Source organism: Solanum lycopersicum, chromosome 1 (assembly GCF_036512215.1).
Source record: "Solanum lycopersicum chromosome 1, SLM_r2.1".
Classification (NCBI taxonomy): domain Eukaryota; kingdom Viridiplantae; phylum Streptophyta; class Magnoliopsida; order Solanales; family Solanaceae; genus Solanum; species Solanum lycopersicum.
Window position 1 is genome coordinate 70,894,527 of NC_090800.1, and position 144,179 is coordinate 71,038,705.

A 144,179-nucleotide genomic window follows, 5' to 3' on the forward strand; every position below is an offset into this window, starting at 1 on the left:
TTCCGAGGTCAAACCTCAGCTTCTTCAATGTGGACAAGGGGCATATGTTCAAACCAGATCCATCGTCTACCAAAACACAGTTGACGACCTTTCCGCGACATATAACGGTGACGTGTAGAGCTTTGTTATGGGATCTCCCTTCGGCCAGCAATTCATCATCGCAAAAGATGATGTGGTGTCCCCAAATGACTTGGTGAATCATGGCATCTACATTATCGCTGCTCGTACCAGAGGGCACATACGTGTCATCCAGAGCCTTCATCAAAGTCTGTCTGTGGGACCAGGAGCTCATCAGTAGGGCCCACATAGAAATCTGTGCTGGAGTCTTCTCCAAGTGCTTGACAATGGAGTAATCTTTAGGCTGCATTCTCCTCAAGAACTCCTCAACTTCTGCTTCACCTATGGGTATCTTGGCATGATCTTTCTTTTGTCCTCCGAGAGCAAGCTCATCAGGAGTGTAGCATCTGCCAGATCTAGTCATGCCTTGAGCCACAGCCGTTTCTATGACAAACTTGGGTTTGGCGAGAGTCTTTGAGGGCACCAAGGCAACAACCTTTGCAGGTGTCAGAATGACGAACTCTCTTTTTTCCCTGACGCTTAAAGAAGCGACAGCCTTTTCCAAGTCTTCCTGCTCAACAAAAGTAATCCTCTTAGTCTCACGCTCATCTTCGTCCGTTTCTATCATGTTGATGTTTCCACCCCTATGATTTGGCAACGGATTCGTGTTGACGTTTGGCGCCACAGGCTGAAGGGAGACCACTTCCTGGTCAATCAGATCCTGGATCTTGTGCTTAAGATTGATGCAGTATTCAGTGTCATGTCCAACACTGTTGGAATGATAAGCACATCTCTGCTCTGGTTTGTAGAATCTGGAGTTGACATCCACGGGCTTGGGCCCCACAGGGTGGATGTATCCGGCCGCGGACAATCTTTTAAACAACTTGGTTCTTCTTTCAGCCAACGCGGTGAAGTTTCTGGAGGGCTTCTTCTCAAACCTGGGGTGAGAGGAATCATACCCGCTCTGCTGAGGGGGAGGAACTTGTTGGTAACTGCGAGTATTTGGACGTGGAGCTTGGGTTCTGGGGTAGGGGTTTGTCTGGTAATTTGGTATTGGAGCTTGGTAATTTGGGAGGGGGCTTTGATATGCTGGAGTTTGAATTTGATACGCGGGGGAAGGTGCTCGATAGCTTGGCTGTACATTAGCGCAGCTGGGAGCGACATTCTGGTAAGGGAGAGGGATTTGATAAGCCTGGGGGTAATTTGGGTATATTTTTTTTTAACGACCCTTGAGGTGGGTAGGGTCGTTAAAAAAATTTTGGGGATTTGGGGGTGGGTTTTGATAGGACAAAACTTGGGCATCTGGATAAGTGGGGGCAGCATTGTAGTTGTTGGAGGGATGGGATTGTGGGCGATAGGCTTGGTGAGACTTTTGTAGAGGCTTGAAGCGGTCTTGAGGGCACGGTGAGTTTCTAGGGATTTTTCTTCCCCCATATGAAATGGCGGCAACCTCCTCTCTCTTCTTCCTCACAAGTTTGGAAGATCCAGGCGATGCAGACACTCGGGCTATCTTCCCCGACTTCAGGCCATCATTGATAGTCTCACCCACTTTGACTATCTCGGCGAACTTGGCGCCGATTAACAAGATCATTCTGTCGTAGTACTCGGGCTCCTACACCCGTATGAACACCTCTAAAATCTCCTTCTCCGTCATCGGAGGCTTCACCCTCGCTACCACTTTCCTCCACCTGTACGTAAATTCTCGATAGCTTTCTGTGGGTTTCTGCTTCATCTTCTCCAAGGAGTACCGATCAGGGACTATCTCGACGTTGTACGCGAATCTGTCGATGAAATTCTTAGCCAGTGCGCTCCAACTGGGCCATTGTCGAGTTTCGTGCGACGTGAACCATTCTAGGGCCTTACCGCATAGACTCCGGCTGAACAATTTTTAAAAATTATCTAGGTAAATAACTTAAAAATTATCTAGGTACAAGTTAGAGTGTGTTTAGTACACAATATGTCAAGGATTCTACAAAGCTTTGGCAGGAAATGAAAGCTAGGTGTGATCAAACCAATGGTGCAAAACTCTATCAACTTTAGAAAGAAATCACTGACCTAACTTAAGGCTCAATGGATGTCACTACTTATTATACTAAAATGAAAAGACTTTGGGAGGAACTTGGAACGCTATACAATAGCAATCAGTGTACTTGTGCCTATGTTTGTGGTGCTAAAGTTGTTATGCATAAAGTTGAACAAGACAGGTGACCAGTTTTTAATGGGTCTAAATGAAGTACACATTGTTGTACGAGGTAGTCTTCTGATGATGAGTCTCCTTCCCACCATTGCTCAAAGTTTTTCCATCCTCATTCAAGAAGAAAAATAACGTGTAGTAAGGCCATGAAACCATTTAACATTGGAAGGAACATCACTGAAAGCTGTTTTTGGAGGTAATCAATTCAAAACCAATTACAATCAATACAACTATAACACGGGTAATAGTTCTAAATTCCCACCCTCAAAAGGGCAACTCTTGAGGTATTCATTTGTCTTATGATTACTGTAAAAGGCCAGGCCACATCAAAGAGAAGCGTTACAGGCTTCATTATTTTTCTCCAAATATCAAGTTCACAAAAGGAAAGAACGCAACATCTGCTGCATATGTGCATACATGGTCTATTGAGCCCCTAACAAGAGGGACCTCCACTATCCAGGATGGAGCTAATGGTTCCAGTGCTCCAAGCAATCCTCTTCAACACTTAATTAAAGAGCAACATGATCAACTGATGCAATTATTGGAGAGTTTCCATGTTGGTTCACCATTTGAAGGATCAAACACTATCACCAGTAGAGCTGTAAATTTTGTAGGTATTCTTACTTGCTATACTCATAGTGAAATCATGAAAGTTCTATCTCATAAATATTGTCATTAACCTATTGATTTTTGGATTTTAGGTACTGCATCCTCAAACCATATGCATTTAATAAGAACCTTCTCATTAACATCAGACATTTACCTTATCCTTTTATAGTTAGCCTACCAAATGATTATAGAGTGAAAGTAAAAGAAATATGTGATATGGTTCTCAATTTAAAACTGACATTACACAAAGTGTTATTTGTTCCTAGTTTCAAATTCAACCTTATCTCCATTCATTCTCTTACCTTACAAATTCTCAAGTCTTGTGTTAATTTTTTTGTCTCATCATGTATCTTGCAAGCCTCGTCAATGAAGAGGACTATGAAGATTGGTAAAAGCAAGGAACGGGTTATACTTTCTTTGTGCAAGATGCCAACTTACTAAGTTTCTTCATTCACTTTATTCTGTTTCATTTCCTGCTTCATTCTTTTCTGTTTCTTCTATGTGTAATACTTCAAATGGTCATAACCCTAATGTTTAGTGTGATAATGACGTTGCAAAGGACCCATCCCATTTTCCTTCACTTGTAAATGTTCATTATTCTGATAATAAAAAGGTCTGGTCTCTTCCCAGTTCTTTACTTGTTTATGCCAATTATGTTCTTTGTTCCTCTTCCAGGAACATTGTAGACTCTTTGTGGCACAATAGGTTGGGACATGTTCCTTTTGTGAAAATGGGGGGAATGACTTCCATACCAACTCACTTTTCTCCCAAACAACCTATTTTGTGCCAAATTTGCCCCATGACAAGACAAAATCGATCTCTTTTTTCATAAAAATCCTCTACCTACATCCAAACCTTTGACCTATTACATATAAATATTTTGGGGCCTTATCATGTACCTACCTACAAAAATTACAGATATTTTTTGACCATGGTAGATGACTACAGTAGATCTATCTGGACTTACTTAATGAGGTTCAAGAGCAACACTCTTCAAGTTGTAAAGGATTTTGTCAAAATGGTAGAAAATCAATACCAAACTTCCATCAAAACTATAAGATCAGACAATGGGTTTGAGTACACAAGTAATGAAACACTAACTTAACTCCCGTCAAAAGGAATCCTATATCAAAAGTCATGTCCTTACCCACCATAATAAAATGGTGTGATGGAAAGAAAACACAAATATTTGTTAGAAACAACCAGAGCACTTTTGTATCAATCTAAATTACCTATCAAATACTGGGGAGAATGCCTCTTAACTGCCACATATTTAGTCAATCGACTTCCATCTGTTTCCCTAAACAACAAATGCTCTTATCAACTTCTTCATCCCACTATTCTTATTTTAGAAGTTTTGGATGTTAATGCTATCCCGCTACTCTGCAGCCTCACAAAGAAAAAATTGTACGAAGAACTCATTCTTAAATTTTCATAGGATATCCCTTTGAAACTAACAGATACAAGGTTCTTGACTTAGCCACCAAGAAAATACATGTCTCTAGAGATATTAAATTTTATGAAAATATTTTCCCCTTTGATTGTTCACCAGATCACTCTTCTTTTCCTTCTATGTTAAAACATGTCAACTCCATATCTACATATGGTTTTCCAACTAAATTTTATACATATAACATTTTGATTAAATGACAGTTGCAAGCTGAGAACATTTTACTGTATTTGCTTACTCTAGATACTTCACCTAGTTCTCTTACTGTCATACCTCCACCTCACTCACCCCATTTCCCATCCATTGAACATATACCTTCCTCTGATAATCAATCTTTTATATTTCATATTCTCTTAGAAGATCCTCTAGAATACATATAACCCTCTCTCATCTGCAAGACTGTTTACTCCCTTCCTTCTTTAAAGAATACAACACCAGAACCTCCAACTCTCAGTGCCCCTTTTGCTAACACTGGTTACATTTCACTCACCTCTTTACACCTTACAAGTCAACATGTTATGCAAAACATTTCCCATCCCATGAGAAATAACTGATTCTTTTGAGAAAGCAATCATGAATCCTTCTTGACAAAAAGCCATGACATAGGAGTTTGAAGCCTTACATACTAATCAAAGTTGGGATGTAGTCACTTTGCCCACCGGGAAGAGACCTTTTGGTTGTAGGTGGGTATACAACATAAAATAAAAAGTTGATGGAACTGTGGAGAGGTTTAAAGCAAGATTGGTAGTGAAAGGATACACTCAACAAGCAGGGGTTGACTACACTGAAACTTTTTCTCCACTGGTCAAAATTGACCACTATCAGGACCTTAATCAACATTGCCATTAAACATGGATGAAAATTTTATCAACTGGGGATGTGAACTATTCCTTTTTACATGGGAACTTGCATGAGAAAGTTTATATGCATGCTCCTTAACGTTTAGAGGTACACACTCCAGGTTTGTCTGTAGCTTGAGAAAATTCCTTTATGGTTTATAGCAAGCCAAACGACAATGGTATGACAAGCTCATTGAGGCATTATATTCAAGAGGTTTTGTGCATTTAGTTGAGGACTATTATCTTTTCAATTAGAATACTGCTATATTATTGGTATTTTTAGTTGTGTATGTAGATGACATAGTCCTAACTGGAGCAAACCTCAATGAAATCAACAATCTAAATTTTTTTACACACTACTTTCAAGATCAAAGACTTAGGTCTGCTACATTATTTCCTTGGTTTTGAGTTACTATTCCGAGAAGATGGTATGATAATCTTCCAGAGGAAATTCACCAAATAGTTACTGAAAGAATTTGATTCCTTGTCATATATTGTAGTAGCAACACTATTGGAGTGTAATCTCAAGCTGCATCCATCTGATGATACTCTCCTAGATAACCCCACTTACTATAGAAAATTGGTAGGTAAACTCAATTTCCTTACCAACACCAGATTGGACATAGCATATATAGTGTGCAAGACTTGAGCCAATTCATGCAAACCCTAGAGAACCTCATCTTAAGGTTGCAATGCATGTTCTCATGTATATGAAAGTTGACCCTACATCATGTGAAAGTTCCTTGATTTACCCTTAGAGCTTACTGTGATTCAGATCGGTACATCTTTCCCAGACTCCAAAAAATCCATCAGTGGTTATATTGTGATGCTTGGAAACAGTCCAATGAGTTGAAAATATAAGAAGCAAGCTATTGTTTCCCTTTCCTATGCTGAAGCAGAATATAGAGCTATCAGAATGGTTGTGGGAAAAATTATTTGGCTTAGAAGGATCCTAGAAGAGTTTGATGTTCCTTGTACTTCACCTATCCCTGTGTATTGTGATAGCGAAACAGCAATCCACATAGCTAGAAACCCTTTATTCCATGAGTGTACAAAGCATAGAAGTGGATTGTCACTTCGTGAAAAACAATTTGCAGGATGGCACCATTATTCTTCATCATGTTCTAACCAATGAACAACTTGTTGATGTTTTCACCAAATCATTAACAGGAGTTAAACACATTGCCATATTAAACAAGGTGGCAGTGAATTCTTCGCCTCCAATTGAGGGGGCGTGTTAAGATTAATTGCTTGTTTAGTCCATTATATTAGTTTTGTAACTAACTTTGTACAGTCTGTCATTAGCTGTATTTAATTCAATAATGTAGTAGTTGGTTAGATTCCCTTTTTTCTTCTATTGTTCCGTTAGTTAGTTATATCAGTACTATTCCTATATATCGCTTAGGCATTAATCTTTCTCTTCAATTTTCACTAATACAAAATCAGAAATTATTTTTTTTCCAGCTTGCTCTTTCTCTTATCTCTCTCTCCAAGCTTCAATGGCAGCTTGGATTTGTGGATCTACACAGTAAATTTTATCACCTACACCATCCTTCCTACATGATCAGAGGCAGACCTAGAGATAGTCGAGGGGGTTCACCCGAACTCTCTTGGCAAAAACTCACATTGTATACATAAGGTATTTTAATTTTTTTTTTATAACGATATTGATTTTGAACCTTCTAAGGTTGACTAGTGATTGAAAGGTTCAAAACTCACTTTGATGATTCAAGTTGGAATCTTAGACATTTAAAAAAAAAAAAGTCGAACCCCATTAATAGAAATCTTGAATTTGTCATTGTGGATATTGATTCGCTAGATTGCATGTAGATGCTTCTAGGATAGTGTTTTCTTACTTACTTATCAAACATTAGGTAATGAGTGATACATTTATTTAATTTCCAACAAAACATTTTTTGAAAAAACATACAACACAATTATAAGAGACCATAGTTAATCAATTGTGTCATTTAATTGTTACTACATACTAAATGTGTATGTTAAATTGGTATTAGCATTTTTTTGTAAATGTCCCTAAAATTTATAGCGATATTAAATTTAATGACAATTAACTAATACTTATTAAAATATATATTTATTACCGCTAAAAGTTATTTTCATTCCAACACGAGTAAACATTGTTTTATATGAAAATATTAATAATCTGCACAAATGGCTAGAATGTTTGTTATGGATTCATCCTATCGAATAAATTATTGACTCAATCTTTTTATGTAATAAAAATTTCAATAATAAATTTGTAATTCAATGACAAGCTGTAATAAAATCTGAAATTAAATATAAACCATAAAATTCAAATTATGAATTTGCCCCTTATTTAAACATTGGAGCTCTCCGATATAGTCATAATTATTATTACTTAGTGCTAGTAAGTTGGACAATATATGTCTCCCATAACTGATCTTTTGTATGTTTGGCAAGTTTCTATCAATTCAATCGTCAATTAATTGTGTTTGAATGGGGTATATATTTTTCAGGAATTAAATTTTAATTTTTTCATATTTAATTTATTAAAACAAAATATCTAGGGTGGAAAATAATTTTTTTTAAAGAAAATGAAAAAGAAGAAAAATTTCACAAGTAACATTTCAAGTTTATTTCTTCTCATCTCGATTTTTCAAGTTTATTTCTTCTCATCTCGATTCTGTATGTTCAATATCCTCAATCTCCGGCAACCCTTGATCATCCCACCTCGATTCCACTACCTTCGAACCCCTACTCCGTCACCATCTGGCCTATATAATGATTTACTAGATTGCATGTAAATAATTTTAGAATAATACTTTATTATTTAATTATCAAATATTAGAAAACGAGTGAGAAAATTATCTAATTTCCAACAAAATACTTTCCACAAAAAATATTTTCCTATCCTACCAAACACACTTTTAATAATTACAGTAATAGTGAAGTGGTTTAGGTCAAATCTGATCATCAAGACATACAAATTTATTTTCCGTTCGTATGTTAGCTCTTTGTACAACTTAAGAAAAAAAAATTAATGATACAGAAAATTACATAGCTAAATTCTTAATTAAATTTTATGTTGATATAATTTAGCTACCAATTAACGATAGATTATAAAAAAAAAAATTAGCTAGGAGCCTTTGTAGAAATGAATTAACTAAAGTTATTGATAAATGTAATAACTAATTTCAAAACATAGCTTGATTTTGAATTTAAGATTACCTTTAGTGATCTAATCAAATATTTGCCTAATTGGTAATAGTATTGTGCGAGTCATTTTCCTCTTTTGCAAAGGCAACATTGTACGTGTTATTCATCTTTAAATATTCTGTCACAGCAATTGAAAAAATTGTTCAAATTAAATGCGCAATACCGAAAATACACAATGAGCACAGAATTCATTTATTAAAAATAAATGTCCGAACAGCATCTCTTTTAAGAGGAGCAGTCAATCAAATATTAGGGATATGAAAAATTGAACCAGAAAATGTTATTTGATTTATTGTTATTGGTTTAACGAAATTTTAATATTTTCATAAAATAAAAAATTATTTGATTGTTGGTTTAGTTATAGTTTTGTAATATCGAATTATTGAGTAAATAGCTAATTTATTAGGAGTTTTAAGCTTAAGTAATTTATAACTTTATACCTATATTAAATAGGGAAAATTGTACATAATAGCAAACTAATAACCTAAAATAAATGGAGTAGCTAGGGTTTGATTTAATTGTGCTCCATAACAACCGTTTGCAAAAAATTGTGAGGCGCCTCTCTCCCAAATATCTCGCTCTCCACTCTCCTCCAATCTCTCGCTCGCTTCTTCACTTTTTACACAAACACAAGTGTATAAGAATTGTTTCTAATTGTATAAAGCAGAGAAAATTGTATATATACATATATTTTTGTTCCCCTCTCTCCCCTCTTTCAGATGTCGCTCGCCACTCTCCCAAATCTCGCTCGCCACCCTCGCCTTTCTCACTTATACAAACAAAAGAAAAATGTATAAATTGCATTTATATTTGTATAAAGCATGCGAAAATTGTATATACACATGCAAGTATATATATTTTTGTCCTATACACTTATAATTATACAATAAAATACTCCCCTGCCCAGTTTCTTTTGTCTTTCTCTCTTTCTCGTTTTATACAATTTTCAAATTGTATCTAATTTCTCTCTTTCTCGTTTTAAACAATTTGATTCAATTGTATATTCATTGTCAAGTCTCTTTTGTCTTTCTCTCTTTCTCATTTTATACAAATTCAAATTGTATATAATCTTTCTATACACTTATAATAATACAATTTGTTTTATACATTTCGTTTTTATACAATTTTCTGCCCAAGTATCTTTCTCTTTTTTGTTTTATACACTTCGTTTTATACAATTTGCTTCAACTGTATATGTATAGCGAATTATATGTTTGCTATGAAGCGCAATTATGTAAAGTTTGCTATAGCATACAAATATAAATTTTTTATTTGTTATGTGTGAAAGTTGCCCTATTAAATATAACCTCAATACTTTATGTATTTTCTTTTTAAAACCTTCCATTCACGTTATACAAATCATCATAACCTTGTTAATTTATCTTTGTGTTGCGCTTATATAATTTTCTCATGTTAACTATTATTATTTCTATTTTATAACGTTATATTACTATTTTATCACATTAAATTATAAGAAAAATCGTATATTTAATTTATAAACATTTTTTATTTATTAAATCAAAATCAATAAATTGAAAATTAACAAAAGAATATCTTGTTATTTTAAGATATATAAAACCGAACCGATTGGAAATATATTTTTCGAAAAGACGACAAATAAGGGATAAAACGATAGTATTTAATTTTAAATTTGTTAGCAAAATGGAAAATAGGAGGTTAGAGTTAAAGCTAAAGAGTCCAAAATAGGGGTTTCAACGTGGCATTCAACAAAGCATTCCAAGTTTAGATCATTCGCTACGCTACTCGTCCTTTCTTACTGCCCATTTTTCTCAGCTGTATGTATAAGTATTAGGGCTACCCTCACCACCCACCCTTACTCGCATCTTCTTCTCCTATTTAGCAACAAAGTTTTTTTTCTTTTTGAGATTAACCAAAATCTCTTTCTCCTCATGAGATGGTGGGTCTCAGTGTAGTACTCGAAGGTTGCAATAATAAAGATATCAATACAATAAATGCTTCTTCTACTTGGCAAATTCTTAACAAAGCTAGTATGGTATTGATGAAACCCACTTCTCCTTTTTCCACCCCAAAATCTCCCGAACCTTCTGGGTTTCTCGATTCCTGTTTCCTTTGTAAACAGAAACTCTTACCTGGAAAAGACATCTACATGTACAAGTAAGTTAACCGCTCTCTCTAACTACTTCCTAAAATTAATGGAATTTCAGATCCTGAATCTATTTGTATAATTTTACAGGGGAGAATGGGCATTTTGTAGCGTAGAGTGCAGGTGCAAGCAGATTTTTATGGATGAAGAAGAGAGTATGAAAACGAAATCTAAAGCTTCCATTAAATCGTGTACTTCTTCTTCTTCATCATCATCGTCGTCTTACCGGAGTAGGAAAACGGCGGCGAGGAACCGACCGAATGCGTTTGCATACTGAGAAAGGAGTTGGGTTGGACGAAAATTTCCAGTTTTGTCCTCGATACATTTTGTAATGACTATGGTATCCGTTTTCATTTTGAATTTTGTGAAATTATTAATATTAGTAGTACGGAAAAAAACAAAAAACTGCTGCTAGTTTTCATTTATGAGCCCCTGGGTTTTTGGTTTTGGTCCAATTTCACTAAATTGCTAAATAATTTTATTCAGAATCTTTTCTTTTTCTAGAATGGGGTTTGTAGGGACTGTCAGGATATTCTGGGTAATCTAATAAAAAATGTGGCATACCCCTTAAAGGAGTGATGGATGACTCACACTTTTTTATTTTATTACTGCATTTAATGTCATTAAATTTTATTTTGTAAATAATCTCTAGATATTGAAATGAAATTTTATCTTCGAATCGTAATCGTTTGTTTTTATTTTCAAGTATCAAACCAAAAAGGTGACAATTTGAGTGGTTAATTAATGAAGTTATGAAAGTTGAAAGAATATTTTGAGATCCTCATAGGATATGGTTGATATTTTTTTATAGAGTTCATTCATGGGTGCACGTGTGAAGGTACCATGCACTAGATAACAGTGCGATGCTCATCGCAAGTTTTTATGGAAATTTTCATGATTTGATTTAAAATTTAACGTATTGCCTTATTTTGTTGTCGTGATAGAGCATCCTCAAAGAACTAAATTCGCCATGTATTCACAATAATTTCAAGCATAATTTGTGCCAAAAGCATATCGAAATACTTTCCCCTCTATTAACAAAGATAGGAATATAATGTATGTCTATAGTTAATTAAGTAATAGGAAAGAATTATTTGAAAGGAGGAATATTAAGAGTATAATTAGTTGATAAAAGTGTTATTTTTCTAATTAACTTAAACTTTTAAACAAGATGATTATGTAAATGAAGAAGTTTTGTTGAAAATATAATTAATTAATAAATATATTTTTAAGCTTTTAAATGAAATAATTGTTATTTCATTTGAAATTAGTTGTGTAATTTTATTTTAAATTTGTTGTTGTTTCATTTGGAATTAGTTGGGTAACATTTTGAAGATTTACATGTCTAATTGGAATCCGAGGTGGATATATATTATAGGTACTTAATTTGGAAAATTGCAATCGATTGGTTATCTTTGGGCGATGCATGCATGTAGCCCTCATTTATAGTGCTATTTCACTTTTTTTTCCTTCATTCAAAAATAGGGGCATGTGTGGATCATGATTGGTTTTTCAAAGCAAATGGAAAGAGATATATAGGCCCTTCCAAATCATTTCAATAATTGGCCTTATATATTTATTTAGCAAATTAAAAAAAATAAATATTGTTTCTCATACTATTATTAAAATTAAAATGATATAATCATATTTTACTAATTAATATATCCTTAATTAAAAACATCATTTAAAAGTCTCAAGTCAATTAGAATGAAACTGTAATCTCTTTCGTTTTCTTTTGTTTGTGATGATTTTTCCTTTAATAGTAAATATTTATAAATATCTTTTGTTTCCTATTAAATTGTTTACATCTAAATGTTTAACCAGATTTGCACGTGGATAGTTACATGGACTTTTTACTGCCGAGTGCTGACTTTTAATTACTTGCCTTAAAAAAACTTAAAGAGGAGAAGACATATAGAATAATCTTGGACAATGAAAGATACCAATTTCATGGAAAATGTCATTATTTCATCTATAAAATTCAAGAATGAGTGGTTAAATAAGTATGAGTAAAAAGAACAGAATTCCCTCTATTATTTTTATTTGGCCAAACGATCGACTAAACTTCTCCTATACATTATAATGTGTATAGTATAGTCGCCCACTTACCTTCCCTTAAATAAATGACATATTAATTTCATGTCACATAAATTAATTAATACTAACATACTATAATTATATTTATTAAGTATTTTTAAAAAAATTATTAAGTAAAAATATTAAATAAGTAGGTTATATAATAATCTTTCAACTCCACAACCATACAAAACCTAAGTCGTGACATCACTCATCTTGCCAGCGTGATCACCTATACTCTCTCCCTCATCATCTCCATTTCTACCGCACACCTCATCATTTTCCTTTCTTCCTTTTCCAACTTCACAAAATCAACAACCCTAATAAGCTGTCACACAATTAGCTCCAGTCGGCAAACCTTTTTGTTGCCGGCGAATAAATTTATGTGTTACTTTATTTTTTATTTATGATAAAAAGTATATATTTATAATTATTATTTTATTCTCTTCAACCCCACTCTCTCCACTAATACTCACGTTACTTTAATCTTTTTAGCTTCTTTTACACTCTCTTCTTTAAATTTTTGTTAAGTTAGAGTAATATTCTGTCAAATATTAATTAATAGTTGAAAAAGTGTTCAACAAAGTGAATTGTAAATTCTTTTTCCATTACTTCTTAAATTTTGAAGCATTACAACAACACAATAAAATGTGGGATAACCAAATTATACTTACTTAAAATTTGTCAACTTATTACTTGTAGAACTACATTAACAATTCATATAATGATTGCTCGAGTAAAATAAAAATTTTTAACGTTGAATTGATAAAATCTTATTTAAAACTAGTAATTGAAAAATAAATTAAATAAGCATATATATATATATATATATATATATATATATTAAGAAATACTTTGCATTTAAAAATGTAAGAAAAATAATTTTTAACTAAATGCATAGATTTTAGGCCTCTAATTAAGATTTCATTTTGGGCCTCTGATTACATTGAGCTGCTCCTGCCAGCATGCAACCAGCGAACCTTCTCGCCGCCTTCGTTCTGACGAAAAGGACCAATGTCGTTTCTCTCTCACTCCAGTAAAAATAAGTGGACTTCGATGAGCACTACCATGAAACTAGAATTGCTATTTCCCTCACTGATAATAGTCATGACGTCAAAGAGGTGTTGATGACAAGGTCTACTAATTACACTACAAAAAAACTATATTTAGCGACGAATTTTTGTTACAAACATATTTCACGTCGTCGCTATATAGCAACGATTAACTATCAATTTACAATCTTTTTGTTGCCAAAAAAGTATTTGGCATATAATATTATGACAGATTAGCGATAGAATGTTTAGGTCATTGCTAAATTTTTGGCGCTCCTTTTTAGGTACAATATTAACGACAAGTGATGGTGGCAAAATTTAGAGGTTTTAACCAAACTAAGTCATTATATAAAGTCATTCACCAAAATAATATGTTTTTCTAAAATTTTACAAAACTAGTATAAACGTATTCCACAGTAACGTTTTAGGATATATTTTATTTTTTAAAAGTTGATGGCGTCAGATTGATATACGTTACTCACAGTAACGTTTTACACTAACGTTTTAAGAGTAAAACGTTACTGAAAATAACGTTTTAGGAGTAAAATGTTACTTATAGTAACGTATATCAGCTTAATGCTGTTAGTTGTTTTTTTTAAAAATATATCCAAAAACGTTACCGTGAAATACGTTTATACTAGTTTTGTAAAATTTTAGAAAAATGTATTACTTTGGTAAATTATTTTATATAATGACTTAGTTTGGTTAAAACCTCCAAAATTTATTAGCGACAAAATAGTTATATTTCACTCATTAAAATATTTAAGATTAAAATTGCTACAAAAAAGATTGTCGCTAAATTAATATCTACTGTCAGATGTGTTTGGTCGCTAAATCAATAGCTAACATAATTTTATTTAGGGCATAATAAGGAGAAACAATAAAATATATGTCATTCTCATATTTTTATTCTAAGGTTTTCTCCCACATCTGTGGCAGCTCGTCTTCTTCGGGAGCTCTCCCCAAACGACAACTCACCTTATCTGACAGCTCTCCCTCTATGGCAGGTTGTTTTCTCTGGAAGCTCGCCCTCTGTAGCAACTTGTATTCACTAGCACCTCGCCCATCTCCAGTCGCTCGTCCTCTACGTTATTGTCCTTGCTTTATGGAGTTGGAAAGAATGTATATTTTCTTGCATTTTTAATTAGTTTTCGATTTTTTCTATTTAATTTTATTAGACAAGGCTTGAATAGAAACAAGGGCTGATAATTTTTTTTTGTTATATTTTCTTGTCTGTTTCTTTGAGTTAATATGTAATTGTTGGAATTCTACCCTCCTGAATTCTTCTAAGGAATACGTACAGACAATGTGTTATTGTTTGTTTGAAACTTAACGATAATCAATTCCAACAACACTTTGTATTATTTATAAACTACAAACAATACAACGATTACAAAAAGCTCTGTAACCTAAGGAATTATAAACTCTAAATTCCTAGAGGAATTATAAAATCTAATTCCTAGCTACGAAATTATAAACTCTAATTTCAGCTACCCAAAGACACAAAAAACCCCGGTTATATATTTTCTAATGTTCTTCAAGTTCTACAACTTGTCGAACAAATCCTTCTCACAAAACTCAGATTGTAATCAAAACTCTTAATTATAATCTTACAATTTTTTCTCACAAATCTCAACACTCTCAATAAATCTCAAAACTCTCTCAAACTTCTTGATCGTGTTTTGATCTTCTCTCTAGGTAAGTGCGCAATCTTTTCTGATGCAAATAGCTCCCTATTTATAGATCAGAATTTCAATTAATCCTTATATGATTCAACTTGTATTTCTCTTCTACAAATCCTTGTTGACTTCTACTTGGACTTCATTTCTACTGCATATCAACTTCAACAAATCTTTGTTGAACTCAACTTTAGCAACTTCTCCTTAAAAATAAATAATAAGACACAATTTTCTTGTTTAATAAGAAAACATAATTTCCTTGAATAAATAAGAAAGCACAATTTCCTTATTTAAATAAGAAAACATAATTTCCTTAAATAGATTTTTGTGTTGATGAACTTGTACTAAGCAGCCACTTCAACTCCTTCTTCAACTTTAACTTTGCCGCATCTTTGCCTAAGTCTTGTTCAACACAACTTTGTCTTCACTGCCTCAATAACTCAAAATATTTTTTTACGTCAAACTCCCCTCTTTACATTCGACTTGGACATGTAAACCTGTTCAACATTTTTTCCTTAAGTAGGAAAACTGCCAGGAAAAACTTACCATAAGGTTTTCTTAAATAAGTAAGAGAACATCATCAATTTTCCTTAAATAAGTAAGAAAAACTTTGTTGAACGCCAATTCTATTTTCAACTTGGTTTTGCTGAAACATGATTCCCTTTTCAACTTGGATTTGCTTAAACATGTACTCCGTATGCAACCTTGAACTCACTGGAACATATTTGCTGGAACATGTTGAAGTTACCTTTTTAATACAAATTTGTCATCTTTCAAAATACCAAAAAGATTTAAAAATTCTGCCTTTTTGATTATGGCAAATTTAATCGGCTTGCATTGAATAAGTACGCAATGTATTAAACACTATATAAACGTTGCTTCCCCCTTGTGCCATTATCCAAAAGCACAGTACCGAAATGCATATGCATACAACAAGTCATTATAAGACACTCAACTATAACAAAACAAAACACCAAATTTGGTCATTAGTTACATCAATAGTTAGACATAAAATCATTATCCACACAAAAATAGTAATGTCTACTACATGCTTAACAAGTCATGAAACAAAATTATAAGACTGCACATTGGAATAATAGTTTAAACAGAGGGTGGCATAGAGGTGGAAGAAGTTGAGGATCCCTAGTTAGCAAACCAATGGTACTTTGTATATGCCCCAAATTCACATCTCTTTCGTGAATGCAAAGCAGCCTGAGTCTGAGCAAGTTTATCCTTGATCCTACAGTTCTCAGCAATCAGTTTCTCTCGTTCCAATTGAGCAAAACAAATTTGTTCTATCTCTACTAAGTGAGCCATTCGTAATGCTTTCATCTCCTCTTCTTTGGCAGCGAGAGAAGCCCTTAATCGTTGAGCTTTTAAATCAAACATTTTTTGTGTACCAAGCATGTTCATATACTCCACCTTCCCTAAGACATCTGAAATAGTTTGAATCTGCCACTTTTTGACAGGCACACCAAAATGTTCAAACACAGACTATGTATATGACTCAGTATCAAGACCGGCAGGTTAATTTGAATCTTAGACAACAACAACTCCATAAGAGTAAGATCCAAGTTCCGTCCTTTTTTTTTTTTTTGCTTTCTTGGCAGAAGGATTTTATGAACTACATTAAATAACAACTAATGCAAAGGTAACATGTCTCCCTTGTTAGATATTCTAAGTATCGAGGAGTTACCCTCCAAAGATGGTCAATCCTTTTTGATATAGTGACTATATCCCTTATTAGGTATATTAAGTATCGAGGATAGAATCTCAACAGTAAGTGTCAAAGATGTGCCAAAAACCATGCTCGAAAGTGAAGACGCAGACCCTGTTTTATTGTTATAAAATTCTCGGGTTTTACTCTGCCCATTTTACGACCATGGGGTCCCTGGAGCAGCAATTCAGTCCATCCTTGAGCTTGGAAGAGAACCACTAACTCATCCATCTTACCACCTCCAAAACCAGAAATTATCTTCCCCTTAATCACACTTCTATTCCTAACGGCTAGTGTTCGAGCAGTGTAATCATCATCAAATTCTTCGAGATCAAAGCATTTAGGTTTAGATGAGTTTCTTTTACGGTTCCTACTATTCACTGTATCACTACATCATCAACAATCTCTGCAGGAGTTGAAGAGGGAAAAGACTTACGTTTTACTGGGCGAGTTTTCTTAGTGCTGCATCCCTAGTAAGTTGTAAGGACCAAGTTACACGCACTGGTACTTTTGCTGATAAGGTAGAGGAAGGACCTTCTAGAGCTTCAGGGAGAATCATAGCAAGAGGTTGACAAAAATGAGAACTGTGTTTAAAACGAGATCGTCTCTGTGAAAGCATTTCAACCAGAGGAATGTTGCCATCACCGGAGCTATTTCCCCGGTCCTGTGATGATAAGATGTGTTCCCCCTTACTTCGTGCATTTATATTCCTTTTTTTCAAACGCTGATCTTTCCCTTCTCCCTGAACTGATGCATCTTCCATAAGAGAGTGTCGGGTTATACCGTACGAATCAATGTATAGTACAGCGGGTAGAATAACTAATCTTTCTTGATTATCAAAGGGAATTATAGCAAGGTAGAGATTTGAGGAGGATGCCATTGTTCTGGAAAACTAGTTTGAGTTCATAGAGTTTATGAACTCACACACACATGGAAACACAGAGGAACAGAAGAAGAAGAAGAAGAAACGCAGAGATAGTTTGTAGAGAGAATATGGAAGTGATCTGTCTTCCTTTTTCTTATTATTTCATCTTGTTTACATCCATGTTGTATTATCTATATTTACAGAGAATTACAATTGGTATTAGTTTGTTACAAAACTAACTACAAACTAACTACTCAACTAACTATAACTAACGCTAACACAAAAATGGAATGCATAACAGAAAAATGGAAAATGTGTGACAACCATGTGATTCTAACTAACATTTGAACTAACCAATTACAAAATGACACATCATCACATCTATATTTCAATACACCCCCTCAAACTGAAGGGTGAAAGACATCTAGCACACCAAGTTTGGTCATGAGGAGATGATGTTGATTGGCTCCTAGTCCTTTTGTCAAAATATCAGCAGGCTGCATGGTAGTGGACAAATGTTGAATGTCAATGAACCCTGACTTTACCTTTTCTCGAATGAAATGACAATCAATGTCGATGTGTTTCGTACGTTCATGAAAAAATGGATTTTCAACTATTTGAATGGCTGATTTGCTGTCTGTGAACACTGAAATTGGAGTAGCAGCTGGAAAATTTAATTCATTAAGTAAGCCTGCTAACCAGATCAGCTCAGCAACAAGAGCTGCCAGGCTTCTATACTCAGCTTCAGCTGAACTCCTACTTACTGTCTGTTGTTTCTTTGATTTCCACGAAACAAGAGAATCTCCAAGCTTTACCATGTATCCAGTTATGGATCTTCTTGTGTTTGGACATGATGCCCAATCTGAGTCACAGTATCCTGTGAGTTTTGTAACCACAGTACCTCTTTTAAGCATTACTCCAAGTCCTGGGGATCTTTTTATATATCTTACTACCCTTAATGCTGCCTCCCAATGTGAAACCTTAGGGTGCTGCATGAATTGACTCAAAACTTGAACACTAAAACAAATGTCAGGTCTGGTAATTGTCAAGTACAGCAACTTACCAATCAATCTTTGGTATGCTGTAACATCTTCTAGCTCTGCATCATCAGATCCACCAGTGTGTTGATCAAACTCTACACTAGTCAACTTTTGATTGAATTCTAAAGGAGTGCTTACAGTCTTTGATCCACTCAATCCAGCCTCTGAGATTAGTTGTAAAGCATACTTTCTTTGGTTCAATAACAACCCTTCTTTGGACTTCAAGATTTCAATCCCCAAAAAATATCTGAGGCTTCCCAAGTCTTTCATTTTAAAATTTTTGTGTAATGTGTCTTTGGCTTCTTGAACCATTCTGGAGCTATTTCCAGATATCAAAAGATCATCAACATATACGAAGATCACAATCATTTCAGTTCCTTCCTTTCTAATAAAAAGAGAGTGATCATGAACACTTTGAGAGTATCCTGCTTCCAACAATGCTTCAGTGAATTTAATATTCCATTGTCTAGAAGCCTGCTTAAGACCATAAAGGGACTTCCTTAGCTTGCAGACCTTAGATTCCCCCTGTCCTTGGAAGCCTAGAGGAAGTGCCATGTATATGTCTTCAATTAAATCACCTTGTAAGAAAGCATTGTTAACATCCATTTGAGACAAATCCCAACCATAAGAAGCTGCCAGGCTAAGAACAGTTCTAATGGTAACCATCTTTGCAACTGGAGAAAAAGTGTCATGATAGTCAAGTCCTTCCCTTTGAATATACCCTTTGGCAACAAGTCGAGCTTTGTATCTATCCACATCACCATTAGACTGATACTTTATCTTGTAAACCCATTTTGAACCAATTGCTTTCTCACCTGGAGGTAAGTCTACAACTGTCCAGGTGTTGTTATCTTCTAAAGCCTTAATCTCTTGTTTCATAGCATCAATCCACTTCTCATCTTATGATGCTTCATGAAAAGATTGAGGTTCTACAGCTGCTGAAAAATCTTGTAAATAAGACTGATATCCTGAGGAGACATTGTCATAACAGACATGATTAGTGATAGAATGAGGACTAGACTTATGAGGCACAACATAATCTTTGATCCACACAGGTGGCTTGCTTGTTCTGGTAGTCCTTCTGCATCCCACCTTACTTGCAGGTTCATTATGAGGACTATGAGAACTTTCCTGCAGTCTTTCAGTGTTATTGGAACTCTCTTCAATATGATCATGACATGAGTCCAAGTTTACATCATTTACATCATTATTTGCATCATCTATATTATCAAGGAAGGGTGCTAGCAAAGGACAAGGACCTGTATCAGCAGATTGCATGAACTTAAAAGGAAACACTGTCTCTCTGAATACAACATCTCTGCTAACGAACATGATTTTTGCCTCAAGATCATATAGCTTATGTCCTTTCTGTGTGGAAGAGAAACCCATTAAAACAGCTTTCTTAGCTCTAGCTTCAAACTTTCCACCTCTTGGTAATGTAGTAGCAAAACATAAACATCCAAATACTCTTATATGTTCTAGTTTTGGAGCCTTTCCAAACAACCTTTCATAAGGGGATTGTCCATTTAACACACTAGTAGGTAGCCTATTAATTAAGTAGACTGCAGTTTGTACACATTCACCCCAGAATCTACTAGGAACATGAGACTGCAATTTTAAAGCTCTGCTTGTATCAAGTATATGCCTATGTTTCCTTTCAACAATGCCATTTTGTTGTGGAGTATATGCACAACTACTTTGATGTATAATACCAAAAGAGGACAACAACTCATTTACTTGAATGTTAAAGAACTCAGTTCCATTGTCAGATCTCAACACCTTTATTGCACAATCAAACTGATTACAAACCATTGTTATAAAACTTCTCAAAACAACTACTACATCTTTCTTTGTTTGCAGTAAAGAAACCCATGTAAATCTGCTAAAGTCATCAACTATAGTCAAAAAATATTGTTTTCTATCATAAGTTGGATCTTTATGAGGTCCCCAAACATCTAGATGTACCAACTGAAACATCTTATTACTATGAGTAACACTAGAAGGGAATTTGAGTCTACATTGTTTTGCCAAAGGACAAATCAAGCAATCTTCATGTACAGTCTCTACCAATTTATTCTTCAATATATGTAGATGCTGCAATACTTTCAAAGATGGATGTCCTAGTCTAAGGTGCCAAAGTTTATGTTCTTCTGAATTCTTGCTTTTGAATGCTGCTCTAATAGTAGGTATTACTTCTTGTCTGAGAATATACAAGCCATCACTCTCCTTACCAATCCCAATCACCTCTCCAGTAAAGAGAGCCTGCGTCACACATAAATCAGGATAGAAAGACACACTACATTTTAGATCCTTGGTTAGTTTAGAAATTGATAGTAAGTTGAACCTAAAATCTGGTACATGCAACACATTTCTTATCTTGCAGTTCCCCAAAATCACTGCATCTCCTATACCATTAACATTTAAAGGATTCATACCTGCAGCATTAGCCCCAGCCCTGCAGTTTCCTGTAGGTGAAGTAGGAGATAGCATCTTAGTGACTTGCTCATAATTTTCCTTTGTGAAATAGCCTCCTGGGAAATAGAAGCTTGATGCTGATCCAGATCCAGGAACAGGTGACTCAGAAGTAAAATTATTTGCATATGCTTCATTCATAGATCCAGAACCCTTCCTCTTGCTCTTAAAATCTGGTGGAAAACCTACAATTCTGTAACAACTTTCTCTGGTATGACCTTTGTAACCACAGTGATCACAAACTAATCCCATCCTTCTACCAAGTGAGTTCTGACTCTGAGTCTTCTTAGTATGCAAGTTCATCTGATTATTGTTCACTTGATTATTGAAATTATGTGGTTGAGCACTTCTTCCTGCCATCATTGTGAGAGGTTCTTTACCTCCTTCTGTGGTTCCTAGCTTCCTTTGACTCTCTTCTTGTATAGCCATTGCATAGGCTTGATTTACACTCGGAACAGATGGGCTCAACAAAATAGAACTCCTCACATGAGCATAACTCTCATTCAAACCTACCAAAAACTGCAATAACCTTTGTTGTTTAACATGTTCAACATGTGAACTAGATTCAACACAATCACAAGATGGATAGGATACCATTATATCCATCTCATCCCATAGATCTCTCATTTTTTAATAATAGGCTGTTACAGAATTAGTGCCTTGTGACAAAATACTTATCTCTTTCCATAGGTAAAAAATCCTTGTCAAATTTGATTTGTCAAACCTTTCTTTGAAGTCGTTCCAGATCTTCTTCGAACTAGAAGCATATACTATGCTAGTCATCAACTCTGGTGCAACTGCTGCACTTATCCAAGATAACACAACTGCATCACATCTTTCCCATCTAACTGCCAGATCTCCCTTGTACGAGCTTTTAACACATGTGCCATCAACAAATCTAAGTTTATTTTTGACTAGTAGTGCTAATCGCATAGATCTGCTCCACACACCATAGTTTTCTGGTCCTGTGAGCTTCATTGGAATCAAGGCAGCACCAGGTATGTCTGATGCTTGAAGATGAAGTGGATGGTTGTGATTCGACTGGGGATTGTCCTCTACCTCTGTATTCTGTGATTCCACCATTGTTGCAGCTTCAACAATTACCAAAATTACAGATTCAAAACCTTCAGAAATCCTTTGATTGATGCTCTGATACCATATAGAGTTTATGAACTCACACACACATGGAAACACAGAGGAACAGAAGAAGAAGAAGAAGAAGAAACGCAGAGATAGTTTGCAGAGAAAATATGGAAGTGATCTGTCTTCCTTTTTCTTATTATTTCATCTTGTTTACATCCATGTTGTATTATCTATATATACAAAGAATTACAATTGGTATTAGTTTGTTACAAAACTAACTACAAACTAACTACTCAACTAACTATAACTAACGCTAACACAAAAATGGAATGCATAACAGAAAAATGGAAAATGTGTGACAACCATGTGATTCTAACTAACATTTGAACTAACCAATTACAAAATGACACATCATCACATCTATATTTCAATAGGGTTTGTTGATGTTGAACCTAGAGAAAGAGAATTGTTTTTTTTAAAACATCATTAGGACAAATTTTTATTGACCCAGTGCATTAGTCTTAATATTTTGGCCAAGCTTAATTAAGTAGAGTAGACATACCTTTCAGTATGGAATGATCATTTTGTAAGTCCAATTCCTTCAGCTTCTAATTACTTAGTTGATCTTCATCATTTCTAGTTGCAGATTGTTCCTTTTGAAAGTGTTTTCCTTGGCTGATCATTTTTTTGATTGATTGATCATTTGAGTGTGCATAACTATTAGATACTGCATAGGTTGGACCTGTTTCCATCACATGCTTCTTTCAGCCCCCCCCCCCCTTTTAGTCAATGTTATTCATCTATTTGTTTTTTTCTTAAGTGAGAGGAATTTTTTCTAGTTTCAATCATGCATCTGAAGTAACATGTTCAATTGGTGAATGTTGTCTGCTTCCTCTCACTTTTTCTGCAAATTCAAAGGTTAGGTTTAGGAACCCAGACTAGCTTAGGTCCTTTGCTTTGATCAAAAGGATAAATAAGATCTCTATGAGCCCATTTTGCGCAGACTATTTTTTCTAGGAATATATATGTTACTCTGAACAGTTTCATAAGTTTCTTTTGTTTTCTTTTCTCCAGTAGCTTTGTATTTAGGACAATATTGTTAAGAGTGACTTGAGTTACCACAAATAATACAAAACATAAATTCCTATTTATAGGTTGTTCATACCCTATTCCAGTTTTAATGTTCCTAGTATTGTTACCTAGATGGGTTACTATCATGGAGGATTTTGTCCATTTATTAGCTCTTTCCAAATCAACTTTTATTATAGACAATTCAAGATTCATTCTCCTAGAATTTTCCCTTTCAGAAGATAGTTCACTGTTTAGCCTAATTGGATCTTGGTCACATCTGATTTGGTCACCACTAATTTTTCTTTTTCATCCCCAATAATACTTCGTTTCAGAAGTTCAGATTTGAGAGACAAAGTGCAGGAATCAAGTTGTTGTATCTGTTCCTTTAGGAGTTGCTTTTCTTTCTTGAGATCAGAATTGACTTTTTTCAAGATCAATATACTCAAACTTTAAACTAGTCAGGAAAACAAGCAATCGACTCTTGGTTTTTACTAGTTCTTGAATTGTAACTATGGAAGTGAGTGATAAGAAGGATAGTTTTTTCTTAGAGAACTTTACTAGTTTATCTTTTAAATAAAAAAGATTTACCTCCATTCCTTTAGATTCTAATTCAGGTTCAGTTTCTAATTCTTCTATGACCATCAAAGCAAAGTCCTCCTCATCTTCGTCATACATCTTTGAACATGTTCCCCAGGCAGCATACATCGCTTGCTCATTCTCTTTATTTTTTCTTTTGTTTAAAAGCTCTCCTTCTCAACTCTTTGTTTTCTCCATTCTACTTCCCACATAGGACAATTCTTAATTTGATGATCAGCTTTTTCACACTTGAAACATCCTTCACTTTGTGTTTTCTCTGTATTCTTTTCCTTAATGTGTGTTACCTTTTTTTCCAGAATTTAAGCCTCTTTGAAAGAATTTCTTGAAATTTCTACTTATCAATGCCAAATCATCATCATATATATTCGATTCATCACTTTCAGTTGCTGTAAATCCAAGATTTTTCTCTTTGTTTCCTTCACCTCTTTTGTCAATATTCATTTCATAAGTTTTCAAATTTCTTACTAATTCATCCAAAGTCATATTTGTTAGATTCTTGGCTTCTCTGATTGCAATAACTTTTATTTCTCATGATCTAGGCAGAGTCCTTAGTACTTTGTCCACCTATTCCTTAGTGGTGTATACTTTGCCCAAGAATATTAATTTGTTTACAACAATGGTAAATTTGGTGATCATATCTTGAAGTGATTCTCCGGATTTCATCTTGAAGGCTTCATATTCAGAACAAAGTCTGGCAATTCTGAATTTACGAAGTTGAGTTATACCTTTGTGAGCGTTTTGTAAAGTGTCCTATACTTGTTTTGCAGAGGGACAACTAGAGATGCGGCTAAACTCATTAGGTCCTAGTCCACATACGAGAATGCACTCAGCTTTTGCATTCTTCCCTAGCATCTTGTAGTCAGCTTCTCCGTATTTTCTGTAGGTTTAGGTACCTTATTCCTTCACTATCAGTAATAGTAGTAATAGTAGGAGTTAACGGTCCATTAGTAATTCTAACTCATAGTTCATAATCTTTAGCTTGAATGAAGTCTTCCATCCTTATTTACCATCAAGAGTAGTATTCTCCATTAAATAATGGTGGTCTGTTGATGTGTTGCCCTTGACCATGCCCAAGAGGAGGTGAAGAATTCATAATGTTCTTATCTTTAGTTAATAGACTCTTTAAAGATAACCTTGCTCTGATACCAACTGTTGAAATTCCACTCTCCTGAATTCTTCAAAGGAACAAGTACAGACAACGTGTTTCTGTTTGTTTGAAACTTAACGATAATTAAATTCCAACAACCCTTTGTATTATTTATAAACTTCAAACAATACAACGACTACAAAGCTATATAATCTAAAAATTATAAACTCTAATTCCTAGAGGAATTAAAAACTCTAATTCTTAGCTAAGAAGTTATAAACTCTAATTTCTAGCTACCCAAATACAAAAAAAAAATCAGTTTTATATCTTCTAATGTTCTTCAAGTTCTACAACTTATCGAACAACTCCTACTCACAAAACTCAGATTGTAATCAAAACTCTTAATTACAATCTTACAATTTTTTCTCACAAATCGCAACACTCTCAATAAATCTCAAAATACTCTCAAACCTCTTGATCGTGTTTTGATCTTCTCTCTATGTAAGTGCGCAACATTTTCTGATGCAAATAGCTCCCTATTTATAGATCAGAACTTCAACGAATCCTTGTACGATTCAACTTGTATTTCTCTTCTACAAATCCTTGTTGACTTCTACTTGGACTCCGTTTCTACAATTACTGCATATTAACTTCAAGAAATCTTTGTTGAACAAAACTTTAGCAACTTCTCCTTAAATAAATAATAAGGCATACTTTCCTTGTTTAATAAGAAAACATAATTTTCTTAAATAAATAAGAAATCACACTTTCCTTATTTAATTAAGAAAACATAATTTCCTTAAATAGATGTCTGCGTTGATGAACTTGTACTAAGCAGCCAGTTCAACTCCTTCATCAACTTTAACTTTGCCGCATCTTCGCCTAAGTCTTGTTCAACACAACTTTGTCTTCACTGCTTCAATAACTCGAAATACTTCTTTACGTCAAACTTCCCTTTTTTCATTCGACTTTGACATTTAAACTTGTTCAGCAGTTTTTTCTTAATTAGGAAAACTGCCAGGAAAAACTTACGTATAAGGTTTTCTTAAATAAGTAAGAAAATATTTTCAATTTTCCTTAAATAAGTAAGAAAAACTTTGTTGAACGCCAATTCTGTTTTCAACTTGGTTTTGCTGAAACATGATTCCCTTTTCAACTTGGTTTTTCTGAAACATGTATCCCGTATGCAACCTTGAACTCACTGGAACATATTCGCTGGAACATGTTGAAGTTACCTTTTTGATAAAAATTTGTCATCTTTCAAAATACCAAGAGATTAACAGTAATCGATTGAATTTTTAAGAATTGTTGATTTTTATGTGATCTCATTTTTCTAGGGAATCTTTAGTTTCAAGTCAAGATTATGACATTTTGAAAAAAAAGAGGAACTTTTGGTTAATTGAGAGTATGTTGTATAGTGGAAAGTTGATGTAATATTGAGAGGGTTAAGACAATTGTTCTTTCTTTCTTTAAGAAAATGTAATACCTTTGCCACTAGTTTAACCCCTTTTGTTTTGGTTTCTCCAATAGAAGGAAAATGTTTTCTTGGCAGCTAGATAGTTGTACATAACCAAAATTTCATCAACAGAGAGTAGATTATGACCACTAATTTGGAGTTTGTTTGTATTAAAATTAAGCTTCTTTTACCTGGATTGTTTTGTTCTTGAGTAATGATCAGATATTGTACATCACATAAAAGTAAATCGTTATTAAAAAACTAGGAGAAAGTACTTTTGATAACACACACAATTTGGAGAAAGTATATATATATACATGTATGTCTAGACATAGATTTTCAGAATCTGGTGGGATGATCCGGTAAATAAAATATCATTTCATAAGCTCATTTGTTAATAAAAAGAATTGTTAGAGGATCCTCCTTCCGAGGGAAATCTTAATTACTCAGTTGGTTAGCTATTTGAAGTACGCATTGAGACAAACATGAAATTATAGTGTTAACACATGATTACTACCAACAGTTTCTATTCAAAGTTCAGTTGATTCTTAATAGCTTTAGAGTTCAACTAGTATCACAATGAATCATGAAGGATATACAAGAAGCATTGTGGCACGCAAACTCCAGGTAATAGTTTGCATTTCAATATGTTTTTGAATTAGAAATTTATGGGTAAATTTATTCTGGATTGTGAAAATAAACTATGTAAATTGTGTTCGTTATTTCCTTTGTGGATAGTATATGTGCATGCAATTCATGTAAAGTATTTATGAATTAAGTTGGCTCTCGAACTATATATTCTTTGTTCTCAATGTTCAACTAGTAGACTTCACAACAAATCTACCCTTTTGTCGATACCTTCTTTGTGAGGAACACTTCTGAAAGGTTGTCAAGTTTAGTTTTCATCTATTTTACTTATAAATGGAAATTTTGTACTCTCCCTTGAAGCTTTTGATTTAGTATCTGCTAAATGTTTTATATTGTGATTCATCAATGATAGAAGCTTGTAATTGCCATTGGCAACTTGTGATATATGGTGTATTCATTTTCTAATTTTTCTGCACTCTTGATGCACTTCTTGTTATAAAAATCTAGTGCATTTGTTGCATAAACTGATGGTAATAATTTGGTGCATTTGAGTAAAAAACTTGATGTGTTTGGCACATAAATTGAGGGTGAAAATCTGATATATTTGAGTAAAATTAACATATTTTTCTTGGAAAGATTTAATAGTCTCTCTGTAGAGGACCATCAGTCTTGTAAAATTTGTGTATCTAATTCTTTATGCAGTGAAGCTTTTTCAAGTAGCTTTATTATTTTTGTTTTTTAAAGAGATAATAACTATGTGGGCGTTAATATCACTTTTGTTTAACTACTTCCTCCATATTTATGCAGACGCTATTATCACATATTTCCATGCTCTACTGAAAAATCAATTCATATATAATACTTAATCTTTTTTTTCTTAAGTAGGTGATAAAGCATCAGCTTCCAAACAGTGACATAGTCAGAAATTTTAAGAAGAGTTTTCAAAAATTTAATAGCTGTTAAAATAATTTAATGAATAGGTACACTTAAATTTTGTAAATCAAACTTTGTAACATTAATGATTAATTTTTGTAATTTAAAAATATATCAAAAAATTTAAAATCAAACTACATAATTTTTAGCTTTAATGTTCATGTTTGTTTGAGACAAAAATAAAAGGACAGAAAATTCAATTTAGAGTGACATCCCTTTTATGCTTTAAAATTTCACGAACTTCTGATGACTAATAACGAGAAACCATAAATAAAGAGTAAAATAAAACAAGTAATATTAAAAAAAAAATTCTTTATGGAGGCTTTTCAGTTTTTGGAATTTGCTTATTAAATTTAAATTGGATAATTACTTTTAAATTTTATTTAATTTTTTTAATGAAAAAAAAAATGTAAAGTAAAATAATATATTTAGGGGATTTGAACTTGGGCACATCAGGTTGCAAAGGACTTAGCTTGAGCTTAACGACTAAAATCACTGAGTTAAGAAATTTTATTTTTTTCAAGTGTGTTCAAAATGTATTATTTAACCATTTAAAGTATTATTTTATTTATAAAAATAGTGTAATTTTCCAACGAAGGGTGTCCAATTAGCCAGGGATAACTACGCCCCTGCTTCCATGTAATAGCATTTATCAAGTAAATTGAGTCACTAAGTTTTGCTTAATAGACGACACTAAGTTGAGCTATTTGACAAGACACAAACGCTCCTTTCAAACGTATTATTCGAATTTTAATTCATGCGAGTGAAATCTACAAAAATAAGATTTTTAACTTCCACATTGTTAGATTTTTTGCTCCCTCCCTTTTTTAGTACCACGCACTTGATAAATCTCACCTTCAAATTACTGGTATTGGCTTAGAGTGAGAACTCAGTCCATAGCTTTACTTACCAGTTATCTGTCGATTGCCTTCTCTCCCATTAACTTATTATTTTTTCAAGATTTTTATGTGTCTTTCTTGCTAAAATTACACGATAGAGGAGCGTTTCTAACATGTCTTTGTTTTACAAAATTACGAGTTTTCTGTAGTTGATACTTGCGGCATCAACATTCATATTAGTTTGTCTTGCATGGTTTTTTTTTTTAATGCATGAACTTTATACTAATCATGATTAGTGTCAGATTTGTCTTCGTAAGATTTTGAATCAGATGTATCTATATCTTCTTCTAATCTTGTTATATTCCATTCAGCAACTATGGACGAAGGAACTCCAATTTCCTTTTTGTCTCCTATCATAATTCATGTCAATGTTTTTTAGCACAATAGAGATAGAGCCGTTTCATATATTTGCAAATATTAAATGAATTTTGCTTGGTCAAAAAAACTGCATCATATTTTTCCATATGGAAATGTTTGAATATCTCTTTGCACTTTGGTGACCAATCCAATTGTGCACATAGGTAAAAATCTTCATGTGATCTTATTAACCTTAGAGATGGAATATTCATATTCATTTATTGAATAAAATTGAATATCTAAAGCTTTTTAAGCTTCTCATTTATTTTCGTTTACATGATAGATAGAGCTCAATAATTGTTAGAGCAATAGAGATCGCAACAATTGCAGTAGAATGTAGGATTAGATGGATGTTGCACCTCAATTGCATTTTGAGAATGTGGTAAGAAATATAACAAGAATATTATGGCCTTGTTCCTACTTTTGGTTCTGATAATGGTCTCTCGAGCACGTCATTAGTTAGTTGTCTTTAAAATACTATTTATTGGTTAAAAGAACAATTATGAATGTTGAGTCTTTAGCATTTATATATTCTTGGATCAACTATTTAGTCTTTAAGTTGCTAGATATATAACATTAGATTGTTGTAATGCTTATTTAATATACTTTCTTCTTATTCAGTAGAATCTATATGGATTCTGAATAAATATATAATAATATAAAAGAAAAAAAATGTGACGCTTCTATAATACTAGATTCGTCATGCCCGTGCTAGCACGGACCCAATATTCATGTACATGTGACAAAAACATAACCTCATAATGTATGCCTTGAAACAATATTAATCATGTTTCAATCTTGCATCAAGATAGTTATTCATAGTAACGTAATAATAATCGATAGTTATGTACAATATGTGCCTGATCTGAGACTTGTATATATTACAACGAAGTACATAAAAACCATCCATAAATCAAATGTATATACTACATATCATCAAATGTGTTGTTACATTTTCTATCTACTCTGACATAGATTACCAGCAGTCAACACTATTCTTTAAATATCTAATACTGCATAGTTCTTACTGAAATATTATAAAAGATGCCCAAAAATAAAATGTACAAGTACTTGGCTTATATGATGAAATATACATTATAGAACAAAAAATTGGGGCCATTAGGATCCATTACCTTCATAGACATTATTATCATTAAAACCTATAAACTGCATGAACAATTAGATTTTTTTTTTTTAAAACAATCAGAATAGCGTTTCAAAAGAAATCATGATTAATAATTCTCAACCCCCAAATTTCCTAGGAACTAAAGGACCCGTTTGGTAAGCGGTATTAGGTAGAATAATCCATGGATTAAAATTTAATCCAACTAATACATTGTTTGGTTACTTCATTTAGTTTAATCCATGGATTGCTTATCCATCATATGTGGAATTATCTTATCCCTTGAGAGGGATAACTAATCCAAGGTTTGTTAAACCTTGAATAAGATCCCTAAATGACTAAACTAACCCTTTATCTATTTTTTAAAAAAATTTCTTTTGTAATTTAATTTCCTTTTTATTTATATTAGAGTGGTTATAAATGTTCTTTTTTAATTCTCCAAATTTGTTTGGTGTAATTTAATGATTTTACTAATATTTTTTTCTTGATTTTTTTAATATTCGAGATAACTTGTCAATTACCCACTTGAACTATTGTTTTAAAAATAAAAATAAAAATAAGCTTTAGGTATTAACAATTTAAGTAGTCTTAAATCTATGTTATGTTTAAGATATAGACTTAACCCACAAAAAATTAGAAATACATTGTGTCATCACTGATCTTCTTAGTGGTACATCATACCTTAAAATTAATAACAATTTTATATATATGTATTTGATTTAACTAATTAAATGAAATAAATAATTCTTTGAAAAATTTATCCGGTCCTGTAGTTATCTACCTTGACTTAGTTACATGAAATAAATACTCATAATAACACAAGGGTATAATAGAAAGGAATTTTTTTTATAGAATTATAAATTAAACACAAAATTAAGTGGAAAGTAGTGAACCAAACACTAGACAAAAAATAATTTGTGCACTATTAATCTCTGTATTACTAATTCCTGCATTACTAATACATGTATTACTAACCCCTGCACTATCAATGTTTGTATCAAACGACCCCTAAATGGTAGGGAAAACATTATAATGCTACATCATCTTAAAAGAAACCAAAAACGATAATTCCATATACATTACTCTTCTTGCTTGCTTGCGATAAAATTGTTATTGAAACAAAGATGGAAAAATATTATAATGCTACATCGTCTTAAAAGAATTTGAACTTTTGTTTGACTCAATTACTGAGAGCTTCAGTTTATATAGTATATTATTATCAAATAAAAGAGATAAACTTGAGTAGATACGATCAATGAGTATTAACATAAATCAAGAAGACCGCATCAATTTGTCCAAATCAGTAATCATATGCTAATCATTCCCTTCGAAAAACATTTGTTTTCCTCCTACTTTTAGCTTGTCCAGATGTTGCACTCAATATCATGTATATATTTTATTTGTCTTAAGAAAAAGAGAGAAGATTTGTCTTTTTATATTTTACTCTTATGCTAATGGTGTTAATTACATACGTGAGAAATTATAGATAAAATACATGTGCTATTAAAGTACACATAAATAGTTGTGTGAAACAAATAACACATTTAAGTTGAAGTATGTGTCACTTTTAAACATTTGAACAAATGCTATCATGTACCAGAACCTTTGAAATTTAAAATGAATTAGGAACAACATATTGTTGTCTTGCACAAAAACTAATCAATCCAATCTTATGCCTCAAACATTTTCTTCTTCCTTTTTATTATCTTCCTTTCGATTCAACATATCTTTTAGTTAAGGAAAAAGACAGACGCTTGTTACTGTAGACCACCATTTGATTAACACTAATAACAAACTCACTCACGAGTATCAATTTGTATCATGGACTCTTTAATCCAAGCATTACTGTTTTCATTCTGGCAGATATTATAACGTAAGACAACATCTTAAGAAACTCCAATTTTCTAAACAATTATTTGATTTAGAGAATGTAATATCAGAAGAACTACAACATGTAAGGTTGTAAACAATATATTCTTAGTGCCCGTTTGGACATGGTTATTTTAGGCGCTTTTAAGTCAAAATAACTTTTAAACAATTTTAAAGTGTTTGGATAAAGTAAAAAATATTTATAAGCATTTATTTTAAAGTTAAAAATAATAAAAATAAGCCAAAAATCTTCTTAAGAGTATTTTTATTATGGGATAAAGCTTTCTTTTTAATCAACTAAGAAAATTCACTCGACTCTTACCAAAGAATTTATGAAGAACATTATTATCAAACAAAGAAGAGAGAAGATGTAAGTGAGAGCACGAAAGAGCTTGAAAACAAAAAATAAAAAAAGTAGGCAAATGTCCAAAAAGAAACAAAACAGGGAACTGCAAGCAATACACCTGTCTGAGTGAGACAAAAGCTTTAAAAAGTTGAATTGTAGATAGTACATCTCATGTAACATTTAGTACTACAATTTGCTGCAGTGTTCGTCCACTCAAGTCCCATTTCTAAATAAGGGAGATAATATTTTATAAAGATGAAATTAGCAATAATTGTGACGGAATATAGCTACAAAATTTCTGACGCTAACAATTCTCTGTGATGAAATTATCAATCAAATTAGCGATAAATTTTGTATGAAATAGCTATGACAGAGATCGTCGCTAAAGGTAGTGATGAAATTATATATCTCGAATTCTTCGCTAGAGATAGCGACAGACAACAAAATTTCGTCACTAAAGACTTACCTATGAATATTTTACTGACAATATGAAATTTTTATCGTTAACTCGTCCCTGAAGTCTTTTAGCGACGGATTTGGGTGATTTGGCAACAGATTTCTTCGTCGCTAAAATCTGATTTTTTTATAGTGTAAAGAAGAAGACAATTGGTTGTGGAAAAGAAAGAAAAAGGTCCGGGAAGACATGGGGATGACTGAAAAGTAGGTGGCATGGGCGAAGAAGAATTTTTTTTGAATAGTTTTTTTCATAAAAATATTATTTTATTATTATATTATTTTAATACTTTATAAAATTTAAATATGGAATTCACTTGCCATAACATGTGTAGTTACACAGTTTCGCCACCTCAGTCATCTCAATGTCACATAAGTCAGGTTAATGGTTAGAGCGGAGTGATATTGCGTTTTTAAATTATGTTTTATTGAGTTTAAGATTTAATTGGTAAATGGTTAAGTAGAATGATCCATAATACAAACTTGTACAAATATATGTATACATTAGACTATTTCATGACTTTTTTATTTGTTCAAAATATATTGACTTGACACATGTTTAAAAAATAATGAAAAAAAGTATCACAATTACTATTTGAGAAATATCTTTACATCAATAAAAAAATGATTTAACTCAAAAAAAAAAAGTTCATAACAAAAAAAAAAAAAAATGACGCCCAGGGTGTATGTTTTTGCGCTTAGAGCTTACGCCCCAAAATCTAGGACTTACACTCTATGAATCTACGTCTTGTGCCCCAGAGCGTTTGTGGTACGCTTTACCTTGAGATTCTCCCCCGAAAATGTTTTTAAAAATACTGGTTAGGATTATCTATATAATTAATGCAGTGTTTGATTAACAATTTAGGAACCTGCATAACTATGAAGAGTTTATGTATAATTTTGTGCATGATAGAAGATGGAATAACTAATACATGAATGACTAAATCTTACATAAAATAATACATAAATTTTCTCATAAGTAATTCATGTACAACTACACCTGCATAAGTAATTTTTTAGCAAGCAAAGGAACCTGTGATAATTAGGATAGATTAAGAACTTGTTGTTTGGTTTGTACATAAGTTATGTTGAGATTAATTATGAAGAGATAAGTTATGTTGTGATAAGTTATGATGGATTAGCTATATTTAAATTATTTTTTATTGGTTGTTTGGTTTGTCAAATATGCATGACATAATTTCTAAGAATAAGTTGTTTGTTAGTAAAGATGTCTTCTAAGAATAAGTTGTTTGTTTATTAAAAGAGGTTTAATGGGGTAAATTTGTTATTTTACGTTCCATGATAAGTTATTTAGAAATTAGTATTCTACCCACTAGTAGAGATAACTTAAATAGTTAGTATTATTAATATTGGAATAAGTTATCCCACGATTTGTAACCAAACAAAGAATTGAGGGATACTTATAAAAATTATTGCGAGATTATTTTTCTTTATCCATCACACCGGACGATCCCTAAGTGATAACTTACATCTTGACCTTTTAAATTAGATAAATAAAAATATTTATTTTAATATAGTAAACGAGTAAAAATGAATGAAGAAAGTATAAATTAGTGTTATTTATAAATTTTTACTCTATATCAGTGTTTTAAAAGACTTGGTTGGACTCGCCTCAGAGCTCGCCCTGGACGCGGCTTTACAAAAACGCCTATATACTCAAGTGTGAGCTTAGTTTTGTAAGAATTATCTCCTAAGCGTCCGATTATACACCCTAAGCGTCCAATCGTATGCCGCCTACCAGATCTTATACAAATCATGTGTTAAATCTTCAGCTATTATTGATCCTCATAATCATTGAATAAACGAATGATACTTAATAATTTTATAATCTATAGAGATAAGAAGATTGAGAATAACTCAAATAACAAGTTGCAGTATCGTATTTTTACTATTTAGTGACATTGTGAAGGTGATTATAAATTACATAACATTTCTTTTAATAATATGTGGTAAAATTTTATTTTTTTTACTTATTATTGCTCTTCTTGATTTTGTCATAGGTCTTAAAATTATCATATTTTATTGTATAACTTACCTAAATCTCATAGTGTAATGACCTAAATTACATTTTATCCCTACTTTTTTTTCAATTTACAAAAATCCCTCAGAATAAGTGTTATCCTGATACATAGCAAATGAGCTGGATACATAAGTTTTGATACATTAAAACAAATTCAGTTGCACTTTTAAAGGAAAGAGAATTCATTCTGAATGTGACCTTCCCAAATCATGCTAATCAATTTGATGTCAATCTCTCCCAAATGTTAACAACTTCAATCAATTCAAAATTCAAATTTTCTTCCATCAATTCTCTTCGAAACATTCATTCAAATACAAATCCTTCCAGAATAAAAAAAAATTAAAATTCATTTTTTTCTTTTTATTCATCGTCTCATGATCATCAAATAATTATTCAAATTTGTCGAAAATTTGATAAGATGCATAATGAATAGTAGTTGGACACATAATTTTGTGTGAATCTCAAATTCACCATTAGAGTATATCGATGAGATGAGGAAAAACTTGAAAATCCGATATATAGCAGAAAGAAATCATAGGAAAATGTTGATTATGTTGCTTGGCCTCCTCTTCATCTCATCTCGATCGTGGGCACCAGTAGGAGATGATCAAAAAAGCTACTGTCCATTTCAATTTTTACTTCATAATACATTAAAATCTAATTAATGTATCCCAAAATTCTTCGTCTGATTCTTTCTAAAAAAATCTCAAATTTTTGAATCACCTTATCGACAAATTGTACTAATACAACTTGAACATGTCGATCTTGTTGAGACATTTCAAAATATAAGAAAGTGAGGTGAGATATGAACGATACAAAAGTGATGAAATTGTTGTTGGTCAAAATATTGATTTGTGAATCACAAATCAACCATGCAGTTGAAACAAAGATCGATAAGTTGTTGAAAAATTTGGAGATCTAATACATCGTTGAGGTGAAGAAACAAGAGTTGGGATTTTCAATGTATTCTTTATGCATTGATACAACAAACACAAATGCTAAAGAGATGCATAGCTTTGATAGATCATTCATACCTTTTGTAATGTTGCGTAATTGTTTTTTTGAATTTTGTTTTTGATATGGATAGATTTATAAATACATTACTATTTATGTATCTCGTTTAAAATTGTTAAGTGTTATAATTCTACTAGATACATTAAGTAATTATTTTCCATACAAATGTTAGGTTTGAGATTACTTTGTGGTAGTTTCAACGTATCAGATATCATTAGTATAAATTTAAATTTACGTATCATGTCTAAAAAATTGTGTATTTACTCATGCAAAAATAGAATGTTGTGTATCTGATACAATATAGAGTATCATGTATCAGTTATATGATTTAATAGATGTAAAATTGTGTTCTATAAAATTGTGTATCTAACACACAATTTGTACAGTTGTGTTTGATAAAAATGTATTTGATATTAACACTGTTTAAATGACAAAATATTGTGTACAAGATCTTCACATATCGCCTCAAACTAAATAGACTTTTGATAATAACATTTACGTGTCACCATTTATGAATTTGATACATACTTGTGTGACACTTTAATATATCATGTATTGTGTACGGATACATATCCTTCTAAATTTGAACTGGATAAAAGATACATAGAAACACCTAGATACATGATACATTTGGTAGAAATTTTGTATCAAGTATGAAAACTAATTAAGTTTATGTATCAAAACTAATATTTGAACACAATATATTGTGTATGATAAAATCGTAATGTATCGAAGTGTTGAAATAAAGCATTATACATTAATTTGAGAAATAAAGTTACTAGATATATTAAAAAACAGTCAATGTATACCAAACTATAATCATAAGATAATTTAGTATATAATCACGATACATTGTACATGATGAAATTTTAATGTATCATAATGTTGAAATGAAGTTATTATACATTAATTTAAGAAACAAACAAAACATGATACATTAATAATCTGAACCCATATATATCAGAAAAAGATGAATAAGAAATCATCTATTTCAAATTCTCCTTCTCAACATTCACTTAAGAAGATAAATGTACATCCTTTTTTTTTCTACATTTACCCTTGAATGTTTTTTTATTAACATAGACATCATTCATGGATTTCGATCCTAAATCCTTACTAAAGCCACAAATAGATCAATTTTTTTCGTCTTATGAACGTTTTTTTCACAATCTATTTAGAAGTCCTAGATGCATCCTTCTTCGACTAGTTGATTAATTATAATACTAAAATAAGGATCTTAATCCGTATGTATCAAGAAATAAGAAGAAAAAAAGATAAAATTGAAGAAGACGACTATGGAGGTGACACACTATATCAAGACATATAGAAGAAGAAAAAATTGAAGAAGACAACTATTGATTAGTTTAAATTTGATTTAGTGGAGAGAGAATCCATTTGTAAATCAAATTAATATGAAAGTTGTAATCGATAAGATTATGGAATGAAATCAGGGAGAGATTTAAGGAGTGAAAAAAGGAAGAAAATTGTGTGTTAAGGATGTGATATTTATGTATCTTGTTGACTTGAGAATTGAAAAAAAAATAAGGAATTTTAGAAATATTTTAAAATGGTAGGGAATAATAGAAATTATGGAAAATAAAGATGCATTGTTTATCTATTTGAAGGTAATTTTATTTTTGTTTATGATGGAATAATGTTTCATTATAATACTAGTAAGTTCTATTGAATATTTTAAATTGTTTATTAGTATAAAAAAAATATTTTAACAAATAATTCTTTTATTATTAGAAAGTTAAGATATTAGATTTGTACTTGTATAATCATGTTAGGAATTTTATTTTCTATGAATTTCCTTAATTATATCCGCAAGTATTTCAAACTATTATTGTATTTATGATTTTGTATTATTATGTTATTAACAATATAGTAAATTAAAAACTTAAAGATCTATAGGACTTACGCCCATAAATTTAGAATTACAAGTTAGGACTTACACCCATAAATTTAGAATTACAAGTCAGCTTATATTTCACAGACACTTCATCTCACATCCACCTTTTAAAATACTGCTCTATATTTTACAACTTTTCCTATCAAATTCAAATTGCCAAATTAACGCATATATATATATATATATATATATATATATATATATATATATATATATATATATATATTTTACCAAATAAAAAGACAAGAAAAAATACATCAGCGGTCAATTATAGTGAAGTCAGATAAATGATAAAGAATTGACTAAAGAATGTTGGATGAAACAAAGCCAAATATTCACTCCACCTTTTTAAATTGAATGAAAGCAAAAGGCCTAAGTCATCTCCAGCCACTCAAAGTTGTCCGCATAATTCATTTAGACACTTCAACTAATCCTTGTGCCAATTGAACACTTTATTTGTTCAAAAGTCATTCCTATTAGACACAAAATGCTGACATGACAAAAAACGTGTAATTCACTTTCCTTGAGCGCGTTAATTTATTAAAAATAATATATATTTTTTAATTTATACCCCTAAATTAATTTTTTTAAAAAATAATTAACAAAAAATAAGATCTGTTCTTCTTTTTCCCAATTTCTATCAATCCCAACCCAACACAACCCCCATACCCATGCTCCAATGGTTATCTTCTTCCCCACCATTCTAATGATTTCAAAATTCTTAGCATCAGTGGTTATCTTCTTCCCCCACCATTCTAATGGTTTCAAAATTTTTAGCATTTTGTTTCATTCTTTTTTTTTTTCATTTTTTGTAAAAAAATTTTGCTAATTTAATATGTGAAGAAGAAAAATTCGAACATTGGAGTTAAAAATTGATCGATATTCGTCTATCTCTATTTCGATCACTCCGATTGAACAAACATCGCCACTCATTAATTTATTAAAGATGATATTAAAAAATTCAACATACTTTCAATTTTTTTTGGTCATAATCTTAAAAACAATTTATTGACGTTTATTTATTTTCACAAAAATCTCAATACAAATGGAGAATAACACATGATAGGAGATTAAATTTGAAAGGGAGATTTTTATTTTGGTTATGGTGGCTGCCGGGGTTACTGGGTAGAGGAATGGATAAAGGAAGAAGAAAGGTTAAAGGGTCAGATGGGGGTGGGGGAGATTTTCTTTTGTTAATATTTTTGTGATTAATAAATAAAGGGAAACTATTTTTCATTTTTTTAAATTAAAAAATTATATTTTATTGCTAGATTGGGTCCATGTGCCAAGTGTCATAATTTTATTTGTCATTTTTTTAAGTCAAAGCGCGTGAACTACACATAAAATATTTTTAAAAAAAGTTTTCGTTTTATGTTCAATAGATACATATTCTTTAATATTAAAGTGTCTAATAGGTAATAAATAGTCTTAGTTGAGGTGTCTAAGTGAATTATGCGAACAACTTTAAGAGGCCGCATATGACTTAAGGCAAAGCAAAAGCTTCTTCACCTTTTACTTTTCCACTACTCACAATATTTAAATGAAAAAGTAGGACCAACCTCAATTTTTATATATTTTAATTTATATAATAAATACGATTACAAGCTACTGAAAAAATCAACTAATTGTTTCCCTACAAGTTCTTCTCTAAATATTGTTATTATGGAACGAGTATAATTTTAAGTACTTTTTGAAATTGTTGTTAATAATATACTCTTCGTTCTAAAAAGAATAATCTAGTTTAATTTGGAACAGAGTTTAAGAAAAGAAAGAAGACTTTTAATTTTGTGGTTCCAAATTAAAGTTATATCAAATGTACAAAAATGCTCTTTAATTTTGTGTTCTTAAACATGTCATGTGAAAAGTTAAAATTAAAGTGTTACCAAAAAAGAAAAGAAATAATTCTTTTTTAAAACAGACTCTTTAAAAAAAATTATTCTTTTTTAAACGGATGGAGTAACTATAAGTCTATAACCATATATCTAGTGATTTCTCATTCAGTGATAAAGTATATGTAAATCTTTTTGCTATCTCGTAAAGGTAGAGACTTTGAAACTGTTGTAAACAACAACAATATATCTAATGAAATTCACTAAGTAGATCTTGAAAGGGTAAAGTGTACGTAGATCTAATTCAACCTCATGGCGATAAAAACATTGCAACTATTATTAACAACAACAATCACAAAATATTCAGTGAAATTCAATCAATGGTCTTAAAAAGTAAAGTACACATAAAATCGTAGATCTTATTTCTATCTCGTGGAGGTAAAGACTTTGAAACTGTTGTTGCACACTATTAAATACAGTAATCTCTTTTTATTATAGGATCCCATGTTTGTTTCTAAAATAAGTTATGAAATAAAACGTATGGTTGGCAGTGGGAAGCAAAGGGCAGAGAAAAAGAGGCTTTTAAGAAAATTTAGTACTTTTGTTTGGAATCATTTGGGCCTGGAACTTTTCCTTTGCCATTTTGGTCCACACACCTCTTCCCTAAGGGACACTTTGGCCCATCTTTATCTTTTTATATTCCAATACTCATAATATTTTTTTGGGAAACTTTCACATATAGCAAACAAAAAATTCATATTTGTATGCTAGAGCAAACTTTGCATAATTGCGCTCCATAGCAAACATAAAATCGTATAATTTGCTATACATATACAATTGTATAATTCGCTGACCTAAATTGTATAATTCGCTGGCCTATTTCGCTGCAATTGTATAATTTGTTTTGCATACAGTTGAATCGAATTAAAATGTATGTATATTGCATAATTATAAGTGTATAGCAAGAAGATATATGTTTTTCTCGCTTTATACAAAAACAGAAACACAATATATACACTTCTGTTGTATAAAGCTAGAGAAAATTGTATTTCACTGCAATTGTATAATTCACAATTGTATAATTCGTTGGCCTTTTTCTCTGCAATATTTGAAGTAAAATGTTTGTAAATTGTATAATTAAGTGTATAACACGAAGATATACATTTTTGCATGTGTATATACAATTTTCTCTTGCTTTATACAAAATAGAAACATAATTATACACTTCTGTGTATAAAGCGAGAGAGGCGAGCGAGAATGGAGAGTGGCGAGTGAGATTTTTGGGAGAGAGACGCTGGCAAATTTTAGCTAATGTTTGCTATGGAGCACAATTAAATCAAACCCTAGCTATTCCATTTAATTTAGGTTATTAGTTTGTTATTATATAAAATTTTCCCTATTTTTTTTTAAATAAGCAATAGTTTATTTATGAGAAATTTTTCAAAATGTCAATATTTTAGCATTTAAGAGGACTCATTAGCAACAATTTCAATAATTAGTAAAAATGTCATTTTAGTTTGTTGTGTATCTTATTTATGTTTTTATTATTTATTTTTATTTAAAGAATATAATTATTTAATAACAGAGAAAATTAAGGGGGGGGGGGGGGATATTTCAAAAAAAGGCAAGCATCCTTAATTTTCTCATCAGTTACATTTTCAAATCAAATTTAAATTTTGTTTTTTTATTCTCCAGAATTTTTACCATATTCATTCCACAATATATTCTATTTATATTTATTATAGTTTTTATTAGTTTGTATTCATTCCAATAGGTATGCTGAATTTATCTATATAATCATTTAACAAATATATTTGTATTTTCATATATTTTTTTCATATGTAGTTATTTTTTTCTTCAAAAATCATGTATGTATTCATTTCAATATGTATTTTATTTCTATTTCTATTTCTATTTATTCTAGTTTTTATTTAGAATTTTGTATAATAATATATAAAATACAAAAAATTAGTATGATGAAAAAGTGAATGAAATATAAAATTGAAAAGAAATAATTGAATATTTGGTGTACTCATTCTTAAATAAAATACATAACTAGTTGACATACCTTTAGATAAATACAAATTAGAAAAAAATGTCAAATTCAGTTGACATACCTTTATTAGTTTGTATTCATTCCAATATGTATGTCATAAAATGTAGCTATTTAAGAAATACATTTGTATTAGTATATATTTTTCACTGTGTATTTATTTTTCTTTTCAAAATCTTGTTTCCTTTTCTAAGTCGTATTCATTCCAATATGTCTATTATTTGTATTTGTATTCGAATACAAATAAACTAATAGAAAGTTGTTCTTCTTATAAATAAAATACATAACTAGTAAACATACATTTGGATGAATACAAATTAGGGACAAATACAAGATTCATAAACCATGCAACATGAAATTTTTAATAAATACAAATATTGATAGTATACATAGTGATTTGAATACAAATTAAGAAAGCATACCAAATTCTAAAAAATAACTATAAATACAAAACAAACTAATAGAAAATTGTTCGACAACTATCCGATCTTCGTCGTCTTTTTCAAAATCCTCACGAGTAGACAAAGATTCTACATTTGCGTTCTGAATTTGAGGAAGGTTTTACACACCAATGAGTCTTGTAAATGTTCTTACCCTCTTTCTTCCCTCATTTTAGCAGCGGATCATACACTATACATTATTTGTTAAGTAATAAATAAATTAAAGGATGAAAAATCATCAGAAATTGGTTGATTAAGATGAATACCTCTAGTAAGCCTCTTGGATTCAGCCATTGGAGAGTAAATCGTATCGGAAATTGAAAAATACAAACAACATTTTTTTAAGATTTAAACAAAAATAAAATTAGAAAATAAATCTGAAAATAGGATAAAGATTAGAGATACCTTAATTAAAGGGATTCTTGTTGATTCAATTTTGGATTAAAAAAAACAACTAAAATATATGGCAAAAAAATATTTGCAACTTGAATGTTGGAGGAAAATCAGAAAAGATAACCATGAGAGAGAAAAAATTAAATGGGAGAGAGAATTAACAATTTGAAAAGATAAATATGAGAGAGAATATTTTTTTTTAAAAGGGAAAATACCCAAGTACCCCCTCAATCTATGCCCGAAATCCCAGAGACACACTTATACTATACTAAGGTCCTATTACCCCCTGAACTTATTTTATATGTAATTTTCTACCCCTTTTTAGCCTACGTGGCACTAGTTCGAAAAAAAAAGTCAACCATCGTTGGGCCCAAGATAGTGCCACGTAAGCTAAAAAGGGGTAAAAAATTATTAATAAAATAAGTTCAGGGGGGTAATAGGACCTTAGTATAGTATAAATGTGTCTCTGAGATTTTGGGCATACGTTGAGGGGGTACTTGGGCATTATCCCTTTTTAAAAAAAATATATATAAAATTAATTGAAAAAGATAGATAAAATAGGAAGAAAATTGGGACACATAATTTTTTAAAATAATGACATTTTTGACATTATTGCTAATATTTATAAAGTATGGATATTTTTACTAAATATGTTATTTATTTTGACTAGTTTACTAATTTTTCCTTTATTTATTTACCGTTATAATTACTGTTTTGATCTAGTTGTTGTATTAGTTCTTCAATAGCATATGTTTGTTAGTTCTATATTAGTAACATACAATTTTTTTTAAAAAGAAAGAAATTGTTTGTATAAATTGTTATCACTTGTATCAGTTGAATTCATTTGCTATGATTTCAATTGTATTCAACATCTACAATCTAATTATAGCTTTGAAAAACAATTGTATAAATTATTACCAGCTTGTATCACTTGTTCATTCGCTTTAAAATCACTTTCTGTAACTTACCAAAGATTTCTAAACTAAAGCCCAAATCATTCTTCATTTGCAAAAAAGTCATATAAGGTGTTTCTTAAATTATTTTCAAGTGTTAATGTCAATTCTACAGTTTGGTAATGAATTTGAATAGGGAAAATTCATAAGTATCCACACACACATCAATCTGTGCTCGAAATCCCAAAGAAACAATACTACACTAAGTTTCTATTACCCTCCTCCCTTCACAACTTATTTTATTAGTAATTTTCTACCCCTTTCAACTTACGTGGCACTATTAACTAGATAGCTTGAAAAAATTATCAACGCACACTGGACTTAGAAGATAGTGTCATGTAGACCGAAAAGGGATAGAAAATTATGTATAAAATAAGTTTGGGGGAGGATAATAGGACTTTAGTATAGTATAAATGTGTGTCTGAGATTTCGAGCGTAGTTTTAGGGTGGGGGTACTTATGCATTTTTCTGTTTGAATGTGAAAGTTTCCTTACCAATGAAGTTTTAACGTAAGATTCCATGTAGGGTCTACTTCAAATGATCACATCTCTAGGTGCATAAAGAATTAGGTGGCCCATGACCTATCAAACTAAATTCCTATTAGTCCTCTTTCTAAAGTTACCAAGTTTGACTCATTTAGAGCTCATAGTAAAAAGTTATGGTTATTTTACCGGAGAGTACCACAATAGAATTTTCAAATCAATGAACTACAAATTCCATTTATCAAGTCGTAGTTCAAATTATAACCTGTATTGTCAAGTCGCGGAGAAACTTCAAAGAGTAAAACTTTAAAGCCCAATACTTACGAACCCATCTATAGGTTGTAAGACCTTCTACGTGTTGTAGTTGGACCCGTAGAATGAGTTTTTGAGCCTTAAAATTCAATACAATTAGGATAAATTACTTGTATACCCAACTTTACTTACCTTATTCTCTATTTTTCCATTCTTTTGAAATATTTCATAAACCTCTTATTTCTCTCATTTCTTACAACTTCCATATACATAAGTTAAATTAGTCAAAACTACATTACTACATCCTTTTGTACTCCTCTTTTCTCTTCCGAAATTTTCTCCATATTCATAGCCATTACAATTTTCAAATTAATTTGATATTCAAAAGGTTTCTCTCTCTCAAGTCAATCATTTTCAAACATGTGAATAGGTAGGGTTTTCTTTTATCCATTGTTGTCTTCTACCTTTTTTTTTTCTAGATTTGTCTCTAATACATGGGTCAGGCCCCTTCATTTGACATTGGGGTAACTCAATTAAATTCTTCTAATACTAATATGAGATTTTGGGGTCCATCTCATCCTCCTTCAAAATCTAGTGATAGTAAACTTGCTTTGACAATGTATTGACAAGGTTTTATTGTGCATCAAATGGGCTATCACAATGCAGCAACAATATGATACATTATCGATAAGTTGAAAAGGAGAAAGAAAAGGAGATCAAATTTGTCACGATCCAAATCCGGGCCGCGACTGGCACCCACACTTACCCTCCTATGTGAGCGAACCAACCAATCTAACCTTAACATTTCAATATAATATCAACAGAAAGTAATGCGGAAGACTTAAACTCATTAAATAAAGACCAATTCATTAACTTCTAAAATTCAACATCTATTATTCCCCAAAATCTGGAAGTCATCATCACAAGAATATCTACGATCAAATGACTAAACTAAGAGTATTCTAAAAGCTAAAAATACATAAGAAGCTATTCCATGCCGGAAGTTCAAGGCATCAAGACTTGAAGAAGAAAATCCAGTCCAAGCTAGAAGCATTAGCTCACCCTGAACTTCCGATGTAGTAAGACTGGCTTGAATTACTGTTGAGTTGAAGACGATGGCACGTTTGCTGCACTCCACAAATAAACAAGAAGAAAACATAAAAGTAAGGGTCAGTACAAAACACGGGTACTGAGTAGATATCATCGGCCAACTCAAAATAGAAATCAATATATACCAAGTAATATCATAAAATCAACTATGATACTCAACATGTAGCAACAACAAATACTATATCATCAACAATTACCGTCAAGTTCACACATGAGGACTCAAGCCTCAATACCATACTCATTTGGGAATCATGTTCATTAGATTGAGTATATTAACATCTTTCAAGATTCATTATCTTTATTTCTCTTGTGTCGGTACGTGACACTCCGCTCCCTCAATATTCATTAATCCTCTTGTGTCGGTACGTGACACTCCGATCCCCTAAATCTATGTGTCGGTTCGTGACACCCGATCCCCTAAATCTATGTGTCGGTTCGTCACACCCGATCCCCTAAATCTACGTGTCGGTTCGTGACACCCGATCCCCTAATACTACGTGTCGGTTCGTGACACCCGATCCCCTAATACTACGTGTCGGTTCGTGACACCCGATCCCCTAATTCTACGTGTCGGTTCGTGACACCCGATCCCCTAATTCTACGTGTCGGTTCGTGACACCCGATCCCCTAATACTACGTGTCGGTTCGTGACACCCGATCCCCTAATTCTACGTGTCAGTTCGTGACACCCGATCCCCTAATCTCCTTCCATCAATTCATCAAGCCTTCTTTCTTACCAAGGCATCATCAATCTCATTACTTTAGTTCATCAAGCCTCCTCCCTTACCAAGGCATCATCATTAAAAAGAGATTAGGTTTTTATCAAGATTTGAGATTCAATAACTTCATCATGCTTAATATAATCACAATTATATAATCACGTTCATGCATGCATACAATTAAGCACATAGCAGGGTTTACAATACTACCAATACATATCATTCTCTATTAAGAGTTTACTATGAAAGCATGAAAACCATAACCTACCTCCACCGGAGAATTGCGATCAACAAGTTATCTTCTCAAAATCCTTGCTATCCTCTTCGTTTCTCTTTCTTTTTCTGTTTTCTCTTTGTTCTTTCTATTTTTCTTATTCAAACCCTCTTTCTTTTACCCTAATTAACATATAATCAGGATGTAAAAGATGGCAATAATAACCCACTAATTAACTTAAGGTTACCTCTTTTAACCCCCAAGTAATTAGACTTATTAACATTAACCCACTAACCTTATAATTAAAGCAAGAATAGTCAAAAACGTCCCTTAAAACGTATCAAGAAATTTGACCCAGACTGGGATTTCGCAGTCTGTGACGGTCCGTCGCGCCTGCGACGGTCCGTCCTGCTGCCCGTCACAGAGTTCAGAGACTCAATTTCTCTAAAGAATCTGTGACGGTCCGTCACACCTGTGACGGTCCGTCCTGCCATTCCGTTACGAAGTTCAGAGAGTTGATTTCCGTACCCAATTTTTAGTTTTTCTAAGTGTTTTGAAACGAGACCCTGCGACGGTCCGTTGTGCCCATGACGATCCGTCGTGGGGTCCGTCGCCTCAGCCTATTTTTCCAGAATAAAATCTGTTGTTCAAAACGACTAAACAGGTTGTTATAATATATACCAATTTACCCATCGTTCGTCCCCGAACGATCACAAGAAGGAAAACAAGGGCGAAAAGGAGTACCTGAATCTGTAAATTGATATGGGTATTTTTCTCGCATATCCGCCTCCTTCCCCCAAGTGGCTTCTTCAACGGGTCGATTCTTCCATTGAACTTTGATGGATGCAATCTCCCTTGATCTCAACTTGCGAATTTCTCTATCTAGAATGGCAACAGGTTCCTCCTCATAAGACAAATTCTCATCAAGCAAAACTGAATCCCAACGGATAATGTAATTTCCATCCCCATGGTATCTTTTCAACATCGACACATGGAATACCGGATGCACTCCGGACAGCCCTGGAGGCAAGGCTAACTCATAAGCCACCTCCCCTACTCGCTTAAGTACTTCAAAGGGACCAATGTACCTTGGACTTAGCTTACCCCTTTTACCAAAGCGCATCACCCCTTTCATGGGTGAAACCTTCAGCAAGACTTGTTCACCCTCCATAAACTCCAAGTCTCTAACCTTCCGATCTGCATACTCCTTCTGTCTACTTTGAGCCGCTAGAAGCTTTTCTTGAATAGATTTCACCTTCTCCATCGAATCTCTCAGAAGATCAGTACCCCAAGGTCTAACCTCGAACGCATCAAACCAACCAATGGGGGACCTACATCTCCTACCATACAATGCTTCAAATGGAGCCATATCAATGCTCGAGTGATAGCTATTATTGTATGAAAATTCCGCTAAGGGTAAGAAGCTATCCCAATGGCCACCAAATTCTATCACGCACGCACGAAGCATATCCTCCAACACTTGAATCGTTCGCTCAGACTGATCATCGGTTTGAGGATGGAACGCAGTACTAAGGTCCAACCTAGTACCCAATTCCGCATGCAATGTTTTCCAAAACTTAGAAGTAAACTGTGTACCTCTATCTGATATGATGGATAGTGGAACCCCATGCAATCGAACGATTTCTGAGATATAGATCTTGGCTAACTTCTCGGCATTGTAAGTCACCTTAACCGGAATAAAATGAGCAGACTTAGTTAACCTATCAACAATCACCCAAATAGAGTCATACTTACCCATTGTCCTTGGAAGACCAACCACAAAGTCCATTGCAATTCTTTCCCACTTCCATTCCGGAATGGGCATTCTCTGAAGTGTTCCTCCGGGCCTTTGGTGTTCGTACTTTACTTGTTGACAGTTTGGACACTTGGCAATAAAGTCAACAATATCACGCTTCATTCTACTCCACCAAAAGTGTTGCTTTAGGTCACGATACATCTTGGTTGCACCCGGATGTATAGAATACCTTGAATTATGAGCCTCTGTCAGAATAGTGTTGATCAAATCATCGACGCGGGGTACACATACCCTTCCCTTGATCCTCAAAACACCTTACTCATCGATTTGTGCTTCCTTAGCCTCTCCTCGCAATACCTTATCTTGAATTCTGTGCAGTTTCTCATCATCAGACTGTCTTCCCTTAATCTTGTCAAGAAAGGAAGATCTTGCCTCCACAGAAGCCAACAATCCTCCCTTCTCATTTACTTCTAATCTCATCAAGTCATTAGCTAGAGTCTGAACCTCTCTAGCCAATGGGCGTCTAGAAGCTTGCAAGTGAGCTAGACTTCCCATGCTTCCCGCCTTTCTACTTAAAGCATCTGCTACAACATTCACTTTTCCCGGATGATACAAGATAGTGAAATCGTAGTCCTTTAGTAGCTCCATCCATCTCCGTTGCCTCAAGTTCAAATCCTTTTGAGTAAAGACATACTGAAGGCTACGATGATCCGTGTAGACCTCACACTTAACCCCATATAAATAGTTTCTCCATTGCTTTAATGCAAACACTACTGCAGCCAATTCCAAATCATGAGTTGGATAGTTACGTTCATGCACTTTTAATTGTCTTGAAGCATAAGCAATCACATTCTTCTCTTGCATTAGCACTGCACCCAAACCCGAATAGGATGCATCACAATAAACAATGAAGTTCTTACCCTCTACTGGCAAGGTAAGGATATGTGCGGTAGTCAACAAAGTCTTGAGCTTCTGAAAGCTTTCCTCACATTCGTCCGACCATACAAATGGAACATTCTGCTTAGTCAAGTTCGTCAATTGGGAAGCAATAGAAGAGAATCCCTTGACAAATCGACGGTAGTAGCTAGCTAACCCAACAAAGCTCCTTATTTCTGACACATTAGTAGGTCTTACCCAATTCTTCACTGTCTCAATCTTAGAAGGATCCACCATCACTCCATCCTTAGAAACCACGTGCCCCAAGAAGGACACTGCATCTAGCCAAAACTCACACTTAGAGAACTTGGCATAAAGCTTTTTCTCCCTCAACATTTCCAATACCATTCTCAAATGCTCTTCATGTTCCTTCTTGCTCTTTGAGTATACCAATATATCATCAATAAATACGATCACGAAGAGGTCCAAATATGGCTTAAAAATCCCGTTCATCAAGCTCATGAACGCAGCAGGGGCATTCGTAAGACCAAAAGACATCACTACAAAATTCGTAATGCCCATACCTCGTTCGAAAAGCAGTCTTTGGCACATCCGTTGCCCGTATTTTCAATTGATGATAACCGGATCTCAAGTCAATCTTAGAGAAGATACAAGCACCTTGTAACTGATCGAACAAGTCATCAATGCGGGGAAGAGAATACTTGTTCTTTATGGTTACTTGTTGTTTGTAGTCTATACACATTCGAAAACTCCCATCCTTCTTCTTTACAAACAAAACCGGAGCACCCCAAGGAGATGCACTTGGTCTAATAAAGCCTTTGTTTAACAACTCTTGAAGTTGGGCTTTTAACTCTCTTAACTCCGCGGGAGCCATTCTATAAGGGGGTATCGAAATGGGGCGAGTACCCGGTTCAAGGTCAATACAGAAATCAATATCCCTATCTGGTGGCATACCAGGAAGATCTGCAGGGAACACATCCAGAAACTCACGGACCACCGAAACCGACTCAATCGAAGGTACTTGGGTAGTGTCATCCTTGAGATGTGCCAAGAAAGCTAAACACCCTTTACTAACCATTTTCTTAGCACGAAGAAAGGAGATGATACGCACCGGATTGGAAGTGTAGTCACCCTCCCACACTAACGGATCTGTCCCAGGCTTGGCTAACGTCACCGTTTTAGCATTACAATCCAAGATCGCAAATTGCGGAGAAAGCCAAGTCATACCCAGAATTACATCAAAATCATCCATTTCTAAGATAACCAAATCTACATAAGTGTTGCTCCCCACAAAGTTCACCAAACAAGACCTATATACCTTTTCAACTACCACAGACTCACCCACCGGAGTAGAAACACGAATAGGCATATCAAGTAATTCACAATGTAAATTTAGACCATTAGCAAATGAGGAAGATACATAAGAAAACGTGGATCCAGGATCAAACAATACAGAAGCCATGCAATCACAAACTAGAAGATTACCTGTGATGATAGCATCAGATGCCTCCGCTTCAGACCGCCCAGGGAAAGCGTAACAATGGGCCCTATCGTTTGTCTGTCCATTGCCCCTACCATGTTGTGATGTAGTGGCTCCAGTTTGCCCATCACCTCGACCATTTTGGTGACCACCATTACCTCGACCACCACGTCCTCCAGAACAACGGCCTCTACCATGACCACCTCTACCTCTAGCCATTGGGGGTCTATAACTCTGTTTTGGACAATTCCTCCTAATATGTCCAGTCTCCCCACATCCATAACACTCTCTGGAGTCCAGCATAGGTCTCTCAGAGAAGTGTTGACCAGTCTGAGGTGGACCCCCAACTACAGTCTGTAGTGAAGACTGAATTGGTCGAACTGAGTAACCTCCGGAACCCTGTCCTCTAGAGTAAGAACCATTAAACTCACCTCCCTTTCGAAACCTCTTTGATGTCGATGCCATGGTGAATTCATCTGGCTTCACTCCTTCCACCTCTACCACGAAATCTACCACTTCTTGGAAGGATTTTGCCGTAGCCGCTACCAGTAAGGCTGAAATCCGCAACTCTGACCTCAACCCCTTCACAAAACGATGAATCCGCTCTTGTGGACTGAAACAAAGTTGGGTGGCATATCTGGATAGTGCACGAAACTTAGCCTCATATGCATTGACCGACATCCTACCTTGCTCTAGGCTCAAGAACTCATCCCTTTTTCTATCCCTCAATGTCCGAGGGATATACTTCTCTATAAACAAGCTAGAGAATGACGCCCAAGTCATAGGTGGTGCTTCTGTTGGTTGACACTCAACATGTGACCGCCACCACATTTTGGTGTTCCCTTGAAACTGATAACTGACGAACTCAACACCAAACCGTTCTACAATACCCATCTTGTGTAGTAGCTCATGACAGTCAACCAGAAAATCGTAAGCATCCTTAGATTCAGTACCCTTGAAGACTGGAGGTTTCAATTTCAAGAACTTACTGAAAAGTTCATGCTGATCATTTGTCATTATAGGCCCAGTAGTCAGACGTGGAAACGTGCCTATGTCCAATGAGGCATCCATACGAGGAGCCATAGTGGTTGTATGTTGTACCTCTGAAACCGGAGGTGTTGGTGCAGAAAACACTGGAGGTGCCTGACCCTGATCGGACAACCCACTAAGATAAGCGAGCACCTGATTTATCATCTCTGGGGTAGGCTGGGGTTGCAATCCCTCATTCTGCACTTGTTCATTTTCCCCATCCTCCCCTTCTCTTATTACTTCCTCAGTCGGTGGAGGAGTCACTGCCGTAGTATCAGATGGGCTAGGTGCTCGTCCTCTTCCCCTAGGGGACGTCCTCCCACGACCTCTACCATGACCTCTTGCCGCTGCTCTTCTCGAGCTACAGCCCCAGTGGCTGGCTCAGACGCACCCTGTCCCGCTGGTGCTGGTGTTGGCGTAGTCGTTGCTCTAGTTCTAACCATCTGCGAAATAGAGTGAAGATGGTGAGATACCAATTTGTATCACCTAGATACCAATTGGACCCAAGTAATAGCACGAAAGAAGAAAGAAAGAATGGAATTTTCCTAAAGTCTTATAGCCTCTCAAGGAAAAGTAAAGGCGTCCTCTTACCGTTCCTTAAGACTCTACTAGACTCGTTCTTGTGTGATGAGACCAACGAACCTAATGCTCCGATACCAAGTTTGTCACGACCCAAATCCGGGCCGCGACTGGCACCCACACTTACCCTCCTATGTGAGCGAACCAACCAATCTAAACTTAACATTTCAATATAATATCAACAGAAAGTAATGCGGAAGACTTAAACTCATTAAATAAAGACCAATTCATTAACTTCTAAAATTCAACATCTATTATTCCCCAAAATCTGGAAGTCATCATCACAAGAACATCTACGATCAAATGACTAAACTAAGAGTATTCTAAAAGCTAAAAATACATAAGAAGCTAGTCCATGCCGGAAGTTCAAGGCATCAAGACTTGAAGAAGAAGATCCAGTCCAAGCTAGAAGCATTAGCTCACCCTGAACTTCCGATGTAGTAAGACTGGCTTGAATTACTGTTGAGTTGAAGACGATGGCACGTTTGCTGCACTCCACAAATAAACAAGAAGAAAACATAAAAGTAGGGGTCAGTACAAAACACGGTTACTGAGTAGATATCATCGGCCAACTCAAAATAGAAAACAATATATACCAAGTAATATCATAAAATCAACTATGATACTCAACATGTAGCAACAACAAGCACTATATCATTAACAATTACCGTCAAGTTCACACATGAGGACTCAAGCCTCAATACCATACTCATTTGGGAATCATGTTCATTAGATTGAGTATATTAACATCTTTCAAGATTCATTATCTTTATTTCTCTTGTGTCGGTACGTGACACTCCGCTCCCTCATATCCATTAATCCTCTTGTGTCGGTACGTGACACTCTGATTCCCCTAAATCTACGTGTCGGTTCGTGACACCCGATCCCCTAATTCTACGTGTCGGTTCGTGACACCCGATCCCCTAAATCTACGTGTCGGTTCGTGACACCCGATCCCCTAATACTACGTGTCGGTTCGTGAGACCCGATCCCCTAATTCTACGTGTCGGTTCGTGACACCCGATCCCCTAATTCTACGTGTCGGTTCGTGACACCCGATCCCCTAATACTACGTGTCGGTTCGTGACACCCGATCCCCTAATTCTACGTGTCGGTTCGTGACACCCGATCCCCTAATCTCCTTCCATCAATTCATCAAGCCTTCTTTCTTACCAAGGCATCATCAATCTCATTACTTTAGTTCATCAAGCCTCCTCCCTTACCAAGGCATCATCATTAAAAAGAGATTAGGTTTTTATCAAGATTTGGGATTCAATAACTTCATCATGCTTAATATAATCACAATTATATAATCACGTTCATGCATGCATACAATTAAGCACATAGCAGGGTTTACAATACTACCAATACATATCATTCTCTATTAAGAGTTTACTATGAAAGCATGAAAACCATAACCTACCTCCACCGGAGAATTGCGATCAACAAGTTATCTTCTCAAAATCCTTGCTATCCTCTTCGTTTCTCTTTCTTTTTCTGTTTTCTCTTTGTTCTTTCTATTTTTCTTATTCAAACCCTCTTTCTTTTACCCTAATTAACATATAATCAGGATGTAAAAGATGGCAATAATAACCCACTAATTAACTTAAGGTTACCTCTTTTAACCCCCAAGTAATTAGACTTATTAACATTAACCCACTAACCTTATAATTAAAGCAAGAATAGTCAAAAACGTCCCTTAAAACGTATCAAGAAATTCGACCCAGACTGGGATTTCGCAGTCTGTGACGGCCCGTCGCGCCTGCGACGGTCCGTCCTGCTGCCCGTCACAGAGTTCAGAGACTCAATTTCTCTGAAGAATCTGTGACGGTCCGTCACACCTGTGACGGTCCGTCCTGCCATTCCGTTACGAAGTTCAGAGAGTCGATTTCCGTACCCAATTTTCAGTTTTTCTAAGTGTTTTGAAATGAGACCCTGCGACGGTCCGTTGTGCCCATGACGGTCCGTCGTGGGGTCCGTCGCCTCAGCCTGTTTTTCCAGAATAAAATCTGCTGCTCAAAACGACTAAACAGGTCGTTACAAAATTGTTGAGGTTTTTTTTTCAATTTTTTCTTTTTCATCTTTTTTGATATATATGATCTCAGATTTTTAATGTATTTAGTTATTCTATTTTCTTAATTTAATGTATAATATTTTCTTTTCAACATTATGATACATTACAAGTTTATCACGCTCAATATGTCGTGTTCAAATTATATAATCTTATCATGTATCAATTGTTGTTATGTATTTGTAGTGTTTAATTTTTGTTCAGACTTATATAAATTAGAAGATTATATGCATGTACACATTATTCAATAAATATACCTGATACATAAATTCTATTACCATATTGATAAAGCATTGTGCATCACATTAATTGATAATATGTAATTTAGGGTCTTACACTGAGATTTATGTAAATTATATTAATTTTATTGGAAAAATGCACAAGTACCCCCTCAACCTATGCCCGAAATCTCAGAGACATACTTATACTATACTAAGGTTCTATTACCCCTTAAATTTATTTTATAAGTAATTTCATACCCCTTCTCGGCCTACGTGGCACTACCTTGAAGAAAAAATTCAACCAGCGTTGGGCCCACAAGATAGTGTCACGTAGGCTGAAAAGGGAGATAAAATTATTAATAAAATAAGTTCAAAGGGGTAATAGGACCTTAGTATAATTTAGGTGTGTCTCTGAGATTTCGGGCATTGGTTGAGGGGATACTTGTGCATTATCTCAATTTTATTCATTATTTGAAGAGTTGTTGTAATTTTCTGAAATAAATGATACAAAAATAATGTTCAATATAACGAACATTGATGTATCATGTGTGAAGTTTTGTAATTATGTGAAATTACTGATACAAATATAATGTTCATTGTTGTATCATTCAAAACCCGCAATATTAGAGTGTGTATCAGATACACTAAATTTACAAATGTGTCAAATACATACATAAAATACATTGCAAGTTACTACTGTAATATATTATTTGTATATTTAAGTGTTGGAAATTTTTTGTATCATGTTCAACTAGTGGCATTTAGGGGTCGTTTGGTACAAAGATGCATAATGCAGGGATTACTAACACATGAATTAGTAATGCAGGAATTAGTTTTTATCAAGTGTTCGGTAGATTGTTTCCTACCTAGTCTTATGTTTAGTTTAAAACTCTAGAAAAAGTCTATTTCCTATTATACCCTTGAGTTATTGTGAGATTTTGTATTTCATTTAACTAGTCAAGTTAAATACTAAAAAATATTTATAAAAATATTATTAATATTGAGGTGTGATATGTCACACGGTATATTTCTAATTTTTTGTTGGTCAAATATACCTTGAATTTAAACATGGATTTAAGACTACTTAACTTGTTCAAATACACGAAGTTTATTTTTAAAAAATATATATTTCAAGTGGTCAATCGACGAACTAAATTTATAAAAGAATCCCAAAAAAAATCAACCCAATATAACAACTCAAACATGGAGAAAAAATTTAAGTTTGTGAAATCATCAAATTACATTGAACAAATTTGGAGAATTTAAATGAATATTTATAAATATTCTCATATAAATCAAAAAGAACATTAATTACAAAAAAAAATAGGAAAAAAGATTTGGGGATAATTTAGTCATTTAGGGATCTTATCCAGGAATTGCTAAACCTTGGATTAGCTATCCCTCCTTTTCCTAGGGATAAACTAAGACCTTGTATGAGGTATAACTAATCTATGGATTAAGTTAATTAAAGTGACCAAACAATATTTTTGTTGGACTAAATTTTAATCCATGGATTCTTTGGATTAATACCTCCAACCAAACGGGTCCTTAGTATCGAATATAAATATGTTAGATTTATCAATTTGTATTGAGCATTAGTTACTCTTTTTAATCATTATGTATCAACTAAACATTAAGATACTTTGTGTTAAAATTATGTATCATTATATTATTAACTTGACATGTTTCTCATGATGATTTACTTTTTGTTGCTGCTTTTGTTAAGTCCCTTAGAAACGAAATCAACATTACTTCAAATGATTTCCGAACTGATTATCTTCGCACAAGATATGAAGCATTATTATGGAGGTATAGTACTGAAAAAGCTAAGTTACACTATTTTCACACATGATATATCAGATACATTATTTATCAAAATTTAACAAAATAATTCATTACATTTACATTCTACCATATTTACAAATGTTAATAATTTAACAGTGTTATTAAATCATCATCAATCAGAAATGAACATAAACCTAAGCAGATTTGTATTTCATAAAAGTAACATTTCAATATATTGAATCTAGAAACATAAAAATACAATACATTGAAGTGTATATGTTGTTATAGTGAAAAAAGTTATTGAATTGAAAAGGGAAAATGTACAAGTACCCCCTCAACCCATGTCTGAAATTTCAGAGACACACTTATACTATACTAAAGTCCTATTACCCCCCTGAATTTATTTTATAAGTAATTTTCTATCCCTTTTCAGCCTACGTGGCACTAGCTTGAATAAAAAAGTCAACTATCATTGGGCCCACAAGATAGTGTCACGTAGGTCGAAAAGAACTAGAAAATTATTAATAAAATAAGTTCAGGGGGATAATAGGACCTTAGTATAGTATATAAGTGTTCTCTGAGATTTCGGACATAGGTTGAGGGGCTACTTGTGCATTATCCCATTAAAAATTATAAACTAAAACATCAATGTATTCTAAAAAAAAGTCTATTTAAAAGCCTGTGTCAATCATCTTTAGGAAATAAGTACAAGATACAAGTCTGTTGGTTGTTACCTTCTTACCAACGTCCACAACAGTTTGTGTTAGCTTTTAATCAGCATTTTTCTTCCTCTTAATCGTCCAGGCATCCTCTTGTATCTCGGTGACAACACAATTTCTTTCAAAATAGACTCATGAATTGATCAATACATATGTAACTACAATTATACAAGATACCTTACAAAATGGCTACAAACTCATGTATGAGTCATAAATATTAGGCTTAAGTCATCTGCGGTCCCTTAAAGTTGTCCACATAATTCACTTAGACACCTGAACTAGGACTCATACCTATTGAATGCCTAAATTGTTCAAGACATGTGCCTATTAAACACAAAACGCTGATTTGGCAAAATAAGTGTACCTCACTTATTATTAGGCGCATGAATAGATTCAAATAACATTTTAGTTTTATTTATTTTTAAAAAATTTTACTTTTTTTTTTGTTTTATCAAACACCTGACATTAAGATTACTAAAAAAAATTGTTTAAAATTAATTTTTTTGATAGAGAAAAGAAATTGACTCCACTTCCAGCCATACTCTTCTTCGCCTAAACTTTCTGCATTTCTTTAAAGAAATTGACTCCACTTCCGGTCATAGTCTTCTTCGCCCAAACTTTTTGCATTTCTTTTCCTTTGTTATTTCATTTCTTTTCATATATATATATATACTAATTGATAAAAAAAGTTTGTTAGCCTCCATCCATCTCTATTTTTGCACTCTAAACAGACATTAACAGTCAAATTAAAATGTAAACTAATAAGTTTATTGTAAAAAAAATGATATCATAAATTCCATAGAATTAATTTGAACATTTTCGATTTCTTTTCGCCGATAATTTCAAAAAGATTCATGTCGATTTATTTTTCACAAGCATTTCAAAAATTACTTTGCTATGCACACAAATTGTAGGAGTAATAAGAAGAAGAAGAAAAAAAAGATGGTCTGCAGGAAGAATCGAGAGCGGTGAGTGGCAAGAAGAAGAACGACAAGGGTTTCAGTAGGTGGGACTAGATTAATTAGGGCTGGAAATTATTTTTATCTTTCAAAATTAAAAATTCATTTCTTAAGGTTAGATTGAGTTATTGACCACGTGTCACAATGTTATTGGTAACTTTATCAAAGTACAGCGTGTGAGTTACACGCATAATGTTTTTGTTGATTATCATTTTGTGTTTAATAGACACATTTGTTAATATTAAAGTGTCTAATAGGTATTAAGTCTGGTTAAGGTGTCTAAATAAATAATGAGGACAACTTTAAGGTGCCGCAGATGACTTTGGCCTAAATATTATATAAGAAGGTGCAACAAGATTACATATTCACCTATATTGAACACACTTTAATAATTGTGTTTTATACATAGAAAAACTTACACAATTCATAAAATTAAGTTATTAAAATACTCCCACATAGAACAATACATTTACAACATACATCAAATGTATCTTATACGTTATTGAAAATACATCAAGAAAATCATATCACAAAATCCATTACATACAGAAAAAGTTTATGATTATATAATGTATCTAGTAAAAAGATCTATAATGTATCATCAACTTGCTACAAATAATGTATCTTTACCAATTTATTCATATAGAAAATAATTTATTACAAACAGATCACCGTATAGATTTTTTTTATAAATTATACTAAACGAACATTGCAATTTAAATCACAAACACCAACATATGCAAAGCATGTAACAGATACAAAATATATAAATGTATAAATCTACAACACATATCTAGCAAACGATTTGATTACATAACACAATACTACAAATCATGATTTTTTAATCAGATTTTTTAAATCAAAAATTGAAATTATGCTTTATTTTTTGTATTTTGCCATTACAACCATCAAAATTATTTTATCCCTATACAGTTGCTTTACTTTCACTTTGATATTGTTCATATTTAACCTCAGTTTTCCGGACTCCTAAATGCCTCAATAAGATGAAAATATTTATCCTGAATCTTATCAATTTTGGATAATGGACAAAATACACATATACCAAACACAAAGAAAAAAATTAGAGATTCCATCACTTTTGTAACCTTCATAACTCACCTCGTTCACCCAAATTTTTTAATGCCTCAACAAAATCGACATATTCATCCTTTTGTATCAGTAACTTTTTTAAAATTTTTGAAATTATCACTTTTTTGACATTAATGATTGTTCAATGGAGAAGATGTAAATTAGAAATTTGATATTTATGAATTTGTTACTTATTAGAATATGGGCTGATAAGAATCAGTTAGGCGTAACTCAGGAAATTAAAATAAGTAAAAATAGATTTAGGTGCGCTAATCAAGGAAATTAAAATAAGTAAAAATAAATTTTACCTGATTTATGCCTTTTTAAGCGTAACAAAAATTTGTTTACAATGTATAAGATATTATGTAAACGGATGGTAGGTATGTATCTTACTGTCTTCTTTTTTAAGGGATTTTTGTAAATTGAATTAGTGAGGATATGATGTAATTTAGATCTTACATTATATGATTCATATATTTATACATATAATTATTAGAAATTGTCAAGCTCCGACCCTACACCCTAGACATGACCGACACTCAAAAATCATTGATGATCCACAAGCGAACCATTGACCTGAATGACTAGTTAGCGGAATACTTACCCAAGCAATGATAGGCTCAAAATAGAAATAAATTTATTAAACTCAAATACCTATCTCTTAAAATCTGAAAAATACTCAATAGTAATACTTATAGTTTGTAAACAACTCAAAAGAAAGTGAATATTGAGACACCTTGACTTTGTCTATCTATGAAACATCTACTATCAAAGAATGATGTTGGGACAAGACCCACAAAATCTCATAACTACTAAATAGAATGTAAAAGTGAAGTCTTTCGAATGCAAAGAGGCTCACCAAAAATTAGCTGAAGTGTAGAGTAATTTCAACGAAGAGCCTATCGATGATCATGAACACCCGTATCTGCATCATAAAAAGATGCAGATCGAATGACATCACTACATTGAATGTACGAGTATATAAGATAGTTGAATAACAAATAATTGACTTTAGAAAGAACTGCAATAGCTAAATATACTCATGCTAAATGTTAAGAAATAAAGCAGTTCAATCATTTCATCTATGAACTTAACATAATAAGTGATATATTAAAATACATTTTAACTTCATTGAGAGATTTTCTAACCGAGAACCATCACAATGAGCTACGTGTTCCATCACAAGAGGGATAATTCAATCTTTTCCCGCTCGTTGTAAGCCTAAATCTCGACATATTTACACCTAAATAAGGTTATAAACAATACTAATCGATATTATTACCTGTTTAATGCTTCCAAGTCTTGGAGCAAGGATCCAAGAGGAGAAAGCAAAAGTTTTTAAGCGTTCTTTCAATTTCATTAAAGAATTTGTTCTTTCAAGTATGTAAAGCTATTCATAGTGATGGACTAAGTTCGTCCTCAGACTACACATCTAAATTAATTTAGGATCCAAGAGGAGAAAGCTAGGGATTTCGGGCGTTCCTTCAATTTCGTCAAGAACTTTATTCTTTCAGGTGTAAAGCTACTCATAATGATGTACTAAGTACATCCTCACACCCTATAACTAAATTTATTCATTAAAAGCTAAGGTCTTGAAAGGAAGTTGTAAAAAAAAAAGTTCAGAGGGTATGTTACCCTTAATTTAGTTAATATGTATCTCTGACATTTCGGTCGTAGTCTAGAGAAAAACTTGTGCATTTTTCCGTAAAAATAGCATATCCCAAAAAGATTATTTTGCCTTTAATGGAATGATTTATAGTTCATAGAAATCTAAGATTTTAGATCACAAGTATTTTAAAAAAAATCTTAAATTTTGTGTTAAAATAATTCGTGTAACACAAATTGAAATGGAGTAAGAAGTAAATAGCGTAAACAACCACCATTCTATTTCAAGCCTTCACCGCATATTAGACAATTGTTGTCATTCTTCACACGAAGTCGTCAAATGCCTTATAAAAGTACAATCAGAGTCATGATCAAATGCTACTCTTGGCAGTTCCCACACCACTTTTTTTTTTTTAAATGGGCAAGCAATGTCCTTGGTACTCAATAAAGCCATTGTTTCTGTTTTGCCTCAAGTTATCATAAAGCACGAACACCTTAGAGAAGTTTGATCAAGTTTAGAATTGTTTACACAATGTAAAAGCAGAAATATACAGGTACAATTGAATTTTCCACCAAATTGTTGCAGCTTGGAATTTTCAATTGAATAGTACAAACTCAAAATATAGCATCATCATCCAAGTTAACTCTCATTAGTGTCTCCATCAATGTTATTACCAAGTTCACCCAGATTTGAACAGAAGTACAGCTTTTGAATCCAAATAGAAGTAGACAAAGTGGTTTGTTTCATGAGTCACATAAGAGCCTACAAGAGACAGCACACAAATATCACCACTGTAATTGCAAATGAGTTGTAAATCAAGCTATTCATTTATAATCATATCTTCTAAGCAAACATATTCTTTTGGGAAGAATAATGAGCAGCACAAGTTTCATCCACTCAAACTCTAGAAGCTGTCGGCATACTACAAAAAGTTATCTGCTTTGAACTTCACAAGAAATAGGGTTAAACTGTCTAGCGCATAGAACCTAAGCATGGACCCACTAAACTTTAAACCGTAGTAAGATAGGTGCGACAAACATTACAAAGGTATTGCTTTACAGAATCCATCAAGCATTATAGATAGAAGGCATTTGAGAGGATGGAATTGCTTCGACATACCAACATCTTAAATTTGTAAAGTTCGGTTATTGACCATAATTTAACTTGGGTCTACTCAAAGATGGAGAATATAAATATAGCATTCTTGCTTCTGCAAATTGAATGTCACTTCTACTTTTTGGTCATTCCAGCTAATATTAACTTCCACAAATAGTTCTACCAGTCCGCATAAAGACACCTTGACAGAGATCAAATTTCTACTTTCTGCATCTTAGATCCTTAAGGCATTTCCACATTATTTTTCTCTTTCAAGCCCAAATCTCTAAAGATCTACTTACCAAACAGTCCAAGTAATATACGAGGTTGCCTTTTTTGGCGTATACTGAACGTTACCTTTTTTTTTTAAGAAATGTAATGCCACTTGCAAACTCCTATGAACTAGGGCAACTGTCTCATTGCAACTAGCACTGACAAACGATGCATGGAAGTGGAAGTATTAGTTTCATTCTCAATGGGAAAAAGGTGAGATCCACTGCAAGCCAACAAAGAAAAACTTTCTTCTACGGCAAAGCTTTCACTCTAAACAAGCAGAACAACCACAGTTTGGAAGTACGGATGAGTTGGAAAGATGACAAGAAATAGTCACATATAGTCTTAGCACTTGGAAAACTGACGACTCACACAAATAGCATACATCAAGAAATGAAAGAAGCAACAATTAGTTTATCGCAATTGCAAAATATATTTAACTTTTACATTGAGGCGTGTGATTAGCCCATTGTTCAGTGTACACACAATTGTAATCAGCTGTTCTTCAAAAAAAAAAGTAGGGAAACACAGCCATGATACTCTTCATATGCTACTCATAAGTATGAGCGAAATAAGATACTTGTTTAGACACATCCAACTAATAGTCACTACATCATCCACCATTTGTGCTTCTTAAAAAAGGCAATCCGGTGCATAAAGCAAGCGCGTTCATGTAGAGTCCAGGGAAGGGCCTTTCCTCAAGGGGTGATGTGAGCCATGTACCTTTTTTAAAAAAAATAAGCACCATTTGTGCTGCTTCCAAGAGCAAAAAAGGGTACATTGCTCACATAGCACCTATGCTTATCAGTAACACTCTCTCACAAGACCTTTTCTAATCACAAGGAATTCATATAATGACTAGTGCAATTTCAGGAAAAGGGTCGTCAATCGCACTTTTAGGAACAATAACGTACTTACTGGAGATTGGGGAAGGTATACATAGACCTTACCTCTACCTTAGAGGTGAAGTAAAGAGACGGTTTCCGATAGACCTCTGATTCAATACAAAAACAGTACATAATGAAAGTACAAGAGACAATAGATAGTTAACAAAAACAGCAGACAGTAACAAATTAGTATTACAACAAAATAATACTACAAATGAAACGAAATAATAGATAGTGATAGAGATCAAAGAACAAGAAAAGAGTAGTTCTACAACTATTAGTAAGGGCAACAAGACAAAGCACTTCTATCAACTAAATTTTTACCCTAATTCATGTCTTTCACATCTTTCCTATCTACGGTCATATCCTTAGTAAGCTGCAACTGCATCATGTCATATCTAATCATCTCTCCCAATATTTTTTTGGTCTACCCTACCTTTTCTAAATTCATCCATAACCAACCTCACACCTCTGCACTGCGGCATCCGTGCATCTCCTCATCACGTGCCCGGACCATCTTAACCTCACTTCCCGCATCTTGTCTTCCACTGAATTTGAATTCTAGAGAGCTCATTGTTCTCCAATGAAACTTAAGTTATATAAGAGACTAGAGATTATGGCACTTCCTGGTTAGAATCAACACCAAAGAGAAGAAAATGCCCCCCTCCATTATAGTTCCCTAATAATCTTTATCATAATCCTTGAGAAGATCACCTAATAGAGGTAGATCGGATCCATTCATACATACCTTTTTAATTGCAATAGGTATCCAGACCAGCTTGTGCAAAACCTCATACTAATTCACCTGGTACTTGGTACTAACACTGTGAACAAGGCCTATAACTCACCTAATGCTACCTCTATGATCCATTCACAAATCATCCTACATGCATAAGTATGATCTATTGGGAAACTCAAGACAAGGTTTTTATGAAGTGCTAGATCCACAAAATTCTGAATATGAATTGCATATCATCTGATCAGATCACGGGGATACAACATATTAAGTTTCATTTAACATATAAATTTTAAAGCTATCAACCAATACTAGTACAAATGAAAGATTGATATCTTCTATACAAGTTGCATTAAGTAATTCATTTAAAAACTTTGATTTACCGAAGTTTTTTCCGACGATGCAATGCCAAGTAGGACCGTACTTCTTATCAAACTCCTTCTTAATCAGTTCAGCTACATCCTTCTCTACATTATGCTTCTCAAATGCCTAATCACATACACAAAAAAGCACAAAAACGCATTAATTCATAGAATTATAACGGTATAAGTTGGAGAAGAAGACACGATTGTAATCTGCAAAGCAGCGAGAGGATATATACAGCAATAGCAATGTCGACGGCCTCCTTTTGTACATCAGGTTTCATATCGGCACTCTTTATGGTAACTTTTGTGCCGGTAGGAGAAGGAACGGAACCTGATGAGATTCTCCGATCATCGGAGGTAGGCTTCACAGCCGGAGCTCCTCCGCTTTTCTTTGCGTCTTCGCTCATGTCTTCAGCTTTATATCAGGTTTGAGCCGTCAAAATACTTCGCCTGAACTGTAGAACAGCCCCTCTCGGACGGCGGGTGGTGGTGTGGAATAAGTGAGAGAGAGTTGAGAGGGGTGTGGGGTGGGCAGGGGCGGTGGGTGAATGATGTGTGTGGTCTTTCTTATTTCCAATTTTCGAAAGATCGTATCGAATAAATTTTAGGTAGCTTTTGATTTTTAAATTTTGAACGTATTTAGAAAAGATAAAAGATATTTTTAAATATTTATTTTTAGGTTAAAAATATCAAAATAAGCTAAAAGTTAAATTTGAATATGAACTACATATGAATTTTAGCTTTAAATTTAAAGAGGAGTATTGAAAGTTCTCTTAAAAGGATAAATATATTCTCGAATTATTATGACTAATATCCTCGTCATATTTTTGAGACATTAATGTTTTTTTGTCCAAAAACTAGAACATATATACCATTTATATTAATGGATATACATGTAACGTAATCTTGTTCCTATTTAGTCTTCCGTTAGAGTAAAGGAAATATATACTCTAGTTTTTGGACGGCAAGAGAACCAATGTCCCAAAAGTATGACGGAGGAGGGTATGCGCATATCATTATAATAGTCCAGGGATAAATTTGTTTGTTTTCCCCTTAAAATTGTCACAAAGATATTAGTTTTGATTATTGATACTCTTAAAAATATTTTTCTATTTAACTAACTAAATTTAGATATATCATTGAATTGTCAAATGACATAACAAAGTAATCTCTAGTTCTTATAGGAACACTTAACTTATAATAAAAAAATTAAAAAAAATATTTTAAAACACCATTAAATTTTATGAGAATATAGAAGTATGTTCCAATCATTGTGTTTCGTCGGTCAAGTAAAGATACACTTTAAAAATTGTCAATAATTCAAAGAAGTATGTTAAATTTTGAGATAAGTGTCAAAAATACACCTAAACTATATTTTTTTTTAGTTTCATATCTAAACTATTGAAAGTTTGAATTCCATACCTAAATTATCACCTTTTAGTTTGAAAAACACACATCTCTCTTTTATTTCACTCTCATCATAGTATGTGTAATAGACTCTATCTCTTTTATTTTAAAGAATTTTTACATCATACTCCCCATGGACAAAATATTCAACCTTGATAAAAAATAAATAAATTATTAGTATAAGTTAAAATTAAAATAAAAAACTATTATGAAAAAATAATATTTTCTTTATAAAATAAAATGTAAAATATTTCTTACCCCACACCATTTATTAAAGTTTTTTATTTTGCTTAAATTTCTTTTATAAAAGTATTTCATTTTTTACTTCATCTCCTCCCCTCATCAAATACTAATTTAGTATTATTTTATTTTCTTAAAAATATAATTCTATCCATCTCACTTAACCCTCGGTTTTCAATTTTTTTCCAGTGGTTAGATATACATATCGAAAATATTTTTTACTTGACGCCACAGGCTTTTTATATTTTTTAGTTGTTTATGTTATATTGGGTACACAAGTAGAATTATTTTTCTAAAAATATTGTACGTGCATATCTAACACAAAATTAAAAAAACGTAAAAAAAATAAAAAATTAGAAGAGAAAAATTAAATAGGAGGGTAGACTCTTTTAAATAAATCAATTTGTATCGGGGGTGGGAGGAGAGAGGATGAAATATGAAATTTTTATAAAAAAAAAAAGAAAGAAGAATAGGGTTATCACCGGGGAGGAGTATGTGGAGGAGATGGTGAAGTGAGATAAGAAAAATAATTTAATGTTTTATATGGATAGTAATTTTTAATTTTTAGTTAATATTAATTTTTTATTATTTAATTTTTATCTAGATAAAATATTTTATTTATGTGAAATGCATGTGTCAAAGTTTTTTCATATAAAAGAGAGAGTGAACTACACACACCACTGATGTGGATTTCTCAAACTAAAAAGTGCTAGTTTAGATATGAAACTCACACTTTCAATAATTTAATTATAAAACTAAAAAAAAAAAATTAGATGTGTTTTTTTTATAATTTATCTCTTAAATTTTTTGAAATATACTTACTATGTTTCTTTTGTTTTGTTTTACGTGACAGATAAATGTTTCTTTTGTTTTGCTTTACGTGACAGATAAAAATTGCTACGAGGTGGTGAAAGTCTGAGAGTGAAGAGTACGAATTCAACTTTATTGCTGTCACACTGCTCATTTGTCCTTCACTTTTTTCCTTTTAAATAAATACTCTCTTCGTTTAAAAAAGGATAATCTAATTTGATTTAGAATGGAGTTTAAAAAAAAGAAATAAAAAATTTTAATTTTGTATTTCAGAATTAAAGTTATATCAAATATACCAAAATATCATTGAATCTCGTGATCTTAAACATGTCACATGGAAAGTTAAAGTTAAAGTATTGTCAAAAAAAAAAAAAAATCATTTTTTAAAAATAAATTTAAAAGAAAATAAAGTTATTCTTTTTTAAACGGAATGAATAATAATTTTTACGTATCTAACTTGTGTACAATTTAAAATTGATGGAGGAAATCAATACTACAAATCAAGTTTTTCATACTAAAAAGTTTTTGGAGAAATCATAGTAAAAGTAACACACTTTAAATAGTATATTTTCATTTCAATTTGTATGATATTTTTATCTTGTAAAAGCCAATTCAATTAATTAGTATTTAAAACTAAGTTGAATAAGATCAATATAAATATTTAAAACTATTCAAAATTATTATAAACTATATTTTTTTCTCATTTCAACATGGTAAACAAATATATTTTGAAATACTAATTAAAGTTTATATAATTTCAATTTCAAAAAGTGAAGTATCAAATAAATTAAAACAGAGAAACAATAAATTTTCTTAGATCTTTCAAGGTAATGGAAGTTATAATTCTGGCCGTTTTCAATCTCCATTCAAAATTAGTTATGATTTGCATTTTCGAAACTTAAATACATAGGGGTCATGATTTTGTTGAAAAGAAGACAAGTTTCCAAGATTTGATTCGTTAATTGAGTACGATTGTACGACTCAAGAGTATGATAGTAACTCCAAACGTTAGATTTTAAAACATACAAAAGAACGCTTACACTAGAAATCAATAAGTTTGTTGAAACAATAACTCCATAAATATAAGTTAGTTACATAGTCACTGTATATCCCAATAGTAATAATGTGGAATTTGCTTCTTTCATCTTTTAGATGCTATGTCATTACTCAATACTTCTAATGCATAAAAAAAAAAAAGAAGTAAAAACTATACACAAATCAAATACATTATTCTTCACCAATAACTACAAAGGAATTTCCAAAAGACTGCTACAGAAAAGAGAAATTGTTGAAAACTGGAAGCGCTTGCTGGCATCTCTCAAAGGCGTAAAAACTTCAAACCTTTTCTTCATATTTACATGTCTTTATTATGCTTCGTCATCCGAGTCCTCAACGACTCTCCTCATTTTTGCTCTTTTTGCCTTAGGAAGATCAGCAGCAGCTTCAGCTTCACTCTCAGACTCCGAAGCCTCTATTGCTAGTGGACTGTTGCATGCCTCTTCCACTTCATTTCCTTCATCATCATCAGCAGCACCGGCCACCGAATCATCTTCTACTTCATATGGACTATTGTATGCCTCCTCCACTTCATTTCCTCCATCATCATCACAAGCACCGGCCACTGAATCATCTTCTACTCCATGTGGACTATTGTATGCCTTCTCCACTTCATTTCCTTCATCATCATCAAAAGCACTGGCCACTGAATCATCTTCTACTCCATGTGGACTATTGTATGCCTCCTCCACTTCATTTCCTTCATCATCATCAAAAGCACCGGCCACTGAATCATCTTCTACTCCACGTGGACTATTGTATGCCTCCTCCGCTTTATTTCCTTCGTCATCATCATGAGCACTGGCCACTGAATCATGTTCTACTCCATGTCCTTCATCACGAAGGTTTTCTGATGATTCTCTCTCACCTCTTGCTGCGCCATTATTGTCTGCATCTTCTTCTACAGGAAAATTCTGTGGTTCTATAATCTTGAAGTCCCTGGCGGTGCTTCTTTTTGCATGCCTCAGCAAATTTATTTTTGTTGCCTTGCTAATTTGTATGAGATATTTCTCACAGTCTTCTATTTGGTAAATCAAGTCGGGAATGCATCTGTTCTCCCTTTTGATTTTGCTGACGAGTGCTTTCGATTTCGTGCTGTCTAGTTGTTTCTACAAGTCAAGCAGGTTGAATTAAGAAACTTACTTGAACAAAAGAAGTGAAACTTTAGCTTAAACAAGAGTCCCCCCAGATCTTTTACCATTTGCATCAGTGGCACAAAATTGTAGAGAGGAGCTGTTAGCTGCCTGCAAGTTATTTCCACAAGCTTTTGGTACTTGAGGCTTGGTAAAGGTTGCTGCACACCTTTGGAAGCAATTAGAAGCTTTGACATTCGGGCTAAGTTCTTGTAAAACCTTGCAGCTAACTTGACCAACTGCTCTGCCTGAGGATCTGCCATTCATCTTGGAGTTAGATGATTAACATATAGTATAGATTAATAAATAACGAGAATATCTAGATTAATTAATAACGAGAATATCTAGAATTTTAACATACCCTTAAGGTTCATCTTTACAAAAGAAGATAACACTTTTACAACAGCTTCTGCTCTTGAATAAAGAGTCTCTTCAAGCGCCAATCGTGTATCCTTTTCACCATTTTGATTAACCAAAACAGCTCTCACACTTGGAAGAGAGTATATCTTCAGTTTCATTATGACCCATTCAGTTTCATGAATAACTGATTCGACTAAGTCCAATAATAGTGAAGCTAGTGGGGCACTAGTTGATCTGTTTATAATTGAATATGCATCCAGTGTCACTTGTGAATCTCCCCTTTCTGATTCTGATCCCAACACTTTTAATAGCTCTGTAGCCATGTCTTCGGCAATAATTAAGTCGTTTGGTGGTGAAGTTAACAATATAGCAATAGATACAATACTTTTAGCAGCCTTGGGATTTGATGTTTTACTAGTCTTGCAGATACATTTAGCCCAATTACCAACAAGATTCCTTTGTTCCTCTGGCAATTTATTGCTAATTAACATGATAACATCACAAAGAACCTGACAGAAAACATAATACAGATGGTACTAAGTAAAAAGAACAGTGCAATACATCATGCAAAAAACTCATGAGCAAATCAAAGATTCCTAATCGTACGCATTTACCTCAACTTCACGGAAGAAAGAACGTGTAAGCAGCATAGAAATCAGTGGCTTTATGCTGTTTTTGATAAATAATTCTTCACTTGTATATTTGTAAGGAATGTCATCAGCTTTTTCGCATTCAGTATCACGGTGGCCATCCATAGCATTGCCGCCTTCATCCCCAGGACCAGAAACTGTAGCCAAGTCATCTATAAGAACAGAATAATCCGACTCATGCAACATTACTGCCAGCAATTCTTTCAAAGAAAGAAATCCCAAATGGATATATTCCTTCCTGTCATCAAGATCTTTTTTCATATTAGCATCTTTTTTCTTACTATCAAACATAGATTTTGGTTCAGAGAGGAGGCACCAAATCATTTTCAGCAAAGGGGAGCCCAACTGCTTGATCTCCCCATAGATCAACATTTTTAGAGGATCTTGCTGTCGCATAACAGAGGATGCTTTTAGCTGCCGAAGGCAAATGTTAAGAGTAAAAGAAAGAATTTTATAATACTGAGTCGGTGCCTTTCCAGATGATGATTGGCTATGCTTTTGAGAGACCACATTTTTGTTAAAACCATCACATCTCCATGATTCTACAGTGTTTTGCAATAGCTGATAGATAATTGAAGTTGCTAATAGAGGAACTTGTTCTGGACATAATTTGCTGCCTCTAAATTCAAGCTCCTCTGGAGCATTGCTTGCAGTGGTCCGTATAGAACCTCTTTGAGTTGAACCACCACCCTGCCTACATATGTTTGGTTCCAGAGATTCATATATACCAATAAAGTCAAACAATTCTTTTTCCAACTCCAACTTTTTCCCATCAGTTGTTTTCCCAAACTCAGTCCCTACTATATTCAACATCACCTCAATTATTCCCAATAAAATTGAAGAATAACATCTCCGTTTTTCCCCTTCCAAGTGACTAGAGTCTGTATCCTGAGTTTTGCTGAGTAAGCCTGATCTAGCATGAAATAAACAACATCAAACAAACATCAGCCTTGCTAAACAACTAGCAATGAATTTTCTGCAGAGCAAAGGAAGGTGAAATATCTGTATTTCGAGAGTGAAAAAGGCGATCAGAGTCAACAACACCCAATTTGATGTGGAGTTAAAAGAAAACTGTCAACTAGTGTTCAACATAAGCTGCTTGAGAACCCATTTGGATGGGCTTATCACTTCTGGCTTATTTTTGTTATTTTAGCTTCAAAACACTATTTAACTTTACCTAGACACTACAAAAGTGCTTAAAAGCTATTCTGGCTTTAATGCACCTAAAATAAGTCAATTCAAACAGGCTCTGAATCAAGAAAAATCAACAATAGCAATGATAACTGTATCAAGTTAAGCTTTATTCAACCTGGATCAACAATCTCACACACCTTCCATATCTGCATTTCTTAGGTAGTTTCGGATCTTTAATAATGCATTGGACAGTGACCCTTTGGACCATGCTTTTCCAGCCTGCTGCAATTTGATCAAATGCCAAAATAGCATGTCACAAGCTTTGAATGAGGGGAGATATCTTGCGTCTTTAACTAGAGTACCTCATTCTCTTGTGTCAGAGAGAAGCCAAAGCAAGTCCATGAATCTGAAGGATGGTCGGCTTTCCCATGTGGCTGAAGAAGAAGCATCCAGGAGATACAGGAGAGAAGGCAGTCTAGTGGCTCTTGAATATACACTTTCCCACTCTCTGATTTAGTACATTGGTTAACATCCAGTAGAACATCTGCATCCTGAAATAAACAACCAGCATGACAGGTAAGGCAATGACAACTTATTTACGTAAGGATAAATTAAAAGGTTCTTCCTTAGAGTGATATTGTAAGAAAGTCAGATTAATAGTCAGAAAAATATCCATACCTCTCTGTAAAATCGCAATAAATGAGGGAAGAGAAAATCGAAAACAGCCCCAGAAGTTAAAGGATCCACCAATACAAGCTTAAGAAGTCCAAGATATAGAATCTCTCTGACCTTCGCCTAAAAAGAACACTTCCCCATGAGTAGTATTTTCGCCACTTACACAGGAAGCTCATGGTTCAAGATGTTAATTGGGGAAAACGAAGAAAAGAGACGGAGAGGAAGTATGTAAAATGATACCTGTTGAAAGAGGCACCTCTGTAACAAACCATTTAGCTCCTGGAAAAGACTGGAACCAAGTGCACGGAAAACTTCAGCTTGCTGGCTGCTACTAGCTTGACTGCTTGAGTCTTGACAAGAAAATGGTCCATCTTTCATTGATTGTTTTTCAGCCAATATCAAATTGACAATTGAACTTGTTGCAGCAAGACGGATTGAGTCTTCTTGTCTAAACATCGCTTTACGCAAGACCAAGATAGTATAGTCCTTCAACATTAACAAGATAGGATAAATAATGACGGAACAAAGAAGAAACAGAAAAGGATGAAGACATTGACCTCAAAGTTTTGACTCTAATGAAGAATATAGAGATAATTATTCACTACGGCAAGAGAAGAGAGGAAGTACAGATGAATTAGGAAGCAAATTTTGATATGTTTAGTTTTTAAGTTCATTGAAAGAGAATAGCAAACAGCTTCATTAAGAGTCTTAATTGATATTGAATCCTGCTCAACAGGCACTATTAGAATAGTCCAGTTTTGCTGTAACATCCTCAAGGTCCGGTGCGCTATATTTAAGTTTCTCAATCTGAGAAAAGTAACATATTCAATAATACGAAGAAACTGTAAGATATCAATGAGTACCTGAAGATCACGACTTAATCTGTTTAGAGGCAATAGGACAGCAACAAGATGAGATGAGACCTTGTCATTCATGAATGTGAAATAATCCAAAAGTTCCTTAAGATGTGAAATGTGCTCCAACATTGGGTATGTACAATGATGGATAAGACAACCAAGCAGTCTGTTAAGTACAAATAAATAATTGGTAAACAGCATCAAAAAGTATGGACCAAAATCCTTTGCTAACAATTGCAATTACCTTATAACAGGAAAGCCTTGTTCAGGCTTTAAAGAGAGGATACGTAATTTGCATTGCTCTATTATCTGCAACAATCAGCAAGGGTAATTATAACTTGCAGCATCATTTCCTTGTACCTTATATACCGGAAGATCTACTAAAACATATCAAAACCAAGACTTTTTAGAAAATAATACCAAGGTTGGATGAACATAGACCTCATACTAACCTCACTTCTTGCCATATCATGAACCTCAAATAAACTTTTGAGAACCTGAGTACCAAGCTCGTCAGGACCCATCACATCATCAGACTTATCAAAAAAATTACTTCCTTCTTCAATTCCTTCAAGCAACACAAATCCAAGCTGTACAATACTTGGAACCACATGTTCTCTTCCACAATTGCTCTCACCAACCTATGGATAAAGAAGAAAGACATAACAAAATCACATATACACACAATTAATCCTCTACAGAACAGTTTATTTGCAGCTATAAACTCCAGCAAATAGATGTTGGTCATCTTTTCAAAAGAAGTCTTCCAAGTTTATAATGTTAACAATATGTCATATTACATTCTTATCATCTTCTTGTATATCAAAGAAATCATGCAGTCTTTATTCTCATATTTTATATTCTGATCAGGAATGTATGGAAGTATGGATGATTACTTAATGCATAGGGGAAGAACCTCTGAGCAATCACCTCTCACAAATCACAAAGACATGTAGAGGAGTAATTATATAATTACATGCATGAGTTAAAAAGGCAAAAGGATCTTACAGCTCTTAGCACTGCATTCTCCATGTCTTTGTAAGTATGCAAATAGTGTTCCTTCAAGTTACATGATAGCCACTTACAGCTCCTGAAATGCAATGACATTACAATGGAACACGGAAGTAGTGTCAAAAATAACAGTTTACAGAATTAATTATGGTGTTAGGTTACTATTCTTTCAGCAAATACAATATTGATTACTATGGAAAAAGTCTTGAAGTTCGGCAACAACTTGTACTTTAATGGAATAGGTTCTCATACATTCTAGGGAAGGAACCAAATCAGGCTTAAACTAGTACAAACAAATAATCCCTCATCAAAAATAATGACAGAGTATGAAATACGAGGTAAAACTATACCTTTTCTGGTCTCAATCGGGACACTGAGTCCATAATTTTCGTAAAACATGATAAACATATATAGAATAATCTCAATTTTTTTATTACAAATATTTAAAAGACTCTTTGAAAAAATTACTATTAAAGACAAAGCTGTGTATATGGCAAGAGGATTACATTATGGAAAAAAACAGTATAAGTTCTACTTAAACATCAGTACTAATCCAACAAAGATAATCGATGAATAGGAGTAATGACAAAGAGAGATCCAGCAAAATGTACCTGGCAAACTTCAAGTCTTTATAAGCAGCAAGAAGTGATGATTTCAGAACCCCAATAGAGCTCTCAGTGAGCCTCTTCACTCTAGCAACTGACAACAACATTGCAACAGTAAAATGATTAAACACTCGATAATCAGATCTCACTAGCCCTAACACCTCTTGTCCCAAAGAAGGATTTTGCTTCACAGCAAAATTCACATGAAGCAACACAGTCCCTTCAACTTGCCTCATTATTGAACCACCTGACTTCACCCCACCAAAGTACATCACAATCCCTTCAATAACTTCCTTCTTATCAAAACCTTTTGATCCCAATACCAACAATTGATACACCAACCCAGGCAAATCCTGCAAGTCCACATTCTTCATTCCACTAAATACCCTCTCCAAAAATTCCTTCCTTTTCCCCTTCCCAATAAAATTCAAATCCTTAACAATTTCAACCAATTTTAACAACAAAACCTTACTCCAATCACAGCTAAGCATTTCATCAAACACCTTATCAACATATGCCAAAGGCTTACCGATCTCATTAGAAAATCTGATCAGTTCAAGACATTTAGCAAATATAGCTAGAATATGGGTATCCTCAGAATCAATAATCCGAGGTAAATACGATATGATCAAATCGACTATTGCCGGTAATTCTTGAACCTGAACTGTTACAATATGAGTCACGAAGAGTTGGAAAATGGAGAGAGAGGATTTGTCATGGGGGATTTTATGGGATGTGAAGAGGGAAATGTAGGAAGAAAGAAGAAGAGGGATGAGAGGGGAAAGTGAAGTGTGGAGTTGGGTAAGGGAGAGAAGAGCTGAGAGGTATTCGGAGACGGCGAGTGAGGGGTTAGGAGAAGAGGCGCGTGTGTGGAGATAGGATACGAGGGTCTGGTGAGAGTCCTCCGAGAGAAGAAAAGCGGGTAGAGGAGTGGAGGATTGCGGATGATATAGTTGAGCTAATTGAACTATATCGGCGTCAGTCAACGACGGCGGAAGCGGTGGTGATTGATGGTAGCGGACGGCGGAGGGATTTTTGGATGCGGTGGAGGTCATGGCGATGGCATATGTGCGTCGGAAGTTAGTGGAAGGAAATGAAGTTTTGCTAGTTCGTTTTGCGCGGGAAATTGAAAAAGGTGGAAACAATTTTATTTTTATTTTTAAGCAAAAACTACATAAATGGGTCATTAAATCCAAAACAATTACAAGTTCATACCCAAATTCAAAATGTAATTACTGCAATACTCATTCTCCCATAAATAATCACGGTTCATACCCTTCAATAATGGTGATAATTTTCGTTTAATCAAATACTAAATCAGTATCATTATTGATATCATTAATGTTGATAATTTTGTTTAACTGATATAAACAAATGTGTGTGTATATATATACATACACTTTCTTACGGTATTATTGATTAATGAATAATTTCTTACCAAGAAACATTAATGATACCAATACAATTTCTATGATATTGATTTAGTATCAGTTGTACGAAATCATCGGCCTTAATTATACTAATAGAGTATATGATATTGATTCAGTTAAGAGAAATTAGTAAGAAGGTATATCATATAATTATTTAGTGGATATGAATGTAAAAAGGTATATTTTTGTAATTGTTTTGCTTTTATCGAATATTTTTGCTTATTTTCCCCCATTTGTTACTCTTTTTTCTTTTTAGGAAAAAAGACAAAAATATCTATCTTTGAGAAATATTCATAAATATCCTCCTTTTACTTTTGGGTCTATAAATACCCTTAATATTTGCTTTTTGGACCAAACATACCCCTCAAACTAATAGAACTAAAATCAAGCTTTGACTTTTTTAAGAGAGTCACATGGCATTTTTCAATTAGTTACAATTTTAATTCTTAAAAAAAAATTATATAGAAACCATGTAGTTTTTTAAGAGCTCAACTCATTTAACCGATTTAAGTTAAATAGAACTTTTCCATCTGGGGTTTGCAACTCTTTTTAGTCCGATTATGACAATTTTGAAATAATAAGGATCGTTAATTATTTTTGTATCTTAATTCAATAGTTATTGGATTCAATAATTGGTTAAGTGAAATTTAATAACAATGTCTTCACATTTAAGTAATCTAGTGTCAACAATTCAGTGTTTCTTATGTACTTTTTAAATGAGTTAACAAGATTGAAGGAAGAAGAAAGGACTCAAATGAAGACAAAGAAATCACTCTGTTTCTTGAAACAGGTCTGTCGTTGGGTTCTTAGGATTTCTACATAGTAATTCTTTTGAAATTAAGATTTATGATTAATTAGAAAATATCACATGGTTCCTTTAAAGGGTTCAAAACTTGATCTTAACTCCCTTAGTTTAAGCATATGTTTTAAAAAATAAACATTAACGGTATTTTTGGACCCGAAGGTGCAAGGAGGATATTTATAAATCACTTCTCAAAGGCAAAGGGTAATTTTGGTACTTTTTCATTTTTTTTAATACCGTTTTTTCATATGTTTTACTCGACATTGAAGGTGTTTAACCACTTAAATAAATCGTATAGGGTAAAAATAGTTAAAATATGTGATTCAGTAAAATTATGACACATAATGTTATGAGCGGCAGAGTCAAATGAAATGTGTCAATAGATTGAGCAAGAACATGTCAAAGATTGCCAAATTAATGACATTACTTTGAGAGGCCAATGATAAAATTCGTCCCACAGGAATCAAATCGGATTGAGGCTCAGTATACCATGAAGAAAAGACAACAATCAGCATTAGCCATTATAAAATTATTCCACGAATGTTACTCTTACCTTTTAAATGTCATAAAGGGACTGTTTGGTTACTAGATAAGTATTAAGTACTTGAGTTATTCATACCCAGGTATAAAATGTTGCATAAGCTGTTGGATTTCAAAAAGGTGTGAATGGAAAATAAAGAGTTGCGACTTTTATGAAGAGTTGTGACTTTTATGAAATGTTGCAAATTTTATGAAAAGTTGTGACTTTTATGAAAAGTTGCGACTTTTATGAAAAGTTGTGACTTCTATGGAAAGTTGTGACTTTTATGAAAGGTGACAACCTTTCTGAAAGATTGTGACTTTTCCAAAGGTTTGTGACCTTTCGGGTAAGGCACAATAAGAACTTTTTCGCACTACCCTTTGTTTTCTATAAATTGAGGGATTCCTCTCATTTTAAAAAGAATTTATGGACTTCTTCTTCAACTACTAAATCTAGTATTCTAAGTGTACTTTACTGCCGTTGAGTGGTTCGCTGACACCGGAGGTTTTGGTATCTATACTCTGGTGATTGAGATTATTTTACCCTGGGAGGTCATATTCCAAATCAAACCTCGGATACTAGAGGAGAATAATTTCCTTAAGGGGACACTGTGAATTCAGTGGACTTGATCTTTTTCCTATTAAAAATTTTCCAGATTCTGGTACGTGTTTTGCAAACTTTAGATTTGTGAATTAATTTCAGTTCTTCTATTCTTTTGTTCTTCACTGGTTCATTAAACTTGATAACTTCGTGTTTCTGTTTGTTGGAATCAGTAAGATTCTTTAGACACATATTAACAACAATTCTTCTTTAAGAAAAATATTTCGTATAATTTTTTTTTAAATCTGTTTCTGATTAAGTTTCGCTACTAGTTTTAATTTTCTAGTTGTGAAAATGTTCTTAAACTTTGTTTTCTTACAAAGATGTTCAAAGTTTTGTTCTAAGTATGTTTGGAATACAAGATGAACAACAATCTTAAGGAAATTATTATACTGTTAGTATTTTTTTGTATTCTACTGATTGAGAGAATTTGATCATGGAAGTAGAAGATGAATACATTACTTCTCCATAATTCGTTGCTTTGTTTTAGCAAAGTCGAAGTGAGAATGTAACAAAAATTTTTTATGGTATTCCGTTTAAAGATTACCAGGTAACCTTCTTATTAAATTATCTAAGGAGGAAAATAGTTTCTAAGAGTAATCATCTTTGATTTTTTATTTTTTTTATTATGTGTATCTTTGGAAAAAGATTTGCAAACCATATGTTGTGGAATGAACTTTACTTCGCAGATATTGTTGCTTTTAAAATTCTTTAGTTTGCAAAAATGAGTTGCATATTTTTGTTTGACAAAATAGTATTTCAAATTGTTATAGTTGGAAGACTATTTGATAAGAAAAACATTTCTATGTGATAAAGAATATGTGTTATTCTGTTTGGAGAAAAAAAAGACTTTTGTAGTTTTGTACTCCATGAGAAATGTTAGTGTGTCTGATTTTTGTAGACTAAAAACTTTTGTGGTTTTATACTCTGGATAAATTGGACTCTGCAATTGGTTTGAAGAATATGAAAACTTCACATAATAAGTCAGTGTTGTACTTTTGATTTTCTATAAACTTCAATGTAACATAGAAATAAATTGTACAATTTTGTTTTGTCCTTGTTGTTAATATTTAAAATACTAAGTGGCATGTCTATTTATGATAGAGAAAAAATACCAGTGACTTAGAACTTGTGATTTTGTGTCTCTATGGAATGAACTTTGACATTGTGTAAACATTGTCAATGAGAATTGCAGCACTATAATTCTTACGTAGAATAATGTTTCCAACATCAAAATATGTGGAAAAACTATTTTTAAATACTTGAAAAATATTTTTGAGATCACATTTGAAATGTGGGGGTTATTTGCTTATGATTAGACTTGGTGTCTAATTTAACTTTGGAACAAAAGATATGAAATTCAATGATATTTTTGTATTATGTTATACCCACAAAATTCTTGGAGTATATTTGGTATTGTGGTTGTTGAGTTTCTCTATTACCAGTATATAGTGTGACTAGTATGAAACATTCAAATTATATATATACTTGTTCAAAATAATTGTGTTCTTTTATGAAAAAAAAATCACTTAAAATGTTGTGATTTTTCATGAAAAAATATGTCTATTATGATAAAAGTATTTGCATAGACATGAATATTGGTGAATAGTCATTTGTTATATTTTTGTAAAAATAACAGTTGGACTATATTGTCTTTATTGAACCCGATGAAACTTTGTTCATAGATAGTTCTATAACAATCACATTGAAAGTTATGGAAATGTCCTTCTGAAAAGGATATTTGACAATCTAAACAATGTTTGTATCACACAAAATTGTAAGAAATAGGAACAAAATATTAGTGAGGAAAAAGCTACATTGCGAAGAGCTTTTCAAACTCAATGTTTTTATTTGTTCTTACTTGCTTGAGTCAATGTTTGTGACATGAACACTTGGGGCATGTCAATTACAAAACCAAATAAAAATGTCAAGTTTTTGTAGAATCTAAGTATGTTTAGCATTCTTATAAATCTATTGAAAAGAATTCTAATCCCTTAGAATTGATTTACACTGACATTTATGATATGAAGTTAACACCATCTCATGGTGGGAAAAAGTATTTGTTACTTTTATTGAGAATTGCATTAGAAATGACTATGTCTATTTGCTAAATGGTAAGGATGAAGCAATAGAAATGTCTAGACAATGTAATATCGAAGTTGAAAATCAGTGTGAAAAAATATATAAGAAGTGATTAGAATGGAGAGTATAAATCTCATTATGCAGAAATATGTTTGGAAAGTGAAATATCAAACTACTGCCATATTCACCTCAATCTAATGAAAAATCGAACATTGAAAGAAATGATGGATACATTATTTATAAGTTCGGATTTACACAAAACTTGTGTGGAGGAACTATCCTTACTGCAAAAGGGATCAACAAAAAGTTTTGTCTTTTTAGAAAGAAAGCGATTTTGTTTGATCAGAATACAATATTTTCCATATGAGAAATGGAAAGAAAGGAAATCCAACTTGAAATATTTCAAAGTGGGGGTATCTAGTCAAAGTCCAAGATCCTATTCCTAAAAGAATTAAAATAGTACCTATGACTGTGGACTGTAAAATTAGACTTGAGTAGTCTAGAGAAGGGTCTAAAAGGCCTAGGAAATGAAAAGGATAATGTACTTAATAAAGAGATTCAAAGGCTTAGTAAAATGTTAAAGGACATTTACTTCCTTCGAATATGATTTTGTAACATTTTCTGTGTCTTCTGTAGACTCATCCTTTCGAAAGATGGTGTCAATAAACAATATTGAAAGTTAATTGATCTTCTTCAAGAAAATAAACCTTTGGGTTCAAAATTAATCTTTAGAAGAAAAAATAACAGTTGATGGAACTGTTGAAAAATATAAAGCAAGACTTTGTGTCAAAGGCTTTAGAAAAAAAATAAGATTTTGATCTTGTCGATATATATACTCGTTAGTAATTAGAATTACATCCATTCGGATGCAAAAATTATTACTGTGGTATATGACCTCCAAATTCATCAAATGAATGTAAAAAGAACTTTCTTAAATGTAGAATTGGAGGAAGAAATTTACATGGAACAACCCGAGGGTTTTGTGGCACCTGGTAAATAAAAGAAAATATGTGAACTTGTTAAGTCACATTATGGAAGCACCGAAACAATGACATAATTCAATCAAACCATATCGGCAAATGGATTGAAGAATGATGGAAGTGATAAATGTGTTCACATTAAAATCATAAGGTCATTGTTTGTTTGTATATTGGTGATATGTTGATCATCAATAGAGACACTAATGACATAAATGCTACTAAATGTATGCTATAAAGCAAGTGAAATGAAAATTATTGGAGTTGCTAATGCGATCTTAGATATAAGAATTCGTAGAACTCCATAATGTTTAGCATTTTCACGGTCTCATTGCATTGAAAGGGTACTTAACTAGTTCAAATATTTGAATGTCAATATTGTCAAGTGCCCAATAAATGTGAGCTTTGCATTTCAAAAGAGTGAAAACAAAAGTGACTCACAATTGGATTGTTCTAGAGTTTTGGGAAGCATGATGTATATCATATAGTGTGTGCGATCAGATATAGCATTTGCTATTTTAAACTGAATCGGTTCACAAGTGATCCCAAATAAATTCATTAGATGACAATAAATAGAGTTTTGGAGTATTTAAAATAATACTTAAAACTATGTCTTGCATTATAACAATATCCAACAATATTGAAAGATATAGTGATGCAAATTGAATCACCGGAAGAATGAAGTAAAATTCACAAGTGGATATGTATTTACTATTGGTAGAGGAGCAGTCTCTGAGAAATATTTCAAAAGAGACATGTATCGCTAGCTCTACAATGATCTTTGATCTAGGTGCTCTAGATAAGGTCGATGAATAAGTTAAAAGACTCCAAAATTTCTTGATAGATATTCTATTTTGGCCAAAATCCTTGGCATTAGTGTGCATACACTTTCACAGTAAAGATGCAATAGGTAGGGCATGAAGCATGACGTATAACGGAAAGTCTCGTCATATACGACATAGACATGATACTATTAGAAAATTACTCTCTGGTAGAATTATCAGAATTGACTATGTAAAGTCAAAGGATAATGTGTCGGATCCACTTAAAAAAGGCCTAACTAGAGAGAAAGTTCAAAGATCATCTAAGGGAATGAATTTACGGCTTAGGACAAGTCATCAGGGTGGTAACTCTATCTAGCAGACTGGAGATCCCAAGAGCTAGATTCAAGGAGAAAAATAAAGTTGTGAATGACGGTTCAGCATTGTCAATAAACTCAATCCATTCTCATGATGAAGACAATGATCAGGGACAAGGATACAACATTAAGGCTTGTTAATGAGTTAATAAATCTTAATGGTTTTAATGATTTGCTAAGTTTGGCAGAGTTAACCAAATAGTGTATCTACGGATAACACAGTTAGAAATTACCTACGTGAGTGTGAAGTGTAAGCCTCTTCAAAGAAGATGATTGTCAAAAGCCCATCTCTCTATACACTCATGAAACCAGGAGGTGTTCTTGGCTAAAACGAACACAAGCGTAAGAACCATAAATGGTAAAGGGTTAATTGTGTGACATATGGTTGTCTAGGTATACACCAAAGTTCGACGGTTCAAAGATATTGCATCTACCGATTGACCGAGTATATCCAACATATTGTTCACTACGGAAAGTCCAAGGGGAAACCCACTTATCCAGATGCAATTAGTTCTTGCTTGTAAAGTACACATACTTGTTCATTTCTTTCTCTTCGAGTCATTCCCCATTCATGCGGGGGATTGTTGGATTTCAAAAAGGTGTGAATGGAAAATGAAGAGTTGCGACTTTTATGAAGAGTTGTGACTTTTATGAAATGTTGCAAATTTTATGAAAAGTTGTGACTTTTATGAAAAGTTGCGACTTTTATGAAAAGTTGTGACTTCTATGGAAAGTTGTGACTTTTATGAAAGGTGACGACCTTTCTGAAAGATTGTGACTTTTCCAAAGGTTTGTGACCTTTCGGGTAAGGCACAATAAGAACTTTTTCGCACTACCCTTTGTTTTCTATAAATTGAGGGATTCCTCTCATTATAAAAAGAATTTATGGACTTCTTCTTCAACTACTAAATCTAGTATTCTAAGTGTACTTTACTGCCGTTGAGTGGTTCGCTGACACCGGAGGTTTTGGTATCTATACTCTGGTGATTGAGATTATTTTACCCTGGGAGGTCATATTCCAAATCAAACCTCGGATACTAGAGGAGAATAATTTCCTTAAGGGGACACTGTGAATTCAGTGGACTTGATCTTTTTCCTATTAAAAATTTTCCAGATTCTGGTACGTGTTTTGCAAACTTTAGATTTGTGAATTAATTTCAGTTCTTCTATTCTTTTGTTCTTCACTGGTTCATTAAACTTGATAACTTCGTGTTTCTGCAAAGTTTGTTGGAATCAGTAAGATTCTTTAGACACATATTAACAACAATTCTTCTTTAAGAAAAATATTTCGTATAATTTTTTTAAATCTGTTTCTGATTTAGTTTCGCTACTAGTTTTAATTTTCTAGTTGTGAAAATGTTCTTAAACTTTGTTTTCTTACAAAGATGTTCAAAGTTTTGTTCTAAGTATGTTTGGAATACAAGATTAACAATATAAGCTTTATTATGTTTGATAGCATTTTTTTTTGTCAAAGTACAAATTCAACACACATAACACTATGTTTGGTTAGAAAATTAGAAAACAACATAATCAAAACATATTTAAGTTATGAATCATTCTATGTATTATTTTACGCCGGATAAAAGATATAATAAGTTATACTTGAATAACAAATACTTAAATAACAAATACAAATTGACAACTTTACCATAACATTCTCAATCAAATATACACCACTCTTTTTTAGATAAACATTCATATTCTCTCTACATATTTGTAGATCTAGAATGACTCTTCATCTTCTAGGCAAATAGATTGAAAAAACATTCAATCTGACGATCTTTCTTTGAGGTTAAAAATTTTGAAATTCTAAATTTGACTTATCCTTTTTTATTTTCTTCTTCTTCTTGACCTCTTGTTTTCTCCTTTGTTTATTCCTCTTGTTAATCTGGTGAGAGAGACCTTCTTAATAATCTCTAGTTAAGTAGATGTTTGAGTACAACCAAATTTGTTGTGAATTTTTTTTCCAAAAATTATGCTTTCTAAAAATGGATTCATTAAGTCTAGTTTCTTTAGCTTCTAAAACTGCAAAAACTTAACATGTATTTGAGGTATGACAAAATAGCATTAGTATTTTAGTTATTGAAGTCAAACAAAAATAAAATATTTTACCCTGTTTTTCAATACTAATTTTTATTTTTTTAATAAAATTGTACATTTGTATTATGAAACTATCTACCACTTTCCTATTATACATATTTAATGTGCCTACAATATTAGTTAAGTATCATAATTTACATTTTTATGGGGGGGAGGGGGTTTCAATTTGATAATGATGTTGCCTCGACAATTGTGCGATGTTGAATGGTTCATCATTCCTGAGTGTGGTGCATTCGTATATTGTCCTCATTTGTTTTTTTATGACTATTTACAACATGCAATTAAAACAACAATCTAAAAATAGACGGATCGTTCAACATTATATGAGTTTTAGAATTTCTAAACTCTTTTCTCATTTTAATGTTCTCATTCATGAAAATGATATTGTATGTAATGAGAAGCTTAGGATGGATAGAAATGTCTTTCACATTTTCGTCTCCTTAGCCAAGAATATTGGAGGGTTGACTGGCAGTAAAAATATGTCAAGTACTGAAAAGTTAGCAATGTTTTTAAATATTTTAGCTCATCACAAGAAAAACAGGTTTGTCAAAGTTTATTATATTAGATTGAGATAGAGTGTAACTTGAGCATTTAATGAATTCTAAGAGTTATTCTTAAACTAACTCCAATATTACTTGTTAAACCTAATCCGATGCTCGAAGATGATACTGATGATTGATGAAAATGATTTAAGGTATGTAAATTTCAATTTAATATTTGATTTACTACAAACAAAATCAATATATTTTAGCTCATCACAAGAAAAACAGGTTTGTCAAAGTGGATTATATTAGATTGGGATAGAGTGTAAGTTGAGCATTTAATGAATTCTAAGAGTTATTCTTAAACTAACTTCAATATTACTTGTTAAACCAAATCCGATGCTCAAAGATGATACTGATGATTGATGAAAATGACTTAAGGTATGTAAATTTCAATTTAACGTTTGATTTACTACAAACAAAATCAATATATTATGGTGGAATTATTTTTATTTCTAACACTTCTTTAGTATGTAGAATTGAATTTATCTCATAGGATTGCTTAGTGCATTCGATGGTACTTACATTTTCATTAGAGTTGATATTGTGCGAAATTCGAGATAATACAAGAAAATATAAACGCGAAAAACAAGACAGCAGATTTACGTGGTTTACCAATAAATTGGCTACGTCCACGGGGAAGAGAGGGAGCAGTTTTATTATGGAGAGGTAAAAACAGAATTACAGAATAGGGTTTGCCATAGCTTCTATATATAGTGCTAAGCTACGCCCTAACAGGCTTGAGCCCAAAATACATAATTGACAGATAATTAAGGACCCAATTCAAGACATTCAACAGTTGAAGTAATATATAAGCCAAGATTCATAATACGAAAATAAAATAGAGCAACTACTGTATTGGAGGTTTGTGATAGAAATCTCAATTATATTTATGTTTACCTGATTAGGAGGGATCAACATGGTTGTCTATTGTGAGATGTTGTATGAAGACATGGGTTGAAGTATTCAAGGTATGCTAAATAATACACAAGCCCCTCACTATTTCTACTACATAAAAAATATAAACAATATTTTAAAGTAATATATTATTGTTTACATTTTTAGGCAATTACTATCTATGCGTTGAAGGACATACAAATGAGAATGATTTTTTATCTCTCTACTAAGAATATAGATATTGATTAAATGATTGGCAAGGTGATAATCCATTACCTTGATATCGAGAAGTGCTCTTTAATATGGAGCATTTTATGACATGTAATGTTATTGAAAATGCATTTGATTTATTAAAAGGGTGTTGGAGAATTCAGAGAAGTCCTTTGTAGTACTCGATTAAAGTTTATAATAGAATTATTAGTACATGTTTTTAATACACAATTTCATTTGAAGAAGATGGAAATTGACCCCTTAAATGGAAGTCCACATGGAGAATCAACATCAACATGAAACTATTAACACAATTGAAGCATCTGCTGAGTGGATCAACTGAAAGGATGAACTGAAATTCAATCTTTATAATTCTAAACTATGTAATTACTTTTGTTATGCCCATGCACTTTAGTTTTTGTTTTTTCGTTCAGTGTAAAAAGTAATAACTTCAATTATTTTGTAAAAACGAATGGATAATCTTTTTGTATGTTTCACACTATTATTTATACAGACAAATAGCGCATGTAAAAAGTAACTTCAATTATTTTGTGAAAACGAATGGATAATCTTTTTGTATGTCTCACATTATTATTTATACAGACAAATAGCGCATCTCAATGTGTGTGTCTATATATATATATATATATATTATTTTCTTTAATACATATAGTAAGTTTATGAAATATTTTATAAAATTTTACTCTTTTACTATTTAATTAAATAGTTCTTTACTAATATTTTTATTTAGTGTATCGATTAAACGGAAATCCAATTTTGTACTTTGAACCTTTCCGCTTTTAATATCAATAGTCAAGTGTATTTTGCACACATATATCAAGTAATAAATGTATATAAGAAATAAACTATTGTGCATATGCTATATCGATAAGTACAATATTTTAAAAAGAAAAATAGCATAAATTTTTTAAGATAAATGATGTGTTTAAAGAGGAAAGTAATAACTCACCATCACACTAATAATTTGTAACATTCGGGAAAATCATAATTCTAGTGAAGAGCCAGTAAGTACGTTAGAATATGTATTGGGGATACATAAGCATTTCAATGTTCAATATTGAGAAATATTTGGCATAGTATAAAAAAATGGCTAAGGGATGTTAGCCAATTTCTATATATACCCAAATAAGAAAATATAGTCCAAGCTTGTTTAGAAATGTAGCTGCAAAGAAGACCCTAAGCTAAAATAAAATTGTGATAATTATCCCCAGCGTACATATAAGGTACTAGGCATCCAAGTGTCAAGCCTAGTACTATAGTACATAACCATTAAAAATGATCATGTAGACTAAACAGTGCTCAAGGACAAAGTGAGCATCCTTGGGACAATAAGTAAATATTCCCTAAGGAACCATAAATAATAGTTAGTTAGGAAAGTAAAACCAACCTATGTGCAACCACATGTGCAAGACATGTGAAGAAGCACCAAAGGAAGGGATCACCCTAACCGAATTCGATTAGAGTAGTTAAGGAGACAAAAACGTGCATAAGGGACCACTCCATGTGGGGCCTAACTTCCTACCAATTCTAGACTCTAACCTACTGCCCTAAATAACTAAATAACCTAGGACTAACCGAATTGGACCCATTAGTGCACCCGACAACCTAGGATCAAAATCAGGTTGACACTAACCTAGTACTAGTTAAAGAGACAACCTAGGATGGTCCAAAAGGTTAGTTATGGTCCTATCAACTAAGGAGTACTTTAGGAATTCCCCTAGTCTACTTAATTAATTAATTTAGCAACTTAATTAATTAATTTAAAGGGGAAAAACTGAATCACAAAATAATTTCCAAATTTCGATTAAGACAAGAAAAAGACAACCTAGTGCCTAACCTAGGATGGTCCAAAGGATTAGTTTGGTTATAAAGACTTAAGGGTACCTTAGTAATTACCCTAGGTTACTTAATTAATTATATTAGACATTTAATTAATTAAATTAAAGGGGTCAAACCAAAATTCTTTTGCTAACCTAGTACAATTCAAGAAACATCCAAGTACTTAACCTATGATGGTCTTAAAGGGTTGATTATAGTTCCAATGACTTAGGAGTACTTTAGTACTTACTTCAGATTTGACTAAGTGTTATGTTCTCCTATGTTTAGTCAACTTAGGAGGGGCGTTTTGATAATTGGTAAATTAGCTTATTAAATTAACTTATTAAACCTAAGTTGTATAATTCAAGATCAGTTCTTAAACCGAAAAATCACGTTCAAACTCATAGAAAAAAGATGGACGCAAAATAGTTAGCAATCAAGGGAAAGAAAAACAGAAAATTCCATTGATTCTCCTAGGCGATTTCAAGGTTTCTCAAAGTTTTCGTTCAAGATGGTCTTCGTAGATTAATTTCTATTTAAGGTATGAGTTTGTCTCCTGGAATTCTTTCTCCTAGAGTATTTTCCTTCGAACGATTCACAAGATCATGAAAACTAGGATTGTTCTCGTCGTTCTCGTCGAACTTCCCTTCCCTAGTATCCTTTTTGATTTCAATGTTGAATAGGTTAGAGACATGTTGTTGATATGTGGTGCTGACTGTTCTTAACATGTATTGTTCTTGAATGATGAGTATCAAATGAACTTATGAACTTGTAATTGCGTAAATTTAATCTTATCATGATAATTAAGGATCTATAATCTGCTAAGTTATGTCTGTGATGTGTTAAGTGAATATGTGTCTTTGGATGAATGTTGACTTGTTGTTGTTGTGATGTTATGAAGATGTTAAAGACATCAAATGTTAATATAATTCTATCCAATATGTTCTTAAAACGTTACACTAAAATCCATAAACTTAGTGTACAAAGAGTATCTCTCGGCCTAAGAGGATCAAAAATTTCAAATCTTGCCCGAGTTGTTCTAAAATTATGTTGATGATAGTAATATTTTGTAATCATATAGAAAATGAGTTGTGTCCTTTATATGTGTTAAAATACATCATATTCATACCACAATTCACAACTAATGAATTAGGAAAGTCTAATGACTAGACTTTCTAGAAATGACATGTTGCTTAGGAAGAGTTTTCATTGATCATGCATAGCTTTATATTATGTGTGCATACACCCATACTTAGTACAAGTGGTGTACTAACTCCCTAACATTTACTATTTTTATAGGTGCAGGTTAGAGGACAGGTTGACGATACTTACAGCGGTTTGGAGTTCAGCGTTTCTCCAAACCATTTGGTAGGTCCTGATGATTTCGAGGATGCTACAAATTTAGTCTAGCCTTAGTTTTAGACATAGCTAGTGCAGGTTGTCCCTAGCGTTTCTTTCGCACCTTCATTTCGAAGCTTTGTAATAAGGCTGTGCTTGACAAACTATTTATGATATATTCATCTTCAGTTTCGAATTGATTCTTTATGTTAGATGGTTGTTCTCTTATGTTGAACTTAGTAAATGATGTATCTGGTTAATAATTATATGAAGTCTATGTATACTTCATACATATACAAATTTTAAAATTTTCCGCAAATTTAACTAGATGAATGTGATGAATGCAAGATGAGGCTTGTCTGCGACCTCTGAGAGGTCAACAACGCCGATTGCGATCGAAATTTCAGAATCCGGATCGTGACATAATTAAGGAGTTAAAGTATAAATGGAATGAATTAAATTTTGTCATTAATACAATTTTTTTAAATTATGTCCGTATTAGTACACACAAATACAATCTAACCAATAAGATAAACAAAACAAAATAACATTATATTCGAACATAATAATATAACACAAAATAAATTACTACTAATAATAAAAGATTATCATAAAGTAGTAAATGATAACCTAGTTTTCCTTATTTATAAGTGACACTTCTAAAAGGACGAATAATGCACTATATTATTGTACCAAAGGAAATAATAATTGTACTGATATGTTTCAGGCAACACGTGTATGCATTTTTTTTTAATGACATTTGTGTTTGTTTTTTTATTAACAATATGAGGGGACAACTGATATGCACCTCCATTATAACTTTTCAATCCCAATTTGACACATCCGACATCGAAAATACAATTGATCCATCATGTTCAATACTCTCAGTAATCCTTCCAGTTAGATTTTTATTTTCTCTCAATTTTTCTTGTGAATTTTATAGTCACTCCTCTATTTTAAAGACGATTGAAACATGTAAAGATATTTTTTTATATAAAAAAAAATTAGAATAGTTATTTACATGTCATTTTTATGAATTCTTGATATTTGATGTTTTATGAATTTGATTATACAAGAGATTCAGAAAGGTAAAAGAGTTTTTCAAAGTTACTGCATGTGAGTCTATAGTTATTTCTTCATCTATTTACTGGTTAGCACTCTAATTTGAGCTTTTTTAAAAAATTTATTTTGTTTGTATATTATTTTTTTTATATATATATATATTTATGAAAATAAAAGTATCTTTTGATTTATGAACATTACATCACGTGATGGTATAAATAACAATCTAAATTGGTTCGATTTCTAGATAGTAAAAAATATTCATTTTCAATCTTCATACAACTTCTTAAATTCACTTAGCATTTTAATTTTAATTGTTGGGTATAGTTTGAAGTTCAATTTCTCAAACCGAAAGAAATGAATAATATTATTTTTACAAGTGTATGATAATATGTCTGAAAATAATTGAATAATATCGTTTTCCTTTCTGGCTATTCCCTTTTCTCCATCTTCTTGGTATCTTCTCATTTGGTGCATTTACAAAATATTCTTGATTATGTACTCTCTCCCCTATGACACCTAAAAAATTGAACCGAACTTCTAATTTGCCGGCTAAGGATCATATTGGATCCTTGGGTAACATCACAAGTATGGCCGGCTTATATATATTTTTGAACGAAAATGTTGTGTCATCTGTAGCATCTTGTTATTGTTATAATAGTTCTGTACATGATTCCAATGAACATCTTTTTATTACATGTGTAGTATTAATTTTACAATATTAATTAAGAGTAATGCAATGTATATACAATATTACGTTACAAAAGGGATAGATTATCTGTTTGTTCCAAATTACAACTTTATTAAAGTGTGATGTAATAACTTTGAATGTCATTAAGATTTCACATATGTTTCTTAAGAATTCACTTCTTCTCTTTGAAATACCTATTTGTAACTCTTATATAAAGATGTATTTTGAGTGATCATAAAACACCACTATCAGCATAAACAAAAAGAAGAGGAAAATATTTTCCTCCTTCTTCTTATCCTTAGAATATTTTTTGGGCAATTTGTTTTGAGAAACCTCCAAACTCTCAGCCACAAGTGAACATGTTTGAGAGTAACTGTTGAACTTTGGGGAGCGACTGCAGCGATTTGCACCGTACTCGAGTCAAGATCGCTTTTAAGGCAGTGGCTTGCCATGACACAGTGTTAGTGATAAGTTATTTATTACTTTATAATTCCAATCTAATATCAATATTGTAGTATTTTTCTCCAACTTCTATTCTCGGAGCTGAGCTATATGAATAACGAATGAAATTTAGAGGAAACCACCCATTATGCTTCTTTCATTAAAAAAAACATAATTTTTCCTTGATAAATACCCTCTTGAAGTGAAGCGAAGCGAAGACATTTGAAGGAAAAGGACTTGAGGGAGGGAGTCGTTAGTTCATTGAGGTTTCTCCTATGATTATTATTTTGGAAGTACCTGTCATAAGATAGTTTTTACCATTGTGTGGTGATTTCGTTTGTCAATGGAGTTTAAAGTGCCTCTTTAAATAAATAATTGGTTGACGTTTGCCCCACTTTCGAGAGATAACATAAGCTCCTCTTTTGTTGTCAAGGTGCAGCATTCTGCAAAGAAGTGACAAACTAAAGAGCTAATGTGGTGGTTGTTGGCTATAGAGTTGTTTGAGGGGACTAAAGCATTGCTCTGTCGGCGAGTGCGGTTTTCCCTACACGAACAATCCACAAGGAGCCAATTAAAGCAGGAGCATCTCACATGATGCCATAATACAATCTGCAGGTGAGTTACCAGATGTGTATAAAATAATTTTAACTGCAACAACAAATAGAAGTGAAAAAAATACTAACGGTAGCAGTCGGACTAACATATAGAAAATTTGAAAAGTGCTTATAATTGTGAGTGCTCTTTTTCATTACTAAAAATATTAGGATAAAAAGTTGAACTTAATTTTATATTACTGTGTCGACACTTAAATAGATAAAGTGAATCACTTAAGCGTGAGCTGCGAATGTTTTCTTTCGCAATCAGGTACTTTTTTTAATTACATTTTGTACCTTACAACGTTAGACATTTTCCTCAATATAAAGTGACAGAACTTACTTTTTTTGAGCTTGAACTTCAGGTGTGATTTCTATTATATCAATTTTTTTTTAAAATTTAATTATTTTCTTATACTTTTTAAGTCATAGATATGATTTGTAATGGTTTGGTATCATCTTAGAGCTTTATGATATGTCAAACTGACTGGAGAAAGGAATTGTGCATGGCATGAGTGACACTATATTTCAAGCAGTTCGGTCAAAAAATCTGCGAGGGAGTTTAACTACTTGGTAGAATTATGTATCATGATGCCTTTGAGTAAAAAAAAAAAAGATAGGGAGGGATTCAAGTTCTCACTAAATGAATCCTTATCCATTCATAAGATTTTTATGAGTTGTGTACTGAGATGTCTGCTCTACTTAAAAACGGAAGAGAACACCATTTTACCTAAAAAAGGGAACTCTTTAAGCATCAACATTAGGCTTATATATAGCTTCTCTATAGAAGGAGAAAAGCAAAGGAACTTCATAGTAGTACTACAACACCAAGCTTAATGCTTACTTGATGACTTCATAGTAGTTTTTCTATATATTTCCTTAATTGTGGCCAATATGACTGTCTTAATGATGATCTTTTCTCAGCAAATGACTTTGATTAACATTGTAGTGATACACTATGAATTCAAATCTTGGAACATACTCATAGAAGAAGTTGAACTAGAGTCTGATGCACAAACTTATGAACAACCTTTGTTGATGTTATACCTTACCACAATGGACTCAGAGCAAATGGACTTGTCAAACGTTTTGAACGACCTATTGCAGTTGTGAGCCCCTAATTCTATTAATTCATCAAGCCTTCTTTTATACCAAGGCATCATCAATCCCAATACTTTAGTTCATCAAGCCTTCTTTTATACCAAGGCATCATCATTAACAAGGGGTTTTCAAGATTTGGGATTCAATAGCTTCATCATGCTTACTTCATCACAATTATATAATCACATTCATGCAAGCATAAAATTTAGCATATAGAAGACTTTACAATACAACCCAACACATATCATTCGCTATTAAGAGTTAACTACGAATAGTATAAAAACCATAACCTACCTCCACCGAAGATTAGTGATCAAGCAAGCAATTTCCCCAAGCTTTGTTCTTCGTTTTCTCTCTTCCTCGTTCGACCCTCTCTCTCTCTTTGTTCTTTCTACTTTTCTTATTCAAACTCTCTTTCTTTTACCCTAATTAGCATATAATTAAGAACAAAAGATGACAATAATAACCCACTAATTAACTTAAAAGGTTACCTCTTTTAACCCCCAAGTAATTAGACTTATTAAAATTAACCCACTAACTTTATAATTAAAGCAGGAATAGTCCAAAACGCCCCTTAAAATAATTACAGAAATCCGACCCAGCCTGGGATTACGCAGCCTGTGATGGCCCGTCGCGCCTGCGACGGTCCGTCCTGCTGCTCCGTCACTGAGTTCAGAACTCAATTTCTCTGAAGAGTCTGTGACGGTCCGTCACACCTGTGACGGTCCGTCCTGCCATTCCGTTATGAAGTTCAGAGAGTCGATTTCAGTATCTAATTTTCAGAATTCTAAGTATTTTGGAACGAGATACCCTCGACGGTCCGTCGTGGGTTCCGTCGTCTCAGCCTGTTTTTTCAGAAATAAAATTTGCTGCTCAAAACGACTAAACAGGTCGTTACAATTTCAAGCTAATGTTCTGCTTGAAAATTTTTCACCATTTTGGAGTGATTATTGAAATCAATTAAAACATTAGAAAAAGAATTTAACCTTCTGAGAACTTATTAGTTACATGAGGAATGAAGAGGCGAACCGTCTCAAAGATAATATGAAAGACGACAAATATACTGTATAATTAAGTAGTAATGTAGTATTATACCCAATCTAATACTTCACCAAGATGGAAAATATAACAGAGTGATGCAATGTAGGAACTAACAATAGTAAGGTACATACTTTTGCATTATACTATAGAATGTCATGACAATTAGGAATGAATTTTTTCAAAAAAATTATTCACCAACTTATTTTCATTGTAATTTAATAATTGTAATCCTAATCAAACTTAAGCTTTATCCAATTTTGAATCGTCCTATGGAAAACGTCAAATGAACTGGCTGCAGAAATATTTCACTTAAACAGTTTTAAATCTTAGTTATAAGTTATATAAAGGAATCAACTATGAAAATCATAAGCTTAAAAACGTAAGATAAAATGAGGGGGTATGTTGAAGTAAAACGTAAACCTAAAGTGTAAACTGTAAAATGTTATCAGCAAATTGCTAAGAAAATAGATCCAGCGACCTACACAAAAGTGAAGAAATAACGTATAATACTTCTTTTGCCTTTCTCAGCGTCATAAAAAGATGTTAAAACAGTTGAATATTTTTAAAAAATAGCATCAAACATACTAAAATGAGGAAAAATCATAGCAGAAGCAAGAGAAGAAGGAGAAGCTGACAACGCAGATTTTTCAAGCTTATATAGTACACTAACAACATCATTAAATAAAAATAATCCAAAAGAGCGAAGAACAAAAGCCCAAATAAACTCAGCAAAACATATATGTTAAATGTTGGAACACTGAAGAAGAAACATATAGCAACCATTGAGTAAAATCTGGTGAAAAAAACAGAAGAAACAGCGGCTCAAAATACAACACAAAAAAAGAATCAGCGAAAGGCTAAAATTGAATAGATATTCAACATCAAAATGAGGTGCGAGAAGTTAAATAATAAACAAACAGAGAAGATAAGCAAGAAAATTGACTGAACAGTGAAAAAAGTCAAGAGCATTAGTTGGTTTAACGTAATGACTGGAAATTTTGATTACCTCACCATCACTTATTTGCACTTGTATAATCTGAAATAAGAAAGAAGCATTAAGAGGTAGTTCTTCTCTGTCATTTCCTTCAGCTAGAACTATAAAACTAGTTACCCTTATAGGGAAAGTTGTTGCTGCAATGTTAGCATTTAGGTTAGTGAAAATCAACAATTTCAAATTTGAGTAATTGGACAGGAACAATTTGAATTGAAAGATGAAATTTAAAACTTCAAATGTTGAAGTGATATGATTGCAGTGTAACTTGTACTTAGCTTTAAAAACAAATAAAGTAAAGGAATCCAAAATTTCACAACATCTAGCATAAGGATGCTTACTTGTTACACTTATTACTTTTAAAAGTATCATGACAATGCTTTTCGAATGATTTCGTCATAAACTACATTATATGTAGAATGACCATTCGTGTCCTGTGCAGTTGGTGGACGTATTAATATTTTTACATTGTCTGAACATTTTGCTTGAGATAAAGCAACATAAAGTTGTCCATGTGAAAAAACTGGCTCACGCAAATATATTCCAACAAAATCTAATGTTTGACCTTGAGCTTTGTTTATAGTCATAGCAAAACATAATCTTATCGGAAATTGTATTCTTTTGAAGGGAACTGGAAGTTTCTCGTCTTGTGATGCTAGTAATGGTATCTTTGGAATAAAGACATGTTTATCTTTAAAATCACCACTGCAAATAGTAGCACTAATAACATTTGACTTAAAATCATGACATATCAATCGTGTACCATTGCATAAACCTTCAGTAGGATTTAAGTTTCTTAATAATATAACTGGACAATTTTTTTTCAAAGTTAATCTATAAGGTGGTAAGTTAGCAGGATGTAAGGTATGCAAAAAATCTTCAAATTGGCATTGATCATTTGGTTCTATAGTTTCATCAATAGCCGTATATACTGTAGCATCATCGGGAAATCGATGTATAAGCATATCATTTATTTCATCAACAAAATCATTTTTTTGTTGTCAAAATAATACGGGAAGTCATAAAAGATGGATTACAATAGAATGTATGCAAATTAGGATAAGTAACATTAAATAAAATATTTAAAGATTTTATTTCATCTGTAAAGGGAATGATAAAATTATTGGGAATTTCAATTTTGTTGCAATTGTTAGTTTTTTCTTCTCCATTTCCAATTCTCATTAAATATGCACAAAATGCTGGATCTTTTTTCGCACGCATGTTTTCAGATAAGCACAATTTTTCAAGATGATTCCAAATACGGGAGTATAATAAACTTTGATTTATAAAGTCTTCTTTTTTTCCACTACGAACAACAGGAAGTGTTTGTCTAAAGTCTCCCCCCAAAACTACTACTTTTCCACCAAACAGTGCTTTTGTATTCATAAGATCTTTTAGAAGTGTATCAAGAGCTTAATCATGTTTTTTTTTGCCATTGAGACTTCATCCCAAACAATTAGTTTTGAATCTCGAATTAGAATCGCTAACGAACTTTGTTTACTAATATTGCAAGTGAAATTGTCATCGATGTCAACATGAATTTTGAAACGTGAATGAGCTGTTCGTCCTCCCGGAAGTATTGAAGCTGCCACACCAGAACTTGCAGTTGCCAAAGCTATGAATCCTTTTGTTCTTACAGCAGCCATCAAAGCCCGATATAAAAATGTTTTTCCAGTTCCCCCAGGACCATCAATGAAAAAAGCTCCTGATTTATTAGAATATACTCTTTCAAGAATTATGTTATATGTTCTTTTTTGTTCAATATTTAATTTGCTTTGTAGAAGTATATCTTCTTCAGACACTATTATATTTCTTTCAAAACAAAAGAAGCGCACAAAAGATAGAAAGGATTTTCATTGTCCAAAATGTAATCGGAAAACAACATTACTTCCTCGGTATTTCTCCTTCTCCTTAGTCTTTGTTCAATTGATATATCTACTTAAGAATACATATTATGTGCTACTGATAACCCGTATATATGGCAATGTTCACTGATGTGTATCATTTATAACAGAAAATAGTGACAAGTTTATACCAAATTAACTTTACATTAGTTGCTTAGTAGTTCTAAATAGTTTTACTTTAAGATATCTTCATTTAGTACAATTATATGTTTGAAAAAATAATATAAGACCTATACATATACACAAACATTAAGTAATACTTTAACTATGTAAGTACCAAAATCGAAAACACTTTTTGGTAGAAGGCTGTCCTTCAACCTCTAAAATTATAGATCACACACATAACAACAAACATTATTGATATGTATTAACAATGAATCATAAATTGTCCCTATAATAATAAAAGAAAAAGTCACATTAAATCAAATCTCAAAAAGTCAGAAAAAGGAAAAGTAACAAAACTCATATTTTTAACTTATCATGATTTCAGGTGTATCTTTCAAATTGATCTTACTGACGGTACTGCTACAGTCACAACATCTATCTCTGGTGAACTGGGAGAAAAACTACTCTCCATGACAGCGGAAGACATATTTGACATAACTTGTGCTAAGGTAATCTCTTATTCCAGCCAACACATCTATTGTCACAAAGAGTTTCTTCTCACTCTTTACATTTACAGAGGCAATCATTGCATGTTAATCATGTCCATGAGATGTTGTCCAACAAACTATTTCAAATTCAGCTAAGGAAGTCATCTTGGGGTAGCTCAAACAATACACAAGCAACTTACTCCATTATTTCCTACATGGAAAAGCAACATACTTCTCCAACCGCTATTGATAGGAATTCCAAAAAGATAAGACCTTTGGAGATAAGTGAGATGGAGGTGACAGAGACAACTACTGCAGCTGGTTCTTCAAATGCAACTCCGAAATTTGAACCACCCACACCAACAAAAAAACTGTAAAAGGTCAGTCTACATCTGATTATCACATTTATTATTCAAAATCAAACTATAAATCACACTGATTAACAGTTCAAAACATTTACAAGTATTTGAAATTTAATAAAATTTAAGAGTGTCATTGATAAATTGTAAATTAGTTTAATAAATCATGAACTACTTGAAACAGGAATGGAAAAAAATAGAGATAATGTGTCAGCCCTGTCTTTCTTTGATGACAATTAATTGTTGCCTTTGATGAGGTTGGCTGCTATGGTTTGATACCTCATTTTGAGGTTGAGTCATTGTTGCATTTTAATCTTTTTGTGCTCCATTTTTTTGATGTATTTTACACGATGGGTTGCTGATTTTTTATCATATTGTTGCTGAATTTTAGACTAAACTATTTGTTACACTTCTGATTGAATTTCTGTCTATTGTTGCTATGTATCGAGCTAAATTTTGCTACACTTTTGGCTATATTTGAGCCAATGGTTTGGCTATGTATTAGAATATACTCTTTCAAGAATTATGTTATATGTTCTTTTTTGTTCAATATTTAATTTGCTTTGTAGAAGTATATCTTCTTCAGACACTATTATATTTCTTTCAAAATAAATTTCTTTTGCCTCATTAGTTGTTCTAGAAGAGCTAAGATTTCCAAATATATTTTTGAATTCATTTATGTTATGTCCCATTGAAAGTAGAACTTCATTGATATGATTTAAAACTAAGAGTTGAATATCATTTTTTGTAACATTTGGAATTGTTTTAAAATCCTCTGACATAGAGTCTTCATATTTTTTCCAAAGATCTATTGGGTTACCAGGGTTACAATAAACTAATAATGTTGCAAATAGTCTTCTTAAACTATAAGGCATTTGATAGCTGACTGCTTCAGACATACAATCAATTAAGTTGTTATCAGAACGTAATAAGCCTCTTTTTTCTGCAGCTTCTCTAAATGTAGTGTAGCATCTTTCATTCATTGTACGAAGATCTTCGTATGATGTTGGTCCTCTTACATTCATTAGAAGCAACCTAAGATAATATCTTTCTCCTTCGGTTGGATGACATGTGACAATACGCCCGATAGTAAGTCGTTGTTTTCGACGCGACCACATTTTGTATAATGATGACCATACAAAGTGTTGAGGAAACTCTTTATACAGTAAATTCAGATTTATAGCATCGTTATTGATTTTGTTCATAAGAAAGAATTCTGTTAACATTGTTTTTTTAATCATTGGATTGTTTATTATTTGATCCACAGTTTGGTTATTTTTGAAAGAAACAAATTGTTGTCCATCAAGATGCAATTGCAACTGGCAAACACTTGGAGTCATTTCACTTATCGCAAAAGCAAGCAGACGCCATGCAGCCTCCGGTGGAGAAACCCATCTAGCAGATTGGTATTCTTTGATTTCATCTATTTCTATGTTAGTATCATTATTATTTACAGAAAATGAAATTTTATCATGTCCTTTGCAAATATATTTGTAAATGTATTTGACAGCCTTAATGTCAGAACATATTTCAACATTCACATGACAACCAAATTTCTTCAGTAAATACGGATTGTACGGAACAATCCAAGAATTATCAATGTTGTGTCCTCTAACTTTGATTGGTGTGATCATTTTTGGTCTTTTGTAAAGGGGATATGAATTCTTTCCTTTGGTTGTTTGTTCAGTAAGTTGTTTTGGATATTTGAATTTACATTTTCCTTCTTTTTGCATGCATGAATTTGAAGGATTTAAATATCCACAGGGACCATGAATCATATGTTTGGTCACAAGTTTGTATAGATCATGATCAATATGGGGATCAGGTAGTTCAGCACATACAATTTTATCATATGCTTCTGGTGTTAACAATTTATATCCATCCATAAGAATAATGAGAAAATGGGCATGGGGAAGACCCCTTTTTTGAAACTCAACTGTATACATAAAAGCTGCAACCTTTCCAAATATGTTTCTTTTTTGAATATCAGTTTTAATTTCTTCTACTTTTGCTCTGAATACTCTACTAACTAAATCAGGTCTATTTTGAACTTCTTCCATTGGTTGTAAATGTTCTTGTATTTCAGGCCAAGAAGGATTGCAAGTCATCGTTAAAAATATGTCGGGTTTTCCAAAATGTTGTACCAAAGCAATGACATCCATATATCTTCGACGCATATCTCTTGGACCTCCAATGAAACTACCAGGAAGAAATTTTTGTCTCCCAATATTAGAAGCATCTCTTTCTCCTTGCCTTAATAAATCAATGATTCCTTGGAAGGCTTCAACTCTAAATAGATCTTGATTAAATAAGATAAAATCTAATCTTTGTGTCTCTAGTTTTATATATTGGTCAACTATGTATTGTTGAAATACCCTTCCAGAATGTAAAGTTTCATTTGGTTCTTCATCTCTTATTTGAATTTTATAACAATAATATTCACGACAGGAAACAGTTTCTCTTTTTCTCAATCCTTTTGATAAAACTTTAGATTCCATGTCAAGGACTCCATCAATAGAAGTGATGTTCATTATACTTGGTAGCTGCTCATATTCACAGTAAATTTGTCTGTTGGAATAATTGTATTTCTTTATTTTTTTAATACCACAATGCCAGCCATTTTGACCATAAGGAAACAACAGTGGATATTGCAATGGATCATAACATCCATAATAGTAATTTACCAATTGACTTCTGTTACTATGAGTGTAAATTCTAATATGTGGTGTGGAAATTTTATCATTTAATTGATCTTCAATCCAAATTGCCCCAACTTTGGATGCAGCTGGTAAGTTATGTGTTCTCTGGTCTAAATTGGAACTTGAGTTTAGAGCAATATAAAATTCACATAAATTTGGAAGAGCTGTTAGCGATCTTAAAAAAGTAGAATAAGGATTAACTTTTAGTATATCTATGAGCTTTGTAACAATTATCTCATTAAGATTATCTGATAATGCCATTCGGTTTGTTGGCTCATTTTCATTATCATAGAAATATAATTGTAAATTTTTTCCTTTTCCTCCTGAGGGTATCAAATCATCAATGAAGTGATACATTTGTCCTTGGACTTTAAATGTATAGATGCCACGATTTCTCCTTGCTAATTCTCTATCATAATGTACTCCAAGTGAAGTGAATGCAAACATATTATTGTAGGCTCTACTGTAAGTTCGAAAATGTTGGGATTCTTTGGAGTCACCTAAGAACAAATTTCGCAACTCAATAGGCATGTTATGAGAAGTTAGCCTAATTGATCCATTATTACAACAAAAACCTGGTGATTCATATTGAAATCTTTTTGCTGCACAAAATTTGCAATTTGTAATTTTCTTTAAAAGTAAGTAATCTTTTAGCAATAAATTATCATTTTGTAGATTTACTTCTAACTTATTTCTACCAGTGCATTGTAAAAAGCAATTATTTGTTACATAAAGGCATATAGTGTTTTTTTTTTTACTATGGTAGAGAGAAGCATACCTCTATTTGAAGTACGTCTTGAACTTGATCTGTTTGCAGCATAAGATGCACTCGACGTTGATCCTAGTATTAGGAATAAAAATATTTAGACACAGTTAGCCAATTACTAAAAATCAATATAGTCAAAATAGTTTAAGTAATATTTCTGAACTGACCTACTTCAAAGGTAGATAAGCAATTAACTATACTTTCTCCTCTAGTTGAAGTAACTGGTAGGTTTATAGCTTCAGAAGCTTCAACTACAGAATGAGGAAAATAACTTTAGGAAGAGTAGCTGAGCTGAAGCAGCTAACTATAGCTGTAGATATTGAGAAGACAGATTGAAGGAAAGGAAGGTAACAATATGGTTAGCTAACCTTCTTGAGGAAATAACAAAGAAGTGCTGATTGTAATCAATTATGAGTCAAAGCTATAGTACAGTGGCTATTGTTCTTCTACAAACTCCATTGATTTATGTAATTAACTAGGTCTATTGCAACGACATCACAATTATCTTTATTATTATTAAATTATAGTTGTATACTTTCCCATGTAAATTATCATGTGTAACTTAGTGTCACTTCTTACTTTACCGAAAATATGTAGCTGAGAGCCTGTTGTATGCCCAATAGCTTCTTCGCAGGAGTAGCGGTTTTGAAGTGGCTGCAACTCATCGGCATGCACAAAAGGTATTTGGCTGTGGAGTTCACCTTTAAGGAGAACAACTCTTGATGGAATAGAATACAACTTATTACTGCTGGACACATAAGGAATTGATGCTTATGATCAAACGGTTAGTTTCCACCCTTTTAACATTATTGGTTTTCTGAAGGAGGATAATAACCTAGAACATGCTATATGTCTTTATATTACATTGTCATACCTTTGTATAGCTAAACTTTTCACAAACTAAAGGAACTAGCACTATAACTCTAGAACATGCGTTGTTTTTTCCTCTGTCCTTTCTATCCTTCCTGTCACTGACTTTTACCTTTTATAAATTTTTGTTTTATTGTTGTTTCAAAAAATTTCTGTTTTGTTTAGCTTTTTCACAGGGTATATATAGCACACAGATATTCTCCCTGCCAGTCCTTCTCTCAAGTATGTTTGTATATAACCAGGTTAGGAGCAGTGAAACTTGGATTTCGTTTGCTTCTTTTGATATGCGATTTTCAACCCTTCTCCCTCAGGATTCAGTGAATTTCCTTGTTGCTACAGTCAGTTTATTTGTTAGTTGTCCTGATAATCTCTTTAATCCTGTAATTTAGATGGGAGGTATCGATGAAGTTGCGCTTGACTGCCTCTCTCTTGTCACTGAAATGACTAGGCATATTCGTGTTAAAGCCTCTGGAAGAAAGGCCAGTGCTTCTAAGCTTGGCCAGTTCTCCCCAGTCTTCATTTGGTTTCCTAGAGTAATTGACAATTTGTTTATTATCACTGTAGATTTTCTTCTGTTCTTGTTTGTGAAACTATTAAAATACATTTTTCTTTTCTGCAAAAGGATTTTTATTTGGATTGGGTTGAGGACAACCGCAAAATAACTCCGCAGGACTACCTTCAACTTGCATTGAAGCCAATTCAAGGTGGTGACAAAGATGTTGCTGCTAAAAACGAGGTAACCACTTTATATGAATGTTTTGTTTGCTTTACTATGCTGTAATTATTCAATTTCTATTGTAACTTCCTCTATTTTTGGAATTGGTTTCCTGAACTTGCATATGTTTTTACTAAAAATAAAGAGAACTTGTACATGTTTTTATGCGATTTGGAAACCATCCTCCTTTTCCTTCTAATGAGTTAGCACTTAATGATTGATTAACCATTGAGATTTTGACTGCATAATGATTTTACTTGATTTTTGCAGGAATCTGTCTTTTCTCAAAATCAATTCCACATGTTACATTATCTGTTTGCCCATACTCAGAACTTCACACTATTTACGCCCAACAACGATGGAGCTTAGTCTTGAAATAGTAAGTTCCTTCATAGCCACAATAGTTCTCATCATTTGATAATTCATGTTTTACCAAATGAAACATGTCTAACTTCTTAAAATGTTGTGATCTTCACTTCTTCATTAAGGTTGGGATATAGGTCCAAAATGAATATATTCGTTCACGAATTATGTTCATTATTATTGCTCTATGACAGAGAGTAAATTTTATATTACATTAATTGATATGTATTTTTTATATTTATATGTTTGATTCATGGTAAGATCTTATGCACTTATTATAATAATAAAAAATCCTTATAAGGCAACTATTGCACATAAACTATAAATTATTACTACTTCAACATGAATGAATATTTGGTTCTATCATGATCCAAGATTGAAATATCATCAATGTTATTTGATAGAAGAAATAACTCATCTCTTTCTCACATGTATATGCAACTGCTCTATTCAGATTACAGAGTTCACAGTGAGTTAGCTTGTGAGTTAGTTTCCAGGGAATTTGCATGCTATGTACTTAAATGAATATAAAACTATTTTTACTTTTCTCTTGGTTTCCTTTCGCTTCAACACTTAGACCTCATACTGTTGAAGAATGCAGTCACAACTACAGTAGAACATTGGACAAATTTAAACATGTCAATCACCAAGTATATCTGACTTGGTTCACTACCAAATTGTGTGGTCCTTTCTAATTTAAAGAATAAGTCTTACTAATTTTGTTATGTCCAGGTAAGAAAGTATCTATTATCTCAAGTAGTAATTTATTGATTTTTATAGACGTGAAAGCTTTATGTATATATACATACCAACTGTAAAATTAAACTTGGACAGGAGTTTAAACTTGCTACACAACCATTTTATTACCTCAAAAATAATATAGTGGTTTTCAGTTTATTTTTATATAGTTACAATAACTGTTAATTCTCAAATAAATTCTCAAAAAATCCTAAAAGGCAACTTCATAGCAATCACTCAAGATAAATACACAATACATATACTTGAACAAAGATAAGTGATTTCTGCCATTTTTATTTTGTACTCCATATTTATCAATTTCCAAATTTATATATCTAATAATAACAAAATAAATTTCATATGTAATAACTTCTTTTCTGACACACATCATTAAATTTTACTATTACATGCAATAACTTTTTCTCTTTTTTGGCAGAATCTCATTGGCTGCCAAATCTATCAATTTTAAAGAAGACACCTGTACTTTTATATAGTATAACGTGTCTACTTTGTATTGTATATATTTTTATATATAGATAATATATATTATATATATATATATACACATTATTACACATTATTCATCAACATCATTACATTAAAGCACAAACTTGTCATCCTTTCCTGAAGAAAAAAATATTGCTCTCTTTCTAAGGTATTTTTCCCCTTTTCATGTTTTCCCTCTTCCCATTTTCAATTTTTCTTGCAGATTTTAGTTGTCATCAAAGGAGAAAATCAATATGGGACAAATTAAACTTGTTATTTTCAATTAAAATTTCAATTTTATTACTAGCAGACAGATTTGAGGAAATTATATTTTCTAATGTTTGACTGAGTAGGGGATAATTATGTTCTTGCATGTTCTGAATTTCATTACAAATATTCCTATTGTACTTTCATTACAAATTATGTACTTTCAGTATGTGGAGGACAATATGTTCTTGCATGTTCTTCCTAATTCAATTGTTCATGTTCATGCAACCACATAAAAGAAAGGACTTTCACTCAATAGTGATGCTATCTTGCAGATACTACTGCTTGGTTAAACATTTCTAACAAACATGGTACTAACATTGAACATCGATCAAATAGCATTAACAACACAAGATTGGATTTGCAAAGTTCAAATTGTGGAAATCGGACGCCCGAGAGAAAGCCCTGACAAGAAATGTAGATTCCAAAATTTGATTTTGGAAGATGAACAAGTGAGCTCATTACATTTAATCTCATGAATATTCTCCTTTTTTAATATTTACCTCATATGAAAATTTTTGTTTTATTTTACTCTTAGTAAACAGTTTAACTTATCCTCAAATCTCTACAACTCTTACTTTCAGGAATGCCAAATAAAGACAGTACTGTATGCAGATGAAATTGAACAGTATGCAGAAATGCTTAAACTCATGAATACCTATCTCATCTCTACCGCAAGAGTCAAAATCTCCCAAACTTCACACGGCAAGCCGATACACAAATTTTACTGGGTTCTTGACAAAGAAACAGTAATTGAACATATCACACCATCTAATGGAGTTGAGAATCCACTTCCACCACCAACAAAGCTGAATATCACAATCTTTGACCGCATTCCTCACATGATGCTTGATTCTCCTGTTGAAATCGGTATATCCACCTTACTAACTTTTACAACAGTAAAATATACCTGCTTACTGATACACACACTTACAACATTTCATTCTTTATTATATACACAGATATACTGGCAATCGTTCTCCGTTGTAGTCCTCAAAAATACGCAGGTCGCAGTAATCATAAATGTCGAGAAATTATCATTTGTGACAATCAGTAAGCCCATTTTGCCTTATATATTCCCATTCAACGAAAATATTTTGAATAATTAAACACTTTTATTGTTTACTTAATCGTACCATCACTTATCATCTGGTTGTTATCATGGTACTTTAGCAAAAATCAATTTCTCCTCACTCTATGGGAGGATTTTGGAGAAATTGAAGGAAATGAAATCGAAGCAAAAATGGAAAAAGAAATGGATCTTATTGTAATCCTTGGCAGGAATATAGGAATCTCTACTTTTCAAGGTACATGCATTGAACTTTTTACCAACAGAATTTATATATAATAACAAAACGTTATGCAAGCTTTCTGTCGTACAGGGTTGTCACTGCAAAGTAGGTACAATTCAACAATACGCATAGCTCCTAATTACCCACAGGCAGTAGAACTCACCAAATGGTACTAACATTCCATCACTATTCTCTACCTTTAATTTGCATTTAAAGAACCTATTAAACCAACTATTTGTTGTAACAATAGGGCAAAAGAAAACAAATCAATGTTGTTAAGTCGTGAGTCGAACAAAACCTCAACAAGCTCATCTGCCCCTCTCATGGTATTGACTCCTGCCGGCCAACAAGTTGTCTCTATTGAACAAATTTCATCACCAACTTCTGTAAGTCATACTTCAAGCTGATAATTTAAGAGTTTGCATATTTATTAAATAATAAAAATAAATTTTATTTATTCATCAGTAACTCAACATGTATTATGTATATGATATTTCCCAACAGATGGGACTATTCTATCTTGAAGCAGAAATGGCCATATCAGATGAATTGCAAGAGTTTTGTGTACTTGAATGCTCAGGATGCAAACAAAAGAAGCGCACAAAAGATAGAAAGGATTTTCATTGTCCAAAATGTAATCGGAAAATAACATTACTTCCTCGGTATTTCTCCTTCTCCTTCGTCTTTGTTCAATTGATATATCTACTTAAGAATACATATCATGTGCTACTGATAACCCGTATATATGGCAATGTTCACTGATGTGTATCATTTATAACAGAAAATAGTGACAAGTTTATACCAAATTAACTTTACATTAGTTGCTTAGTAGTTCTAAATAGTTTTACTTTAAGATATCTTCATTTAGTACAATTATATGTTTGAAAAAATAATATAAGACCTATACATATACACAAACATTAAGTAATACTTTAACTATGTAAGTACCAAAATCGAAAACACTTTTTGGTAGAAGGTTGTCCTTCAACCTCTAAAATTAATAGATCACACACATAACAACAAACATTATTGATATGTATTAACAATGAATCATAAATTGTCCCTATAATAATAAAAGAAAAAAGCACATTAAATCAAATCTCAAAAAGTCAGAAAAAGGAAAAGTAACAAAACTCATATTTTTAACTTATCATGATTTCAGGTGTATCTTTCAAATTGATCTTACTGACGGTACTGCTACAGTCACAACATCTATCTCTGGTGAACTGGGAGAAAAACTACTCTCCATGACAGCGGAAGACATATTTGACATAACTTGTGCTAAGGTAATCTCTTATTCCAGCCAACACATCTATTGTCACAAAGAGTTTCTTCTCACTCTTTACATTTACAGAGGCAATCATTGCATGTTAATCATGTCCATGAGATGTTGTCCAACAAACTATTTCAAATTCAGCTAAGGAAGTCATCTTGGGGTAGCTCAAACAATACACAAGCAACTTACTCCATTATTTCCTACATGGAAAAGCAACATACTTCTCCAACCGCTATTGATAGGAATTCCAAAAATATAAGACCTTTGGAGATAAGTGAGATGGAGGTGACAGAGACAACTACTGCAGCTGGTTCTTCAAATGCAACTCCGAAATTTGAACCACCCACACCAACAAAAAAACTGTAAAAGGTCAGTCTACATCTGATTATCACATTTATTATTCAAAATCAAACTATAAATCACACTGATTAACAGTTCAAAACATTTACAAGTATTTGAAATTTAATAAAATTTAAGAGTGTCATTGATAAATTGTAAATTAGTTTAATAAATCATGAACTACTTGAAACAGGAATGGAAAAAAATAGAGATAATGTGTCAGCCCTGTCTGTCTTTGATGACAATTAATTGTTGCCTTTGATGAGGTTGGCTGCTATGGTTTGATACCTCATTTTGAGGTTGAGTCATTGTTGCATTTTAATCTTTTTGTGCTCCATTTTTTTTGATGTATTTTACACGATGGGTTGCTGATTTTTTTATCATATTGTTGCTGAATTTTAGACTAAACTATTTGTTACACTTCTGATTGAATTTCTGTCTATTGGTTCTATGTATCGAGCTAAATTTTGCTACACTTTTGGCTATATTTGAGCCAATGGTTTGGCTATGTATTAGAATATACTCTTTCAAGAATTATGTTATATGTTCTTTTTTGTTCATTATTTAATTTGCTTTGTAGAAGTATATCTTCTTCAGACACTATTATATTTCTTTCAAAATAAATTTCTTTTGTCTCATTAGTTGTTCTAGAAGAGCTAAGATTTCCAAATATATTTTTGAATTCATTTATGTTATGTCCCATTGAAAGTAGAACTTCATTGATATGATTTAAAACTAAGAGTTGAATATCATTTTTTGTAACATTTGGAATTGTTTTAAAATCCTCTGACATAGAGTCTTCATATTTTTTCCAAAGATCTATTGGGTTACCAGGGTTACAATAAACTAATAATGTTGCAAATAGTCTTCTTAAACTATAAGGCATTTGATAGCTGACTGCTTCAGACATACAATCAATTAAGTTGTTATCAGAACGTAATAAGCCTCTTTTTTCTGCAGCTTCTCTAAATGTAGTGTAGCATCTTTCATTCATTGTACGAAGATCTTCGTATGATGTTGGTCCTCTTACATTCATTAGAAGCAACCTAAGATAATATCTTTCTCCTTCGGTTGGATGACATGTGACAATACGCCCGATAGTAAGTCGTTGTTTTCGACGCGACCACATTTTGTATAATGATGACCATACAAAGTGTTGAGGAAACTCTTTATACAGTAAATTCAGATTTATAGCATCGTTATTGATTTTGTTCATAAGAAAGAATTCTGTTAACATTGTTTTTTTAATCATTGGATTGTTTATTATTTGATCCACAGTTTGGTTATTTTTGAAAGAAACAAATTGTTGTCCATCAAGATGCAATTGCAACTGGCAAACACTTGGAGTCATTTCACTTATCGCAAAAGCAAGCAGACGCCATGCAGCCTCCGGTGGAGAAACCCATCTAGCAGATTGGTATTCTTTGATTTCATCTATTTCTATGTTAGTATCATTATTATTTACAGAAAATGAAATTTTATCATGTCCTTTGCAAATATATTTGTAAATGTATTTGACAGCCTTAATGTCAGAACATATTTCAACATTCACATGACAACCAAATTTCTTCAGTAAATACGGATTGTACGGAACAATCCAAGAATTATCAATGTTGTGTCCTCTAACTTTGATTGGTGTGATCATTTTTGGTCTTTTGTAAAGGGGATATGAATTCTTTCCTTTGGTTGTTTGTTCAGTAAGTTGTTTTGGATATTTGAATTTACATTTTCCTTCTTTTTGCATGCATGAATTTGAAGGATTTAAATATCCACAGGGACCATGAATCATATGTTTGGTCACAAGTTTGTATAGATCATGATCAATATGGGGATCAGGTAGTTCAGCACATACAATTTTATCATATGCTTCTGGTGTTAACAATTTATATCCATCCATAAGAATAATGAGAAAATGGGCATGGGGAAGACCCCTTTTTTGAAACTCAACTGTATACATAAAAGCTGCAACCTTTCCAAATATGTTTCTTTTTTGAATATCAGTTTTAATTTCTTCTACTTTTGCTCTGAATACTCTACTAACTAAATCAGGTCTATTTTGAACTTCTTCCATTGGTTGTAAATGTTCTTGTATTTCAGGCCAAGAAGGATTGCAAGTCATCGTTAAAAATATGTCGGGTTTTCCAAAATGTTGTACCAAAGCAATGGCATCCATATATCTTCGACGCATATCTCTTGGACCTCCAATGAAACTACCAGGAAGAAATTTTTGTCTCCCAATATTAGAAGCATCTCTTTCTCCTTGCCTTAATAAATCAATGATTCCTTGGAAGGCTTCAACTCTAAATAGATCTTGATTAAATAAGATAAAATCTAATCTTTGTGTCTCTAGTTTTATATATTGGTCAACTATGTATTGTTGAAATACCCTTCCAGAATGTAAAGTTTCATTTGGTTCTTCATCTCTTATTTGAATTTTATAACAATAATATTCACGACAGGAAACAGTTTCTCTTTTTCTCAATCCTTTTGATAAAACTTTAGATTCCATGTCAAGGACTCCATCAATAGAAGTGATGTTCATTATACTTGGTAGCTGCTCATATTCACAGTAAATTTGTCTGTTGGAATAATTGTATTTCTTTATTTTTTTAATACCACAATGCCAGCCGTGGATATTGCAATGGATCATAACATCCATAATAGTAATTTACCAATTGACTTCTGTTACTATGAGTGTAAATTCTAATATGTGGTGTGGAAATTTTATCATTTAATTGATCTTCAATCCAAATTGCCCCAACTTCGGATGCAGCTGGTAAGTTATGTGTTCTCTGGTCTAAATTGGAACTTGAGTTTAGAGCAATATAAAATTCAGATAAATTTGGAAGAGCTGTTAGCGATCTTAAAAAAGTAGAATAAGGATTAACTTTTAGTATATCTATGAGCTTTGTAACAATTATCTCATTAAGATTATCTGATAATGCCATTTGGTTTGTTAGCTCATTTTCATTATCATAGAAATATAATTGTAAATTTTTTCCTTTTCCTCCTAAGGGTATCAAATCATCAATGAAGTGATACATTTGTCCTTGGACTTTAAATGTATAGATGCCACGATTTCTCCTTGCTAATTCTCTATCATAATGTACTCCAAGTGAAGTAAATGCAAACATATTATTGTAGGCTCTACTGTAAGTTAGAAAATGTTGGGATTCTTTGGAGTCACCTAAGAACAAATTTCGCAACTCAATAGGCATGTTATGAGAAGTTAGCCTAATTGATCCATTATTACAACAAAAACCTGGTGATTCATATTGAAATCTTTTTGCTGCACAAAATTTGCAATTTGGAATTTTCTTTAAAAGTAAGTAATCTTTTAGCAATAAGTTATCATTTTGTAGATTTACTTCTAACTTATTTCTACCTGTGCATTGTAAAAAGCAATTATTTGTTACATAAAGGCATATAGTGTTTTTTTTTACTATGGTAGAGAGAAGCATACCTCTATTTGAAGTACGTCTTGAACTTGATCTGTTTGCAGCATAAGATGCACTCGACGTTGATCCTAGTATTAGGAATAAAAATATTTAGACACAGTTAGCCAATTACTAAAAATCAATATAGTCAAAATAGTTTAAGTAATATTTCTGAACTGACCTACTTCAAAGGTAGATAAGCAATTAACTATACTTTCTCCTCTAGTTGAAGTAACTGGTAGGTTTATAGCTTCAGAAGCTTCAACTACAAAATGAGGAAAATAACTTTAGTCAGAGTAGCTGAGCTGAAGCAGCTAACTATAGCTGTAGATATTGAGAAGACAGATTGAAGGAAAGGAAGGTAACAATATGGTTAGCTAACCTTCTTAAGGAAATAACAAAGAAGTGCTGATTGTAAGGGCGCCAGTACTATTTAATTGATGTTCTCCTGTAGCTAAATTAACTGGTATATTTGTAACTTCGAAAGCTTTAACTACAAAATGAGGAAAAAAGCTCTAGTAAGAGTAGGTGAGAAGCTAGAAGCATTAGCTCACCCTGAAATCCGGTGTGATTGAAGACTGGCTAGAATTACGGTTGAGTTGAAGACGACGGCACGTTTGCTGCACTCCACAAATAACAAAGAAGAAAACATAAAAGTAGGGGGTCAGTACAAACACAAGTACTGAGTAGGTATCATCGGCCAACTCCAAATAGAAAATAATATATATCAAGTAATATCATAAATCAACTACAATACTCTACATGTAGCAATAACAAGCACTATAATCATTACCAAGTACCGCTAAGTTCACACATGAGGACTCAAGCCTCAATACCATACTCATTTGGGAATTAGGTTCATTAGATTGAGTATATTAACATCTTTCAAGATTCATTATCTTTATTCCTCTTGTGTCGGTACGTGACACTCCGATCCCCTACTACTATGTGTCGGAACGTGACACTCCGATCCCCTAAATCTACGTGTTGGTTCGTGACACCCGATCCCCTAATTCTACGTGTCGGTTCGCGACACCCGATCCCCTAATTCTACGTGTTGGTTCGTGACACCCGATCCCCTAATTCTACGTGTTGGTTCGTGACACCCGATCCCCTAATTCTACGTGTCGGTTCGTGACACCCGATCCCCTAATTCTACGTGTCGGTTCGTGACACCCGATCCCCTAATTCTATTAATTCATCAAGCCTTCTTTTATACCAAGGCATCATCAATCCCAATACTTTAGTTCATCAAGCCTTCTTTTATACCAAGGCATCATCATTAACAAGGGGTTTTCAAGATTTGGGATTCAATAGCTTCATCATGCTTACTTCATCACAATTATATAATCACATTCATGCAAGCATACAATTTAGCATATAGAAGACTTTACAATACAACCCAACACATATCATTTGCTATTAAGAGTTAACTACGAATAGTATAAAAACCATAACCTACCTCCACCGAAGATTAGTGATCAAGCAAGCAATTTCCCCAAGCTTTGTTCTTCGTTTTCTCTCTTCCTCGTTCGACCCTCTCTCTCTCTTTGTTCTTTCTACTTTTCTTATTCAAACTCTCTTTCTTTTACCCTAATTAGCATATAATTAAGAACAAAAGATGACAATAATAACCCACTAATTAACTTAAAAGGTTACCTCTTTTAACCCCCAAGTAATTAGACTTATTAAAATTAACCCACTAACTTTATAATTAAAGCAGGAATAGTCCAAAACGCCCCTTAAAATAATTACAGAAATCCGACCCAGCCTGGGATTACGCAGCCTGTGACGGCCCGTCGCGCCTGCGACGGTCCGTCCTGCTGCTCCGTCATAGAGTTCAGAGACTCAATTTCTCTGAAGAGTCTGTGACGGTCCGTCCTTCCATTCAGTTATGAAGTTCAGAGAGTCGATTTCAGTATCCAATTTTCAGAATTCTAAGTATTTTGGAACGAGATACCCTCGACGGTCCGTCGTGGGTTCCGTCGTCTCAGCCTGTTTTTTCAGAAATAAAATCTGCTGCTCAAAACGACTAAACAGGTCGTTACAATTTCAAGCTAATGTTCTGCTTGAAAATTTTTCACCATTTTGGAGTGATTATTGAAATCAATTAAAACATTAGAAAAAGAATTTAACCTTCCGAGAACTTATTAGTTACCTGAGGAATGAAGAGGCGAACCGTCTCAAAGATAATATGAAAGAACTTTCTCTTAATTCTTCTAAAGCTAATCTTGTTGAATCTTCTAGTACTGTTGTGAAAGACAGGTTTAAAGCAAACAGAAAAAGTCTCAAAAAAGGAACTTATGAAGAAGAAAAATCGATTCCACAAGCCAAAGAGTCAAATTAAAAAATTTAAGGGCTCTTGTTTTCTTTGTGGAACAATTGGTCACGGAGCTGCCAGGTGCTATCAAAGAAAAGGGAATAAAGTGATGTGCAAGCCAATCTTGTTGAGGGTAATGAAATGATTGTTGTTGTAGTTGTTGAGGCAAATATGGTGGTAAATAAATTGACTGGGTGGAGAGTTTGTATATATGGGTAACTCCACTATTGTTGTAGTAACGGGTAAGGAAAAACTTTGCTTAAATTAACTTTTGAAAGAAATTATTCTTGAACAATGTTTCGTATGTTCCCTCCATCCATAGAAACTTAGTTTCCGGAGCACTTCTCAACAAAGTAGGCCTTAAACTTGTTTTTAAAGCTGATAAAATAACTATTTCTCGCGGAGGAGACTTTGTTGGAAAGGGATATCTTAGTGGAGGATTATTTGTATTGAACATTGTTCAAAAGATTGTCAATAATGCAAGCATTTTAAATTCTGCTTATATTGTTAAATCTATTAATTTGTTGCATGGTAGACTAAGTCATGTTAATATTGATTATATTAAAAGGCTTAGAAAATGGAATTATTTCCTATGATAAAAACCTGATTATTTTTCTAGATGTCATGTGTGTAGATGCAAAGCATGCCAAGAAATCTTTCAAATATATTATTAGTAGAAAAGCTGAATTACTTGAACTAATATATTCAGATTTAGCAAATTTCAAGAACACTGTTAGTAAAGGTGGAAAAAAGTATCACATTACTTTTGTTGATGACTTTTGTACATACACTAAGGTATATCTTCTTAAGTCTAAAGATGAGGCTGAAAGCATGTTTTTGAAATTCAAAGCAGAAGTGGAAAATCAATTAGACAGAAAAATTAAAAGGTTTAAATATGATAGGGGCGGTGAATATAGTGCTAAAACTCTAGAAGATTTTTGTGAGGAAAATGGTATTATACATGAGGTTAGTGCTCCCTATACTCCCAAACAAAATGGTGTAGCCAAATAGAAAAATAAAACCCTTAAAGAAATGATGAAATCTATGCTTTTAAGCTTTGGTTTATCTGACAATATATGGGGAGAAGCAATCGTGTCTCCACGTTATATTTTTAATAGAGTCCCGCATAAGAAGTTAGACAAGACCTCATATGAGTTCTGGAAAGGGTTTGCTCCTAACTTGAAATTTCTGAAAGTGTCGGGGTGTTTGGCTAAGGTTGGTCCACCTGATTTTGGACGAGTAAATGGTGGATCTAAGACTTCTTATACTGTATTTATTGTTTATGCACAAAATAGTACTGCATAAAGATTTATTTCATTAAGTGACCATTCTATTTGTGAATCTAGAGATGCAAAGTTTTTTGAACATATTTTTCCTTTGAAACATAATGTGTCGTGTGATGTGAAGAATAATGCTTTTGCATCTATGTCAAACAATTCTCATGTTTGTGCCTTCTTCTAATGTTATTTCTAATGAGCATGAAAATGAACTCAGAAGGAGTAAAAGACGTAGAATTGTACTAGTTTTGTCCTGATTTTATCACTACTTTCTTAACTGAAAATTTTGATATTAATATTTTAAATGACGAATTAGTGTCTATTTATTTAATAGAAGAAGACCATAAGACTTATGATGAATCAATGAGATCAATAGATATTATATTTTGAAAGAGGCTATAAAAAGTGAATTAAACTCTATAGTTTCTAATCACACTTGGGACTTGTATGATTTACCTAAAGGTTTCTAGCCCATAAGTAGCAAGTGTATATTTAAGAAGAAATTGAGACGTGATGGTACAATTTAAAAATACAAGGCTAGGCTTGTGACTAGGGGGTTTAATCAAAAGAAAGGTGTTGATTACTTTGATACTTATTCTCCTGTGACTAAAATAGCGACCATTAGAACTCTTATTGCTTTAGCCGCTATTCACGACTTCGTGGTACATCAAATGGATGTCAAAAAAACATTTCTATATGGTGATTTAGAGGAAGAGATCTATATGACTCAACCTGAGGGTTTTGTGATTTCAGGACAAGAGGATAAATTGTGCAAACTGAGAAGTTCGTGTATGGACTAAATCAAGCACCTAAGAAATGGTATGAAAAATTTAATATCACAATAGTGGATAATGACTTTGTTATAAATTCATTTGATTCATGTGATACATGTGTTTATTCTAAGATGATAGGTTAAAATTGTGTCATTATATGTTTATATGGAGATGACATGTTAATATTTGGTCCTAATGTGAATGTTATTAATGAGACGTTGAATTTTTTATCTTCTAAATTTGAAATGAAAGAGCTTGGTGAAGCAGATATGATTTTGGGAGTTAAAATCAAAAGAATTGCTAAGGGTTTCTCTTTGTCTCAGTCTCATTACATTGAAAAGATGTTGAAAAAGTTTGATTGTTTTGATGTAGTTCAAGTGAGAACTCCTTATGATCCTAGCATACACTTGAAGAAGAATAAATAATCTAGTGTTTCTCAATCTGAATATGCTAAAATAATAGGAGTGTAATGTTTCTCATGAACTATACTCGGCATGATTTAGCTTATGTTGTTAGTAGATTGTGAACATTGAAATTCTCTTCATCGATTGCTAAGGTATTTGAGAAGTACTATGAATTGGTGTTTTTATTTTAACAAATTTCCTACTGTTTTAGAAGTTTCTGTGATGCAATTGGGTAACTGACAATGATGAAGTTAGCTCCAAAAATGGATATGTGTTTACTTTGGGTGCAGGTGCTATTTCGTGTTATGTATTCCAAACAAACTTATATAGCATGTTCTACCATGAAAATCTGAATTCATTACTCTATAGTTGACAGGGCAAGAAGCTGAGTAGCTGAGAAATCTTTTGACGGATATGCCATTGTGGGGAATACAAGCTTCATTAGTCTCTCTTAATTGTGACTCACATGCACCAGTTGAAATTGCCAAAAATAGTGTGTACAATGAAAAAAGAACATATATTTGCATCAGACATGGTGCAGATAAACAATTGTTGAAACTGGGTGTTATTTCCTTGATATATGTAAGGTCCGAAAGAAATTTTTCAGATCTTATGATCTAGAGTTTGACAAGGAAAATAATCCTTCAAACGTTGAGGAGGATGAGGCTAAAGCCCATTGATTAAGGTAATGTGGTGCACCTGTTAGGCCTCAATGTACATCGCATTTTATATCCCTATGGCGTAAGGCAATGTTTTATAAGGTTTATCTTATTTTTCTCTTAGTGATTCTACAGACTTAAGGTGATCTATTTGAGATAAACTTGATAGAATCTCCTACGTGAGTGTAAAACTGTGGTCGCCTTTATGAAAGACTTGGGTCGTCTTTCTAGATCAGTCATAAGACCCAAGGTGTGTGTGCATGACCATAAAAGCACTTTGTTTGTATCGCGGAGGTTGCTTAAAATTTAAGAATATATTATGTGTTATGGGGGTCTCAATTTATATCCATTCAGTTTAAGAGTAATTTACTTTGTGGATATTGAGTTGTTGCCCCATTTCACTATGTGTAATTTCAAATTGAAAGAGATTGAAACCTAAGTACATGTTCCTTCCTTTTTCCCAAAACTTGTTCTTACTCTTTATCTTTGCATTAATGGGGGATTTTAATATTAATTTTATAATATTAATTAAGAGTAATGCAAAGTATATAAAATATTACGTTACAAAAGGAATATATTACCGATTTGTTGCAAATTATAATTTTATTAAAGTGTGATGTAATGAATTTTAATGTTATTAAGATTTCACATTCGTTTCTTAAGAATTCACTTCTTCTCTTTGAAACTCCTATTTTGCAACTCTTATATAAAGATGTATTTTGAGTGAGCATAAAACACCACTACCAACATAAACAAAAAGAAGAGAAATACATTTTTCTCCTTCTTCTTATCCTTAGAATATTTTTGGGCAATTGGTTTTGAGCAACAATGTGTTTGAGAGTAATTTTGTAACCTTAGGGAGCGACCCGCTGCAGCGATTTGCACCGTAGTCAAGCCGAAATCACTTTCAAGGTAGTGGCTTGCCACGACACAGTGTTTGTGATAAGTTAAATATTACTTTATAAGTCCAATCTAATATCAATATTGTAGTATTTTTTTCCCAACAACATGCACTAAAACTTCTAGGCCCTAGACAATGTTTATCTACAAGATTTCAAGGACCTTTTCTACAATTAAAAGACATTGTTTTAAAATGGAGGAAGTTGAATTGTGTTGCTAAGCTTAGGCCACTATACAATGTTTTTCCTGCACTTTGAAAGAGAAGAAAATTTAAACATGGTGGTAAGATGTAAATATATAGCATGACAATGTAAGTGAATAGGAATCTCTACAACTTATCAACTTATAGATATCATAAATTATATGTGGTGGTATGTGTATTTTTTAGTTGCAGCCATTGGATATTATCATAAACTTGGATTAGATTGTGAAGGAATATTGATTGTATTGAAGTGTTAACCTAATAAGGGAATACATGGGAGATATATATATATATATAGGAGATATAGGAAGGAGTACTAATCCTAATAGGACTAGGATTAAGGAGTACTAATCCTAATAGGACTAGGATTAGTACACAGTAAATACTAATATTATTTAATACTATTTATTTAATACTATCTGTTATTATCCCCCCTCAAGCTGAGCTGAGCGGAAGCGAACAGAAGCTTGGAACTGAGGTAATCGTGTTGTCGGCTCGGGAGAGGCTTGGTGAGAATATCAGCCAGTTGTTCTTCAGTGGGTACATACTGCACAGTCATGGTGCCGGCCTGAACTTCATCGCGAACAAAGAGACAATCGGTATCAACATGCTTCATTCTGGTATGTAGGACGAAATTCTTGGCCACACAGATGGTTGATTTGTTGTCACAACAGAGAGCAGGAACAGTGTGAGTGGCGCGGAGTTCACGAAGAATATATGTGACCCACATGGTCTCAGCAGCAAGAAGAGCAAGTGTGCGGTATTCAGCTTCAGTTGAGGACCGAGAGACCTTGGGTTGTTTTTTTGTACACCAGGAGATCAGGTTCGGCCCCAAAAAAATGAGAAACCCTGTTGTACATTTTCTGTCATTTTTATCATTCGCCCAATCTGAATCTGAGAAATCCCGAAGCTCCAAGTCCCCGGGTTGAATGAGTAAACCACGACCAAGAGTGCCAAAAATGTACCTGAGAATGCGTTTTAGATAATGGTAATCATGTTCATTTGGTTGATGCATGCGTTGAGAAACTGGTTGACAGCAAACTGGATGTCAGGACGGGTAATGGCCAGATACTGTAGAGCTCCAATGAGGCTGCGGAAGTGGGTGATATCGGGAAAGGGGGTGTCGGCTCCATTCATAGACGAAGAGACTGCCATCGGTGTTGGTTGACTGGTGCATTTTTCCAGTCCAGCTTTCTGCAACAGATCTCAAGCATATTTTGACTGATGAAGAAACAAGTCGCTGCCTGTTCGAGAGACCTCCATTCCCAGAAAATAATGTAACGGGCCAAGGTCCTTCATTTTGAAGGTAGTATTCATAGCTCGAGTGACATCCTGAATGAGAGCTGCAGTAGAGCGTGTAATAATGATATCATCTACATAGACATGAAGAATGATTGTACCGTGTGCTGAATGTCGAGTAAATAGACTCGTGTCGTGTACGCAACACGTGAAGCCGAGTCCCTGGAGGAACATTTTCAGACGTGTGTACCAAGCACGGGGGGCTTGCTTGAGCCCATACAGAGACTTCTGGAGTTTGCAAACATGTTGAGGGAAGCGGGGATCAACATAGCCCGGTGGTTGCGTCATGTAGATAGTTTCATCAAGCATGCCATGAAGAAAAGCATTGGAAACATCCAACTGATTGATGAGCCAATTGTTGCGCACGGCGAGTGACAGTACCAGGCGAGGTTTCCTGTCTAATAACAGGACTGAATGTCTCGGAGTAATCAAGCCCATACTCTTGATTGTAGCCTTTAGCAACCAAACGAGCCTTGTACCTGGAAATACTGCCATCTGCATTGTGTTTAATTTTGTACACCCATTTACAACCCACTGGGTGCCGCCCATGGGGCTTAGGTATAAGAACCCAAGTTTTCTGATCAGTCAAAGCCTTAAACTTGTCATCCATAGCATGACGCCAATAAGCATTTTTTGAGGCAACAGAGTAGGTTGTTGGTTCACTATCGGGAAGGGGTGTATTTGGTAGTATGGTAGCCTGAAAGGTTTTGGGTTTAAAGATACCGGCTTTGCCATGGGTTAACATGGGATGAGTATTGGGGGGTGGCACGGGCGGTGGTGATTTGGGGGTGGCCGGGAAGGACCCAAAATGGATCGGGCTGGAGATGTTGTGGGTATGGGGTGGTTCGGGTTGGTTGTGAGTGTGGGTGGTGGTTGCGGGTGTATTGTGGGTGACGGTCGAAGGGGTGATGAGGGGTGGTTAGGTAGTGGGTGGAGGTGTGGGGGAAGGTGGTGAGGGACCCTGTGAGTATGTTGGAAAAAGGGGAAGGACGCCAATGAATGATGTATTTGTGGAGGAGGAAATAGACTCGTAGGGAAACTCATTTTCGACAAATTTGACATGACGAGATATATAGACTTTATGAGTTTGTGGGTCAAGACAGTGATAACCCTTGGAGGTAGGATGATAGCCCAAAAAAATACAAGGACGGGATCGGGGTTGTAATTTGTGAGTAATATGAGGGCGTAGCCAAGGGTAGGCAAGACACCCAAAGACGCGGAGGTTGGTATAATTGGGAAGTTCTTGGTAAAGGAGTTGATAGGGTGATTTGTTGGAGAGAGTGTGACTAGGCATTCTGTTAATGAGGTAGTTTGCGGTGGCTAGAGCTTCTACCCAAAAGGAGACAGGGAGATGAGATTGATGTAGAAGAGTAACCACCGTTTCAATGAGATGGCGATGCTTATGCTCAGCCACCCCATTCTGTTCGGGAGTGTATGGACAGGAGGTTTGATGTATAATTCCCAGGGATTGCAGAAACTGGCCAAAGATGTTATTGACATATTCCTTTTTATTGTCACTTCGAAAAAGTTTAACATGAGAATTGAATTGTGTTTTGACCATTTTTTCAAAAGTGACAAAGGTGGTGTATGCCTGTGATTTGTGTTTTAGTGGGTACAATCAAGTGTATTTTGTAAAATTATGCACAAAACAAATATAATAGCGAAAACCAGCAAATGAAGGAACAACAGTAGGACCCCATAGGTCAGAATGAATAAGTTGAAAAGGTGCAGTTGTACGCTTCTCAGATAAAGTAAAAGGTAATTTATGAGATTTAGCAATTGAACATGAGTCACAATTGTTTACATGAATGGAATAAAAACCTAATTGAGACATTAAAGAATTTATTATTTGAGTAGACGGGTGACCCAGACGACTGTGCCACAACAGACTGTGGCCATCAGCCGAAAGAGCCACCGGAGCCACAGGAACGCTTTCTGAAACTGGGTGGACATACGAACTTGTTCCAGGAAGAACGTACAGACCTTGCTCACGGGGGCCCTGAAAAATCACCCTCTTGGTAGTATTGTCTAGGATCTGAAAATCATTAGAGGTGAACAAGAGTAAGCAATTATTGTCTTTTGTGAATTGGTGAACTGAAAGGAGATTGGTTTTAATAGAAGAGACGTGGGTAAGATTACCTAGGTGAAAGATAGCGGTGGGGGTTTTGATGGTACCCGTGCCAGTGTGAGAAATATTAAGGGACTCACCGTTGCCAACAGTAATACCATTGGAGCCATGATATAGATTTGGAGCGTTAAGCTTGGATAGATCAGAAGTAACGTGCATGTTGGCCCAGTATCGACCAACCATTAAGAGGAAGGGCCGGCTTGAGATGCATAATTGGCACGGTTATCACTATTTTGGCTCTCCTCATACCAAAACCAGCAACGAACAGCGGTGTGTCCTATTTTCTAACAGATTTGACAAGTTGGACGATCCCGCTCGTAAGTGCCCTGCCCGCCGCTGGAAGATGACTGCCCCCCGCTGCCGAAGGAGTGCAGGCTGTTATTGCTGTCGTGATGTTGACTGTCGTACGGCGGACGACTACCCTGCCGACCGCCGCGCCCGCGGCCTCCGCTGAATCTGTTGTAGCCGCTGCGGCTCCCCTGTCGGCCGCCACCACGCCCCCCGCGATAGTTCTGGCTTGCGGTGAGGGCGGTGGCCGGCTCCATAATAACGGATTCTCGAGAAGAAGTTTTCTCTCCAGATCCACGTTGATTTCTTCACTTTTTAGCCACGAGGAGAGAGTAGCCAGGTCAACGGGCGTTGGACTGATGCGAACCGCCTATTTAATTGAGGAGTAAGCTGATGGGAGCCCCCGAACGACGCACATGACGAGATCTTTTTTGGGAATGATTTCGTTCACGGTGTCGAGGGCTGTGATGATGGTGGAGACCTCGTCTAAATACTCCGCCATAGTTTTCGTGCCTTTGGTAATTGTGTGGAGACGATCACGCAATTGAAAAATATGAGAGTGGGAAATTGATGCATAGCGTGTTGTGAGGGCCGTCCACAGGGCTGAAGCAGTTGTGTAGGATCGGACGTGTTTCTGAACCGTGGGAGAGATGACCGCAATCAAACATGATCGGATTCGGCCATCCACGGCTTTCCAGGCGGCATGGGCCGGATTGGTTTTTTTTGATTTGTCCGTGGCGGATATGACTTCCAGCGGCGGTTCTGTGCTTCCATCGACATATTTAAGAAGGTAATTGGCCTCAAGGGTTGTAAGAACGGTGATTTTCCATGTAGGGTAATTTATGTCTGATAATTTTTCGGGAATCAGGGCATGAAGATGCCTGAGAAGGAGTTTAACGCCAGAAGGAAGTGAATCGAGAGGATCCACCTCGGTTTGTCATGGCTGCCGCCGCCCAAGAGAAGAGAGGGAACGATCGGTGCCCTAAAGAGAGAAAAAAACACCTAGAGAAAAGAAGATCTAGGTTTTCTGGCTCTTGATACCATGAAGGAATATTGATTGTGTTGAAGTGTTAACCTAATAAGGGAATACATGGGAGATATATATAGGAGATATAGGAAGGAGTACTAATCCTAATAGGACTAGGATTAAGGAGTACTAATCCTAATAGGACTAGGATTAGTACACAGTAAATACTAATATTATCTAATACTATTTATTTAATACTATCTGTTATTAGATTGGATGTAGGACACTTGATTATGTTCTCAATAACACTCTTTAAATGAGTATACTACTATACGTATTTGCTCATTGATATTTGAATATTCATTCTAAAATTGACTTTGCTGATAATTGATCTATATTCTGAATGTTAAGTTGTCATTTTTTCTTTTGTCTCCTATTTTGTTGTTCTGTCAAGTTTTTGGTTGCCTCATTAGATGTTATCATAAACTTGGATCAGATTGGATGCAGGGCACTTGATTATGTTCTCAATAACATTCTTTCAATGAGTATACTACTATACGTATTTGCTCTTTGATATTTGAATATTCATTCTAAAATTAACTTCACTGATAATTGATCTAGATTCTGAATGTTAAGTCGTCATTTCTTCTTTTGTCTCCTATTTTGTTGTTCTGTCAAGCCTCAGTAATTGATTTATAGGTAAGTTACTATGTCACTTTATGTTGGATTACTTGAAATAACTTTGATTTTAACCAAATGATATGAGTTAGTTTTACTATATATTGCATCTACTTAGATTTGATGTTTGATCTTATTATGACAGTTGTGGATTATGAAATGCTACTTTTTAATGAGTTGGCAAAGAAATGTAACAAGACAAATAAATATCAATTATTGTTATATTTTCTTTTGAGATGAAAAACTCTCAAGTTCAAAATTAAAATCCAAAGCTGAAGCTATAAACATTTTGATGTTAAGTTTTTAAACAAGTGGCAATTGTACAAGGGAGATAACAGAGAAAAAAGTTAGTATTTATTAGTTTGTGTGCTTGGTAGCAAGTGTAATAGCAATTCTTTTTTCACATGTTCTTATAGATTTTTCAATCATAAACATTTGATTGTCACAAGTTCTCACTAATTTAATTAAATTAGTAGTCATGACTTTCAATTATTTTTGATAGTATGTCACTTTTGCTTATATAATATTTTAGTTCACAAGCATAGGTCAATTGTTAGGTAAATTTCTCAAGGAACGATATCTATAAATTTGATAAGTTGTAGAGATTTCTATTCACGTGCATTATCATGCTATATGTTTACATCTTACCACCATGTTTAACAATTTTTCTTCTCTTTCAAAGTGTGGAAAAAACACTGTATAATGACCTAAACTTAGCAACATGATTCGCCTTCCTCTATTTTAAAATAATGTAAAGGTCCTTGCAATCCTGCAGATATTGTCTGGGGCCTAGAAGTTTTAGTGCATGTAATAAAAAGATGTCCATAGGACTCATGTACTGAACTATCACAATAATAACAAGTTGCTATAGACGACACAATATTTTTATTTAAATATATATAGGTTGGTCATATTTGTGATGGTTCCCAAGGATCCAATATGATCCTTAGGCGGCGATTTAGAAGTCCAGACCGATTTTTCAGGTGTTGTAGGGGAGGAATACATAATCAAGATTATTTTGTTAATGCACCAAATGTGAAGATACCAAGAAGATGGAGAAAAGGAAATAACCAGAAAGGAAAATAATATTATTCAATTTTTTTCGGACATATTATCATACACTAACAAAAATAATATTATTCTATTCTTTCGATTTGAGAAATTGAACTTTAAACGACACCCAACAATTAAAATCAAAATGCTAAGTGAATTTCAGAAGTTGTATAAAGATTGAAAATGAATATTCACTCTACTCTTTAGAATCAGACCAATTTAGGTTGTTATTTATATTTATGTTATTATGTTATTCATGATGAAGCATTTAAATTTCGCTGTTAATTTTGTTTCTTTCTTTTCTTAATGTATTTTATTTTAATAGAAATTTCCAGTTGTCAGTTGGATTCAAGATGAGTAATGGAGATGTATGCCTTCTTGATAGTGCTACAACGCATACAATATTAAAAGAAAAGAAATACTTTTCTAATTTGGTTATAAAAATGACATATGTCAACACAATATCAGGTAGTACAAAATTAATTGAGGGCTCTGGAAGAGAGACCTTAATACTACTTGGAGGGACAATATTAAGCATTAATAATGCATTATATTGTAGTAAGTCTCAAAGAAACTTATTAAGTTTCAAAGTTATTCGTCAAAATGACTATCATGTTGAGACGGCTAAAGAAGGAAAGGTTGAATACCTTTACATTACTACAATTAATGTACAGAAGAAAATTGTGCATGAAAAATTACCTGCGCTTTTTTCTGGGTTGTAATATACAAGTATAAGTACAGTTGAATCACATGCCGTAGTAAACAAAAGGTTTACTAGTTTTAATGATTTTACCATTTGGCATGACCGATTGGGCCATTTCCAATTTATTATGATGCGCAAAATCATTGAGAATTCACATTGGCACACCTTAAAGAGCCCAAATATCCTTCAATCAAATGAATTCTCTTGTGCTGCTTGTTCTCAAGGAAAGTTTATCATTAAATCATCAACACTTAAGGTTGGAATTGAATCCCCTGCGTTTCTGAAACGTATACAGGGTGATATATGTGGACCAATTCAACATGCATGTGAACCCTTTAAATATTATATGGTCTTGATAGATGCTTTTACAAGATGGTCACATGTGTGTTTATTATCAACTCGCAACATGACTTTTGCGAGATTGCTGGCCCAAATAATAAGATTGAAAGCACAATTTCCAGACTATACAATAAAGACAATCCGTCTAGATAATGCTGGTGAGTTTACATTTTAGACATTTAATGATTATTGTATGTATACTGGTATAACAGTTGAACATCCAGTTGTGCATGTTCACACTCAAAACAGTCTAGCAGAATCATTGATTAAACGTCTGCAATTGATAGCTTGACCATTACTAATGAGAACAAAATTATCTGTGTCTATGTGGGGGCATGCTATTTTGCATGTTGCAGCACTTGTGCGCATAAGGCCGATCAATTATCATGAATTCTCCCCATTACAATTGGCTTTTGATCAAGAGCCAAACATTTCCCATCTTAAAATTTTTGGATGTGAGGTGTATGTCCCAATTGCTCTACCACAACATACAAAGATGGGGCCCCAAAGAAGGTTGGGGAAATATGTTGGGTATGAATCTCCTTCAATCATAAAATATTTGGAGCCTATGACTGGAGATTTGTTTAAGGCAAGATTTGCTGATTGTCATTTTGATGAATCAGTATACCCAACATTAGGGGGAGAACATAAGTCGTTGGTAAAAGAGATAGATTGGAATTCATCATCTCTATTTCATCTGGATCCTCGAACAAACCAATGTGAGAAAGAAGTTCAAAGAATAATTTATTTGTAGAACATTGCAAATCAGCTACCAGATGCATTTACTAATCTTCCAAGGATTACTAAATCGCATATTCCAGCTGTTAATGCTCTAGTTCGAGTTGATATTTCGACGGGACAAATTGTTAAGGAAAATGAGTCTAGACCACATTTGAAGCGTGGCAGACCAATTGGTTCCAAGGATAAAAATCCTCGAAAGAGAAAATGAATAATGATCAAGATGATCATGGGTTGAAAGACATTTCTCAACATGAGACCCAAGTCATAACACATGATGATGAGGAGGTTCGAACTTCTGAAAACAATAAAATTTCAATGAATTATGTCTTGACGAGAAAGTTGTGGAATTGAAATAATGTTGTGATTGACAACATATTTGCCTGTGTCAATAGCAACAAGATGAAGATTTTGAGCCAAAATCTGTTCACGAATGTAGATAGAGAAATGATTGGCCAATATGGAAGGATGCAATTCAAGCTGAATTGACTTCACTAGAAAAACGTGAAGTTTTCTTACCAATAATTCGAACACCTGAAGGTATCAAGCCAGTGGGGTATAAATGGGTTTTTGTGCGAAAAAAATGAGAAAGGTGAAGTCGTGAGATATAAGGCCCGACTTGTTGATGAAGGTTTTTCTCAAAGATCTGAAATTGATTATATGGAGACATATATTCTCCAGTGTTAGATGCAATCACCTTCAGATATCTCATAAATCTGGAGTTCATGAAAAACTTGAAATGAGTCTAATGGACATTGTCATAGCCTACCGATATGGCTCATTGGACCACAACATTTTCATGAAAATTCCTGAAGTATTAAAAGTGCCTGAAGCATACAAAGATTCAAGCAAACTTGTTCAATAAAGCTTCAGAAATCTCTGTATGGATTGAAATAATCAGGAAGGATGTGGTACAATCGTCTGAGTGAATATTTGTTAAAGAAAGGGTACAAAAATGACCCGATTTGTCCCTGCATTTTTATTAAACAGTCGGGGTCTGAATTTGTTATAATAGATGTGTATGTTGATGATTTGAACATCATTGGCACTCGTAAAGAGCTTTTAAGCTGTTGAGTGTCTGAAAAAAGAATTTGAAATGAAAGATCTCGGCAAGACAAAATTTTGTCTTGACCTATAGATTGAGAATTTGTCAAATGGAATACTTGTTCATCAATCAACCTACACAGAAAAGATACTAAAGCGTTTTTACATGGATAACTCACATTCATTGAGTACTCCAATGATGGTAAGATCGCTTGACATAAATACAGATCCATTTCGACCTCAAGAAAATGATGAAGAGCTTCTTGGTGATGAAACTCCTTACTTTAGTGCGATCGGCACTAATGTACCTCGCTAACAATACTCGACCAGATATCTGTTTTTGCAGTAAGTCTACTGGCAAGATTCAGTTCCTCCCCAACAAAAAGACATTGGAATAGTATTAAACACATACTTTGATATCTTCAGGGATCATGGACATGGGTTTATTCTATTCCAATGAATCTAAGTCAGAACTGATTGGTTACGCAGATGCAAGGTATATATCTGATCCGCATAAAGATCGATCACAAACAGGCTATTTGTTTACATGTGGAGACACGACTATATCTTGGCGATCAATGAAGCAAACGTTGGTAGCCACTTCTTCAAATTATGCAGAAATAATAGTCATCCATAAAGCAAGTCGAGAGTGTGTCTGGTTGACACCAATGACCCATCATATTCAGGAAATGTGTGATTTTTCTTTGAAAAAGAATATACCAACCACAATGTACGAAGATAATGTTGCATGTATAACTCAATTGAAAGGAGGATACATCAAAGGAGACCGGACAAAGCATATTTCACCAAAGTTCTTTTTCACGCATGATCTTCAACAAAATGGTGAGATAGAAGTTCAAAAAATTCGTTCAAGTGATAATCTTGTTGATTTGTTCACTAAGGCATTGTCAACATCAATGTTTGAAAAGTTGAGATACAAGATTGGAATGCGTCGTCTTTGAGATATCAAGTAAAGTTTTCATCAGGGGGAGCGAAATACGCATTTTACTCTTTTCCTTAACTATGGTTTTGTCCCAAGTTGGATTTTCCTTGTAAGGTTTTACAAGGCACATAATCTATGGATATTCAAGGGGGAGTGTTGTAAATCCATTGTATAGTATATATGGATTATCCATTAGATTTATCCATTATTAAATGAGTTCATGTATAGGTGCTTCCAAGGTGATAAGAACTTTCAAGATAACTATGTATCTATTAATTAGATGACTTTTGGAGTGATATTTCAACACTATAAATAGAGAATCACTCACCATTTAAAAGATATACTAAAATAAGAAAAATTCTCTCGTCTATTTTATACTTATTGTTTTTTTCTTCTTATATTCTGAGCTTTTTTACAATAATGTTATCCTTTTCTAAATTTATTAGAACAGTGAATTTTTTAAATGAGTAGAAATTATGAGCTTCCTAAACACGCTAGGAAAAAAATAATAATACATAATTAACATTAGGCAATATACCCATTAGGCAAATCGATGATATTATTGAAAAATAATTCTGATATCTAAAAAATTGAAGTGTTACTATTATTGTCTAGATTCGTTTCTTACTAAATACATTGATATTGAGTGGTTATTAATTTTCCCTTAAATCTAGCGTTTGTTTCGACAATTGGATAATATTCTTTATTGTCATTAACCCCTAATTATTAGACATTTATTCACAAATAATCATATTTAAATTCTGAAACTAGTAATGCCTCTATCTACTTTCATTTATCATGTTGCACTTTTCAAAAGTTAATTTGATTAATTTTTAGGAAAAATTAGTAAACTAGTCAAAATAAATAACATATTTAGTAAAAATATCCATACTTTATAAATATTAGCAATAATGTCAAAAATGTCATTATTTTTAAAAATTTATGTGTCCCAATTTTCTTCCTATTTTATCTCTCTTTTTCAATTAATTCTATATATCCTTTTTTTAAAAAAAAAATTATTCTCTCTCATATTTATCTTTTCAAATTGTTAATTCTCTCTCCCATTTAATTTTTTTTCTCTCTTATGGTTATCTTTTCTGATTTTCCTCCAACATTCAAGTTGCAAATATTTTTTTGTCATATATTTTGGTTGTTTTTTTAATCCAAAATTGAATCAACAAGAATCTCTTTAATTAAGGTATCTCTAATCTTTATCCTATTTTCAGATTTCTTTTCTAATTTTATTTTTGTTTAAATCTTAAAAAAATGTTGTTTGTATTTTTCAATTTCCGTTATGATTTACTCTCAAATGGCTGAATCCAAGAGGCTTACTAGAGGTATTCATCTTAATCAACCAATTTCTGGTGATTTTTCATCCTTTAATTTATTTATTACTTAACAAATAGTGTATAATGTATGATCTGCTGCTAAAATGAGGGAAGAAAGAGGGTAAGAACATTTACAAGACTCATTGGTGTGCAAAACCTTCCTCAAATTCAGAACGCAAATGTAAAATCTTTGTCTACTCGTGAGGATCTTGAAAAAGATGACGAAGATTGCGAACAATTTTCTATTAGTTTGTTTTGTATTTATAGTTCTTTTTTAGAATTTGGTATGATTTCTTAATTTGTATTCAAATCACTATGTATACTATCAATATTTGTATTTATTAAAAATTTCATGTTGTATGGTTTATGAATCTTGTATTTGTCCCTAATTTGTATTCATCCAAATGTATGTCAACTAGTTATGTATTTTATTTATAAGAAGAACAACTTTCTATTAGTTTATTTGTATTCGAATACAAATACAAATAATAGACATATTAGAATGAATACGACTTAGAAAAGGAAACAAGATTTTGAAAAGAAAAATAAATACACAGTGAAAAATATATACGAATACAAATGTATTTCTTAAATAGCTACATTTTATTTGACATACATATTGAAATGAATACAAACTAATAAAGGTATGTTAACTGAATTTGATATTTTTTTCTAATTTGTATTTATTCTAAATGTATTTCAACTAGTTATGTATTTTATTTAAGAATGAGTAAACCAAATATTCAATTATTTCTTTTCAATTTTATATTTCATTCACTTTTTCATCATACAAATTTTTTTGTATTTTATATATTATTATACAAAATTCTAAATAAAAACTAGAATAAATAGAAATACAAATAAAATACATATTGAAATGAATACATATAGGATTTTGAAGAAAAAAATAACTATATAGGGAAAAAATATATAAAAATATAAATATATTTCTTAAATGACTATTAAATTCGGCATACCTATTGGAATGAATACAAACTAATAAAAAACTATAATAAATATAAGAATATATTGTGGAATGAATATAATTTTAAAAAGGTAAAAATTCTGGAGAAAAAAAAAATTTAAATTTTATTTGAAAATATAACTGATGAGAAAATTAAGGATGCTTGCCTTTTTTGAAATATTCCCCCCCTTAATTTTCTCCTTTTTGTTATTAAATAATTATATTCTTTAAATAAAAATAAATAATAAAAACATACATAACAAACTAAAATGACATTTTTACTAAATATTGAAGTTGTTGCTAATAAGTCCTCTTAAATGCTAAAATATTGACATTTTGAAAAATTTCGCTAATTTTTAAAGTTAAAATTAAATTATATTATTTTGATATTTTAACAAAATAATATAAATATTCAAAAACTATACAAAAAGTACTATAAATTACAATTTTTTGCATATTAATATAATGAAAAATACATCATAAAATGTTAATCATTTTTCTTAACTGTTTGACTCTAAAAAAAACCATAATAAATAAAAATGGATGGAGAGTAGTATGTTTGAATTAGTGAGTAATTTTTAAGATAATACGTTTTAGTTTTTCCTCTTACTTGTATGAATACTTTTTCTTTTGGATATGGTTTTCTAGTTTTTATTTCCTATTGTTCACCGTATAACAATTCCTCGTAATTATTCATTACTAAAATCTTCTAATGATCAGTGGAGGAGTTAGAATTTGTGTTGAGGGATTAAAAAAACATAGTAAATAGAGATGTATCAAATTTCAAGCTAAAACATTGAAAAATATTGCTAGTAAGATTCAAACTCACCGTCCAACTAATTTCAGAACCCCCATAGCCACAGAATCAAGCCCTTTACGTGTGCTGAGGTGCTTAATATTAAATTTATACAAATTTGACCCTATATGCACAATATAATTTTTCAATTTATAAGGTTCGGATGAAACACCTGAACTCCCCGTGGATCCGCCCGTGCTAATGACTAGCATCATGCGAACCAAATGATCCCCAATTACCGCAATAGTAAGGTAGAATTTTGTATTGAAAGCATAAAGTGATAGGAAATTAAGCAAACTAATTAAAGATTGGGGATGTCATAACAAACATAACAATTTTATTAAACATGAATTGCATGTGATGTTCCTTATGTTTGACTGTTTGTTAGGTTAATTTGTTTCTCTCAACTACTTATAATGTCAATTGTTTCTTAAAGCACTCTTAACACTGTTGATAGCAAAATGAAGTCAAAGGGTAGAGCTAGCATTGATGTTGGAGCTGATGGAGTTGCTATCATCACCATTATTAACCCTCCTGTTAATTCTCTTTCCTTAGATGGTATGATAATTAATTACAATAATCTATGCTATCAAGATTTATTTAAGAAAATCCAATTTTTTTGAGGTAATATCTTAGGCATCTCCAACTCTATCCTGTATTTATTCTTTAAATATAGAGTTCTTTATTTTTTCATACAATCAAATTCAATCCAATTCTCTATTTTACTCTCTAAAAAATAATCTTTTTTTTTATTCTCAATATTATATTATTATTTTTATTTTATTCTTATTTTCTTATTTCATAATATAAATCATTTCTTCTTTTTGAGAATAATCCCTCTATAATCTTTATGTAATAATTTTTTTTTAATTTTTTCAAATTCTTCATTTAACATAAAATTATATTTTATTCTAAATAACATAAATAGCGATAAATATTATATATCATATATATTAATGAACAATTCAAGTAAAAGTGAAATCATTGATATAATATAATTGCATCATAAATATTGTATTACAATGAAATTTATTTTAAATCATACATAAATACTTAACTTTGAAGACTATTATGTTACTCTCATAAATGTTATTACGGAGTTCAAAATGAGCATTTTTTCCTTATTTTTTATGTGTAGCTAAAAATTGTATAAATTAACAATTTCATCTTATATCCAATTATTTCGTGTAATAATTTACTTCTCAAATTTCATTTTGAACTATTGAATCAAATATTTTCATGCTATTTAAAAAGTGTAGTTTGATAATTTATCACTATAACATAAAAAGTAGATTATTTGAATTGTCATGTAAATTTTGTGTATACTTCATAATGAATAAAATTATAATCTAAATTACATATTTAAAATGATCAAAAAAATAAAAAAAAATCAATAATATGTTTTAGATGTTATATTACTTAAAAAATAATTACAAATATTAGAGACTTAATTAATAATCTTATATAATATAAATATTATTCAATAACTTTAAGTTTCATATTTAAAGTGACAATTTCTTTTAAAAATAGAATTAAAAATGATTAATTTAGCGTAAGTAGTATTGATTTGGCGGAAGTAGTAACTTGTTAATTGTTATATTGCATTAGAAAATAATTACAAATAATAAAGATTAAATTAAATTAGTAACATAATAAAAATAATATTATAATAATCAAAAAGTAAAATAGAGAGTAAAGAACTACTATTCACATCCTAATAATTGAAGAATAGAGAGTTAAATAGAGAGTAGTTAGAGAACCCATTCTCTATTTTACTCTCCAAATATAGAGAATAGAGAGTAAAATAGAGATGAGTTGGAGATGGTCTAATGAAAATTTATTAGCAAGTTATTTAACTTTATTTTTATATCAATAGAATCATTCAATTTTAGACTTTTATCTTCAACAACTACTCGACTATATATTTATCATTAAAGTAAATTTACATGATGAATTTATAACTTATGTTATATTTTCATTTTCATATCTTTTACTAATAGTGAATTCACATTGCAAGTCATTTTTTAATTAGACTTGATAGATTATCTTTTTGTCAAATATCTAATAATTTATGACATATTATTTATATATTAATCTTTTTATTGAATATGCATTTCAAGATGTTTCTGAAAACTTCTTTTTTTTTTAGTTTTTATGATCAATTCAATTAAAATATATTAATTTGAAAAAATATAAATTAATATTTTTTTTCATAATATTAGTTAAGAACACATGTTTATTAAGTAATATACTTTCAAAAAATATATATATAAAGTAAATTTTAAATAATCAATTTTATTTTTAAAATTTAATATAATTTCGTAATTATAATTGTACATTCAAACACAATATGTGTAACACATTGTGACATTTAAATAAGACATGTACCAAACATGTCAGTGAAATTAGTAGACGATGTAATTACTACTCTATTAATTACACCAACACCAATTAGCAGGTGACTAGACGCTTAAGCTGGATTAAGTTGAGTCTTCATCCCTTTTACAACCCATTAGCTAATTCGTTTGACCCAAACAAATTAGGAATAAATTGATTTTTGATCTTTATCTTAAAACGCCCAAAATTGATCCAACTCGCCTCATTGCCAACCTAAATACTAATTATTATTTTTTCAGATATCTTTATGTAGTTGTAAAGATAGTCCATGATTTTACTCTTCAAAAATATGAACTTTCTCGTAATGGTTTTTAGGCGTTTGGACACGAGTAGTTTATATTTGAAAAAAGAAGTGGTAGGAAAAGGGTCTGCAAGTTAAAATTGTGTTTGGACATGAAAACAGTACATTTGAAGTTTTGTTAGTGAAAAGTTAAAATTGTCTTATAAACTCAAATTTCATATTTCTTGGACAAGTTTGATAAACAGTCTTCAAATATAATTGCAAGACTTTGAGACCATTCTTTTAATTAGTTTTGTACAGCTTGAAGGATGCATTTGAGGAAGCTTTAAGGAGAGATGATGTGAAGGCAATTGTTGTGACAGGTAACTAAATTTGATGAAATCACAATACTTATTTTTGTTATATTCCAACATATTTATATGATATCTATTCTTGATAGGTTGTCATGGCAAGTTCTCTGGTGGTTTCAATATCTCTTCCTTTGTTGACTTACAACAACAAAAAGGTAACCTTTTTAGCATCTAAATATGTACATATATATATTAGTGCTAGTGTTGCATATTTTCCTTAGCTATTGTATATTTGTCTTCTAATTATATTATACATCACAGTGGCACAACCAAACCCTGGTTATATATCTCTGGATATACTCACTGACATTGTGGAAGGTATGCCTTTACATTTTTATCTTTTCACTAGAAATTAAACTCGATATCGATAGTTTAGGGGTATGGTTATTGGCCTTGAACCCTAGGACATTTGGGGTATTAAAACAAAAAGTCTCACGTTGGTAGTTAAGGAGATGGATGGATGATTTCTCATAAGGTTTGGACAATCCTCATCCCTTCAACCTAGCTTTTGGACTATGAGTTGTGAGTTAGACGTAAGACCAATTTTAAAATATGGTATCATAGCAGGGCACTATATGCTAAGCATTGAACGTGAAGTGAGTCAAAAATTGCCCACACACCAGATGCTAAGCACTGGGCGTGAGGTGGAGTGTTAAAAGCAAAAAGTCTCACATATGGTTAATGAGATGAGTGGACTCCTTATAAGACTTTGACAATCCTCCTCCCTTCAAGCCAGTCTTTGGGGTGTGAATTACGCGTAAAACCTAATTTAACAGTTCTGTATGTATTGGATTACTGAGCTAACCTTTTTGCATGTTGTTTAGGGGTGAACACCCTCCCGTCCCCCTAGATCCGCCCCTATGTACTTGTAGGCTATTTTTATTGCAACTTAGAGCTCCTTCTAAACTAAACTATGGCAAAGTTGAATGTAGCTAATTGAAATGTTGATTTGATGATGTTACTTTTCCTTGATGTTAGTTTCAAAAAAACCTTTAGTAGCGGCGATTGATGGTCATGCTTTGGGCGGAGGGCTTGAAATTGCAATGGTAGGTACATGTTAAACTACTATCCTAGTTTCTTTGTTGTTGACATGAATGCATATTGCTAATTGTTCATGTTGCTTCAATCATTAGTGTTGTCATGCACGGATTTCCACTCCAAATGCAAAACTTGGATTGCCAGAACTTCACCTTGGTATAATTCCTGGATTTGGAGGTATGCAAGCTTTTTGTTTAATGTTTAACTCCTTAATCGGGACACTAGTCCTCTGTAGCATGTATTGATAACAAAAGGCCTTCAGAAAATAAAGTTCTCCTTGAAGAGCTAAAATCGTCTTGTCAGTATCCGATAATAAATCTGCAAATTGCTCATTTGTACAAGGATAAGATAATGCATATGCTATTAAGTTAATAACGAACGAGCATGTACAGTGTAAAAGAAGTTAAAACAGTCTTTTTTAGTTAATCTCATTTTGTTGTGAACTTGTAATGTTATATTTCAGGAACTCAGAGGCTTCCACGTCTCGTGGGACTTGCTAAATCCCTAGAAATGATGCTAGTAAGATGCAATTCACCTTTATAATTCAGCTTTATCATCGGTCACATCATAAAAATTTCGTCTCTTACACCCTTTTTCCACTCGCATTGTCTATGTAGACTGCAAAACTTGTTAAAGGGGAGGAAGCTCTTGACCTTGGCCTTGTTGATGCTATAGTTTCATCGAACCAACTACTCGATACTGCTCGTAAATGGGCACTTGATATTTGGGAGCATAAAAAACCTTGGAATATTGCCAGTCTTTACAGAACAGACAAGATGGAGTCTCTTGGTGAGGCAAAGGAAATACTTAAGTTTGCAAGAGCTCAAGCCCTTAGAATAGCTCCAAATCTCCATCATCCTTTAGCATTCGTTGATGTTGTTGAAGAGGGTATAGTGTCCGGTCCACGTGCTGGACTTATTAAGGTTCAATGCTGGATCTCTTCCTCTACTTTTTCTTCCTAAGAAATAAATATGTTGTGACAAATATAATGATCATACATTCTTCTGTTTCAGGAGTATGAAACATTTGAAGTTCTTATACGTTCAGGCCCTTGCAAGGCCTTAGTCCACATTTTCTTTGCCCAGCGTGGAACCATGAGGGTTAGTTAAGTTAAATTACAGAAATTTTCATGTTTTCGTAGGAAGGTTATAAAGATGTTGCTTTTCTATCTTAACAGGTTCCAGGGGTGACTGATTTGGGGTTAGTGCCACGACACATTAAAAGGGTTGGAATTCTCGGAGGTGGATTAATGGGTTCTGGAATTGCAACTTCATTTCTCCTTAGCAATTACCATGTTATCCTGAAAGAATTTAATGACAAAGTCCTCGAGGCTGGGATTGAGAGAATTAAAGGTAAGGAAGGTCACTGTATTACTTTAAACTTATTCTTGATAATATGACTAATGTATTAAATCACTCAGCAAATTTGCAAAGCCGCATCAATAAAGGAAAATTGAGTCAAGAGAAGTTTGAAAAAGCTGTCTCCCTACTCATTGGTACTCTTGATTATGAGAGCTTCAGAGCTATTGATATGGTTATTGAGGTATCAGCTATATTTTCGTATAGATACTCTAGTAAGCCGACTGATTGTTTATCTTATAATGTCTTGCTATTAATTTGTAATAGGCTGTTACAGAGGACTTATCTTTAAAGAAGCAAATATTTATGGATTTAGAGAAGTACTGCCCTCCACATTGTATACTTGCTAGCAATACCTCTACGATTGACTTGAATTTGATTGTGGATGAGAAGAGCAAATATGCGGATCGTATTATTGGAGCTCATTTTTTCAGGTGATGCATGTTAGAATTTTGTGTGTTCCTTATTTGTTCTGTTTGTTGATACTTGTAATCTGGTGCAGTCCTGCTCATGTGATGCCACTTCTTGAAATTGTTCGCACCCAAAATACATCTCCACAAGTAATTGTAGACTTACTCTATGTTGGAAAGAAGATAAAGAAAACTCCAGTAGTAGTAAGGAATTGCACTGGTTTTGCTGTCAATAGGATGCTCTTTCCTTTCACCCAAGCTGCTCTTTTACTTGTCGAACATGGAGCAGATTTATACAGCATAGATAACGCCTTCACTAAATTTGGAATGGCTATGGGTCCTTTCAGGTAAAGTGTCCAGCAACTTCATTGGTTAAATAGATGTGTCTATATATGTTACAGTGATTGTTTGGTTAAAAAAGTCCAAAGAACGTGTATGTATACTCAAGCATGATGTGGTATGTACTTAGAATTTTGTTCGCATAACTAAAAATGATCGGATTTATTTGATTTCCTACATGCAGGTTGTTTGATCTTGTTGGTTTCAATGTTGCAATGGCTAGTGAAGCTCAATTTGTATCGAGTATGCCTGGGAGAATTTACAAGTCAATGCTTGTTCCACTAATGCAACAAGATAAAAGATTAGGTATGTGAAACTCTCTATTTTGAGGTGTTAAGAAAAAGATTAGTTTAGAGACTCATGAAACTTTTGAATGGGTATTGACACACTTGTTGTAGGTGAAACGACTCGAAAAGGTTTCTACTTGTACGATGAAAGACGCAAAGCCAAGCCTGATCCAGACATTAAGAGATACATTGAGAAGGCAAGAGAAATTTCTGGTGTCAGCATTGATCCTAAGGTTTCTCATACTGATCCTTAGTAATTGAAATCATGATATATTACTGATCTGTTACGCTCTAGATAACTCGTAAATTGCTTTTTGGACTTAACTCAGACGGCGAAACTCTCGGAGAAGGACATGGTCGAAATGATACTTTTCCCTTTAGTTAATGAAGCATGTAGATTACTTGCTGAAGGCATTGTTGTCAAAGCTTCTGATCTTGACATTGCTTCTGTCATGGGCATAGGCTTTCCTCCTTACAGGTATGTAGTTTTATCAGATAAAAAATTGTTAAAGAATGAAAAGAAGTTTCACGTTGGTGGTTTATGAAATTAGTAGTCTCCTTATAAAGTTTGGACAATCCTCGGAAAAGTATGATCACGACTATAATAATGAGAAAAGTATATAAATTTTTTTAGAAATAAAAATCTGATTGGATACTTGTTGTTGGGCAGGGGAGGGATCATATACTGGGCAGATACTGTTGGATCCAAATACATTTGTTCAAGATTGGATGAGTGGACAACAATTTATGGAAAAATTTTCAAACCTTGTGACTACCTTGCTGAAAAAGCTGCTAGGGGGATTCCTCTAGTGAGTATAATTAATTATGTTGTTTTTCTAAATTGTTGTACAGTACTCTGCACACAATATTTTATATTATCAAACCATCTAAAAAATTTAATACATATCTTGTAATTGTTGTAATGTACATAAGTTAATTTTTTATACATTATTGTTAAGGGGTGTACAAGTCAAATTGAACCAACAAATTAAGTTTAATTGAATTTGATTGATTTTGGTGTTGGAAAAAAAATATCACTTTTAATTTAATTTGGTATTAAAAGAAAAAAAACCAAACCTAACTGACACATATACATATTATTATATTATTTTAAAGTTGGGTTTGTCATTTTCATTTTTTAAAAATATTTTGTTTTGTATTTAGTTTGATTGGGACCTTTCATCTTACGAATATAACACGTAGAAATTATTTTATATTCATGTGAATTTTTATGTCTTTTTTGAATATTTCTAATCATTTAAGATTTTAAGTTTTAGCATACAAGTAAAAATATATTTGATCTCTTTTTAAAAAATCAAAAGAATTAACTAAAATCAAAATCAACTATATATGGGTTTAATTTAATAAATTAACATAATTAATTTAATTATTTTTTAATAAAAAATTATATCAAATCGACATATATATATCCCTGGTCGTTGTTATTATATCATGAGGATGCTAAATTTATTTGTGCTCATTGCAGAGTGGAACGATGGATCCTGCCAAGTCACGCCTGTAAAGATCAGCTTGTTTTCGAGTATTTTTCATTACAGAATAATAATGTATTAATGGAGAATGAATGAATGAATTAATATAAGACTATTCTGGTGTACTACTTTAAAATTAGATTTGCTTTTTTATTTTTCACTTTTTACGTATTAAGAAAAAACAATAGTATTTTTTATATTTTTTCTTAGCATTAATTACTTACTCCTTAAATTATTCTTTAAGACGTAATATTAAATACTATAAATTAAGAGGAGTGCAAAATTCAAAATAATTTAATAAAAGTGAAAGGTGGAAATATGACATGATTTAATTCCAAAATAATGTGGGGATTCTTTTTTTCTGTCTGTGCATCTTTATATTCATTACTTTATTCATATCAAATTCTCAACTAACTTGTACATGTTGAACTTTTAATACTCTTCAAATTTACTCAAATTTCAGATTCTTGCTAATATATTGAGCCCTTTTATAAACAAAATTGTCTTCAAACATTAATTGAATATGTCATTTCTTATATAAAATGAGCATTCACCTTAAAATATTTTATGGATTTTAAATTAAAATAAACTAATGAGACAATTTAGTAAAATTTATATAAAATGAGCATTCATCTTAAAATATTTTATGTTATCGTCCACGCTGGAATGAACGAGTTTGAGGAGTGTTGATCAAGGCAAGCAACAGAGGCACCTTTTTGTTAGCAAAAGTTAGTCGATTCTGGCCTTGTTCTGTGTAGATCTAGTGCTCATGTATATGTGTTCAAAAAGTGGATAACTTGTTCTAGTATATATATATATATATGAAGCAATTCATTCTCTAGTAAAGAATGTATTGAGAAATGGAGAGGTCTTTTCTCGTGTGGCTCTCTTGCCATCTAGAATTGCAATAATTTAAGATTATTATTGATATTTTCTGATACTAATAACTATATCGATATATTTTTTGAAAAAAAAGAAGATAAAATGACTTTAATTTTGAGAAGTGGATCACAATTAAACATTAATGACCCTACTGAGCCTATTGGTGTGACATTGGGTGCCACAAAGACCATCTTGTTGTTGCATAAATCACAATGTTCGTTTAAATTCTTTAAGAATGAACAAACGAGGAGCAAATGAGATTTCTTATCAAACAGTAGTCCCATGAAATAATTGGTGCACATTTTTTAGGGTCAGAATCTTGATAATAGTATCTCTATCTTTTTCATGCTAGTGTGAGTGATTAGTTATTGTATTCTCAAAAAAAAAAAAAGGATAACGTTAATTTTTTTACCTAATCAATAATTTTTATTTAAGCTTTTTTTTTTTGGTATATACAACTATGGATTCTCTAGAAAAGAATGTGGTAATGAATGGATCATTAACGAATCTGTGAACTTACTAGAAGATCATACATTTCAACTACTGAAAAACATTAAATCCAATTTCCACCACCCATTGAAAAGATCTTATTCTTCAATTTAACTCTAGATAAGTTAGCGTTTCTCTTCTTCAAACCTAAAAGCACAAGAATAGAACAGCATCCTATGTTGTACCATAATTTTTCAAATTTGTCAACAAATACATAAAGTGCTCCACTCAAATTTAAAATTTGCGAAATACGATCGAAATGAACTCATTGGCTAAACTCTAAAGTGACTTTAAAAAATCATTCAAAATGTGAGTACAAATCCAAGCCTGATACACACTCATTACCATCAAACCGTCAGCTACTGCTGGGATGATTGACTCATCAGACATTATATTGTCTGACCCAATCACATTTTCATTGTCATATGAGAAGGATTGTTGACTCTAATATTAAACATCTATTTTCTTAAGTGGATGTTTGATGTTGGAGTCAACAAATCCTTCTCGAACACATAATATTAAAAATGTGTCAGACAATATAGTGTGTGATAGTCAATCATTCTAACTTTAGCTGGAGGATATGATGGTAATAAGTGGCTATCGGGCTTGGACTTGTACTCACCTTTGAATGATATTATAAAGTCACATAAGCCAATGAGTTCGTTTTGATCATATTTCACAATTTCAAATCTGAGTAGAGAACTATATGTATTTGTTGACAAATTTGGAAAGTATTGTACAAAACAGGATTTCACTCTATTCTCGTGCATCCAGGTTTGAAGAAGAGAAACACTAACTTATCCCGAGTTACATTGAAGGAAAGGATCTTTGCAATGGGTGGTGGAAATGGGATTTTCAGAAGTTGAAATGTATAATCATCTAGTAGGTTGACGGATTCCTTCATAATCTATTCATTACCCCCTTTCTTTTCTTGAGAATTGATAGTTGCATATACCAAAAGCAAAGCTTAAATAGAAGTCACTGATTAAGTGGAATAATTTATGTAATCGTCATATTATTTTTTTGAGAAAACAGTAACTAATCACTCATGTTAAATACTACTGATTAAGTAAAACAATTAGGGTTTGACGATATGAATTCTCTATATTTCAAAATTAAATAAAAATTCAACAACTTGAATAGACATCCTAAATCTTCATTTTAAAATGATTCTAACAATCTACTTTCTTTGACAAAACTTACAAAATTTTATGTTGAGGCTTCAAAAATGAGACTTTTTTCTTATCAGTAAAAACATTCACCGCAAAATCTAAAACATTAGTCTCACAATCAAAACATCAAAAACCCAAAGTGCTTGAAACGAATTCGACAAGATAACTAAATTTCTCGAATCCAAAGTTATCTACCAACATAGATTAAATTTTAAAAAATAAAGGATATTACTACATGATCACATGCACATATATAAATATATAACATGCTTATATAAATCAATGCATAAGTAACAATAATAATGATAGAAAATAGTTACCACAATCTGAATGAATTCATGCATGAAACAACATAAAAGCATCTCACTAAAAAAAAATTACCTATAGATTGAGTTGTTGAAATTCCCTATATAATTTCTCTCTTTTGCTTCTAGATACACAATGTTGATCAAACCCTTGAGGGATCTACAATTTGATAGGTAAAAGCATTTTTTTTTTAAAACAAATTAGGAAGAAAAAGGCTTTGTTTATCTCAATGTAAATGCAAAATATATATTTTATGATTTGGCCTTTATTTGACCTTTTATAGCTGAGGAGGAGAGGGTTAATTAGTAGAGGTTCAACCTTACCAAAATTAAATCACATGTTAATGGAGAAAAGTTTTCATTTTTTTACTATAATGGCACTTTGTTGAATAGATAGAAATTTACATTTGACTTAGTTTTACTTTTCTCACTAAAAATATAAAAGTAAATAAGGAAAATAATTTAGTAATGAAGATTTTGACCAGAAATATGAAAGTAAATAAGGAAAAAAATTTAATAATGAAAAATTTTGATTCATAATTTTTCGATGAAGGTATAAATATCAATATTCAAATCACCATTTTTCTATTTTTTGAATATTAAATTAAAAGTACAAGTTAAGAAATTATTTTTTTCCTCCTTTTTCAAACAAGAAGTCCTTCAACTTCTTATAATTTGGGAAATATAATTTTAAAAATATTGTTTTGGGCTACATATATTATTGATGACTTTCCTTGCTAATTTTTTTTTAATTTTTTTTGTCTTGTACTTTAAATCACGTCCTAATCGAGAAAAGCTTTAAATTTCAAACTATAATAATACTTTCTTGAATAGATAGGAATCTATGTTTGACATAGTCTTAATATATACAATAATGTCTGATTTAGTTAATTTTGATTTTTTTTATCAAAAGAATGCAAATAAATAAGGAAAAAAATATTTAGTGATCAACATTTTATTTCATGATTTTTTTGGTGAAGGTGTAAATACCAATATTCAAATCACCATTTTCTATTTTTTTTTTGAAGAGTTTAACTGCTATCCACCGACGGTGGACAAAAAAATTACACGGACATTTTATTTTTGGAAATATTTAATTTTTTTAATTAATATATTTTAATATTATTAATATTAAAATAAAAATAATAACATAGTGTTATATGGTAACTTGAATTATAAATTAATTGTACAAATTTAATTAGGATTCTTATTTGTCTTACCAAAAATAAAAAATACATAATTTCTTGTGTTTTCTTAGTTGTATTAACGTTCTTCTTTTTCTACATAAACCATTGAAGCAACCAACTATCCACCATTGAAGCAATTTGAAACAATTATCATGGTAGCGTTTTCCTCGTATATCTTTTTTTACATAACTTATTAAGTCTTTTTCGCAACATGAATAAACGTTTCAAAGAAATATTCTTGTTTTAATGTATGAAGAAATTTATGTTTTGTAGTGATGAAGATATTTAAAGAATACGTTTAAGAACTTTTTAGCAAATTGAAGAAGTTCAATACATTAGCCATGAAAAATATTTAAAATTTTAAAGCTAACTTACCCTATCAGTCTAATATCTAATAATTGTGTATTGCAGGAAACTTTTGAAATCTCTAATTTAGAAGAGCAAAATGCAGAAGGAATTGAAGATTCCTTGGAGGATATAGAAAGCAACATGAATGCAGTTGTATCTTTTGTTCCTCAACTAGGTGAGCAAGAATTAAGAGAGCCTTACATCGGTATGGAATTTCAATCACTTGATACTGGATTTAAATTTTATCTTGATTATGCTCATCGTAATGGTTTTAGTGTGCGCAAAAATCGAATTAGTAGATCAAGAAAAGATAAATCCATTATTGGTCAAGAGTTTGTTTGTTCAAAAGAAGGATTTCGTTCAAAAAAATGTCTTGAGAGTAATAAGCAACGAGATGAGACTAGAGAGGGGTGCAAAGTGATGATATATATGTCAAAGAAAGAAGAAGAAAAGTGGGTTATAGCTAGGCTTGTCTTGAATCATAATCATGAACTTGCTTCTCCTAATAGTCAGAAATTCTTGCGATCAAAAAGAAAAAAATCAGAGGCTCAAAAAAATCTTATTGATCTCTTAAATAATTCTGGTATTCGTCCAAGTAAAATCGCATCAGTGTTAACTACTCAGGCGGGAGGCATAGAGAATCTCAATATAACTGGACGAGATATTCAGAATTATTTGAGCACTAAAAGGCAAAATTGTCTTGAGAAAGGAGATGCACAATTGATGTTGAAATACTTTCAAAAGCGACAATCTGATAGCCCAGGATTCTTTTATGCAATACAAATGGATGTGGAGGGTCATTTAGCTAATTGTTTTTGGGTAGATGCTAGGTCTAGGATAGCTTACAAGAATTTTGGAGATGTTGTCCTATTTGATCCTACATACTTGACAAATAAATATAAGATGCCTTTTGTTCCATTTACCGGAGTTAATAACCATCACCAATCCATTTTATTTGGATGTTCTCTTCTTTGGGATGAAACGGAAGAAACTTTTCAGTGGTTACTTCATACTTGGCAAGAGGCAATGTTTGGTATTTCCCCTCGTACAATAATCACAGATCAAGATGCTGCAATAACAAATGCAGTTGCAAAGGTGTTCCCGAATAGTGCACACCATTTTTGTATGTGGCACATTGAGAAGAAGATTCCTGAATATCTAAGTCATGTTTTTCATGCATTTGATGATTTTAAAAATAAGTTTAGTAAGTGTTTACATTGTACAACAACTCCTGAGGAATTTGAAATTGCTTGGATCGATATAATGAAAATGTACAATTTAGAAGAGCATATTTGGTTGCGTAAGATATACACCATTCGCGAGAAATGGATTCCAGCATATGTGCGAACTACTTTTTGTGCTGGAATGTCAACAACTCAAAGAAGTGAAAGTATGAATAAATACTTTAATGATTATCTTAACTCTAGTACGCCAATGAGTGTATTTGTGACG

At 32.7% G+C, this 144,179-nt stretch overlaps 8 protein-coding genes and 1 long non-coding RNA gene across 15 annotated transcripts in view; 4 read left to right on the forward strand and 5 right to left on the reverse strand.

The window, feature by feature from the left end:
• Window positions 1-1,648, reverse strand: part of LOC138346468 (uncharacterized) — a 1,947-nt gene extending 299 nt beyond the window's left edge. Inside the window, exons 1-2 of the mRNA XM_069294755.1 lie at window positions 1,352-1,648; window positions 1-1,222 (exon numbers count right to left, since the gene is read on the reverse strand). The exon at window positions 1-1,222 is cut by the window's left edge and continues 299 nt beyond it. Of these exons, the coding sequence (XP_069150856.1) occupies window positions 1-1,222; window positions 1,352-1,648 (1,519 nt within the window). The remainder of the gene's footprint in view (window positions 1,223-1,351) is intronic.
• Window positions 1,649-22,003: 20,355 nt separating this feature from the next.
• On the reverse strand, window positions 22,004-24,232 carry LOC104647770 (uncharacterized). The gene is made up of 2 exons (XM_010323470.1): window positions 24,116-24,232; window positions 22,004-22,522 (listed from the first exon to the last, which is right to left on the reverse strand). Exons 1-2 carry the CDS (start codon window positions 24,230-24,232, stop codon window positions 22,004-22,006), a joined length of 636 nt encoding a protein of 211 aa, XP_010321772.1.
• A 37,079-nt stretch (window positions 24,233-61,311) lies between these two features.
• LOC101257805 (uncharacterized) lies at window positions 61,312-64,829 on the reverse strand. Its single transcript, XM_004229205.4, has 3 exons — window positions 64,431-64,829; window positions 64,213-64,318; window positions 61,312-61,600 (listed from the first exon to the last, which is right to left on the reverse strand). The coding sequence occupies exons 1-3, from the start codon at window positions 64,599-64,601 to the stop codon at window positions 61,518-61,520; spliced, it is 360 nt and encodes a 119-aa protein (XP_004229253.1). The 5' UTR covers window positions 64,602-64,829; the 3' UTR covers window positions 61,312-61,517.
• A 2,878-nt stretch (window positions 64,830-67,707) lies between these two features.
• On the reverse strand, window positions 67,708-75,274 carry LOC101258408 (uncharacterized). Of its 2 annotated transcripts, none has more exons than XM_004229270.5 (13): window positions 74,139-75,274; window positions 73,525-73,606; window positions 72,969-73,157; window positions 72,761-72,825; window positions 72,523-72,682; window positions 71,900-72,145; window positions 71,663-71,779; window positions 71,347-71,535; window positions 71,182-71,266; window positions 69,815-70,758; window positions 69,202-69,709; window positions 68,906-69,096; window positions 67,708-68,816 (listed from the first exon to the last, which is right to left on the reverse strand). In XM_004229270.5, the coding sequence occupies exons 1-13, from the start codon at window positions 75,185-75,187 to the stop codon at window positions 68,019-68,021; spliced, it is 4,623 nt and encodes a 1,540-aa protein (XP_004229318.1). In that variant the 5' UTR covers window positions 75,188-75,274; the 3' UTR covers window positions 67,708-68,018. The 2 variants fall into 2 exon arrangements, with proteins under 2 accessions (XP_004229318.1, XP_019070279.1); XM_019214734.3 differs by having other exon boundaries at window positions 67,761-68,816; window positions 71,182-71,263.
• A 19,330-nt stretch (window positions 75,275-94,604) lies between these two features.
• On the reverse strand, window positions 94,605-101,252 carry LOC112941316 (uncharacterized). 2 transcript variants are annotated; one of them, XR_011221463.1, is made up of 4 exons: window positions 101,217-101,252; window positions 101,016-101,099; window positions 100,861-100,923; window positions 94,605-94,667 (listed from the first exon to the last, which is right to left on the reverse strand). It is a non-coding gene; the product is annotated as an uncharacterized lncRNA (long non-coding RNA). The 2 variants fall into 2 exon arrangements; XR_003246385.2 differs by lacking the exon at window positions 94,605-94,667 and adding an exon at window positions 100,351-100,582.
• Window positions 94,676-97,423, forward strand: LOC112940680 (uncharacterized). Its single transcript, XM_026028940.2, has 3 exons — window positions 94,676-96,422; window positions 96,922-97,045; window positions 97,114-97,423. The coding sequence occupies exons 1-3, from the start codon at window positions 96,145-96,147 to the stop codon at window positions 97,399-97,401; spliced, it is 690 nt and encodes a 229-aa protein (XP_025884725.1). The 5' UTR covers window positions 94,676-96,144; the 3' UTR covers window positions 97,402-97,423.
• Window positions 101,253-101,474: 222 nt separating the features above from the next.
• On the forward strand, window positions 101,475-107,244 carry LOC104648820 (replication protein A 70 kDa DNA-binding subunit B-like). Of its 4 annotated transcripts, none has more exons than XM_026030500.2 (14): window positions 101,475-101,632; window positions 101,884-101,960; window positions 102,108-102,251; window positions 102,341-102,454; window positions 102,704-102,812; window positions 104,563-104,739; window positions 104,872-105,157; window positions 105,250-105,340; window positions 105,461-105,594; window positions 105,670-105,748; window positions 105,830-105,965; window positions 106,084-106,241; window positions 106,742-106,865; window positions 106,934-107,244. In XM_026030500.2, the coding sequence occupies exons 6-14, from the start codon at window positions 104,596-104,598 to the stop codon at window positions 107,219-107,221; spliced, it is 1,440 nt and encodes a 479-aa protein (XP_025886285.1). In that variant the 5' UTR covers window positions 101,475-101,632; window positions 101,884-101,960; window positions 102,108-102,251; window positions 102,341-102,454; window positions 102,704-102,812; window positions 104,563-104,595; the 3' UTR covers window positions 107,222-107,244. The 4 variants fall into 4 exon arrangements, with proteins under 4 accessions (XP_025886285.1, XP_025886292.1, XP_025886289.1 ...); XM_026030507.2 differs by having other exon boundaries at window positions 105,830-105,905; XM_026030504.2 differs by having other exon boundaries at window positions 101,895-101,960.
• Window positions 107,245-128,960: 21,716 nt separating this feature from the next.
• On the forward strand, window positions 128,961-138,504 carry LOC101258102 (peroxisomal fatty acid beta-oxidation multifunctional protein MFP2). 2 transcript variants are annotated; one of them, XM_019214736.3, is made up of 18 exons: window positions 128,961-130,992; window positions 133,363-133,434; window positions 133,512-133,577; window positions 133,684-133,740; window positions 134,401-134,468; window positions 134,556-134,637; window positions 134,924-134,979; window positions 135,078-135,383; window positions 135,474-135,560; window positions 135,638-135,812; window positions 135,881-136,002; window positions 136,086-136,252; window positions 136,321-136,575; window positions 136,752-136,873; window positions 136,966-137,087; window positions 137,184-137,332; window positions 137,525-137,663; window positions 138,341-138,504. In XM_019214736.3, the coding sequence occupies exons 1-18, from the start codon at window positions 130,896-130,898 to the stop codon at window positions 138,374-138,376; spliced, it is 2,178 nt and encodes a 725-aa protein (XP_019070281.1). In that variant the 5' UTR covers window positions 128,961-130,895; the 3' UTR covers window positions 138,377-138,504. The 2 variants fall into 2 exon arrangements, with proteins under 2 accessions (XP_019070281.1, XP_019070283.1); XM_019214738.3 differs by lacking the exon at window positions 138,341-138,504 and having other exon boundaries at window positions 137,525-137,823.
• Window positions 138,505-142,205: 3,701 nt separating this feature from the next.
• LOC112941319 (protein FAR1-RELATED SEQUENCE 5-like) overlaps window positions 142,206-144,179 on the forward strand; it is a 3,123-nt gene continuing 1,149 nt past the window's right edge. Inside the window, exon 1 of the mRNA XM_069298578.1 lies at window positions 142,206-144,179. This exon is cut by the window's right edge and continues 1,149 nt beyond it. Within this exon, the coding sequence (XP_069154679.1) occupies window positions 142,869-144,179 (1,311 nt within the window). The 5' untranslated portion in view covers window positions 142,206-142,868.

Coding starts and splice junctions, on each gene's coding strand:
- LOC101258408 (XM_004229270.5), bottom strand. CDS start 75,187: ATGACCTCCACCGCATCCAAAAATCCCTCCGCCGTCCGCTACCATCAA. Junction 71,267..71,346: donor CTCTGACACAAGAGAATGAG/GTACTCTAGTTA, acceptor ATCAAATTGCAG/CAGGCTGGAAAAGCATGGTC. Junction 70,759..71,181: donor AAGAAATGCAGATATGGAAG/GTGTGTGAGATT, acceptor ATGCTAGATCAG/GCTTACTCAGCAAAACTCAG.
- LOC112940680 (XM_026028940.2), top strand. CDS start 96,145: ATGAATCCTTTTGTTCTTACAGCAGCCATCAAAGCCCGATATAAAAAT. Junction 96,423..96,921: donor AAAACAACATTACTTCCTCG/GTATTTCTCCTT, acceptor TCATGATTTCAG/GTGTATCTTTCAAATTGATC. Junction 97,046..97,113: donor TTGACATAACTTGTGCTAAG/GTAATCTCTTAT, acceptor TTACATTTACAG/AGGCAATCATTGCATGTTAA.
- LOC104647770 (XM_010323470.1), bottom strand. CDS start 24,232: ATGTATGCTGCCTGGGGAACATGTTCAAAGATGTATGACGAAGATGAG. Junction 22,523..24,115: donor TAGAATCTAAAGGAATGGAG/GTAAATCTTTTT, acceptor ATATGGTATCAG/AGCATCAATCAAAGGATTTC.
- LOC101258102 (XM_019214738.3), top strand. CDS start 130,896: ATGAAGTCAAAGGGTAGAGCTAGCATTGATGTTGGAGCTGATGGAGTT. Junction 134,469..134,555: donor GAGGGCTTGAAATTGCAATG/GTAGGTACATGT, acceptor TTCAATCATTAG/TGTTGTCATGCACGGATTTC. Junction 135,384..135,473: donor CACGTGCTGGACTTATTAAG/GTTCAATGCTGG, acceptor CTTCTGTTTCAG/GAGTATGAAACATTTGAAGT.
- LOC104648820 (XM_026030500.2), top strand. CDS start 104,596: ATGGTACTAACATTGAACATCGATCAAATAGCATTAACAACACAAGAT. Junction 105,595..105,669: donor AGGAATCTCTACTTTTCAAG/GTACATGCATTG, acceptor TCTGTCGTACAG/GGTTGTCACTGCAAAGTAGG. Junction 106,242..106,741: donor AAAATAACATTACTTCCTCG/GTATTTCTCCTT, acceptor TCATGATTTCAG/GTGTATCTTTCAAATTGATC.
- LOC101257805 (XM_004229205.4), bottom strand. CDS start 64,601: ATGAGCGAAGACGCAAAGAAAAGCGGAGGAGCTCCGGCTGTGAAGCCT. Junction 64,319..64,430: donor CCGTCGACATTGCTATTGCT/GTATATATCCTC, acceptor GTATGTGATTAG/GCATTTGAGAAGCATAATGT. Junction 61,601..64,212: donor CATCGTCGGAAAAAACTTCG/GTAAATCAAAGT, acceptor TGTCTCTTGTAG/GCTCTTATGTGACTCATGAA.